Consider the following 127,500-nt stretch of genomic DNA (forward strand, 5'->3'; position numbering starts at 1 on the left):
CCTCATGTTTTCTCTTTGCATGGTGCCGACGTGTGGATAAAAAAGTAAAAAAGTTTTTCACTTGTTGCATGCTGATGGATAGGTGCATAGCTTTGTACATAGCTAGTTGGTGGTGGCTATGAGTTATGGACACCCTCATGAAGGAGTCCACACTGATGATATACTTTCTTGAGATGTAGACACTTCTATTGGGACTCAAGGGAAATGATGAGCCCAAGGTGTAGGTGCATCAGGCACTCCAGAGCATTTGGCGTGGGAGGACATGTCTTTCATTGTTGTCCTGAGCTATGTTTATCTTGCCATGAGTGCCTCTTGATTTGTAAGTCCTATGAGCAATTATATCATGGGTTGTGGGCTTCATGAATGTGTGGTCATATACGGCAATCAAAGCACCCAAGGTTTTGCTTGAAGGTTGTGAACAAGGATGTGCTTAAAGCCTAAGGTTTGGATTAATGGACCTAAGGTTTAAGAAGACCTTTGAGAGCGGCAAAAAAGCATGGAATGACGTGTTTGTAAAAAAAGAAGATAAGCCATGCATGCAAACACGCTACGTGATGATCTAGCTTGAAAACACATACATGGAGAAGGCGGTGGAAGATGATCCTGGAAGCATATCGCGGGCACACAGAAGATAAACACGAAAAAGGAGTAGGCGGGAAATCTCTGGAAGGAAGATGCATTGTCGCCAAGATGGGGGGCTGCTCGAATTCCATGGGAAGGGGATGTGGGCTTGGAGGAGGAGGTAGGAAGTTAATCACGAGGGCTATAGATTTGTAGAAAGGAGCTCGATGAGCAGGAGGACCAGGGGGGAAGAGAGCTCTTGAGAGGAAATGTTTCTACATGGGCTGGAGGTAACTGGGGTGGTGAGCTTCTGAGAGCGGAAGGGCTACGAGACATAGTGAGGCTTGTGTGCAATAAGGAGTAGATGGGGATCGCGACTACAAACTGGGGTGATAGGTTCTAGGAATTTTGGCTGTGGGTTCGTTGTGTGTGATGAAGTGGCACTTACTGGAGTCCTGACTATGGTCGCGCGATGATGCGAGCTCAGAGGAAGCTAGGGGTCATTTGTTTAGGTGCTGGGGGTCGCTAAGAGGGTGCCATTAGAGGAGAAGGAGGGAGTTACATGGCGTAACTGCATGGAGGAAGATGACATGAAGGTAGCGGGTTGGCGGGAGGTCTTTGACGGATGTGGAGGCTCGTAGAAGCAGGAGGACTACGAGAGGAGGAGAACCGTGAAGGCCAAAAGTCTGTGAGTGCTCCATAAGCAAGAGAGAGCTGCAGTGTTGGAAGCTTCCAGGAGGAGGGTAGTGCAATGAATTAGGCTAGAGGACTTTGGTCGATGTGCTATCGCGATCTGCTGAGGGGGTATTTTCATTGTGAATGCACGACAGGTGGTTCTACAAGGAGTTAGTAAGCTTGTGAGTTGTAGCAAGCACTTCATGTCTTGTATATACAATTGTGGTTCTATTGTAGATGACCACAAGAAGAAGAGGAAGGGATACAAAACACGACCAAGGTGGACAAAGAAGAGAGAAGAAGTCCCATGCTCAATTTGCAAGAGTAGATGACCCGTCTCCAGCCCGTATTGTTGCCTTGTGAGAGTTCGTGTGTATGCTTGATGTTGTGGAAAGCCGTTCATGAATCTTGCTATGGTTCAAAGGTAGTTTGACTTTGGGTAATGAGAGTTGATGGCTCACTTCATGCTATTCAGTGCCGGGGGATCGTGTGAGATTTTAGCATAGTTCATGGTGTTCTAGTGTGGGCTTCTCTCACAAGATATCGGTGGTTGGTCGTGCTGAGAAGGCGGATGGTGTCTTGCCTTGACATTGTGTTTATTGTAATTCTCTAAGGCAGTGGGATGTTGATAGAAGGTATCTGAGTCCTTATGGGCAGTGGTGTGTGAGTGGAAAGGAAACTGCAGTTATGAATGATCATGTGAAGGAGATGGGCTGCATCATCTCTAGTGCTTGATTTATAATCTTGGGAAAGATAAAATAAGTTTTTTGACCATGGTCACTTTGTGTGGTTGTCCGGTGAGTTGTGGGATTGGATGTGTTATGAATCTGAATGCTTTGTGAGTTATTGAGGGAAATCCAGTACTGAAGACCACTTGTCTTGAGTTGTGTAGTCTTTGGGTTCTTTCTGAGGTTGTTAGGCTTCTAGAGGAAATGTGGCCAGTGTGTGAATTGAATGTAAGAGACAAAGATGTTGAATAAATGCCTTTTACCTTGTGATTGTGCTATTCAATTGCTTTAGATGTGGATGAGGGTGGCTGTGAAGGTAGACTAGGCTCTACTGCTTTTGTCCATCCAACGTGTTGTTGTAAGCTCTCTCACTCTTCTCTCAATAATGAAAACATAAGCTCTCAATTAGAATTCTCTCAAGAAATGAAGGAGCATATCTCTCTCAGTTAAGGGACGAATACCTCGCAAGTAAAGCACTCTCTTTGTCACAATGGAAATCTCTCAAGAACAATGATGGAAATTTTCTCTCAAATGGATGGAAATTCTCTACGGAAGTGAACTCTCACAAGAACACTCGAGAACTCTCAATCTCACAATCTCTCTTACACTCTCAAGAAGAATGGCGCCTCAGCGGAAGGCAAAACCAAGCTCTGATACCATGACAAAATATGAAGAGGGGAGAGGAGGAGTGGAGATGAGGAGAGAGGGCACAGCTAGATAGCACACCACAAATGACTAACTGTACACTAGATTTAGTTGAAAAAATAGAATATATACAAAGTCTTTTAGGGTTAGGGTTAGGGGATCTAACCCTTTCCTTTATAGCACTCTATAAGGTTAGTGCTATGCACATATGATCACATGATGGTGCTATGCACACATGATCACATGATGTTGAGCGTGAACTCTCAACAAAGATATTACTATTGCATTTTTGTACGTAGATGATCTGATTGTGACAGGAAGCAAGGATAGCTTCATCAGACCCTATTCCCACACCAATTGAGGATATGGGGGAGCTATTCAAGATCCTAAATGCTAGATGGTCATTATAAGACAGCGGGGGGAAAGATGGCATGAGAGATTTGGTAGGCTTTGGATTAAACAGGTTCCTAAGAAAATCTCTTGCCTTGCATGGCTTATAATTCACAAAGCAATTTGAACTAATGCTAGAGGATTCAAAATAGGAAAGGGGGATGGAAAGTGCAGAAGATGCCGAGGGGTGATGAAGGACATGTTTCATTTGTTTTTTGCTTGTCCACATGCCAGGAATGTTTGGAAGTATATTCAGATTGAGTGTGGGGAGCCAATCAATTGGAAGTCCATACTTTTAGGTGTGCTTGGCAAAAATAAATAGGAGCTTAGGTTTCACATAAGGGCACATGCTTTATGGTTTATATGGATCTCTAGGAACAGCTTCCACTTTAATGAAGTTGAAATGTGTATTGATGCCCTTTTTTGAAACAGGAGGAGAAAAGAAGGCTTGATTTCCAAATAAGTGCTTACAATATCGAACATTCTAGGTTGTGTGCTGAGTTGGCTGACCACAAGAGTAGGTTGACATTGATGATGAATAGGTTAAGCTGCCACCCTATCTTCTCAAAAGACCTCCAACTAATGAGACTCAGATTCTCAGACTTTTGTTAGCCCTGCCCATGGAGAGGAAGAGGAGCTAGTGACAAAGGAAGATGGATCTTGGGCATGTACGGGGGTGGTGGCTATCGCCTGGGGGACAGAGGAGGTGGGAGGAACCGATTCTACCCCAAGGTGGAGTCCAATACTAATTGTATCCTCCCATATCAATGGGGACCTGGATTGTCGCCTTAACTTTGGGTTGATGGTTGGAGGCCTCGAGACGTCTCTATCTCTCCAAGAATTCTTGCATTTAGTAGTCTTCATATTGCTCCCTCAGTAGGCTTTTGGGTGGCTTTTGAGCAAGGCGGCTTGATGGGGTTGCACCCATATAAAGCTTGAGCCTTTTGGGGTCGGATGCCACTGTCTTTTCTTCTGTCAAAACTTCTCCTCTTGCTTCTTTATTGGCTAGCCCAAATCCAGCTGGCGACTGTTGTTCCAACATGTGGTAGATGACAAGCATGTAGAGCATTGGGTTGCCCAAGACATCTCCAGGTGCTTTTAGGTCCTCCCTCATCTATATGTAGAAACAATCTACCCAGTTTGTGACTTGTGGCTCTACTAGCCTGGCGAGTATGTTTGGCACTATAGACTGGTGGTGGTCCGTATGTTTAACCTGTGTTAACATTTGGAGCACTCTTGCCACTTTTTTTAGTTCTAGCACTGTGAACTCTGAGAAGTTGATGCAGCCCTTTCTTTTCTTTCTATAGTAGTTGCAGATTTTGCTAAGGGGCTCATCCAGCTTCTTCTTTTGCGTATACTTTTCCAAGACCACTTCTATGCTGAAGGCTGCGCACATTACATCCACATTGAGGTGGTGGAAGTTGGGGGCCCTTGTTGCATCTTGGAGTACACAGGCATGCAAATTTGAATTGTAAGTGCTGATGAATTCCACGAGCAGCTTCATATTAAGGTGGCAAGGAAAGTCCGCTACTAGCTTTAGACCTATCATTACCAACGATGCTTGTACCTCTAGATCCTTTAGCACTTGGTAGGCAGCTACATTGTGGTAATAGAGGGTATAATCATGATCCTCATAAACATATTCGGAGTGGATGGCATAGCCATTGAGTTCTTAGAGCTAGGCTTCACCAAAGCGGAGAGTGTGCGAGTGCCCTGACGCCCTTGTATTCTCCCTGTGTTGGTGCTAGCGTGCACTTCTCGGATGATCGAGAAGGCGGAGTGACAATTGATGCTATTGGATCTTGAGTGGTCTGCTAAGTACTAATCTCTTCTTCGATTTGTTGCAAGTATGTCAGAAGGCATCCTGATTGATACTCAGGGAGTGCTCTGGGATTTGGATGGACCGGTGGGCAATTATGGTCAAGAGGGATAGAAGATGAGACAGTGAAGGAAATGGATTAGTGGAGGCTTGAGTTTGCAGTCCGAGTGCAAGGGAGAAAGAAACGATCGAGAGGGATAGAAGACAAAATAGTAGGGAATGGAATAGCGGAGGCTTAAGTTTGTAGTTCGACTACACTGTCAAGGTGAGAGGCACCATGGTGGTTGGCCCGAATTTTGTTTAATTCAAGAAGGCAGTACTACATTGCATGGTAGTGAGTGATTAGAGGTGGTGGCATATAAGATTCCCAGCCATGTCTGTGGTGGCAGCTAAGATCCACTGGGCTGGCAGTTAATCACCAACCATTGTAGTGGCCTACAATTACTCACCTTCCACTTACCACCATCAGGCTTGCATGCACGATTACTACGAGTGTAGTAAATTACCAGTCTCACTAGGCTTGCATGCTTAGGAGAGTACTAGAGTGCATGGTAATAAGTGATTAGAGGTGATTAGGCTTCATGATTAGGAATTACTTCCCGGTGGTGGTGGCTCTCATCAGCCATGGATTGGTAGGTGATGGATTCTGGGGGTGAACGCCGAGCTCCCTTTCAAATTTGAAGAATTTGTTTTCAGGATCCATTGAGAAAAAGGAGGACAGGCACGTAACGAATGAGTCTGTGGAGGAGGACGAGGCATAGGACATTCAAATGGAGGCTAGTGGGCAGTGTGGAAGGAGGCAGGAAGCTATAGAAAATTTGGTAGAAAACTGACAGAGTCTGGCTATTTTTGCTAAGGAGATGAATCCCGAGGGATAGATAAGGGGTCCTTTATAGTTTTCAGTATCCCAGTGCTTGGGGGGATAGTGTTATGGTGATGACATGACGAGATGAAAGTAAGGTGATGATCTGATGGGATGGGGGTAAGGCAATGAGCCAAGGCAATGAGCCAGCAGGATGGGAGTAAGGTCATGATCCAACTGGCAGCATGGCGACGATTCAATGGGCTGGCAGCATGGTGATGATTCAATGGGCTGGTAGTATGGCGACGATCCAACAGGATGGCAGTATGGCAACGATATGATGGGATGGCAAGCTACGGTGATGGGATATCGGTTAGATTTAAAAATGGGAATTCTGACTATTGTCAGAGTTGTTGAAGATGGGCAGGTTCTTGTGTGGTTGTACCTCAAGCGAGGGTAGGTTCTTGTGGTACTGCAGCCTTTGACTTGACAGGACAAGTAATTTTGGGTGAGACTGCAGTGCTACCCTTGGTGCAGTGACTTTCGATGGTGTTCGCATGGGACTAGAGGTAGGTTCTTGTGTAACTACCCCACTATTAGGAGTTAGTTATTGTGTTGCTCTCTCGGTGCACTTGGAGACTTTCTCCTTGCATTGCACTATACGTGAGATCATGATACACATGGGGCTCTCAAAATGGACTGTCATGTTGGGCTCGAGGGTAGAGTTTTTGTGGGACTGCCTGAGGAGTTGTGCAGGTTCTTGTGTTACTACCTTACGAATTTCAATGGTGTGAGCTTGTGTATTCTATGTTGATGGAAGCTTTGGTACCCAAACATATCGCTCGCCTTAATAGTAGCCTTGGGCTTTCATGAGCTTTGTTGCAACCCAACGCTTGTGAATATTTTGCTCATGGAGTATTGGAATTTGTCCTTGCTAGCAAGGCAATAGATGTTGTCAGACCCTACTTTTTGATGGAACCACCCGTATTGGCACGGGGCAAGGAGGGATCAAAAACCCTTCCATGGCTTCGGGCATCCAAGGTGGTTGTCCTCTTTCATAGGAGCATTGTGCATCAAGGACAGCGCACCCATTGTTTGTAGAATCTCTGGGTCTTACTCATGGCAATGGGAGTGGAAAGTAGAGGGGGGAGAGTAGCTTGTGGCAAAGGTTTGCCTTTATTGTGATTAGGGCTAGGACTTCAAGTGGCATTGGGATGAATCTCCTCCTAGGGATCAGGTAAGGGGATACAGGAGGTCTCTGGAGCTTTGGAATTACCTTTCTTTAAAACTTCCTTGCCTCTTAAAGGTGGTTGCACTGTAGAAATGGTCTTTATAAAGCAGAATTACTGAGATTTTTCCACCATATGCGAGAGTGGTAGTTTGTGATCTCCAATCGATTTGGCAATTTACGGCATAGCACCAGATCCTCCCTAGGATCATCTATTCGTTGGTCATCTCTGTGAGAAGAACATAAAAACGAGTCCCTACCACCTAGCGCACAACGGTTAGTTCTTAGTCCCCATACCCCAATGTACTTAAGATTTGACCGTTAATAACCCAAATTGAAGCAACATTAAGGTTTAGGGGTACCTTTATCTCTTCCCACATTTTGCGGGAGATGAAGTTATGGCTTGCTACTGTTGAAGGGCTTGTAGAGTGAGTGGACCATAATATCTTTTGAATTTGCTACCATTGAGGTAGCCGTCCATCTCGACTCCATCTAGGGTGGCTATTCGACATGCGCCTTGTGGAGTAATCTCCACTACACAGTAGGGATCCATGCTCCTATATTTAAGTTTGCGCTTGGTGTTGTAGACACTATAGAGGAGTGCCATGTCCCCCTCCTCAAGGTCCTTGTCCTTAAGGTTGCAGCCTTACCTTCTCCACTCAAAGGCAATATGATGCAAACAATCTTGTCTCATCTAGCCATTCAAGATGGATTAGGCACTCAGCTAAAGCATTTTTGGTGAGCCTTTCCTTGACTGTGATGCAAAGGTCAGGCACTACTCCATTGGCATAACTACCTCCAACTCGAAGGCTAAGCTGAATGGGGTGCAGTTCATTGCCTAATACTTTGTAAGACGCTGCGATGAGTTTGTGCTCCCAATCGGTACGACTGGCTTCACCTATACAAGTTATAATCATGCAACACATTTAATTTGAGATTTCGGCTAGGTCATTTGTTCTAGGATAATCATGTATAATTATACATAGGAAATCTAGCATAGATTTCCTATGTATAATTATGAATTCGCTTGTCAAGATTGCTATTGTTTCATTGAGGAGATGAGTTCCTCGATTGCTGACTAGTTCTAAGGGACATCCAAACCGCGTGATTACTTATTCATATATATACGTGGCTGTGGACCACGCATCAGCTTTCTTTGTGGCTTAGCCCTCCACCTATTTGATGAAATATTCAATAGTCGAGATGATGTACTTGGCCCCCGTTTCTTTAGCTACTGGGCTTATAGGACCAATAAAATCTATGCCCCATTTCTCAAAAGGTCAATCGGCTAATACTCCCGTTAGGGGCATCATATCTGCTTTATGGAAATTTTTCACTCTTTGGCAGGGATCGCATTGTTTAACAAACTTGGCTGCATCTACAAAGAGGGTTGGCCACCAAAGGCTTGCCTGTAGCACTTTAGATGCTATAATGTCGATGGCGAAGTGACCGCCTACTATTCCCAAATGTGCTTCCTCGAGCACTTCCACATACTCGTGTTCGCACATGCATCTACTCATAATTCCATCTTTTCCCATGTGCTAGAGTTGGCCTATGATTAGTTAGTACGGCGCTGTGTCTTTATTGAGTTTGTGGGCTCTGTCCTTCTTTAGGATTTTATCAACAGGTTTCTCATTTGCCAAGTAGTGGCCTATTTCAACTGCCCATTCTAGAATTATATATCAATAAGAAATAAGGCAGCATCTGGAAGGTCATCCTCGACTCCTATGGGAGATTCTCCGTTGGGAATCCTGAAGAGGTGGTCGGCTAAGACGTGGGTCTTTCCTTTATGCACCACAATTGTGAAGTCGAACTCCAAGAGGATTAACATCCACCTTGTTATGCGTCCTGTCATGCAGGGCTTATTAAACAGATATAGTAGTGCCTGATAATCAACAAAAAAGTAGAATTATATATCAATAAGAAATAAGGCAGCATCTGGAAGGTCATCCTCGACTCCTATGGGAGATTCTCCGTTGGGAATCCTCAAGAGGTGGTCGGCTAAGACGTGGGTCTTTCCTTTATGCACCACAATTGTGAAGTCGAACTCCAAGAGGATTAACATCCACCTTGTTATGCATCCCGTCATGCAGGGCTTATTAAACAGATATAGTAGTGCCTGATAATCAAAAAAAAATAAATTAACTTGTTGGCTAACAAGTAATGCCTAAACGTCTTGACTGCATAAACCATGGATAGACCTTCCCCTAAATTGTAGTGTAATTAACCTCAGCATCGTTTAATTGCCGACTGGCAAAGTACATGGGGTAGTCCAAGTTGTACTCCCCCGGTTGGGCTAACATGCACCCGATGGCAAAGTTTGAGGAATCTACGTGGACGTGGAATAATATATTCTAATCCAGGGCCCACAATACCGGTGTTGTAGCTAGAGCTTGCTTGAGGGCTTTGAAGGATATCTAACACTCCTCGGTCCACTAAAAGACTATCAACAACTTATATAATGGCCGTGCTATGTCCACATAGAACAGGGTGAATCTTTGATAGTAACCCATATGGCTTGTACATCGCTACACTCCCTTATCGTTCGTGGGTGGGGGTAGATCCAAAATGATCTTGATCTTATTGTAATCCATGGAGATCTTGTTCTTGCACACTATGTGACCAAGAATCACTCTACGTTTGACCCAAAATTGACACTTGAGAGGATTTAGGGATATTCGGTACGGTGGTCTACACTTATCAAGGAGGTATTTCATATGATCATCCCATTTCAAATTCACGCATAAGTTGTCCAAAAGGACTTCTACAAAGTCCTTAGGTACTCTTCAAAGGCGGTGACCATTAGCTGCCGCTGCTGAAATGTGGTGGGCGCATTGGTGAGCCCAAATATCATTACCTTGGATGCATACACATGGTGGCATTGACCTTTTTCAAGTCCACACATACTCGAATTTTTCCATTCCTATTTAGGACTATCTCATAGATGAATTCGGCACCTATGAGTTTTTGGAACTCTTCCCTCACTATGAGCACATATTTGGGATTCATAGGATAGGGATGTTGTCGCACTGGCCTGATGTCATCTACCATGGGGATGCACGACTTCAGTGAGCACACCCTTCATGTTTGTATACTTCTAGGCCATGCAGTCCTTGTACTTTCTTAAGGCTTGCTCCTCGTTAGGGGTGAGGTCATTTGCTATGTATACAAGTTATGGCTCTACCTAATCTAGTGCCAGGTTCACTTCCTTAACTTTGGCTGGCCATCCTATCCTTGGAAGCAACTTGCTTTAGAACGAACGGGGTGGAGAATAAGATCTAAGGTGCTTATGGAAGGGGAAGAAGGAAACGTGGCAAGTGCTAAAGCGAGATGGTGAGGAAGGCTGCAGGCATGGGGGAAGGCTCTCATTCTAACTTGTTCGATTTTACTAGTAGTAGTCAGTGCACTATGTGAATTAATTCAAAACATGTGGCTTAAAAAGCACTTTTACTTTTTGCTTCAAGCCAAAAACAACTACTTGACATGGCTCTTATTAACAACTTCATGCGAGCTCACAAAAACAAAACATGACTTTCAAGTTCGAGTGAAGTCGATGAATAAAAATTTAGCCATGAGAAAGAAAATTCCGTCAACTTATCTTGAAATACTACACTTATATAGAGAAAAAAGATTTGTTTTTCTTTGTACGTCACAAATCATATATATGTGTGTACCTCAATGACAAATTGAATAGTAGAGATATTGAAGTGTGGACATGCTGGATTAGGTGTGGAAACAATAGTGTCATTGAAGTTCACACCTGCGAACCAGGAAGGTTTTGATTCTTTTGAGGAGACAAATGACTAAGCTAGCTGCGACAACAAAAATTGGGACCAAACTAGCAAATGTAATAAAAATTGGAAACTTCCCCATGGCTCTACTGGACTCTCATATTCATGACGTTCTCAAACATGATGCCTAGGGAAGGGCCCGCTCCCTCAAATCATAGTATTTTTGGGAAGGAAGTGTGCCGGGTCCTCGCCCACACTATGTGTGCTTATATAATTATATTATGTACTATCATACAAATATATTATCACAATTTGTTTTCTTTCCTTGGCACTTGCCCAAGATATATTTATCACTCAATATAAAGTCGTACAACATTCCTCTCTTTTGATGCATAATCTCGATGCAAGGGAGCATTCGAAGTCAACCGAGATAGCTAAGTTGGATGCAAGATGGAAGGATGACAACACCTTTATTCATATAGTTGTATTCCACATTGTTATATTAGATAGATTGAACAAGGATGAATAATGGGCTCTTTTGATCATAGCCTTATTCATGTATTTGTTGGGCTACAATTCCCATGTCAATAATGAAGCACCAACCTTGACATTTGTAGGAGGATCGGGTCCTAATGGACCTTGTGTCGTGTCTCATGTCCATATTTTACTTATTCTTTTCTTTCCTTTTAAAAATTTGTTCACTTTCAAGTTAGCAGATATGTGCTCCATGATAAAAATAAGACCCACAAGAATAGGCAGCGATGAATGAATGAATGAATGCATGCCAAGGATTGTGAAATATAGGTAGCAATGAATGAATGTGAAGGCCGAACAAGGAAGTGATGATAAGTAGATCCATTCTATGGTATAGACAACACTTGTCTAACAGCTACATAATTTGAGAACTAAGACTTTTGTCTCATGAACACACTCAGTGTTGGCTCGAACGAAGTTCTTAGTTCACACACATTTTGACTATACGTCTACCTTGTGTAGCTGTTGACTTGCGGTTGCTTTACTGTATGTGTTTATCCCCCCGAGGTCGCCAAATCATCTTTATTAAAACTTGGAAGTTGCACCTCACGAAATGGCAATTGTCCAGTCTCGGAAGTTGCACCTGTCAATTGGGGGGTGCATTTTTGGGCACCTAATTCCACTCTTGTCGCGTTTCCTTGTAGGGGCAGATTCTCGCATTTGGTTGAGCACATCGGGCTGAGTGAGTTCCAATGTGAGGTGGATGTCTCGTTCTGCCATTCAAGTGCTTACACTTGTAGAGCACTTGCCTGCGTGGAAACAAGACCCGTGTGGCCCTAAGGGGGGTGCCTCGAGACGTGCGCTCAGAGGAGTCATGTCGGGAAGGTGTGGAATTGGTTGACAATGCTGATGATATCCACATTGTTCCACAGGGCTATACAAAACACAAACGTTATGAGAGGGCTTTTTCTAATGCTCTGGGTGAGCAGACGAGCAGACGTACGTTGAACGTGAGGTTTGGCCAGCTGCTTGCGTGACTGCAAGGCGAGAGCATAAAAAAGTGAAAGCGCTGCTGCTGCTTCATGTGGAGGCGTCCATCGATGCATGCACGGACCCCTGCGCCACCGGCAAAATGCAAGCTTGTTGCAACTGGAGCGACACCACGCCTTACTAAATATTTTCATTAAACGCTCCCTTGAGGGATACACGATTCGGTTCAGGTTGGTTCCAACTGGGACTCAGTCGCGTCTCAGCGGGCTCTTCATTTTTATCGCTCAGCAGTCGTTGCAGCCTTCGAGACATGACAGGGGATGTGATGTTCTAGTGCTATACGGTCTGCACTACGAGAGGCGGGTCGGCAGAAGTCAGGACCTTTACTTTCCCTGTGCCGGGCGGAAATATGGCTAGGAGCGCACCGAATTCAGAAGATACAAGGCTCAAGCTAGCTATAATAAGGCTTACTGCACCCGCGGATGGGATTGCGCCACCAATGGAGGCTGGCTCCAATATCCAAGGCAAGGATAAAGCGCCACTCATGCTAGAACTGGTACGTCCATTTTGGAGGTTGTAGATTTGAACATTGGGGCTCAATTTCGCGTCCAATCAATCCCGGATTGCCACTTGGCTATAAGGATTGTTTTCAATCCTCCTGAGCCTCCGCCCAGCCAATAAAAACGCTGCAGCTCCCTGGAGGTTCGTCACCACTATTGGCTGCAGCTCCCTGGAGCTAGTCAGCATGCATTAAATAATTTCCCTCCTTTGTTCACGCGTAAAAACTCATTGAAACTCCAAAATCTCACCAAATGCGCATTTTTGGCCTCGTGGGCAGAGACTCTAAACAAATCGAGAGCGCAAGAATTTGAAAGAGCAGGAACGGCGTATAACCCGACAAGAAAACAACGCCAGGAGGGTGAGGTCGTCAGTCAATCTGTACGGTCTTTCTATCTCGAGGAAACTTGCACATGAAGGAGTTTGCTCTAGAGTCTAAACGCAAAAGAAAAGGGAAGATTTCGCGCTACAATCAATATCTTTTGAGCGCTAAAGGACATGCTTTGCTGCATAGTGCAAGATTTCCGAGTGTCATGTCGATTGTGTAAAACTTTGAGGTAGATGAAATGAGGGGTTGCTCCACGACGATCATTATGAGATTTACATTACCGAGTTCTTCACCGACGTCTTCAACAGAAACGCTGCAGGCAAATCAAGTGCTAGCAATATGATATAATCTGGTTGTTCAGTCCCGACTCCCGAAACAGAAATGAAGCAAGTCAAGCGGCAATTGCGATTGTGAAGTTAACATTTCCTTCAACCGCAGGATAACAGTCAACACCATCCCGCACTAGGCCTCTATCAGGGCGCTACTTTCCACCCCATACATCCACCAATATTACTGTATTCACCCGTATAGATTATATAAGCAATAGAGATTTCGTATCGTGTGTTTTCTCGTTGGCTGGCGTGCTGCAGTGTGGAAGAATAAGTACTTATGCGCAGCTTTGATCAACCTTTCTGGCGGACGACGATTGTCTGTTCAAGCGACATGTCCCGGACGTTCATTTCCTTTCTCGAGATCATAAACATCGATCGCCTACTGTGGCACCGGCGCGGACGCTGTAAGCCTCGTGAAACTTCCTCTTCCTCGTTACGTCGGGAAAGGCAGGAGGTGGCAGACCTGGCGGCACCGTAGCGCTTGAGGCGTGCGACTGCTTGCTGGCGGCCGATAAAGCAATACTGGAGTTTGTGGTATCAGTGTCGCAACTGAAGCAGCCCGCATCCAAAACCGCCATCGGACTCTGAGGTGCCGAGGAGTTCCGATAGATCATCTTGGTTGAAGTCCAGAAGGGGTCGAGAGATAATTGTTGCATGACTCGAGTGCACTCCAGCGTAATCCCCTGCAAGAGAGTCCGCATGAAACATGTCAACCAAATTTTGAGAGTGTTGGATCGGAAGACTTTGCAAATAACTAATGGCCATCGAACATCTATGATCGGATCGTCAGTGAGAACGTTCGAATTGATTGCTTACTTCTCTAACGGGCCAGGTGGAAAGGAGAACTTTCTTATGGGTCGTGGCTTGCATGGGAAGCAGTTCCTCGCACGCACATATGACAGACGCAACTGCAACCACGGATGGCCGATACACCAAGAATCTCAACACTGCAATCATCGCATGGCAAGCATCTGATTAAGAATCCAAACAGACAACTACGACTCCATTGCTTAACGATCACTAATTGGCTTCTTTGGAAAAAAAAAAACGATCACTACTTGGCGATCACCTTTGCAAGTGCTCAAGATCAGCTCTTGCACGCGCGACACGAGGATAGTCGATGTTCGGCTAGAGAGGCGAATCTTGTGAAGCAGGTAATTTACATATGAGAACGGTGTCACCGAGCTCAACCGCCAATTGAGCGTGCTCAAAATCAACAATTCCATTCTTTGGATTGTGTAAGCTTCAAATACGTGCTGGACTTCCCCAACCTGCTAAACTACATATACAAGGTCATCTTTGCAGCAAGTCAACCTTTTTCCAAGCAAACCATCGATCCAAAGCTGCAAGAATTGCGGGAACAGGATCTGGATGTACCTGCAGGTCAAGAAGGAGCGGCACGTCTGTTTCCTCCATTTTTGCCGCCAATGAAATACAGCCCAAAGCTAAAAGCTGTAGCATCCAAGCTTTTCCTTGCTGCGGTTGAAGATAAGGTGATTCCAAGTGAGGAAGACAGCCATTGGCTACCGACGAGTCGGCTGTACAAAAATTGCTTGGAAACCTTACGAAATATGTGTACGTAAATAGGATTATCAGCTCATTACCGCAATCTGATGGTTGGACAAGAAACGATCGAAGTAGTTTACTGACAAGAAAGCTGTCAGACGTTCGAAATGGTAATACGCTTGCACCTGACAAACTCGCTTTGTTACTAATTAGTTGAAGACGAAGTCCAAAATGAAGCGTAGAGACATAGAATGAATCTGACGACGCAAAATTTGAAGTGGATGGTCGACGATTGTAGAAAGACTTACGTTCAACATCCAGGTTACGGCGTCCTCTCGAGATGCGAGGTCGAGAATGCTGCTTTCAAACCTCTCTACGTAGTCGTTTTGAGGCATAAGACTAACTTCTTTCTGCACGAGAAGGGCTATCATCTCATCGTCTTCGACAGGTAGCTCGGGAATTAGGCACTCGGGCGAAGGGTGGCCGTTCGCAATCTCTTCAGCGTCGTGACTTACAGCCTCATCCTCCAAGTCTCCGCTTGCTACTTCCGTGCACAACAGGCTAATCGTACGATCCAAGCTCGGCGCCATTGCTCAAAATGCGGGTAAAAGCATAATCCACAGATCTTGGTACAATGCAGCTATCATGCAGTTGTGGCAGTGTGGAAAATACTTGCAGGTTGAGGCGAGCTAAGCTGAGCGGGGGCAATGGAGGGGCTGCGAGGCGAGCTCGCGGCGGGAAGGGAGGCTTGGACAACGTGGAGATGTGAGCTTGAAAGTTGGGAAAGAGTTTGAAAGGCAGATTGTGCAGAAGCTACGGGGGAGAAGCACATCGGTTGAAGATGAAAGGGGAGGCGAAGGGGGGGGGGCAAAGAAGCAGAGAAGGGGAGAGGCTATGAAGGAGGTAGCATTGAAAAAGCGAAGAAGGACACAGGGGAGACATGAAGGGAAGAAGGAGCTGCATGGCTGATAAGAAACAGGGGGAGAGGGCTGCAAGGTGAAATAATAAAGTCATTTCCTTCTTCTTCCTTTCATTTCTCCGTACTCCCACACCGCTCCCCGCCAGGTATGTCTTCTTCTTTCTTTCTTTCTTTCTTTCTCTCTTTCGCATCCCATCCCCTCTGCCTGCATTATCCCCCTCCTTGCCTGCGAATTTCCGACATCTCCAGCACATTTTGCTTCATCTTTCCCCGCACCCGTTGCCTTTCCCTCCGCACCTCCCTACCCTCACAGATCATTCCTCGTCCAACTTTCTTATCGATCTAATCTGTCTTTTGATAGATTTTCCATTCCGTTACTTGCTCCACTCCTCTGCCATCACTAATCATCCCTAATCCGACTTTCTTATTGGTCTAATTCGTCTTTCGACGAATCTTTGTCCATTTCATTCGTTGCTGTGCTCAGAAAGCCTCTCACATTTCTTACGCGGACAATGCGCCTCTTTCATGCTTTTGTTCAGGCTCAGCAACCATGCGCTTGCGTTTTATCTCGATTAATTTTTATGACGAGGCCTCAAAGGCAGCCCGGGAAAAGTATCAACAAAACCAGCTTTCAACACCATGTCTAAACGATTGCCTTCTATTGTCAATCTATGACGGAGGCCTCAATGCATCATCGATAGCGCAAAATTGTTTGGACGAACAGTCTGTCTCCGTCGGTGGTCCCAGCGCATTGCAGCAAGTTCACATCGGCAGGGTTCAACAACACCTCATGTCCATCATTTTGCCTCTGCGGGCCGAAAGCCCCCTGAATTTACCATACACCAGAGATGAAAAGAGCTCACTGCCATCGCTCGGCATGCAGACGATTCCCACTAGAAGTACGTTGCATCCAGTTCTCGCATCCACGGGTCAATTTGCGGAGAACGATTGCTCCGATATTCAGCTTGACTGGCTAGAAGGTGCAAGATGGAAGCACTTCCCTCAGCTTGAACGCATGGCTTTGGACCCGCCGAAGCAGGTATCGGGCAATTTTATTCTCAGCTTGCATTCATCGTGTTTCTGTTGCGGATTTTTTTTCCCGTCCACTTTTCTGTCCCGGCCTTTCTGCTGTCTTTGAATAAATTCTGGAAACGCATATAATTCTTTTCTGCTCCCATCAGGAATATTTATAAATTTTGCCTTTGTTTCTTGCAAAACATTACCTCTTACTATTGACACTTGCATCTGCCTCAAATATTGTCGCTTTATGCGGTGACATTTTCTTTTTTAAGATGGCTGCTGCCACTTCTTTTTTGTAAGGGTTCATCAGCCATGCTTGGCTGAGAGCCTGAGGTTAGATGAATCAGGCTGAGCCTCCACCTTACAGACTAATCTACGGGCAAGCCGTAAATGCTATCCCCTGACAGCGGAAAACTACAGTCAAGCCCTTTAGTGGAAAGCGGTTTGAGTGCTCTGAATTTATCCGGTTGGGCAGGTCCAATGTTTGCAGGATCCAGCTTTCCAATGCACCAAATTTTATCATTTTTCCTGATGCTTGGGCACGTGCTGTAATTTGAACAAAAGGCCTCCGTTAGTGCACATTATGTAATTCAAGCATCATAGTATTCATATCCTAGGTGAGGTTTTTCATTTGTAGACTGTTTGACCATGGTTAGGCAGTCACATTCAAAATCTTCTGTTGAAGAGCTTTAATTTCAAACGACACATAAAATAGGTTACATAAAATAGATATCTTGAACTTGTTGCTATTGAGGTGCCTTGGGTTCGACAGGTCCATTTTGTGTAAAGGTTGGTTTAATTGCTCAGCAGTGGCAGTTTGTTTAATGGACAGGAGAGCATAGTCAAGATTGTATTACTGGATTTCGCTGGGATCGACGAGGAAAACAAGGGAGATACTAGGGGGTTGAAGGTAAGATTGGAAAACCTTGAAATCATTTATTTGTCCACTGAATGCCGTTGAATTGACGCAAAACAACTCTGAGAAACCATGCAGACTGATATGAGTGCTGAATATCAAGGAAAATGATAGCTTAATCATTTCATTCCTTGGCACTCAGATACCCCTTTACGTGCAAAAAGTACGCTAGATTGTTCAGGGCTGCCAGAGTTCACGTCCAAGAAATACTCTTTGAGACAAACTTCTGTGCTTGTATTGCCCATGCAAATGTTGTATGTTTGATTTAATCAGGGCTATTATCGGCTGGAGCCAGAGAGACTCTTGAGCTTTGGAAAATTATTCATACAGCCAGAAGAAAACGCAACCACTGTCCGTTCCCTCTTCTCCAACCATGTGGCTAAGAAATTCGAGATTGGGCAACCAGCTTATGCATGCAACCTTGAAATGGCAACACAGTTTCTTGGACCTGTGCACACCAATATCTCATTTCCGAAGTATTTGCATTTAAAGCTGTTTTCTCTAGAAGCTTTTACAATTGGTGAAGCCTTTCAAGATGCCAGGTTGCCATGCGTGCAAAAATTGTTAGAGAACATGACCACTGAATTATTCCTACAGCAGGAGCCTGTGCAGCTAAGTGGTCTGTGTTGCTCTCTACAAACAGAGTTATCAGAGTCAGCTACAAGGATATTCTGTCTCAAGTTTCCTGTCCTTTTACTTAGTCATTCATGCCCTTCTTTAGATTCCCATAAGCGACTTGAGCAAAGGTTCCTTCAGGAAGATTCAGATGTGCATCCTGTCAGTAAGCATGCATTTGCAGTCTTAAAAGGGGACGGAATCAGCCCGCTGCTATTGGAGGTGCCTGCTCCTCTGTGCAAAGTTGAGTGCAGTGCCAGGGATTCTGGATTTCAGTATTTGATCAAAGCAATCGGTGGTCCACCACAGCCTACACCTGCTCCAAATGCAATGACCTCTGGTTATGTGAAACAATTCCAAGAACTTATAGTGATGCCTGAGCTGGTTCTTAGAGACTATGCTTTCAGCTCACTTCCAGTTCCAACTTTCATGGAAAACAAACAAGGATCCATTGCAATGGAGGCTGCAATGGAAGCTCTGCCATTGTGTAAACATTTTTTAGTTCCTGCTCTTAATTTACTTTATTTAGACTGGCACTATTCTCACAAGAAAGATTGTGGGAAACATTCTTGTTTTGTATTGGGGAGCAGGATTTATGAGGTTCAACATATCGTTGAGCATACAGTTCCACCTTTTCAAGACGTCGATATCCAACCCACATTTAAGGGAGTTGACATTCACTGGGAAAACAAATGCTCTCTGGAGAGGGGACCTCCTGTTTTTAGTCCTAAACATAGTTGCAGCTTTGAGTCCACAGAATCTCTCTCTCCTCTTTCTTCAGGCCAGCAAGCAGAAAATCCTAAGCAAGCACATGGAGCAGGGAACAGAATTATGCCAAATGGGTTCGTTAAGCATGTGGAAGGTTTGCCATTGGATGACTCAGTCACAAGGCCAGAATTGAGGGATAATTTTGCATCCAATGACTTGTCATTTTTCGTGCAGGCAAGGCATGGCTCTGTGAATGCAATTGGCACCTTGGGAATTCCAGGCCGACAAGGAAGTCCTGGGGTAAAACACAGTTCTATGGGTGGAAGCGCTGCACAACTTTTTAAACATGACGTTGAGCTTAGTGAGACAATATTGAAGCTAAGGGAATACCTAGAATTAGACTACTCCAGAATTCTAAAGGATGATGGGGACCTACAAATGGAATTACAGGCACATATTGTTCTTAACAAGCTCTCCACCGAAACTGATGCAAAGGTTGTGCTCATAACGGTCATTAAGGATAGGGCCAGGAAGCAGGAAACTCCACAACAGCAACAATTATTGAGAGGACTAATGGCACTATATATACTTCAGCAAACAGTAGATAATCTCTGTATGTATGGGATACAAGTTGGCCACCTTTATATGGAAAGCTGGTACCTAAACTTGAGGTATTTGCGAGATTTGATCTGCTTTTCTTATGTAGAACTTGAGGAGGCTTATAACCAAGTGGAAAAAGGGCTACTTTTGGATCATCCTAAATTGACTATCTTGCAAACCATTTTAGAAGGACATAAATCCAGAGTGTCTGACCCAAAATTCCTAGTGATTGCTGAACGGCGTGCACTTTTCACATTGTATAAGCAAATTGATATATGTAATCTGAAGCCTTATCAATTTGATCGAGAAGAAAATCTCTTGCATGATGATATTCCTTGCGAAAGCCCAAGTATATTCAAGCAAGCAGTTGTAAATGCCTTGTTGAAGTGTGATTGTCTGATGGTTCTTCCAGAGTAAGTACAGTCTCCATGGTGCCACTACATTTGCTAGCTCATTTTCAAGCTATATCATTTATATCTCTGGAAATATTTTTTTCCAAGGCGCTATCAAGTTTGGGAATGCATGAATTCACTCATAACAGCTAGTTGCCAGACATTTTCAAAAATGGAATATTTTGATGATTGTAGCTTGTAACTTCTCATTCAATTAATTGGATGTAACTTTTCATTCCCTCAACAGGCCCCACAATATATGTTTACTAGCCTCTAGTCTACCAGGCTGAAAATGAAATTTCATCAAATTACACAAATCCCTGTTCTTCTCCTCAGTCCTCATAGCCTTTCTTTGCCATGCATTGATACACACGTGACACATATTTAAAATGAGTGTAACCAAACTCTTTTTTTGTGTTTGAACTTAATCAAGCTAAGTATGATTCATCTTCCACATACCTAGCTGATTTATGCAACACATAGAGTGTGTTACTTGAGAATCAGTACTTGTATGTGCATGATGTGCAGAATAACCTATTTTGCTTAGAACGATACTGATTCAAGCTGTGGTACTCTGTACATTGTTGTATCATGAATGAATACCTGTTCCACTTTGCACTCTTGTTTTCTAGAACAATTAGAACGATACCGATTCAAGATGTGGTACTCTGTACATTGTTGTATCATGGATGAATATCTGTTCCACTTTGCACTTTTGTTTTCTAGAACAATGAACCAGTAACACAAGAAGGAAATTCAGAAATGAAAGCATTAATTTCAGATGAAAATAGAACAGAAAACCATGCAAGATACTGAAATTTCGGAATATCTCAAATTCAAGACTACAAGCAAAGATCTCATATTGTTGTGAATTTTAAGAAAGATATAGGATGGAAATAAATTTAATATCCTCTGGAGGGATCTAAGGGATAGGCAACAAAATGGTAGTATGATTATTTACTCATCATGGCATCCCGCTAATGGGAATTGTTTGGGGAAACATAAGAGCTCTAAGGCAACATGAAGGGTGACTGAGGCAGCATCAGGATGGTTGCAAGGAGTTCTAGATGGGGCAGGAGCAGGTTGAGACATAGATACAGATAATCTCCTTCTTTGAGGATCAGGTTCCTTCTATGCTCATCCGTATGCCTTTACTTGCTTGGGCCTCAAGCATGTTCTTTTTAGCAAGGTGTAGGAGAGCTTCCATCCTTTCCCACTTGTGACCCCTTTACCTCCTCATTAGTCCCTAGGGCTATCACTAATGTAGCCCATTTTACCTCCTTCATTACACTCACAGAGAGAGAGAGAGAGAGAGAGAGAGAGAGAGTTGTACTTACGTCTTCGAAAGGCCTCATGGGCCTATGAGACAAAATACACATCCAAAAAAGAGTAGCCATTACATCTCTGAGTGTTAAAGAGAGTCGAGGAGTCCACAAGGCAGCTCCGAGAGAGAGAGAGAGAGAGAGAGAGAGAGAGAGAGAGAGAGAGAGCACTGCATGCACGTACATGTAGAAACCAGTTTTTTTCAAATACAATTATAAAATGTCTGAATGTTGTACTCTTCAATGGTGATTTCTGCAAATATGATCTTTGTCAGGTACTTGACAACATCGTTTCCACTTGAACTGTTTACATGCATTGTGCAATATGGAGATTTTTCTATTGATAAGGGAGGCAATTCAATACTTAACCTAGAAAGATGTGTTTCCGAAGTTCATGCTCTACAAATCACGATGAGACACAATGAATCTACTGTTCAAGGAGGGGATGTACCTGATGATGAAGCAACACCACAGGTACTGTTTATATATATATATATATATATATATAAGGCATTTCGTTGAAAACGTTTCACATTGGAACATTTCTGAAACTTTCAAGCCTTTTCCTTGTGACTATCTCAGACACATGCCCACGTGCAGGCGCGCGCACACACACACATTTGTGTGTGTGCGTGTGTGTGTAGATTTTTACTGTACTAATTGATATTTTCAACGCAGCAGCTTGAGGAGCAGAAGGGGAAGAACAATTTGAATGCGAGTGTAGATCATTCGCCCGTGGAAGCTTGTACACACAATGAGGGGAAGCCTGCAAGAGAGGGACTTCAGTCTCAGAAGCTTAACGAAGTGCATCATCCCCAGAATAGTGCTTCCAATTTGCTGGTTGAGGGACTGGCTGATAACCAGGCTCATGCCTTTAGACAATGCGATATGAATATAGTTGCCAATATCAACCAGTCATACATGCACTTACTAAGTGCTCGAAGAAGTTCATATCAGAAGATCATTGGTTTTGAGAAGGATGGATTGCATGTGGTGGAACGGGAGCTGCTTCTACCAGTTGACCTGATACTAAGTCCTGCAATTTGTCTAATTTGGTATACAAAAGAGAAACTTTTGGACTTTGGATCAACAACAAGTGAGGTCTTCCCCATATCATGCATTGAAGGCATTACGAATGATCTCATGAAAGCACTCAGCTTTGCTTTCAGAAGCTGTATTATGGTAAGGACTTGAAATTTGACTGGCTTGATATGCTATTATTTGCAAAGAGTGAATGTGTGATAAATCTTGTATTTGAAGCGAAAATAAAATTTTTATTGTGAGTTTTTTCCCTGAAAATGAAGTAGCCTATAAGTTGTAAAATCTACCTGTATTGTGTAGACAAGTTTCCCTATTCCGGTTTCATATGATGCAACCTGCTCTTCGGCATGGAAACATTTATTGCATCTGATAGGATGGTGATCTGTATCAGCTATCTTCGGTGATGATGAAGAATGCCACCAAGAACTTAAATGTGCTAGCTAACAATCCTCATCAACAGGAGAAAGACGCATAGTGATGGAAACATCTTCCACCTAGGATAAGTGAGAGGCAGGAAGACTACTAGAGAGAGGATAGTACCATGCTGTCTCATGCCAGTGTGAATCAAATGCCATCTCCAAATGAGCAAGAGTGTCAACACGAATTTAGTAAAGTCTCCACAGTCAGCCAAAGGAGTAGAAGCATGGCTCCGCATGAGCTGAAATAGAGCTGTTGTACTATAAATCCCTACCTGCAAAGGGGAAACCAAAGACGAATAAGAGGCTTCCACTCTAGCGGCAATGTCTATAGACCTAGATAGATGAGAACCGGCCACTCAAGGTCCTCCATTAGGTGGAAGGCCTTGCTGAGCTGATAGAGAAAGAGGCTAATCAAGAATCTTAGACAGTAGTGATGGCCATCATTTGTGTAAGGACGGGGATCCCGGCCAGCAGCCAGCAAGTTGGGACAGCCCAAGTTCCAACATGAGGAGGCTCCTAAATCATGGGGGCAAGAACAAGAAGCCTACCATCTATGGCTATCCTCCATCTCTGACAAGGAGTAAGGGCCCATAGAAGAATCCTCTCACAAGAAAAGGAAAAACATTCCTTCTCTTCTTCTTGAACCTCTTTTTTTTTTTTGCAAAAAGAGACTTCTATTAAGTATTAAAGAAAAACCGTTAGAGCAAGCTCCATACGGGATACATCATGCAATGCACGAAAAGCTCAAGAGACAAAAAGAAAGGATTGAGGCTGATAGTGCCATCTCAATCTGGTAGAAACCTCCGAGAAAAAGGGAGAACCTCTCCAAACTCGAAGAAATATAGTCCTTCTAGAAGAGGCTGCCCGTGAAGGGCCCTACATGCTAGCCCATATGGCTATCAAAGTGTGAACCGTGTCAGACCAAATACCCGTGAAAACCTGTAATGGGTGTATCTGGGTGCCATCCAAGGCCTCAGTACATCTGGCTCTCCAAATATGCCAAGAGGAAATGCTAGCCAAAATCTCCCAAGAGGTGAAGCTCTGAAGGGAGTAAGTGGTACATCCTGTAGAGAGCAGGGCTCTATCACATGCCGGCGGACCGAGAGTGCCCAAGAAGAAGGCTCACCCTCATAAAACACCTGGGGCCCGGTAAGAGATAACCATGCGACCGAGCCCCAAGTCATGAAGAAAGGGGAAGTGTGAAAGATGCTGAGTATCCGAGCAACACCTTTCCAAACAGTCCTCGCCTGACTGCAGTCCCAAAGGCAATGTCGCACTGACTCCTCTGCAGAATGGCATCGAGGACAAGTGGGATCAGCCCCAAATCGTGATCTCCACAGGTTCACTGCAATCCCTCCATGAATAGAAAGCCAAAAGAAAAGAGTGATCTTTCTATTTCTGAGGGATTTCCAGAGCCTCCTCCAGAAATTTCTACGCAAGTCTGCGGTGATGAAGAAGCTTTCCCAATGGGGGGCTCTGGAGGGAATCCAACCCCTACTGTTCAGCTGAAACCTCTTGGCATTACCAACCGTGAAACGAAAGAAGGGAATCCCCCTCTCTCGGTGCCCATGATCTATCCATTCCCACTCTCCTAGGTCCCACTGCAAGCACCTAATAGGTGCACCTCCATATAACCACAACCTCTAGGATCCCAAGGCCAAGAGCAGAGGGTCGGGGTCTAAGTACCACTGCAAGCCCACTCCAAGGTCCACAAAACCAGCAATCCTGACAGGCTGAAAGGCAACCTCAAGAAGAATGCCATCCTTGGATGTAGAAAGTAAACCTCCATCCCCAACATCAAAGACTAGTGCATCTTCCCCGAGACCTCGGAAAGCGATCACCTGTAAAGGAACTGATGTCCTCGAAAAAGCCCCCATCCAAGTGGTGGACGTAATAGGCAGCTCAACTGTCCATTCCACCGGGATGGCTGCATCTATCTGCTGAATCCTGCATGCTACCCCTCTGAGGTGACTCACGGACTGCAGTCTTTGATCCACAGGTAGCCTGATAAAAGATTTCCAAGTGCCTACTGTGTAGGCGGGGCCTCTCTACCATTTAGACTACTGCATGTAATGGGAAGTGCCCAGTGGTCTGGCATGCTCGTCGAGAATACTATCATTCCAAATGATCGGCTGCCTATCAATCTCTTCGATGGTAGAAGGTGGAATCCTTCGAAGAGTGTTCCTGAAGCTCCCCCAAGCTTTCAGGATGGCAGTCATGAGAGGAGAGGCAGGAGATGTGAGAGGGGCTGATGTGAAAATCCATCGAGGGCTGTCCACCCAATCATCTCCCAAGGTTGGTGTGCAAGCCTGAATGCATCCAAAAAAGAAATCCTTCCAAGGTTCCTGCCCAGGCATGAATCCCCTCACCACCACCTTACAAAGCAAAGCCCTACACTGCAAGTCCGGGTCAATGACATTAAGGCCCCCTTCACATGTAGGGAGAATAATAGTCTCCCAGGCCACCCTTGCTGCAACATCTGTTGTGCCATCAAGTCCACTCCATAAAAAATTCCTGATTGGTCTGATGAGCTGAGTGATGCAACCGGCCTGGAGTGTCCTCATCACTGATCCAAAAGCCAAAGGATTTATGCCAGTTAATGTGTGCCCCTGCAGCTGAGCAAAAGATATCCAAGGCTATCCGGAAAGAATCAAGTGATTGCAAGGAGGCCTGAATAAAAATAGCAGTGTCATCAGCCAACTCACAGTCAAAAAGCTCGTGCTCTTGTCTCAAGGCCAGTCTCAGCCCAAAAATCTCAGCATGAGATCTAAGGAAGATACTCATAGCTCTAAGGGCATCCCTGACGAACTGATCTGGAAATCTGAAACCTGTCACCCCTTACCCCTCCAATTAAAACCTGGCTGTGGGCTGATCTGTAAAGGGAGGCCACCCCTCTGATCCAAGCATCTGAAAATCCAAACCGTAGAAGAGTGCCCTCAAGAAAACCCCAATCTACTCTGTCATAGGCTTTCTCGAAGTCCAAGAGTAAAACTGCTAGCCTCTGTCCACTCTGCATAGCCCACTCCGTGGCTTCCCAAAAGGAAAAGATATTATCAAAAATACTCCTGCCATGCACAAAGCCTATCTGAGTATCATGGATGAGATCTGGAAGAAAGGGCTGAAGTCGCGGATGCTGATCGCCTTGGCAAGGATTTTGTAAAGAGTGCCCAAAAGAGTGATGGGTCTCCAATGGGATACAAAATTCCTGTTGCCACCTTTCGGGATAAGGTGAATGAGTCCCTCAGTCAGTGAGTCAGGCATCTCGCCCGAGTCCCAAATGCCCTGCAGGGCTGAAGTAATATGATCACCTATCATATCCCAAAAGGCTATAAAAAAAGAGGGAGTAAGACCATCGGAACCAGGGCACTTGCCCTTATGAAGGGCAGAAAGAGCAGTCTTGAACTCTGTGTTGGTAAAGCGTGCATCAAGTGAGCATAACATCTCTGGGGTGACCAACACAGGTAAACTCTGCCAAACTTCATCTCTAGCCACCTCTCTGGCCTGTGAGTTCGGATCTGCGGAAAGAAGGGAGGTATAAAAATCTGTCGCTAAGTGCATGACTCCGGATGGGACTGCAAAACGCCGTCAGAGTCAATAAGCTGCCTGACACTCTCTCTACTATGTCTGGGGCCAAGTGTAGAGAAAAAGTGTTTATTGGCTCTCCCTCCCATCTGTATCCAAAATGACTCCCATGCATGGAAGGCATACTCTGCTCTCTGATCAAGCAAGGTCTGCAAGTGAGCCCTTGCCGCAGCAAGGCGCTCCTGTATCCAAGCATCTGAAGGTCGTTTCTGCTCTTCCCTCTGAAGGGCTGCCAACTGCCGGCGGATACCGATCTCTTGCCTGAGTACCTCACCACGCCGAGCACTAGCAACTGAGTGATAGAAGTCGCTGATACTGTCAAGTGCTGTGGCCACATGTGAAGGACCGGCCACCCCCCCTACATATGGGAAACCTAGATCTCCAACACTACCTCTGTGAGAGTCTCATCCGTGTATAAGGCATCTGGGATCCTGATACTGTGAGACCGTCCTCTCAGATGAGGCTCTGAAATGGACAAAATTACCGAAAAATGGTCTGAAGTGGAAACACCGGGTGCAATGCAAACTGTCCCCCCTCTATCAAGAGCCCAGTCACCCACATAGAATCTGTCAATCCGAGCATGGATAGGCATCTATACCCTATGGTTCGACCATGAAAACAAAAGTGACTAAGACTGAACAAGAAATGCATCATCTGACCAAACATCTCTGCCACTGAACCTGAACAAGAAGGCATCCCAGGCTGCTCTCTCAAGGGAGTGGATACCACCTTCTCTACCCCCTTTCTTATCCGAAGGTGCCTCAACCATGTTGAAGTCACCTCCAATAATCCATGAATCCGCAATGTCAGCCCACGAGAGCAACTCTTTCCAAAACAAAACACGGTCCCCTCTGTTGTTCGGAGCATAAAGGTTGAGGAAACCAACCTTACGTCCGTCAATCAGAAGTAAAACCCATTGGGCCCTGGAGGGGGTTATGGTACCGTGTCCAATGACCAGAGGGAGAATAGAGTCTGAAACTGAAATGCATGTACCTCCTCTGGTTCCCAAGGCAGGAAGCCAAAAAGTCCGACTTGAGAGCAGCTTACCTAACTTGGAGCAATCTCTGATATCCAGTTTGTGTTCCTAAAGAAAAAGAATGTCTAGGGAACCACCTGAAACACCTGGATGGAGCTGATTCCTTATCAGCTATCTGCGACGGCGATGAGGGATGCCGCCCAATCCCTGTATATTCCAACTGGCTATCCTCATCGGTGGGAGGAAGTGGGTTGGAATACCTTACCCGACCTGGTGGTGGAAACAGAAGCCTCTACCGGAGCAGACCTCCTACCATACACACGAGGTCCGAGGGGAGGAAAGTCCACAGGTGAGAGAGAGAAGGATCTCTCAACCGGGAAGCCAATAACTGGCTCTCCAAAAGTAGAGGGTACAAAGTCATCATCTGGAAGGCTAGAGAGGTCCTCCAAAGCGGAAAAAGAGTTCCGCTGAGCCAGTCCTGGAGAGGGGGTACGAAGGATTCCTACCGAAGCAGGAAGAGAATGTAGAACCCCTTTCCCTCTGTCCAAAGAGGGAGGCACTTGTACTGGATCCTGATCAAAAAGTGGTGTAGATGAGGTGCCAACAACGTGCGCTGCTGAGGAAGGTACAGCCTGATCCAAGGGTGGAGTCGAACAAGGCTCCTGAACAGTAGTCTCCTCCTGAGGCTCCAAGGGGGTAGCCTCCGAAGAGGTGGAGGAGTGAACTAGAGTAGAGGGCATAGCCGCGATCGGAACCCACCGTGGGCCAGAGGTGGCGCGGGGTGCCGAAGGGACTCGAGTAGCCCTAGGAGAGGGGGGAGCTAGTGTCTGAGGCCGTGTCTGTGGAGCGGTATGTCCTGCTCCAGCTCTCTGTCGTAAACTAGTACGAGCTGGTTGCTTTGTGGGCCTCTTTTTCTTCTTTGGGCAATCTCTGGCGAAGTGCCCCGAGGATCTGCAAATCTTGCACTGGTCCTGCCGACCTGCAACCTCAAATCTCTGGCGGAAGAAAGACCCATCAGGTCGCTGTAGCATGATGTGTTCATCTGAAATATTGGGGTCCTAGACAATGACCCTAACCCTGGGAACCCCGTCCATCCTGACTGCCTCAGCAGCTGAAGAGGGCTCGCGAGGGAGAGGGGGGATCTCTGCCACCACACCAAACCTCTCGCCAATATCTGAAAGAAGCCGGTGATAAACTAAGGGAAGACCAGGGAACCTGATGAAAACAGAAACTCCCTACTTGTCCTCTTCAACTGGGTCAAATCCCACTTGGAAAGGAAACAAGAAGATCCTCCTTTAGCCTAGAAGTAGAAACCCGGCCTGTAGCAGGTCTCTTGTGACATCTGGGGAATCTAGGCACACTTGAAAGAAACCCCGTCCCAACAAACGAACATCCTTGAGGTGGGGGGCGAGGTCCTGAGGGAGCGCCGACAGCATCCAATCTCTCGCTTGTAACCTGGAAGGTGTGAGCCATGAATGCGTGCGAAGAGAGTCGTGCAACACTCATGTTCGAAATCCTTTTGCAACTGCTGTAGCTCGTCTTTTGAAAAAGTGACAGTTCTCGCGGCCGGTGTGAGCGGAGACGGATTGACTGAATGGGAACCCATTCGTCAATCGAGGTGTGTTGGTCGATTCAAACACAAAAAATAGAAACTCCGTCCGCTTTCCTGAACCCCAGGAGACCCCTATAGGAGAATAGGGGTAACCCAGAAGAAGGAGAGGGTGATGAAGAAGGGAGGAGGGAAGAGGAGGGGAAGATAGGGGAGAGGAGGAGTGGAGGAGAGGGGGAGAAGAGGAGTAGAGGAGAGGGGAAGGAGAGGGGAGGAGAGGCTGCTGCGGGGTGAAAGCAGCAGCAGGAGCGGGGGGGGGAGCAGCAGGCTGCAGCGGGGGGAGAGCAGCAGCGGGTGCGGGGAGGGAGCAGCAGGCTGCAGCGCAGGCCAGCAGCGGTCTGCAGCGCAGAGCAGCAGTGGGCTGCAGCACAGGGCAGCAGTGGGCGGGGAAGGGGCGGGGCTGCAGCAGGGAAGGGGCAGTGCGGGGGAGAGGGCAGGTAGCGAGGAGGGAAGGGAGGGGGCAAGCAGCAGGGAGCAGGGACAGCAGCGGGCGGGGAAGGGGGGGGAGGAGGCTGCAGCGCAGGGGGGGGAGGCTGCAGCGCCGGGGAAGGGGCAGTGCGGGGGAGAGGGCAGGTAGTGAGGAGGGGAGGGAGGGGGCAAGCAGCAGGGAGCGGGGAAAGAGGCAGCAGGGAGGGGGGTATGGAGCAGCAGCAGGAGGGAAGAAAGGGGGCAGCGAGGGAAGGAGCAGGAGGAGGAGCAGGGAGCGGGGGAGCAGCAGCAGCACGGAGCGGGGAGAGCAGTGAGGAGGGGAGCAGGAGGAGCGGGGAGCAGCAGCAGCCTGACATACATTGGTAAGGCAGTTCCATACTCAACCTCTTTTTTTTCTTTCAAAGAGTCTACAAAAGCAACACTAATCGTGACGATCTACAATCTCAATCCTCTATTGAAAAAGAGAGCCAATTTGGTCCGTGCCTGCTGATTTTTCACAGCGATGTCACCGATTGAAGAAGGCATCCCGACCTTGCATCCGTACATTGCCTCAAACGGGCTCATGCCAATGGAGAGATGCTTGGTACTGTTGTAGCAAAATTCAGCAAGTGACAACCATTTATCCCAAGACTTTTGAGTATCATGACAAAAATGCCTCAAATATTCCTCCACCCATTTGTTCACTCTTTTCGACTGTCCATTAGTCTCAGGATGATAAGCAGTGCTAGGTGTGAGTAAAGTACCCACTGCTGTAAATATCTCCTGCCAAAAGTGACCCATAAACTTTGCATCTTTGTCACTGACAATTTCCTAAGGGAAACTATGATGCTTAAAGACATGTTCAATGAATTGCCAAGCAACCTGTGATGCTGAATACCGGATCTTAGTGGGTATGAAATGGGCCTGTTTTGTCATTCTATCCACCACAACAAAGATGCTGTTCCATCCCCTCTCTGTAGAAGGCAATCCTGTGATGAAATCCATTGCTATGTGCGTCCATTTGCCCTCTGGAATGGGTAATGGCTGCAAGTAATTTGCTGTCCACTTTATTCTGTTGGCAAGGCAAGCATTCAGCCACGCATTTAACCACATTTCTCCACATGCCTTCCCAGGTAAAGCTCTGCTTGATTCTTTCATATGTTTTGTCATTCTATCCACCACAACAAAGATGCTGTTCCATCCCCTCTCTGTAGAAGGCAATCCTGTGATGAAATCCATTGCTATGTGCGTCCATTTGCCCTCTGGAATGGGTAATGGCTGCAAGAGGCCTGCAAGTAATTTGCTGTCCACTTTATTCTGTTGGCAAGGCAAGCATTCAGCCACGCATTTAACCACATTTCTCCACATGCCTTCCCAGGTAAAGCTCTGCTTGATTCTTTCATATGTTTTAGTGATACCCGCATGTCCAGCCATGGGAGAGGAGTGCATTTCTTGCAAAACCAGCAGGTAGTATTTTGAGTCTGGCACTAAATAAATCCTGTCTTGGTACCACAACAGCCCATTATGCAATTTGAAATCCGATTACAACAAATGAAGGGAAAACAAACAACATCAGATGGTGGCTGCAAAGTTATGGATGAGCTCAAAGCAGAAAATGCAGCTCTTAAGAAAGAGATGGAGGCCATGCAGACTACCATGAATGGTAAGCATGCTGAATTTGCACAACAACTCAACAAGGGGAAAGAAGTGATGCTTGAATGGATAGAAGTTGTTAGCAGCTTCCAAAAAAGAACTCATTTCTGAGACACTAGAGGAAGAGAAGGGACGGGCCAGTTTTGGACTGCAATTGATAGGTCCAACCTTATGAACATGCGAGCATCCTTGAAGGGGACCAAGATCTACTTGGATGATGACCTCACCCACGAGGCTCTGGAGGTGTAGCTATCTTTTCAAAACACACTTGAGACCACTCATATCTGTAGTACGAAGAGAGGAACATGCACGTCACATGTGGATACGAGTGCAGCTACTAGATGCCCGACCGATCTTCATTGCAGTATGCTATTTCCCTCCACACACATCATCATATGCCCATGATGTCACTACAGAGGGGCACAGTCCTTATGAGACGATACATGATGATATCATAGAGTTCTCTTGACAGGGAGACACCCTCCTTGTCTCACAGATACATGACCTCACCATACCCCCCCCCCCCCCACCTGGAGCCGACCACTCATATCTGGCCTTCGATGTTCTTGCCACTACACCAAGCATAGGGAGAGTTCCTACTGCCACCCGTACCCAGATCCACTTTGAACGTGCCCTTGATCCAGTGTATGTGTGTCACTTAGCCAGAGAGCTTCCGGCCTTAATGGAGGCTGATTTAGACCTCGCCCATGCCTCAGCCACCCTTGTCACAGTGATGCAGGATGCTGCCACCAGATCCTTTCCTATGACCCGATCTTCACGGGTACGAGATGGGAAGATGCCTCAAAACCCCTGGTTTGATGATGAGTGTAGAGAGATGCGAGCCCACCTCACAAGGGAGCGAGCCTTGGGTCAGTTGACGTCACATGAGGCACACATGATCTTTCAGCGGTTGACACGCCGCACGATGTCACACGTGTGGAATTATTACTGTTGTACGGAATCTGTACAACTGTACGGCCTTGTACGGACGCATTTAAGGCTGGTGCAGATCTGTACAGCTGCATTTACTCCTTCAAAGCTTGCACGTGTGGTCCATACAACAGTGAACTGTTGTACGGAAGCATTTACTGCTGTACGGTGCAGTACAGAACTGCTGACATGAATTAACTGCTGTATGGACTGCGACAACAGCATTTACTGTAGTACGGGCTATGTCAGCAGCATTAACTGCTGTGCGGAGTGCGTCAGAAGCATTTACTCCAGTACGGACTGCTGAATTTCACATTCATTGCTGTACAGGATTTCTGTCAGCTCATTTACTGCAGTACGGATTTGGGACATGTGCATTTAATGCTGTACGGCCCTGTACGAAATCTGCAGCAGGCTTTGAAGACAGTTCAGTCTGCCTCAAACTGCGCGTCAGTTTTTTGAAGCTGTATTGCTGCATTTTTCTTCATTTCGGAGCAGTTTGGTGCTGCCTCGTGAAGTGTGCCAGCTTCTGGAGCAGTTTGGAGCATGCTATAGCATTTGGGGACAACTCTTTTTGCCTACCTTGGTGTTTGGGCTTTGTTTGGGACTGGTTATTGCAATTATGCAGTGAAAGCCTTGAGGCTTGTGCAATCATTAGTCTTTGCAGTTGAGAGTTGAGTCTCTACTTTGCCTTTCTCCGTTGTGGTACTGCTCCCCTATTTGCATAAATTGTGGGGGTAAAGGCACTAATGCCACCCTGGTACAGTTAGTACACTTAAGTACAGTTAGTACATTTGTTTGCTAGGTACACTAAGTACAGTGTACTTAGTGGTTGTAACCTTATCCATTAATATAAAAGGTCTACCGTGTGCTTGGGGAGGTACACACATTACTCATTGCTTATCCCCTAACTTGTGTGTCACTGTGCTCTCCTCCTCTCTCACTCAAACTCTCAACTGGTATCAGAGCGAGGAACACAATCTCTCCCTCTCCGGGTTGCCCATCCCCCTTCTCCCTCCGAGTTCTTCTAGCTCTTCTCTCCGTCTATCTCATTTTTCAGCTCGTCCTTGTTTCTTCGAAGGAGTAGCTCTCCAGGAGCCATCGAGGCGGCTGCATTGCGCACGAGTCTATCTACCTCATTGCGCGTTTTGAAGCTAGGCGTGCAGCTTGCTGTCACATCAGGTCGTGCGAGGGATTGAGCAGGGGTCGGCTGCATAACAGCCGTCTGCTGTGGCAAGGGCAAACAGCAGCCGGCAGCTAAGCTGCGGCTGGACATCTGCAAGAGCAGCCGAAGGCCACTAGTCTTGGCCTAAGGCAAGGTCAGAAGCAGCACGCGGGCGCAAGGACTGCCAGCAGGAGGTGTGGAGGAGCAGATAAGCGCGCAAGCGAAGCGCGCTGTCGCGCGCATCTACTGCAGGCAAGCGCGCAATACAGGCGTGCTGTCGCGCGCATCTCTGTCGGCCAGGAGCAAGGCCGACAGGGCCGACCTCTAACAGGTCGACAGTCGACCTACAGCTGACTGCCGACTGTCGGCTGTGGGCCGACAGCCATCTGCCTCCGACTAGCCTTCCCTCTTCAATCCTCGTCTTGCGCACCTCCTCTGGTATAGAGGCTTTTTCCCTTTCATAGCGCACCTGACGAAGAAAAAGAAAATGAAAATCAGATTCTTTGTCTGAAAAATCAGAAATACAGCAAGGTACATCTTTGTTCTTTGCGGATAAGAATGTGATTTGAGAGAACAAGTGACAGGATAGAAGCAGAAGTTTTTTTTGCATTGGGATGCGTGCAAGCAGGTACAGACAGTAGTACAGTTGTACAGCAGGTACAAAATTGTCCTTGCAGGTGCAGGAACAGCCACAGGGTCCTGTGAGCTCTAACTGAGCATCTTTAGTGTCAGATGCAAATACAGTGAGCTTGTATGCCACTGTGTGAGGAAATCCTCAATTTCCTTTGCAGAGTCAAGGGGGCTTTTGTAGCCAGAGCCTACATTGGGCTTGTGTACGCAGGAATTGCGTCTCTGACTCCACATTGGAGATTGAATTTTGCAGATTTAAATGCATTTGTGACCAATGGTACACAGGAAGTGAATGCAGACTACAGCACGGAATGTGCTAGTCAAACAAGGGGCTTTTGCAAAGGGAATGTTTTTTTTTTGCCAGAGACTTATGCATATGCCTTATAAATGTCAGGAGAGCAGTAATGCAGTGAAATTGTGATTTTTTTTACCTCCAGTCAAGGGGCTTTTGCCCAATTTCTGTCCTAAACTGTTAAATACAGTTTTAGGAGTGTCAAGGAGGTTGAAATTCATGACATTGAACTGTTAAACAGTGAAAATCTGTTGCTGTACTTTCTGGTACAGTCAAGGACAGTTAAAAGTCAACAGGTTTGACTGAATTCAGTCAGCGTACAGCGGTACAAAAAGCTTTTATTATTGCTATTTTTTACTGATTTTACAAGGGCAAATGCTTCTGATTTTTCAGAGATAAGCTGGTTGTACAAAAGTGCATTAAATGATGCAAACAGAGTTGCTGTACTGAAACTGCAGCAAGCAGTAAACAGTGATACATCTCTGTTTAAGTGGGAGATATTGTGTGCATTTCAGTTCCTATTTATTCCGCTGCGGGAATTAAATATTTGAGCACAGTTCAAGTGCAAGTGTGCACTTGGTTTGCAGTGAGTCAGGCACCCAAACTTGGGTTGAATTGTTTATTTGCTGATTATAATGGCTTCATCATCGGAGTCTTCACTTCTTAACATCAAGAAGTTGCAGGGTGCTGCTAACTACCCTATGTGGAAAAAGATGGTCCTGAATGTTCTTATTCTCAGGCAGTTTCATGCTCCAATAGTGCACAAAGGTGTAAAGCCCACGGGCATGACAGATGATGCTTGGGCACTGGCTGATTTGTCAGCAAAATCCATCATTGAATTGTCACTCCATGAGAGTGTTGTTTGGAATGTTGATGGTGAGAATACTGCCTGGGGTGTGTGGAAAAAGTTACAGGACACATATGAGCAGCAAAGTGCAGCAACAAAAATATATTGGTTGAAGAAGTTCTTCAACCTGAAGATGAAGGAAGGCACTTCCATTGATGCACATCTGAATGAGTTCAATTCTATCATAACTCAGCTTGCAAATCAGAAGTATGTGGTGGACGAGGAAACCAAGGGTATGGCACTCTTGATATCCCTTCCTGAGAGTTGGGATACGTTCGTCACGGCTGTTACAAATGCAAATGCTTCTATAAGTTTTGCAGATATTACAGGGCTGATTATGCAGGAAGAGCAAAAGCTGAAAGCTCAGAATGTGTCAAAGCCTAACAATGCCTTGAATGCAAGGGGAAGAAATCAGCAAAGGGGTAAATCCCAGGAAAAGGGAAAGAGTAGGAGCAAGTCCCGCTCCAACAAAGATATTGAGTGCCACTACTGTGGCAAGAAGGGACATACAAAGAAGCAATGCTATAAGCTGAAGAATGATAAGAGAGACAAGGCCAAGGAATCTGATGCAGATGCAAAGGCAATAGTACCAGTAAGCAAGGGCAAGAGTACAGTGAAGATTGAAGAAATTCATTCTACACATGGTGATGACAGTGAGGGAGAGGTTCTCTTTCTCTCTACTTTGGATGCTCATTCTCTTCATGCAGGCAGTCTTGCAGATATGCACTCTTGGATTATTGACTCAGGTGCCTCATTCCATGTTACACCTTACAGAGAGTTGTTTGTCAGGTACACAGGAGGCAGTAATGGAGTCGTGTTTCTGGGAGATAATCATGCATGCAATATTGTTGGCATTGGAAATGTGAGGCTTGTATTTGCCGATGGTACTCAGCTTATGCTACACAATGTCAGGCATGTTCCTGAAGTCAAGAAAAATCTGATTTCTACTGGTATGTTGGATGATGAAGGTTTTGTGACCAGCTTTGGTCATGGTTTATGGAAGGTCACCAAAGGTGCCTTGGTTATTGCCAAAGGTCCCAAGGTTGACACTATGTATTCTCTTCATGCCAATGTATGTAATCATGCTGATATTTATGCAACCGAGCTGCCGAATATTTCTATGTGGCATAGCCGGTTGGGACATATGAGCATAAGTGGAATGGAGCAGTTGGCTCGTCTTGGCTACTTACCGTCTCTCAAATTTTCTGATCTTAAATTTTGTGAGCATTGCATTTATGGCAGACAATTACAGTGCCCTCATAAAAGGAAAATAGGACATAAGGATGCTCAGCTTGAGCTTGTACACACAGATGTGTGTGAGATGCCTAGTCCTTCACTTGGAGGTGCACGGTATTTTGTTTCTTTCATTGATGACTCCACACGGAAGGTGTGGGTGTATCCTCTTCGGCTGAAGAGTGAGGTCTTTACAGTGTTTCAGAAATGGCTTGCCATGGTTGAGAACCAGACAGGCAAAACACTGAAGGTTTTGCGTTCAGACAATGGAGGGGAGTATTTATCTAAAGCATTCAGTGATTTCTGTGATGCTAGAGGTATTCAAAGGGAACTCCCTGTTCCTTACAGTCCACCGCAAAATGGTACAGCAGAGCACATGAATAGAACTATACAGGAAAAGGTCCGCTCTATGATGTCACATGCTGCTTTATCTTATGGATTTTGGGCTGAGGCTGTGAAGACAGCAGTACATCTCATAAATAGGTCGCCTAATAAGAGGCTAGCAGGCGAAGTGCCTGAACAGCTTTGGACAGGGAAATCTCCGTCCTATAAGCACTTAAGGGTCTTTGGTTGCACTGCGTACGTGCACATACGCAGAGAAGAACGCAACAAGCTAGATCCTAAGTCTCTTAAATGCATATTTCTTGGATATGGTGACAAGGGTGAGATGGGGTACCGCCTATGGGATCCAGTCAGTAGAAGAATTGTACGCAGCAATGATGTCTTATTTGATGAATCATGCATGTTTAAAGCTGTAAAACAGCCCTCACATGTGTCAGATATTGACATTGATGATTTGGGACATTCTGTAGAGTTCAGGCAAGCTGTAAATCAGCCACAACAGGCTGCAGCAGGTCCAAATGGACAGCCCGCTATGGCGGAAGACATCTTAAATGATGTACCACATGTGGAAGATGTTCCAGACATTGTTTTGCCACAGAATTTGATGGAACAGCCACCTGTTTTAGGTGAAAACCAGGCTGGACAGCAAGACCAATGGGTCAGAAGGTCCACTCGGAGGACAAGGCAGCCACAAAGGTTTGTTCCAGGGGCAGACTTTATAATGCTTACTGATTGTGGGGAGCCTTCCTGTTACAAGGAAGCTGTGCAAATGCATGATAAAAGGCTATGGGAACTAGCCATGAAGTCCGAGATGGACAGTCTCCATAAAAATGGTACTTGGGAATTGGTGCATCTGCCAAAGGGTATGAAAGTACTACCATGCAAGTGGGTATACAGATTGAAAGTCACACCTGATGCTAAGCCAAGGTATAAAGCCAGGTTGGTAGTCAAAGGATTTAAGCAGGAATATGGTGTAGATTTTGATGAGATCTTCTCTCCAGTGGTCAAGATGACTACACTCAGGACTGTACTTGCTTTGGTTGCATGTGAGGATTTGGAATTATGCCAAATGGATGTGAAGACAGCTTTTCTTCACGGAGATCTTCAAGAGGAGATTTATATGCAGCAACCAGAGGGATTTGCAGTCAAGGACAAGGAGTCACTTGTATGTAAGTTAAAGAAGAGTCTTTATGGGCTCAAACAGGCACCAAGGGAGTGGTATAAAAAGTTTGATACCTTCATGAGGTCCCAAGGTTTCAAGAGAAGTGATATTGATCACTGCCTTTATACTAAAAGGGCTGCAAATGGCAGCTTACTCATCCTTATCTTGTATGTGGATGACATGCTTATTGCAGGTAAAGCTCGTAAAGAGCTTGATGATCTTAAAAGGAGATTGCATGAGGCCTTTGATATGAAGGACCTTGGTGATGCAAATCACATACTGGGCATGCGGATACGGAGAGACAGGAAACAGCGGTTGTTGTACTTGTCTCAGTCAGAATATATTGGCAAGGTTTTGCAAAGGTTTCACATGGAGAAGGGGAAGACTCTTAGTTCTCCATTGCCTCCATATGTGAAACTCAGTGCAATGGACAGCCCACAGTCAGATGTTGACAGGGCTGAGATGGCCAAAATTCCGTATGCTTCAGCTTGTGGCAGTCTCATGTATGCCATGGTTGCTACCAGACCTGATATTGCTTTTGCAGTGGGAATGGTTAGCAGGTATATGGCAAACCCTGGTAAGAAGCATTGGGAGGCAGTGAAAGGTATTATGAGATACCTGAAGGGCACACAAGGGTTGTGCATATGCTTTGGCAAGCAGGATGCAAAGGTGCATGGTTTTGTTGATTCAGATTATGCTGGTCATCCCGATAACCGAAAGTCTACTACCGGTTATGTATATACATTCACAGGAGGTGCAGTGTCGTGGGTATCAAGGATACAGCAGTGCATAGCTTTGTCCACCACTGAAGCTGAATATATTGCAGCTACAGAGGCATGCAAGGAAGCCTTATGGCTATCTCGGCTAGTGGGAGATTTGGGCATTACAGGTGATATTCCATTGTTGCATTGTGACAGCCAGAGTGCTATTCAGTTGGCACATAACCCTGTCTTCCATGCAAAGACAAAGCACATTGATGTGAAGTATCACTTCATCAGAAAGGTGATAGATGATAAGCTGATTCAGCTTGTCAAGGTTCATACGGATGACAATCCAGCAGATCTGTTGACAAAAGGTTTGCCTGCAGAACGGTTAGCACACTGTCGACACTTGATGGGTATAGGATGAGCCCAACTGGGCTATGTACTCCATTGTGTATATGCTGTTTTTTTTATTTACTTAAGGGCACTTTGCCTTTAAGTGGGAGGTTGTGGGGGTAAAGGCACTAATGCCACCCTGGTACAGTTAGTACACTTAAGTACAGTTAGTACATTTGTTTGCTAGGTACACTAAGTACAGTGTACTTAGTGGTTGTAACCTTATCCATTAATATAAAAGGTCTACCGTGTGCTTGGGGAGGTACACACATTACTCATTGCTTATCCCCTAACTTGTGTGTCACTGTGCTCTCCTCCTCTCTCACTCAAACTCTCAGTTAGTACACTTAAGTACAGTTAGTACATTTGTTTGCTAGGTACACTAAGTACAGTGTACTTAGTGGTTGTAACCTTATCCATTAATATAAAAGGTCTACCGTGTGCTTGGGGAGGTACACACATTACTCATTGCTTATCCCCTAACTTGTGTGTCACTGTGCTCTCCTCCTCTCTCACTCAAACTCTCATAAATGGCTAGCCACAAGGATGATCTTTTTGTTTTACTTGGGGCTGATGACAAGCTTGATGGCACCAATTATCCCATGTGGTCATACATGATGGGACATGTTTTGGTTGCCAAGAATCTATGGCATATTGTTTCAGGTTCTGAGGCCAGGCCTACATGCACTGTTACTTCTGGTGCTACACCTGCAGCCTGTGCTTCTTCAGGTGATGGTTCTAATGCTACTGCTAGGACACCTGCACCTCTTGCTCCAGGTGCTTTGCCTTCTTCACAGGAGCAAATTCAGTGGGATGGTCGTGATGCCAAAGCACATGCCTTGATTGCTCTTTCAGTGAAACAGGTTATTATCCCTCATATTCGGTCTTGCAAGAGCTAAGCAAGCATGGGATAAGCTTGCATCTTTGTATTAGGTGCAGAATGAAGCGAGGGTTTCCTGTCTCTGCAAACAGTTGAAAGATTTGAAGCTTGATGAGGGTGGTAACATGGATGCCTATCTCACTAATGTGAAGGATTTGACAGAGCAGTTGGCCAACATTGATGAGATTATGCCTGATTCTCAGCTTGTTTCTAATACCCTTGATGGGTTGCCTGATTCATATCAAGGCTTTGCTACTACATTGAGATTAGTTGAAGGGTGTGATGCCTATCAATTCTCATTTGACCAGCTGGTTGCTCTTCTTCAAGAGGAGCAAAGTCGTGTGAATCGCAATGCTTCTATGGCTAGTGATCAAGCATTTGCTGCCCATCACAAACACAAAGGTAAAGGCAAGGTTTCAGCTGGAAAACCCTCTCATTCACATGGTGCCTCTTCTTCAGGGGATAACAAAAAGAAAAAGAGATGTAATTATTGCAGGAAACCTGGGCATGATATTTCTGAATGCAAGAAGCGCATAGCATCTGAAAAGAAAAAGAAAGAGTCTGGTCCTACAGTATCTGGTTCCCACATGTAGCAATGGCTGAAATAGAAATGAGGTTCTTACGAATGTCTAGAACATAAAGCACATGCTCTAGAGTAACAATACCACCAGAGACAAAAGTAAGAGCAAGTTGCTCAATACGTTTCAAGGTATATGATGCATTATTGGCACATGTGACACTGCCCCCCTGAGATGTAAGCTCCAATGAGCTGAATAACTTCCTACAGGAAGTGATGTGCTTGCTAGCACCACTATCAAAGAACCAGGCATCACGAACATCTGAAACTGCCATACAAGCATCATGAACATCAGGATTATATTGACATGTAACCAAGAAAGCCCAATGCTGGTCTTGTGCAAAATTAGCAGACTCATGTCGATCTTTTGCACTAGATATTTTTGATGGTGTGAGGTGTGCAGTGTATGATGCTACACATGCCTTTACCATGGTTTTGACTGGCACATTGTCTAGAGGTCTTTATAGACTTGATGCTTATGACAGATGTTTGGATGATGATGCTGCACTTGCCGATGCACATGCCTTTGCACTTGATTCTACCATGGCCGATACTCATTTGTGGCATGAGAGGTTTGGACACCTTAATTTTGGAGCCTTGGTAAAGCTATGTAAGGAAGATATGGTTGTGGATCTTCCCAAAATGCATATGCCTACCAAACATGTTTGTGAACCATGCTTGCTTGGTAAGATGCACCGTGTTGCATTTCCCAAGGATGGGAGAGTTGGTGCTTCACGCAAGCTTTATCTGGTTCATAGTGATGTTTGTGGACCCATGAGGGTTGCAGCTCTTGGGGGTTTCTACTATTTTGTCACTTTTATTGATGATTTTACCAGGTACACTTGGATTTTTGCATTGTAATCCAAATCTGAAGTTTCTTCATGCTTCAAGCACTTTATTGCCTTGGCTGAGAATGAGTGTGGGCTGCACATTGCTCACCTTAATACAGACAGGGGGGGTGAATACATGTTGTAGGAGTTTGCTGTTTTTTTGGCTTCCCATGGCATCAATCATCGATGCATGGTGCCTTATACTCCTCAACAGAATCCCATGGCTGAGCAGAAGAATAGATCAGTGATGGAAATGGCCAGATGCATGTTGAAAGGCAAACAGTTGCCTAATAAGTTGTGGTTGGATGCGGTCATGTGTGCAAATTACATCTTGAATAGGTGTCCTACAAAGGCATTGCAGACTATCACACCTTATGAGGCTTGGATGGGTCGTAAGCCTCGCATTTCCCACATGAGGACTTTTGGATGCCGAGCTTATGCTCATGTGCCTTCACAGAAAGGCACTAAGTTGGATGATAAAGCTATTAAGTGCATTTTTCTTGGGTATAGTTCAGAGAGCAAGGGCTATAAGCTATATCAGCCCCGCACGGGCAAGTGTTTTGTAAGTCGGGATGTTGTGTTTGATGAATCTTCCACTATGCTTTTGCTAGACTGACAAAAACAGCCAGTTGTTGATGCCCTCGACATATTTGACAGCTTGATGCCTTTGTTTCCATCCGATGCTCGGGATTATGTTCCATCTGAGGTTGTATCTCCTCCATGTGTTGGTCATTTGTAGCCACATGTGCAGGTAGAAAGTCAGCCTGATATGCATATCATTGATCAGGATCATTTGCACAGGGCTCTTGACCAAGAAAGAGCAGAAATTCAGGAGCCCAAAAAGGTACCCCGTTGGCTCCTTGACACATTAAAAGATAGCAAACAAGATACTCCTCTGCCAGCCCGTACGAGAGCAGTTGTCCGGAAAGAGCATGCTAGTTTTGTTGCTTATGCTTTGCTTGCTACAGCATGCAATGAAGAGCCCTTATGTCATCAAGATGCCTTTCAAGAATGATTGTTGGATGAAGGCCATGCAAGCTGAATTGGATTCTATCCATCAGAATAACACTTGGTAGTTGTGTGATTTGCCTCATGGCAAGAATGCCATTGGAACTAAGTGGGTTCACAAAATTAAATGGAAAGCTGATGGTTCAGTGGACCGTTACAAATCCCGTCTTGTTTCTAAGGGCTATGCTCAGTAGCATGGCATTGACTTTGAGGAGACTTTTTCTCCCACTTCCAGGATCACTACTATTCGCATTGTTATTCCCTTTGCTGCCCACTTTCATTGGCAGATACATCAGCTTGATATTAAGACAACTTTCCTTCATGGACATTTGCAGGAAGAGGTCTATGTTTCCCAACCTCTTGGCTTTGAGGTTGAAGGTTCTAAACGCAAGGTATGCCGCTTGAAAAAGACCCTCTATGGATTGAAGCGGGCACCTCGGGCTTGGTATTCGAGAATTCATACTCATTTGCTCACACTTGGCTTTCATAATAGCCCTACAGAGGCTACCCTTTACATCCGCAAGTGTGGGACAGATTTGCTGATTTTAGTCCTTTATGTGGATGACATGCTTGTGACTGAGACACATGCTCAGCAAATTGTAGATTTTAAAATTGATTTACAGCAACCATTTGCTATGTCTGATCTTGGTCTTCTGTACTACTATCTGGGCATCCAATTTGCTAGCAGTGAGGGGGTTTTGATGTCACAATCCAAGTACATTGGACAGCTTTTGCAGCATTTTCAATTTGAGGATTGCAAGCCAGTATCCACACCATTAGAGACTGGTTCTCACTTCTCTTCTGAGGATGGCAGCGGTACATGTGATGTCACTCTCTATTAACAGGCAGTTAGATGTTTGATTTACCTATGCCATACGAGACCTGATCTTATGCTGTCTCACAGTTGAGCTGATATATGCATTGCCCATCTATGCACCATTGGCATGCCGTGAAGCGTGGTTTCAGATATCTCAAAGGCACTGAGCATTTAGGCCTTCTTTATGGTAATGATACTTCACTTGTCATGCATGGATTCACTGATAGTGATTGGGCTGGTTGTTCTGACACTCCTGTGTCACACATAGTTGGAACTGTACGTGTACGGTCGTCTTTTCCGTACGATTCCGTACACCTTTTTCGTACGCGTACGGAGCGTACAGATTCCGTACGCCTTTTTCGTACGCGTACGGAATACAATTCCATACGCGTTTTTTCTTTTGGGGCCCAAAAAAAAAAAACTTACAGGCCTTTGACGCCGCCCGTACGGCTATTATTCTCCAATTTGCAACAGGCGCAGTTTCCAAGCGTGACCCTTGGCCCTTGAGCCCAGTCGTACCATTTCCGCACAACCTTGGCCCTTGAGCCCATCCGTACAATTTCCGTACAGCCAAGTTGCCAGTCGTACAGCCAGCCATACCAAGATCATGTAGGCTGCCGTACAGCCAGCTCTCCAAGCACCCAGCTATTGAAACATGACGTAGGCTGTAGCCTTCCACTGTCCAGAGTCCAGAGCTCTCGAGTCTCAGCTACCTGGCCTTCAGCAAGAAAGAAAGAAAGTCTATTAATGTCCACGGAAGACCAAGAAGTCTATGGAACAACATGAAAACCAATTAGTACATCAGCTTAGGGAGGGTAGCTCCAAGGAGTGCATAAAGCAGCTCCATTTATTTAGAGTACCTACATTATGACTTGGAAAGAAACATAATTGGCCATACATCAGTTTAAGACTGAGAGTCTTTTGGCTTGGATTTAAACTCTTTAATGAGTGCTACGCCCTCACGGTATACTACCCATTTTCCATCATTCCTTGCAGCCTTGACCTTAGCTAATTCCGCTGCCTTATTTTTCAATTAATCTCGTGTAAGTTCTTTTATCCATATCTTAGTTCCTTTCAACTTGTAGGATTGTCGGAGAAGCTTGACTCGTAGATCCCGTGAGTTAAGCGTAATGATAGCATGACCTTTAGACTGTAAGATACGAGTTGCTCTGGGTTCATCGTTATCATCAAGAGCATCATCCTTATCAATTGTCCAATCAATATTAGGCATGGTTGCTTTGATATGTGCTAAGGTGTCGCTAAAAGAGTCCTCCTCTTTGCACCATCCTTCGGGGAGTCCCCCTATTCTAATCTTCAAAGCATTATCACGCCTAGCTGCATGTTCTTTAATCTCTTCCTGAATGTCAGCCTTGTTAACCTTTGCATCGAACTCCACAATCACTTCCTTCTTTGGGGTTTGTACTTCAGTGTGAACTAGGTCTTTGACTGTGGAGACTAGCTGGGGGGTAGGGAGGGAAGCCTCGTAAGATTTTACAACCTCATCGATGACTGCCTGCTTGCTAGGTCCTTCTAGAACCTAAATTCTAGCTACTGCATCTGCCAATTGCATCTTTAACTCTCTTACCTGCTCTTGTAGATAAAAAATCTGTTCATGGTGCCCAATGATGGGTCGGTCCACACCTCCTCGCAGGTATGTATGTGCATACGGAGAGGGTGTCATAGCTGCAACGGTGGCGTATCAGGACCTGTTGCGTGAAATGATTGGGGTTGAGGGGGGGGACTTTGAGGAGAGGCTCGGCCATTCCTTGCTGGCCATATCTTCTGCTGCCCCCTGGCTGAGCTAACCCCTTAGCTAGGCTGGGGGTTCAGCCCAACTAGGGGTTAACCCTAGGTTGGGTTAACCTCTATCGAGGTTTGGTTAGGTCAGAGTTAACCTCGGTTAGGTTAACTGGTGCGGTGCTGGTGGCGCTGGTGGAGTTGACGATGGACGGTGATGAGCAAAGAGGTTGAGGTAACGGGTGACGAGTGAGGCTAAGGTTGAAGAGAGAGAGAGAGAGAGAGAGAGAGAGAGAGAGAGAGAGGTGGAGAGACTGAGCGGTGAGGAGGGGCTTGAGGCGGAGAGGCTGAGCGACGGAGGTGGAGAGGCTGAGCGACGGGAGAGGGAGGTTGAGCGACGGAGGGAGGGGCTAGCGATGGGGGAGGGAGGCTAGCGACGGAGAGGCTGAGCGGGGAGGCTAGCGACGGAGGTGGAGAGGCTGAGCAACGGGAGAGGGAGGTTGAGCGACGGAGGGAGGGGCTAGTGACGGGAGAGGGAGGGGCTAGACAACAAACAGCAAAGAGGGTAAGGAGAGGGTAAGGCTGAGAGGGAGGGGGAGGGGCTGGTAGAGGAGGGGAGAGGGCAGCTAGAGGGGGAGGAGCACCAGCTCCTGAAACATGCACAACTTAGTAGATTCTCTGAGCTCTTGTGACTCTTAGCCTTCAGGAGGACCGAGGTGACCACTGACTCCCTCTTATCTCTTCCATGTTATCCGTTGAATCTTGGGTCTTGAAGTTTCTTCTCATTCTGAAATTCAGATTCTCATCTCTCTCTCTCTCTCTCTCTCTCTCTCTCTCTCAGATGGGAAGAAAGAAAGGAGAAGAATGGGAATTTGTAGAGACACTGAAGCATTTGGGAAAGGGGCAGTTCACTTGTAAATGCAAGTACTGCCCTCACAAATGGGATGGAGGACCTACCCGCATAAGAGCAAATTTTCTTGGGCTGACAGGCCTTGGGGTTGACCCTTGCTCCTCCCCCCCTGAAAATGTGAAGAACACTTGCAGAAGGTTGCAAGCAAAGGCAGGTAAAAATAAATTGCAGAAGAGCTTGATGTTGATAGGGAAGGGGCTACCATGGGACTTGTATATGAGCTCACTGATCGAATGGTGGAGAAGATACAGACTATAGATGGCATAGACTCCTCCAAGTTGGCTGATGTCAGAGACTTGTGTGTTAATAGGTGGGATATGATGCACTCTCCTTTACATGCAACAGCTTTTGTTCTCCATTCTATTTGGAGAGAGAGAAATCCAGATGGTGATAAGGAGGTGCATGATGGGTGGATGGATGTGATTGAGCGGTACACAAAGTATGATGTTGAGAGGCAGGGTATCTTATTTGATGAGTTTGATGTTTACAAGTCCATGTCAGGCACATTTGCTCGGGCAATTGCAAAGGATGATAAGAGGATGCACCAAGGGGTGAAGTGGTGGGAGACATTTGGGGCTCACACTCCAAATTTGCAGCAGTTGGCTATTCAAGTGCTCTCGTAGGGGACATGTGCTTCTCCTTGTGACGTGCAGAAGCCTGCAAAAGTCAAAAGGTCAAGAGAGAGACGAATGCAATATGCATCGACAGATTCGAATCTTCTTAAAATAATTTGCATTGATTAAGAATTCAAACCTTGTGCATCAGGACCACGCCAGTTGCGTTGATGAGTTGGCACTGCATAGCTCCTTTGGCCATTTGAAACCTAAGTTGCAATAATTCGGGCGCCTTTTTTTAAATTCGAAAAAAATGCTCAAATACGCGTTTTTTACGATTTAAAACGTTTCAAATGTTATTTCCCATTTTATTCGTACGAAAAACTGGCTATTCGTACGAATAACACAGTTTATTCTTATGAATAAAACTAGCATTAAAAAACAACCACTGCCATTTTTGGTATTGGTATGAATACATCCACCTGCCACTGGAGCACATTCTCTCTTATACATACCAAAAGAAGGATTAGGCTTCTTCCAAAGAATATAGAACAATTAGTATACATCCATACTAATTTGTGACTGATCTCTAAAATCAAGGAAAGGAGATTTGAGAAGATAGAAATGACCTTGGAAATGATCAACAAGGAGAAGGATGATGAAAGGTTGCTTGCTTTGCAAGAGACTACAGAGGGAGAAGAGGAGATTCCAGCCGGACCAGCCCCTCTTGTTACAGGAAGGATGAATGTTGCTGTAGCTCCAAGCAGCTCCAATATTTTGGAGTCCCATGGCGAGGCAGATGAGATTGACAGTGATGAGGATGAGGAGGAGGAGGAGGAGGAGGAGGATGGCACTGATGCTGATGATGATGAGGATGAGGCACAGGATGAGGATGCACCTTGAGGCTTGAGCCTCATCAGTTGTAATGCATTTCAGTTTTGTTTCTTGGCTGTAGCTTGTGGCAGCTTGCAGGGCCCAGGCTGGCAGCCTTTTCAGTTTGATATATGATGTTTTCCAGCTTGCCTTTGATGTAGTACCTGCCTACCTACTACCTTTGATTATTGATAATGATGTTTTGGTGTCTATCACTATGTATCATATGACAAAATCCAGTTCCTGGACTCTTCATGACTTTAAAATCAATAAAAGTTTGAAGTTTGAAGTTTGAAGTTGAAAGTTTTGTAGTTCTCTCTCAGGTAAATGTGTACATTCTATATTTTTCTGATTTTTTGGGGTAAAATTAGGGTCACGTATGATTCAGCCCTGGGGGCTGAACCATACTCCAATCATACTTCCGTACCTGTTGTTGCACGGAATCCAGTTTTCCATGCTCGCACAAAGCACATTGAGGTTCACTATCACTATGTCAGAGAGCAATTATCAACAGGTGATATTGAGTTGTCTTATGTTCCCACTGAAGACAACTTGGCATATCTTTTTATGAAGGCTCTACCTCGACCTAAGTTTGAGGCTTTTTGGCAAGCTTTAAACTTAGTACCTTTTGTAACTTGATCTGTTGTACTCTGTACAGTCATAGGTTGCTATATCCCTACGGGACAAACATGCGCAACCATGACACTAGATATTTAGATATCCTGAGCCATGTCTAGGATGCTTCAGCCCATACCATGGAGGGGGGTTTGTAGGCCATCTCATGGGCTATCCATAGAAGCCACTTATACCTTGGTATGTGCCTTGTAGGCCTAGTTATAGTCGGTTAGGACTATTGGTACAATTAGTTTATGTACCATCTAAGTCAGTTAGGACACTTAGTCCAGTTAGGGCAGTTAGCCCTAGGGTTTTGTTATGTTGGCTCTCCCTTCAGCCTCCACACTTCAGTTTTTGCAGCAATCTATTACAGCATCTCGTTTTTCTCCTTCTTGCTTCCATTGCTTCCTAGACGCAACACATCCTCCTCCTCCGACTCCTTCTACCTCTCCATCCTCTTTCACCTTCCCATCCTCCTTCTACCTCTCCATCCTTTCTCACCTCTCCATCCTCCCTCTCACCTCGCCATCCTTCCTCTCAAACTTCGGATTGTGGTAACTTCAAACTTATTAGAAGTTATAAGTTAGAACTTAGTTCATGACACATGTCGATTGTTGAAGCATCATTCATGGATGATACGAGATAGATCAATCCTCAAGGAATTTAGAATCATAGAAGCATGCATGATGCTTCAAGTATAGATAATTGTATTATGTATAATTTGCACTCTATTGATAATTGTATTATGTATAAAATATAAAATTGTATACATTGATTGTACCATATTACCGTTTCTTCCGTTTCCATTTTGGCGGGGGCCGGAAACTCCGTTTTCCTGATTTTTTCGGTTTTCGTTTCTTTCGTTTCCGTTCCGTTTCCGTTTCAGCTGGCAACTATGCTCCTTTGGAAGAGATAGATTGGCAATCTATCATGTTGGAATGATAGCATACTTGATGAGCATGGCATACCTCTTGGTTTTTCTCGTCATATGCAGTGGTCCAGATGGGGGGACGACCATTTTTTGAGCAAAATCTTCTGAGCGTCTGAGCGAAGGAAAAAAAAAGCTTCCAACTATGTAAAAATATGGCAAAAAAGGATCGGAAGTACCTAGTTTCCAGTGATTGTGCTGAGGCGCTTCATGGCAAGAGGGAGCTTCTTCGAGAGTACCTGTGGTGGTCTTCAGCGATGGAGTATCACACGATGGATTCCTCTAGTTGTTCCAGCAGCACACCCTGCTCCCTGGTGTCTATGTTCCATCCAGGTGCTGAGATGGGGGGTTGGAAGTCAACATCTCCTGATGTCACTCTAGAGAGAGAGGGCTAGTGTTGTGGGTGTGCCCGCCGCCCAGTGTGAGGCTAGGGTAGGTTGAGTGAGTGCCCGCCCCTTGTGAGGGTAGAGTAGGGTAGAGAGGTTCCTCCAAGCTCACATGGAGGCGCCTATATGTTGTGCCTATGTGGCCACCTTTGGGGTAGCATATATGCAGTAGTCCAGCATCCCCACAAGCCTATGTGTAGGCAAAGGTGTGCCGACCTGTTGGTCGGCCACCTAGGTGCTGTTGTTGGCTTGATTGGGGCAGGTCACTGTTGGGATATCTCAAGGTGTATGCCTCAGGCACACCTTATGTTTCTATGTGTGAGTGCTAGAGGCACAGTTAGGTGCCCACAAGCACAGTTAGGTGGTGGAGAGCCACATAGGATGATTGAGAGAATCTAGGAGCAGATTGAGGAGATGATTGTGGAGCTCTGAGGTCATCAGTGATGTCAGTGAGCTTGTATGAGGTGCCTACTTAAGGACCTCACTCTTCTTCATTCCATAAGCAAGTATTCTGATTTTGTGTCCACTCTACTCTTTCCTTTCAGTATTCCAACATGGTATCAAAGCCATTTGATCCTCCTTGAGCCCATTTCTGCCACATCATCATCTTCTTCCTCTTCTTCTTCTTCACCATCTCTCCCTCTTCTTCCTAAAATTTGCTTGAGCTTGTTCTCCTCCGGTTCTCACCCATTTCCCACGCCCTTCCAGCTGGAGATCCATCTTGTTGGGGCGAATTTCGGGCTGCAAGGAATTGAAGAATTTCAACCTCTGCTGGTCGCCATTGTACGAATTTCGTCGATTCTTCTTGCTGCGTTTTCTCTACGCCTGCTCCTTCTTTCTCTAATTCCTTTCAGGGCAAGCTTCTCCATACCTAGAGCTACCTTGTGCTGAAATCTGAGCAGCAATGGCTGCATATTGAAGGAGAAAACATAGAAAAACCAGTCGACTTTGTTGAAGAAGGAGAAGGCGACCTGACGCGTCTTTTCGCCTCTTCTTCCCAGAGGTTCTACTGTGGTATACCAGCTTTCTTTTGCCTTAGAAAGCCCCCTTTCTTTTGCTTTGAAGAGTGTGCTATAAGCCCTCCAAGTTCAGCTCTCTAGTTTTGACAGTTTTGACAAGCTTTTGAAAATGATGCTACATAAAATGCTACTCTAGCATTTCTGGTCTTTTGAAGTTTTCAATAACTTCACTACAAGTGTTGCTTCAGTTTTGTTTTGACTTGCTAGACCTAATCTTGATTGGAAAGTGTTTATTTCACCCACTTCTATGAAGCATGTAAGAAGAAGCATCATTGTTTGAAATCTAGTCACTACTCTTTGCTACATCAAGTGCTCATATTTTGGAAGTCTTTCAGTTATTTTTGCCTTGTAAGAGAGATAGACACTGCCCAATATCTGGGTTAGACCCTCTCATGGCTACCATATTTAATCTTGAGAAGTTCAATGGAAAGGGCTTCCATACATGGCAAATGAAGGTGAAATTTGCATTGATGCGGGAGAACTTATGGGGACTTGTCAAACCTACTCCTACCGCTTCTTCTACAGCCTCCAATGCTGGAGAATCCTCAACACCGACACGACCGGCAAGGGATCCAGCAAGAGAAGAAAAGGCATATGGTATCATTGCTCTTGCTTTGGGTGATGATTATATACATCATATTTCTGACTTAGAGTCTCCTTCGGAAGCTTGGCAGAAGCTAGACATGATTTTTGGTGCAAGCTCTCACATCTCTAAACTATCACTTAAAATCTCTTTCTTTGAATTAAAGATGTCAAGTGATACTACTTTAGCAGCTCATGTCAACTATATGCGGAGTCTTATGACTCAATTAGCTTCTATCAACTCTCCTATCACTCCTGATGATGCTATGGCAGTGTTACTTAAGAGTATGCCTAAAGGATTTGATCACATTGTTAGCACTTTGAAGAATCTTCCCAATCCTAACCTTGAAGGCATTATCTCTGCTCTCCAAGAAGAAGAAAGGCATATGGAGCTAAGGAAAGGCAATGACACTGCTTATGCTGTAAAAGTCCAGAAGGGCAAGTATACTCCTTGCAATCACTGTGGAAAGACAAATCACCTTTCAAAGGACTGCTTCAAAGTTAATCCATGCAAGCACTGTGGCAAGAACAACCATAATGAGAAGTTTTGCAGAGCCAAAGCAAAGACAGAAAATGCAAATCTACTTACAGTTAATGAGCCTCCACAAGATGAGGCATCCTTTGAAGATTATGCATTTTAAACACATCTCTATGTATGCTCCAGATCTCTCTTTTTATGTCAAGGTACTCAGCCTGGATAGTCCTCCAAAATGAATGAAAATAAACTATTGTGTTTTGTGTGTTTTGTAAACACCTCTGGTCACCTTATGATGTAGACCATGTGTATGTTTTTGTTCCATGGTACCTCCTGCAGACATTGTGTGCATGTACATACAGGGGTGATAACCATTGGAAAGTCTTTTTGTATCCCTTTTGTTTACCTTACACCCAAGGGAACCCTTGCTAGCATGAGAACCTAGCCATAGATTTATCCTTGACCACCATGAGATGGCATGAGAAACTATGAGACTAGATGTATCCTTGACATAGCCTGAGGCATTCCCTTGAGGGGGGGTTTGTTGGGATATCTCAAGGTGTATGCCTCAGGCACACCTTATGTTTCTATGTGTGAGTGCTAGAGGCACAGTTAGGTGCCCACAAGCACAGTTAGGTGGTGGAGAGCCACATAGGATGATTGAGAGAATCTAGGAGCAGATTGAGGAGATGATTGTGGAGCTCTGAGGTCATCAGTGATGTCAGTGAGCTTGTATGAGGTGCCTACTTAAGGACCTCACTCTTCTTCATTCCATAAGCAAGTATTCTGATTTTGTGTCCATTGTACTCTTTCCTTTCAGTATTCCAACAGTCACCTCCCTTATGGCTATGTAGGCAGCCCTTATAGGGCCTAGTTGCAGTCGGCTTGTAGGGTAGGGGGTCGGCCCCCTAGTCAGCCTGTTTGTGGGCAGTCAGGCAGCCCTATAGAGGCTGCACAGCAGCCCCTCTTATGCAGGGTGTGGGGTCGGCAGGTCGGCCCATCCAGGCTGTGCGTTGAGGGGGGAGAGCCCATTTATAGGACTGTGTGCCCAGCCCCTAGAGGCTGCAATCAGCCCACCTACCAGCAAGGGTCAGCCTGCTAGAACAGCCGACTGGAGGGAGGGTGAGGAGCTATATATAGGCCCCCCCTCACTCCTTGTTGTTCATCTTAGTTGTGGAGCATTTCTCCCTTGTATAGCGGAGGTTTTTCCTAGCAGGCTATGGGGTTTTGGCCTGAGATCACTTGCAGTGTCTCTCATTTTTTTCTATTTTCTTGTTTGGTGTGTGTGAGGTTGGCGCTCTCATCACTCCCGTTCATTTCTGCTACACTTCTCATAGACTCTTGGGTCGCCGTGCCAGTCTCCACCATCCTAATGCCTACTCCTTTTAGTACGAAAGTGCATGCACATGTGCCTTTGTCTCCACGGGAAAGGGGCACCAAGCTCCAAAGGACCTAGCTGGTCTGTTATACCACTGAGCTTATTCTAGGTTTGTTCTCTGTTGAAGCATCAACCCCCCTTGATCCTTGACCTATGGATGCTAGATAAGAGAATGTTGCTTGAACTCCTCGTGGCAGGAAGGGCTGGCTGGAATGAGGCCTCCAGATAAGCGACTCCAAACTCTAAGAAGCTCTACATCAAGGGGGGAACCCTTCCCTATGAGGGGGGGCATTTGAGAAAATCCATCTGTGGGACGACCGCCACTAATCTCCTGTGGGGGGGGCGTTCTTGAGGAGCCCTCGCTGCAGCAAGAACTTCCAATGTGTTCGTCGTTGTTTGATGACCGTGTTGGAATCCAGGCTATGTAACACGTATGGGGTGATGAAGTGGTTGGAGAGAGGTCTAATCTTTAAACTGTGATAGATGAGCCAAATTTGTGAGATGATGGTGCAGGGAACTAATTAGTAGGATCATGGACTCAACCTGACTGTGAGAGATCCTTAGAGATTAGTTAAGCTTGCAAGCTAAGCTAGCAGTTAGTTATGAATTTGTGCAATATGTGTCTGTGCATTACATAATAATGATGATTAAATGAGGGATAGATACTGAGAGAGGTTCGAGAAGTTGATGAAGTTAAGTAAGAGAGATTTTGCAAATCAAGGAGTTGGGGATTGCGAGGAGGCTCACACAGGCTTTCAAACAAAGGTACGTTGTTTGAAAGTGTTATCTTGTGTGCAGTTTTGTCTGGCAACGAATCCTCAAATCCTGCTCTATCTCACAGAAAGTGAGGCAAGAGGCGCAGGGCACTCCGTCTTTACAACTCAGATGGTTTAAACTCTACAGCATGGGCTGGTTTTGGGCATATCACATCCCACACTCTCGTAGGGTAAATCAACAAGTTGGTTAATCCTTCGCCTTGCAGTTTCAATATCTGATCTCATATCTTGCTATGCTCTTTACTTGGTCTGTGTGCCTTAGGCCAATTGTGATGTTTCTGTATCCACTGCAAGTATGACCTCATTTCTTTGTCGATCAGTCTCTATCAACACGCATATACCGATTACGACGTCATTAAGGTCACATTATGGAGCGTCCCCCCCCCCACAAAATGCTAAGGGTGTCCAAGTATTCATGGGCCATGCTGGATACTATAGAAGATTCATACTTAGGCATGCCATGATTGCAAGACCCCTTTATAAGCTACTGGTGATTTTCATCTGGACAGAAGAATATTGAATAATCATTCGAAACTGTCAAGTGGAGATTGATCACAACTCCTATACTAATGGCTCCAAATTGGGACATTGAATTCCATGTGCATACAAATGGTTCCAAACATGTAATAGGGAGTATGCTATGTCAACTTGACAAGTACCACAAAGATTACCCGATCTACTCTATAACAGGTAGTTAAATGATGAAGAGGTTGATTGCACTACCACTAAAAGAGAAGCCCTAGAAATGGTCTACATTGTGAACAAATTATGACATTATTTATTGGCCATTAACTTTGTATTTTACATGGATCATCAAGCCCTGTTGTGTCTTGTGAATCAACCATGTACCAATGGTTGGATCACCAGATGGCTTCTACTACTCCAAGAATTCAACTTCAAGATAGTGGTACGGAAAGGAGATTGGCACTACATTGCAATCGTATGTCATGATTGATGACAAAAGAACAACCGGATGGAATAGAAGATGACCTGCTAGAGATACTGCTTTGTTCCAAAGTGATGGTGTGCCCGAATGGTGTGCAGACATCATTGGGTATTTAATGACAAGAAGACCACCCCCTAAATTGAGACCAATGGAGGCAAGGAAATTAATTCTAAATTTTTGCATGTTACTCTGTAGATATGCATAGGTTGGATGGTTGGACAGCAAATGATGAAAGGACACCTTCAATTTATTCTACTTTTGCACTTGCCTCTCTCTATCCTGATTGGACTGACGGTAATTATCTACATCCAATCTTAGATTTGGGTACTTGATTTAAATAATCGACATGATGGTCTCTATTCTTCTTCATGATAGTTATATAGGCATGCTTCAGTCAATAGAAGTGCCTATGAGGACGTGGCACAATGTCTCAAGAGTCGTCCATCAGAGCGTTTTAAAATATCATTCACCTTGTTTGATTTTCTTCTCTCCTTTGCGGATAAGGTTCACATTTAGTAATACTCGGCATTTTTCGCCAAAAGGTTCATCTTTAAGGTTCAAGACCAGTCAAGCCTTAGCGTTGATTGTGTAATTAGTAGTCAACTCTAGTGTTGGCTTTAATTATCTGCCATTTTTCTCTTGATTTTCCTTGTGAGAGAAGCTAGCTTCTCTAGCTTATCCTTGTAGTGTCCTTTCCATTTCATTGGGTTATACCATGAGAAATTAATTCACAAGCACCTAGAAATATGGGCAATATTTTTTTCTTTTATTTTTTGGGCGGAACTGCTTTTAGAGACATCTCAATTGTAGAACATGTATGGGAATTTTTGGAGAGGTCACTTTTGTAGTGACATAATCTTTTGACTCTATTTTTATGCGTTTATCTTCATGGCATTTTGATGTGACATGCCTATTATTTCTCCACATTTTGTAAAAGGAGTAGACACTATCTTTTGTGTGAGGCAAGCAGTAAGACCCTCCTTTCTTCTTTTCTTCTACACTTATTCAAGATGAGTGCCCTCATTGCCATTTGGAGGAGGCGTTTTTATCCTCTTTGCTTGAATTAAGGTTAGAAGGTAGAGAAAACGCATGCATATTCATGCAAGCTTGTTTATACCCATGTGCAAATCACTTGGCCATTGTGTGAGGAAGACATCAAACACCCTTATAGAGTGATATTCATTAATCAACCACTAATTTGTGCTATGTAGTGAGTTGTGTTAAGCTAACAACATGTCTTAGACTATATCCAAAACCTTGTGATAAGCCTATAATATTTAATAAAGGCTTCTCTCATTTTATGTCACCGGATGATTGTGCAATACTCCACCGGATGATTGGGGGGGGGCCATTGAGATTTTTATTTGTGACTAAAGGGGTTTAAATCTACTTCCATGTGATTGGAGGATATAGATAGTAGATTTGATGTAGACTAGATGATGTGGGCTTTGTTCCTATTGAAAGGGTGGTCACCACCCTTGTATCATTGTGGATCATTCAAGCCTTCCTTTCATGAAGGTGATAGATAATCCTTTTTTATCAGCTCTTATTGGGTAGTATTCCATTTCTCTTTCCTCCCTTGTGAGCTCTGCATTCTTGAGCACTCTCCTTCCTTTTTGTAATAGGCTTTAGCTTCCTCCTTATTTTAATTGGAGGAGCTAGAGCTTGGTGACAGCCCATAGGTAAATTCTAGCTGCCTGATGAGCTTCTCTCCACTTGAGCTTCTTATGTCATGTGGCACAACTCCTCCTTGAGAAATAGAATAGACATATAGTAGATACAAATCTAGATAGATTTATAACTAAACATAGAAGCCTCCATCCAAAGGTATTACCATCGTCATGAAGATGAAGTCAACAATGAAGCAACCTACTGTGCAAAGTCCAAAGATTCGGCTTAAGGAAAAGGTCAAGAAAAGATGGGTTCTTTATTGACCATCACTTAAGACCAAGGTCCCAACCACTCAAAGATATGAAGCATTACTTCCTTACCGTGTTCAATTAGACTGGGGCTTTGTCATTATGAATCCCTGAAATGCATGGACACAACTATTGGGGAGCCACGCATTGCATCTTTTGTAGTTGTCAGAGGCTGTTGGAGTGTGTCAGACTAGCGCTACCATGAAGGGAGTTGGCAGAGGGAGTTGGGGAGAAGCCTGGAGATTCCAAATTCGGGGAGAAGGCTGGAGCAGCTGGATCACACACGCGCATTAACCTTTGTATTTCCTTTGGCTCCAAGCTTCAAAGTTCAAGCTCCCTCTCCCTCTACCCATCTGCACACTCCCTCCCACCAACCTTCCACTCTAGCCTTCCATGTGGCACTATCCAACCCCCTCCACTCCAAGCCTCCTCTCTCCATCCAACACGTGGCATGCCTTCGCTTTTGCCACATGTTTCTTCCTCCATAAGAAATGTAAGAGAAGAGATGACCAAAAAACAAAAATCAAAGAAATGTTTTGCATCCATTGACTTTCTATGCTAAGAAAGTTTTGTTTCACGATTATAAACCAAAAGCTTTAGCTACCATTTGACTTCCAAAACATTCATGCACATTAGAGAGTAGAGAATCGTGTGTTGATTACAATGACAATTACATTTCCGCCATGTCTATACATGTAACTTGGCATTCATAGCCATTTTAGGTGGCCTGGTCTACTACTTGTGATCCGAACTCAACGCCAACATGTAAAGGTGAAGTACCGATGACAATTTTAGGAGCTATTTATATTTTACTTCAAAAAATAAGATTAAAATGGTTTCGATGATTTTGAATAAAGTGTGCACTAAGGCTAACACTTCGTATTTATTGAGTAAAACTTCAAAGAAGCAGGACCAAACATGATGGACTAAGTTTAGGAGAGTGCTATTAATCCACTTTTCTTTAATACACGACTAAAAAGTATTGATAAACCTCAAAACCATAAAGCATACATCCCAAAAACTTTGCTAAGCCATTCCCAAAATGGGCAAAAGCATTTCGGAAAGAACCCTTCAAATATCTCATAGACTGAGCCATTATATTTGCACGTTCCTCTTAACCTTTACAGACAAATGTCAAAATCTGAGTGATATCTTCAAACACACAAAGATGAAGCAGTAAAGTAATTGAGTCTTTGAATATGAGAGCCATCATCGATTTGTCAAGCGCCAATCAGACTCAAGGTCATAAATTACCAGAAACTGAAGTCCAGCTTGCCAAGAAGAGATGCAAAAAGTGCATATCCAGACATAAAACTCACTCAAAAACCTAGGTAAAGGTGCTTTAAATCCATACAATTATAAATATGAGAGAAGGGCTCCTCTCCCTCATAAATAAAGGAAATTCCTCATTAAAAGTTCGTCTCTTCACCTCCCCCTTGCTCCACTTTTTTGATAAACATTCCAATCATAATTTGACATACTGCCCATAATTTGACACAGTGGAAAGTCTGCTCAAAATTCACTCTATTATCTATCGCATCTAAAGTACTCAACCTATTCATTTGATGTCGTGGACTCTAAAAGTATGAAATAGCAAACGTAATGGAATCCATGAGATAATCAACTTAATGCAATCCATGATCACCAAGGCGTCAGTTCATCCTAGTCATATTTGAGTCATCAAGACATACTGCTCAGTTTTGGTTGTGATGTTATCACTGGGTCTTGCTTTCAGAGGTTCTGGATCTTCCTTCCATTCACAAAATCCTAGCAAAAGCCATACTGCACCTTCAGCAATAGGAGACCGTAAGTCTTCTACTTTTATTGATCGCTTTGCCAGAAAATTTTAAAATCTCCTACTTTTATCAATCGCAGTCTAGTTTTGAAACCAAATTTCAAATTTAACGATCGCAGTCCAGGTTTGATTATATACAGAATAGTATACAGACCTGTCTTCCTCCTGTGTTTGGCTGTGCTTCTTGCCCTGACCTATGGCTGTGATAGTTGTATTTCTGGTGCTTTGCCTTGAGCAGTGGTGGTTCAAGATGATGACTGCCAATTATTGTTCGTGCTTGCCAGCAAATGTTAGGATAGAAGCTCTATCCACATAGAAGTGGCAATCATGCCTTCCCAAGGACTAACGCTTCTTCACTCATTTCAGATTGAGTGCAGTTCCGTTCCTCCCATGCTTGAACAAAGCAACACCAAACATGTTGCATGCAAATCAAAGAGAGAGGATGCTAAATCATTGCAGACATAGAGCTACAGCCATACAATACACTAATGATCATTCTATGGCAGTAGCATCCCTTAATATTCTTAAACAGATCCTCCATTGAAGAAGCACAGCTCTTGGGAAGCAGGGAGTGGAAGGGACAATCGTTGAAAGCAGAGGCATTCCATCACAGTCCCTATTAGCCAATGTGCAAGTCGGTCTGGTTGGCTGCCTCTATCTGGCCTATAAGCAAGCCTTCATGGCCTTGCCTGGCCACATGGCTAGCTGCCACTAGCCTAGGCCTACCTTAGCCAGATATGCGTGTATATGAGACCCTTTCATGGTCCAAATCTGGCGTGCCATATCCTGCAACTTGTTTGCCTTCTTCTAGGTCATATTCCATCCAAAATTGATCCATGTTTTGCTCCATAGCCAATCCGCCCCTGTTCTAACTGTTTCCTAGGCCTTTCCAGCATCCAACAGCTCCGTACACCTGGTGTGGATAGCTGTCTTGCCCTCTGTTTGGACTACTCTCAGTCCTGGATCTGGTCCGTTACCTGCTGCAAGTAGACATTTGTACTGCAAACATTTTGCCTCTAATCTGTGATAATCCAGTCCTTCAAAGAGCCTCTGACATATCAAGTATGTCCTTCATTGTGTTGCCCACATGACAGCCTGTCTGCTGCCCATGTGGCAGCCCCCTCTTCATGCTTTTCTTTCTGGGTTTGCCGCGGACATGGCAACCATAGTGTTGCCCATGAGACAACCCTAACCTGAATTCCACCTCCCCATACACTCCTCATATGGGGGCTTACAGATGCGAGGTGACTTCTCCAACACCCCCTCTCACTGACACATCTTGTCCTGATCCCGAACCCTTGACGAAAAGCTGCATTGGCTTCCATCTCGAATCCCTCCAGAACAATCTGGTGTTGATCTTGATTCTTGGCTTTTCATCAAGTGGCTTCCGCTCCACCAGGTCTGGTCCTGTCCAAGCAAACCACCCTCCATCCATGGTAGCACCTGATGGCACCACCACCTTCAGTCACGTACCTACCTTTGAACTCAAGCATTCCAGGTACCAACATCCTCCAACTATCCCCCTCATGATGGGTGACCAGCATGAGATCCTCTAGCATCTGTGTCAACTCGTCCTCCATCTGGCAAGGTCTGCAACCAAATAACAAGTCTCGTATACCTATCTGAACCTGAGGCCGCAAGGTACAATCATCTATATGTCAAAGTAGATTCCCCCGAGCTTTAAATCAAGGTCATCCTTTAGCAAGGTCATTGCATTCAAGCTCACTTCTTTGTGAACTTCCGATCATGTCTTTGATACCATGTTAGAGATGACCCCGACATAGGGTCTCCCGCAGTGGAATATTGATAGTGTGTTCCAGGAATTACACGTTTAAGTACGGAATCCAAAACTTCTTTACTTATGTGTACTTCAAAACCATGTATTTGTGTGTGTGGTGAGAGAGAGAGAGAGAGAGAGTGTGTGTGTGTGTGTGGGTGAGGACGATGGACAGCTCTGGAGCCCCCGTAGCCCTGGTTGACCCTCCGTCCCCCTCTGTTCCCTCCCATTTTGCCCGTACAGCCCCCCTCTTCCACCTTGCAGCCTTCATCGCCATCCGTACAGCTCACATCAGCTGTACGGAATTTCGTACAGTCCGTACAGCCCCCCCGACCCATGCAGTTATCTACACAGCCTTCGGTTCAGCCCTTCGTACAACCCTCCGTCTAGGTAGACGTGGTGTAGACGCTAGTACCTGCTTCATCCGTACTTGCAAAATCCGTACAGATTTCCCCGCCCGTATAGCCCGTACAGGCTCCCAAAACATCTTTTGTTTTTTTTGCTTCCTCTGTTCCTCCTGCTCGAGTCTTCATTTGACAGAAGTGCGGTGCTTTGCCTTCTTCATCCTCTTTCAAATCGGCAAAGCTTGATCTCGCAGATGGCCCTTCTGCTTCCTTGCAGCTGGATCTTCTACGTCAGTTATGCTCAGCCTCTGTCACAAATGTTCCTTCATCAAGTTCCCCGTTTGTTTGCTCTTTGGATTCTGCCCTTCTGGTTTCAGGTCTTCAATAGGCTCAGTAGTTTGGAGTCTGTCTCTGCTTTATGGGCAGGGTTCTTTCTGCCGCTCAACTTCGTCGTTGGGCTGAAGCTGCAATGTGTCCGGATTGTATTTCATCTTTTTTCTTTCTAGGCAAAGGATTTTATTATGCCCACGTTTCTTCGACTGATGTGGTGGAGCGGCTAGTCAGTCGTGCTGGTGTTCCTGGGATTGATTTCTTCGCTTATGTGATGCCCTGGGATCCACTTTTCGATCCTTCTGCTACCCTTTTGACTCACTGTCTGGTTTGGATTACTCTAAAAGCACTGCCTGTGCCTCTTCTTCAACATCTTCCAACTCTTGCAGCTTTTTTGGGAAGGCCTCTTCATGTTTTGAGACAAAAGTTCTTGCAAGCTTCCCGTGATGTTCGCCTTTGCGTTTTCTAGGATATGACGCAACCCGTGCATCTACTCTCGATCTTGATTTGGGATTTGCCCATCCGATGCGCATCAGGCTGCATTTTGCTTCAGGTTGGTCATTTTGCACGTGATTGCCCTTCTACATCCAGGCCCATTCCTCCTGCTCCTTCAGCTGTCAAGGTTACTCTCCCTTCTCCTCCGGTTTCTGCTATGGCTTCTTTGGAGTAGCCTTCTACTGCTCCGAAGCACTATTGGAGGAAGGTAGATAAATCACAGGCAAATCTTCCTCTTGCTGAAGAAGCTCAGGATTGCACCCTTGTTGAGCACCATGAGTCTCCTTCTACTCAGGATATGGATGTACAGGATGATATACATGCTCTCTCTCAAGATGCTGCCCCTGCTCTTACTCAGGTTGATCCTCATAATGAAGCTCAAATGCTAAGTCCTGCTTTATCAGATGCAGCTATTTCGTCGGAAGATACAGATGTTGATTTACCCTCTCTGCCTTTGATGCCTGTGCCAGATTTTTCTTCTGTCCGGGATGCAAAAGTACCTTTTTTACTGGAATCTTTTCATCCCATGTTACAACAGGTTTTTAACCCTGTGATTCAGAAATTTCAGGTACCAGCCTATATCAAGAAGAATCACAAGGGCAAAAAACAGCTTGTTTTTATTGATGGTGTGGTTTCATCACTGTATCAGTTTTTACAGAGCAACAATTTGAAGCTGGAGGATGATGTGTTTGATCCTCCTCCAGCTTGATATGTAACTTTTTACTTGGCTGCCTCATGACTTTTGCTCTGAGGTTTTACTTGTAAATTTTTTCCATGTACTTATTGGTGGGTTTTTACCGCTTTTTTTTTTTTTTTTTCCCCCCATGAAAAAGACTTCTATTAAGTAGGAACAAAAACCCGTGAGAGCAAGCTCAAAGCGGAATACATCATGAAATCATGAGGATAAATAAAAAACCCCTCAGAGTGAGGTGGAAAAAAGCCAAGGCTGAGGCTGAAAGTGCCATCTCAACCCTGTAGTAGTTTCAGAGAAGAAAGGAGAATCCTTCCATTCCCTGAAGAAAGAAGCCCTCCTAGCTGAGGCTGCACGGGAGTCCCCCTGCATACCCGTCCATACGGCCATCAGAGTGTGTACGATGTCTGTCCAGATACTAGCCAATGTGTGCGAGGGATGAACTTGAGTACCCTCCATAGCCTCTGTTTTTACCTCTTTTGAGATTTCCCACACAGAAATATAAGATTTCACTTAAAAAAAAGTGTGTGGTGAGAGAGAGAGGACTTGCAGCCCTTGCTGCAGCCCTCCCATCAGCTCCCTAGCCTCTTCAGACCAGCCCGTCTGCCTCACCTATTTGCTGCACCATATCAGCGTCCAAAAAATGGTGTTTTGGGGCATTAATTACCTGCCGTACAGCCCGACATAGCTCCGTACAGTCCCGTATAGGTGTACGGACCTGTATGGCCTTGTCCGCCTTCTTCAAGCTGCTGCTGTCGGCTCCTTTCTTGCTCCTGGGTCTTTGTCTGTACCGGGTTTACTTACGGGCTGCCTCTAACCGCTGGCTCTGAGGGTTCTCTCTTCCTCCTTTCTCCCCTTTTTGGTTCCTGGGTATTGTGGACTCTTTCTATCGCCAGAACCTCTCTTGTTTCTCTGATTTCTAGTTCATCTTGGATCTTTTTCTGGTTTTTTCTCTTTTCTTTCTCCAAAACTTGTATTCTCTTCTCTCTAAATCCTTAAATATCTGTTTCCTTTTCTTCTCCTTGCAAATACTCTATTTTCTTCTTCTTTGTGGGCTATTTTTTCTCAGTGTCCAATGAGTCAACATAAAATGCCTCTTGCTACTTTGCCTGCTCAGATGCCCAATAAGGATGCTCTTGCCTTGATTGGGAATAAAAATAAAGGTAATAGACACTTTCTTGTGAATCAGGATAAAGGCAAAGCCCCAGTGGTTTCAAATGGGACTGCTTCTTCCCCTTTGCTTCCGAAAAACTCCAATTGATGGATGGCAAAGTCCAAGAAAAGTTATTTCTTGTTCGACGACCTCCACCCCCTCGCACTTGGAATGGTGCATCTTCTAGTGGAAACTCTCCAAAGATCAACTCAGGAATTGGAATCACATGGGCTGCAGTGACAGCTAGTAGAACTCTCTTCCCTGAAGAAGAGGTTGCTGCATTGCTATCCACTCCTCAAGCGGATGTTTCTTCCTAGGAAAGAGGCCGTGACCTTGAGGTAGAAATGTAGGGTTGACATACTGAAGGTTGCTGCTGTACATAACTGTTTCTTTGCTATAAATATCTGTAAATATGCTTGCTCATATCAAATGCCTTACCTTAAATGTTCAGGGGATGTGCGACAGTAGGAAATGGAAATCTGTGGGGCTGTATATCAATCAATTTCAGCCTGATATAGTGGCATTACAAGAACACAATCAACATGTCTATGCAAGAAAGACAGGTCATTACTGCGGCTATGATATCTTTTATGCTGGGAGCACTCTTTCTCAGGCGTAGTCATTATGATTAAGCATGAGCTTCAGCCAGTTATTGCTTTAAATAACAATCAAGGCATATGGATTATTCTTCAATGCATCATTCAAGGCGAGGTGTTTGAATTTGCTTCTGTATATGCACCTCAATCTTCTCGGGATAGAAGTGCAATCTGGGATGCCATGCAACGATATCCTTGGAGATATCATGCCTTTATATGTCGGGATTTCAATAATTCTCCGCAACAGGGTGACAATACATCAGGAAATACCCATATGTTAACCTCTGAAAGGCATGCATGGTCTCAATTACTGATTCATCTTGATTTGGTTGATCTTTGGAAGGAATTACAGCCTTTGTCACCTCGATACACTTTTCAACTATCAAACTCACCTCTTGTCCGTTCCTAAAACCCCAAGTAATCATTCATTCCTTCTTGTTCAGTCACGGGCGATGGCAATTAGATTATCCACCCAGCCAGACTCTCAGATAGGATTCGTCTCATTACGTATTTCTTCTTGATTATTCCTCATCCTTATCCTTGAGACCCCAATCTCCCTAGATAGTTCCTGGCCACATGTCACATTTTAGGCCCTTACTTAGATGCATCCTTTTTCACCCCTCTCTTGGAGTTCCCTTTTAAAACAATTGCCCCTTGGCAATTTACATATTAGATGCACCTAGGCCCTAGCCCTATTAGAACTATCTAGTCAATGCCATTACGCCCTCACCTAGGACCTTGGCAGTTACTTCTCTTGACCATTTAATTACGCACATTAATTATTACAAAAGTTGGTCATCTAAGAGAAAATGCCCACCGATCTATCCGAGGTCATGCTATCTCGGCTAGAGCATAACATTCCTTCCCTCTTCAAGCATCAGCGTCCTCGATGATGAAATCTGGGAATGCTCTCCGCAACTGGTACACGGATTCCCAAGTAGCTTCCGATAGAGGCTGACCATGCCATGCAACCAACACCGTGGGTATCTTTCGATTTCGTATTTGCATCGTTCCTCGATCCAGGATTCTTGTTGGTTTGCGCCTTGCAATATCCTCTATCTCCTGAAACAAAACCACACCTTCGATTAGTGAGTCACCTGTATACAAAAATTTCTTTAAACGTGAAACATGAAAAACCGGGTGCACCTTACACCCCTGTGGCAATTCTAATTTATAGGCTACACTGCCTATTCTTTTCAGAATTAACCACGGCCCACAGTATCGAGGTGATAACTTAGCACACTCTCCTGAAGTCAACGACTTCGAGTGCGAAGGAATTCTGAGAAAAACTTTTTCTCCTTCTTCAAATACTCTTATAGACCGATTTTCATCCGCATACACCTTGGCTCTATCCATAGCCTGACGGATATTAGCTCTCGCAAGTGCTAGCATCTCCCGCATCTGAACTACAAAGTTCGCGGCACTAGGCACTTTCTGAGGTACTCCAACTATAGTCGGATTGGCTGGCCTATAACCATAGTTCAGTTCAAACGGACTGAACCCAGTAGATGAATGTTTTCTATCATTGTAGGCAAACTCCAACAATGGCAACCACTTGTCCCATGTATGTTGCCTCAATGACACATATGCTCTCAGCATATCCTCTAAAATCTGGTTGACTCTCTCCGTCTGACCATCCGTCTCAGGATGATCCCCACTACTCATTCCCAACTTAGTCCTTAGTGTCTCAAATACCGCTGTCCAAAAATGACCGGTAAACCTGACATCTCTGTCTGACACTATGGATCTAGGCAATCCATGCAGACGAAATATATGTCTAATAAATAAATCCGCTACTTGCGGGGCACTAATAGACTCTCTAGTCGGAATGAAGTGAGCCATCTTGGTTAGACGATCAACCACCACAAGGATAGAATTATACCCTCCTTGTGTTGCAGGTAACCCTACAATGAAGTCCATGGAAATGCTCTCCCACTTACTTAGTGGTATTTCCAAGGGCTGTAAAAGTCCGGGTGGCTTCACCCGCTCGGCCTTACTTACCTGACACGAGAAACACCGTGTCACATATTCATGAATATGCTTTTTCATCTTTGGCCAAAAGAAATCTCGCTTCACGAGATCATATGTCTTCTCGACACCTGGATGTCCCGCACACGGGCTATCATGGCATTGTCGAATGACTCTCTGCCTGAGATCATTCTGACCAGGTACTACAACCTTGCCATTTCTAACTAGCATACCATCCCTTATGGTATATCTTGCATAAGTTTGGCCTTTTCTGGATGCCAGGTCATCCTTTTCATTTTCCCCGGGTTTTAACACATGAGCCTTAGGCCATAAGCTCTGGACAAACTCGTCCACCTTTTGAGTTTCTCTGATCTCGGTCATTAGAGCACTCTCTAATACCGTGAAACTCAGGTTGTGCATAATGCGAGACAACGCATCAGCTACCTTATTGTCTTTTCCTCTTCGGTACCGAATCGTTAGATTAAACTCCTGCATGAGCTCTGCCCACCTAGCTTGGCGGCCCCTCAAGTCAGGCTGTTTACAGAAATGTTTCAGAGTATCATGATCCACATCTACATAAAACTCTGAACCATACAGATAATGCCTCCATGTTTTCAAAGCATGGATAACAGCATACAACTCCAATTCATGAGTTGGCCAATTCCTTTGAGAGGGAGAAAGCTTCTTGCTTTCAAAGGCTACTGGCCTTTCCTCTTGAAGGAGGACTGCTCCTACCACAATGCCACTTGCATCGGTTTCTAGGAACAACGGTTTCTGGGGATCAACTATTTTTAACACCGGTCCTGAGACCACAGCTTGTTTTATGGTGTTAAAACTTTCCTGTTGATTCTGTCCCCAAACAAAAGGTACTTTATCTGAGGTCAGATCAGTCAATGGCGATACTATTCCGGAATATCCTTTGATATGCCTTCTATAAAACTGGACAAATCCCAAGAATGATCGCAACGCGGTCAGACTCTGAGGGATTGGCGAAGTTAGTATCGCAGCCACTTTCTTCGGATCCATTTCTACCCCCTGTGGAGTAATTATAAACCCTAAATACTCAAGCCTAACCATACACAGTATAGTTTTCTTTTTATTCACATAAAGACTGGCTTTCCTCAAAGTACTGAACACTATCCTTAAGTGTTCACGATGCTCAGTAATACTTTTACTGAATATCAAGATATCGTCAATAAAATGTACTACGAACTTTCCAATATACGGACGTAGTAAATCGTTCATAAGCATGACGAAGGTCGCTGGAGCATTGGTAAGTCCAAAGGGCATTACCAAAAACTCATAATGACCAAACCTGCTTCTAAAAGCGGTTTTATGCACATCCTCGGCTCTAATCCGGATCTGATGATAGCCGCACTTAAGATCTATCTTGCTGAAAATCACGGCTCCATGTAATGCATCTAGCAAATCATCAATCCGAGCCATCGGATACCTGTGCTTAACAGTGATATTATTCAATGCTCTGTAATCTATACAGAGGCGAAACGTATCATCCTTTTTCCTCTTTAATATCACTGGTGAAGCAAAAGGTGAGAAACTTGGTTGAATCTGCCCCAACTTGAGGTATTCTTCCAGTTGCCTACGCACCTCTGCTTCTTCAGTAAAACTCATTCTATAGGGAGGTCTATTTACAGGCTCTGCCCCCGGGATCAGTTCTATCTTATGCTGAACATTCCGCTCTGGAGGTAACCCATAGGGTAGTTCATCCCTAAAGCATTCAGAGAACTCCTCTGTTATAAGATTAGCCAGCTTGGCCATCTCACCACTTTGCGTAACATCAGTGCTAGCCGAAGACTCATCCACCGGCTCTACCGATGCGGTGCAAAGGTACAAAAACTCTACTTGAGCCTTTCTGATTTCCATCACGGAAACCAACGGTCCCTGAGGTATATCTTTTTCACCTCGCAAGACATAAAGCACATCATTCATCTTGAATTGATATACGTGCTTTTTCCAATCAATGGCTGGATTCTTACTAGAATGCCACGCCATTCCCAGGGCTATATCCGCATGAGCAAGCTTGGTCATTTCAAAATCAAGCTTCTCAGTATAGTCCTGAATCCGAAGCTCCAACTGGGTAACCCTCTGGTCCCATACTTCAGTTGAACTTCCGTCTGCCATCCTGACTGTATACGCATAGTCAGATGGACTTGTCTTTAATTTCAGCCTCTTCACGAGCTTGGAGTTAATCACATTGTGAGTTGACGCTGAGTCAAACAACACAATGACATCATGACCGGCTACTTGCCCTTTCATTTTAATTAACTCCGTATCATTGAAGGCTGTATACCCCGTTGCTGCGGGCTTAGATAGGATGTTATCAGGTGCACTCGTCACTAACTTAGCAACAGATACACATAACAAACAAGGTACTAACCTCTGAGAAGGTCCCGCCAGTTGCATCTGCATATGTTCCGCACTGGGACTCTCCTGCATTTCTACGTCGCATTCAGATATTATCATATTAGCCGTGCGACGATCTTTGTTCAGTGGACAATCCTTCCACTGATGTCGCTGAAGGCAGCCGAAGCACAATCCTTCTTTCCTAGCTTTCTCTTTTTGTTCAGGGGTCAACGAGGACTTTGACCAAGCCCGGGCTGCCATTGGAGTTATTTTCCTTTTCACCCCAACGGTGGTACTTGTTTTTGTTGGTCCCTCAACCGGCTTCACCTGCTTGGTTTGGCCACTTGGCTGCGAGACACTTGTCTTTGAAACCCATTTCCTCTGAAATCCCCCTTTCCTCGGGTGCTCATACTGAGTCCCTGCCTGCACAAATCCACCAGACCTACCTCTGGCATCCTCATAGTTCAGGGCTACTGCTATAGATTCATCTAATGTAGTCACATATTTAGCCCGAACTTCCATTTTTATCTTGTCGTTCAGTCCATAGATATAGTCTTTTAACTGAACCGACATAGGGAGAGGGTCTGTTATTTTCATAACACATTCCCTAAATTTGTCAGTGTACTCTGCCACTGACAAGCTCCTCTGACGAAGATTTCTATAAGCATCCCAAGCTCGGGATTCTTCATCAGGTGGGAGAAAGTGTTTCTTGAATTCAAGTTTGAACCCTTCCCAGGTGGTTGGAGCAACTTGATCCTTCTGTTGCTTTATCCACCATCTATCCGCTGCCTCAATAAACAGGTGTGTGGCCTCGCGGATTTTCTTTAGATCGGATTTAATCTCACAAATGGCGAAGGCTTCTTCCCACTTGTGCAACCAAACCTCGATCACATCAGAGCTGCGCTTGGTCATCCGACCAGCGTACTTCTCCGGTCTATAATTAGCAATATTGGGCACTTTGACCCTAGCGCGCTCTAAGGAATGTACACTGGGCTCTGGCTCTGCTGGAGCTTTGCCCTTGTCAATCCTAGACGGTCTAGCCGACAAGGCTTGCACCATCTCCCTAATCTCATTTTGACCAGCATTCACCTGAAGCTGCTGGTTCATAATCTGCTGTAAAGCATCCTCTAATATTGAAATCCTACCAATCAATGTAGGTGCTGCGTGATGTGACATCTGTTGTGTAGATTGAGCTCTAGACTCACTAGGATTCACCCTTGAACTCTGCCCTTCTGGTTCCATTTTGTTGGAAGGGATTTTTTTAAAAAAAAAAAAAAATAAAAATATAAAGGAAAATATATACTGCCTCCTTTTTCTGGTTTTTTTTTTTTTTTTTTTTTTAAAATTTTCACTCTGCGAAAAACGATAAACTGAAGCGAACGGAAAAATTGCTCCCTGGGCTTTTCGAATCCCACAGCTTGCAGCCCGAGCAATTCGCTCCTGCACACCGTTCACGAGCTGCTGCTGCTCCTTGGAGATATACCAGTCATCACCAATGACGTTGCAGGCCTTCCCGTTCACGAGCCTCTTGCGTACGTCGATCTACCAAAGGAATCGATCCTTATTTCGTATTCCGTCAGGTCAGCCCGTCGGGTGGAGGTCTTGTGCGTCACCCAGCTTACGTACCACGTTAAAACCTGCCGCAATTCTGCTTCCTGCCTATCGACCGTCGTCACGGTTCGTTCACGACCAGTCTACGCTTCATGTTCCATTCAATTTTTTTGCGCTCCTCGTCGAATCACTTGTGTAAGCCCATCCACATGTCAACGCGCTGGACAGCGTGACCAGACGGCCGCCCGTGTTCCCCTGCGCTCCACCAATTGTAGGCCCGTCACGTCGTTGCAGGGACCCAAGTCCTCTCGCAGGCCCCTCACAAACCACGTCGGCAGCGCTGGACCTCCACCGACGCCAATCTTACGTAGAGCGGAGCTGTTGCTTTACGGGACGTCTTCTATCATCGACTCCTGCCGTTCGTCATCACAGCACCCCGGCATCTCGACGATCCTTTTCTTTCTTGCGCTCTCTGATAGCTACGTAAACCAGTGTTCATCCCTTCCCTAATTCCAAGCCTGCGCTCTGATACCAAATATCAAACTCACCTCTTGTCCGTTCCTAAAACCCCAAGTAATCATTCATTCCTTCTTGTTCAGTCACGGGCGATGGCAATTAGATTATCCACCCAGCCAGACTCTCAGATAGGATTCGTCTCATTACGTATTTCTTCTTGATTATTCCTCATCCTTATCCTTGAGACCCCAATCTCCCTAGATAGTTCCTGGCCACATGTCACATTTTAGGCCCTTACTTAGATGCATCCTTTTTCACCCCTCTCTTGGAGTTTTCTTTTAAAACAATTGCCCCTTGGCAATTTACATATTAGATGCACCTAGGCCCTAGCCCTATTAGAACTATCTAGTCAATGCCATTACGCCCTCACCTAGGACCTTGGCAGTTACTTCTCTTGACCATTTAATTACGCACATTAATTATTACAAAAGTTGGTCATCTAAGAGAAAATGCCCACCGATCTATCCGAGGTCATGCTATCTCGGCTAGAGCATAACATCAACATAATACCCTTTCTTCTTATCAGGCTCGTCTGGATCGTTGGTATAGTGTAGCTCCACAACAAAATGATGATTTTACATGCAAAATGTGGGTTGACTATGCCTTTCTGCATTCAGATCATGCACCGTTATGGTTGAGGCTATCTTTTCATGATATGCCAGAAGCGCGGTGCTTTGCCTTCTTCATCCTCTTTCAAATCGGCAAAGCTTGATCTCGCAGATGGCCCTTCTTCTTCCCTGCAGCTGGATCTTCTGCGTCAGTTATGCTCAGCCTCTGTCACAGATGTTCCTTCATCAGGTTCCCCGTTTGTTTGCTCTTTGGATTCTGCCCTTCTGGTTTCAGGTCTTCGACAGGCTCAGCAGTTTGGAGTCTGTCTCTACTTTATGGGTAGGGTTCTTTCTGCCGCTCAACTTCGTCGTCGGGTTGAAGCTGCAATGGGTCCGGATTGTATTTCATCCTTTTTCTTTTTGGGCAATGTATTTTATTTTGCCCACGTTTCTTCAACTGATGTGGTGGAGCGGCTAGTTAGTCGTGCTGGTGTTCCTGGGGCTGGTTTATTCGCTTATGTGATGTGTTCAACAATCATTTCACCTCTGATCCATGCTGATCCAGTCATCCAGAGAGCCTTTGACATGCCAGGTATGTCCTTCATTGTGTTGCCCACTTGGCAGCCTGTTTTCTGCCCATGTGACAGACCCTTCTCTATGGTTTTCTCTGAAATCTTGCTGCCCACATGGCAGCCTAGGTGCTGCCCATGTGACATCTCCCTACTTCTAGGTTTGTTGTCCACATGGCAACCAAAGTGTTTTCTGTGACAACCCTAACCTGAATTCCATGCACACCTCATATGGGGGCTTACAGATGGGGAGGTGACTTATCCAACTATCCCTGAGAGATGAGAGTGGGCAAATTCACTCAGACTCGCTAGAGATTCTTGAGATTACCATAGACCTCTATTAGTGTTTGTTTCAAGCTGAGGAGCAATTCACACAAGTTCTAGGTTCCTACTAACCTAGGACCTGTTGTCTAAAAAATTGTTGGGTAAGCCTATCTTCCTGCTGTACCCATGGTGCCCTGGAAGAATGATACAAAAACTCTATTGTGTGTTCCTCCATGGCCTAGAAGTCGAGCCACACACCTCATAACGGCTTGCAAGACATTGTGACGCTGGGTCTTTCTCCCTAAGTCGCTCTTGGAAGATAAATTGCGCCTCAGTGTCCTCTCTTGGGCCTGCAACGTTTATCACCACTTGAGAGCCTTGGCTTGAAACTCCTCCGCTCTCTAGACGACATCATCATTAGCTGCCTACCCCTCTCTGGAGGCTTGTCTTGTTGCTACCAGATCTTTGCTGCGACGTGTTGCACCTCCTCCTTCTGTGAAAGCGAGTCAAGGATGCGAACACTCTTCTCTAGAAGCCCGTGACATGGCTCTTAAGAATCAGCACTGGTAGTAGTGAGTGGTCGAACATCGTCGTGCCTGCCAGGATGCTAATAGACCCTCTCTATGAATAGCCCAATCTCCCACATAGACCTTGGGAAGGTGCTCTAGCAAACTGTCGTGCCTCCTCTGCCCAAAGAAAAAACGTAAGGTAAGCTCCCGATACCGCCTACAAGTCCCTGCCATTGCTGATGAAGATAAATTGCTCCCACACACGACGCTCTACCGCCAGCATACTAGTAAAAGGAACTTTCCCCTGCTGGTTCTCTTGGAACTCTCGTCCAACAACCAAAGAGTCAACATCTGGGAGGCACTCCGTGAGGTACCAAAAGGTTGGACGTTGCTAGCGACAAATAGGGGCATATATATTCAAGATGCCTATCTTGGAATCCCTATCTGAAGACCCAACCATTCTGCTCTCTCGGTGATGAGCTTGCCTTGGTCATATACCTTCGGGGAAACCACGTGGGAGGCATAGATAGATACCCCACCACTCTGCCAATTGGGGGAGACTATGCCTCAGGGCCTCTCCCTGGGAGAAGGCGGCGGCCACGATTGATATCTGATGCTGAAAACATATGCTCTTGTATCAAGAGGAAGTTCACTGTCCATCCTACCACAGTCCACTACAACTGATGGAGTATCAGCGCCTGCGGCGGCGGCGGCAATCGTGAGACAGAGGGATGGTTGGGGATACAGTGGCTGGCTCTCCTGCATCCTACTGCTGTGCAGAAGCTTGAATATGCTAGGCCACTAGCTCCGGGGGATCTATAGGAAGATCAAGGAAAGTCTCATGCCCCGGGGCCTAGGGTCGGCTTGAGGAGCATCCTCCAACTACTCTCCTTCAAACTTGGAAGTTGACTCTTGCTCTGCTCTTGCTCTCTCTCTAAGTCTAGTGTGCCACCTCCGGTTCTTCGCAGCCTTCTGACTTGGATTCTTCTTCTCTACTCTAGTCCAATTTCCCTCGGAAGGCTCCACCCAAGGGGTCCAGGACTCCTACTATTGCTGCTTGCAAGGACAAAGAGCCCTATTGCTTGAGGCTCCCTCTACTGCCTGTGACGAGCCTGGGCGGGGGAGGGGTCTGTCTCTGTCTTCTAGGGCAAGCACATGCCAGGTGGCCCATCTGTCTACATTGGAGGCAATGTCCTAGTAACCAAGAGACCTTAACCCTCTAGTGGATCTCTCATCCGTCAAGGGTCTCAAGTGTCATGTGCATGGATTGGTATCCGACGTGTATTGGGTACACAAGACTAGCTCAAGTAGCATGGGGAGGCTTAGAGCTAACCAAGCTTGATTCTTGGATTGAGTGGCAAGGGTACAAACCAGTTAGAGGTCTTCGCTATTTTTGGCGCATGGGGCCCAAGTCTATATAAGGGGCCTAGAGGTTCAGTTCTCAGAGAGCCAATGGGAGCAAGTCTCGTTCCCAAGTGCTAGGTCTGATCCTGGATTGAGTCGCAGACGCGTGCCTGCATCATAGCGTAGCTCAAGGCCCAGCAGCAGATCCCAAGCTTCACAGCACCACCTGGTGGTATGGGACACTAGGCTGGTTAGGATCTGGTTGGGAGTTCGTGCAAGTAGCTCAACTTGTGGCTCGGAGGGGACATCTCCTGATTTGGGATCGCATCCCGTAGATGTCATGGTTGGGTGGTGAGTAGCCTGCTCAGTTTCCTCACGTTTGGTGTGTTCTTGTGTTTGCTTGCAGAGATCAGAGGTTTCAGGAGTGTTGGGGTCGTGTCAGTTGGCATCAGAGCCAACTCCTGAGGTAGGAACTTCTGTTGCGAGAAATTTGGATGATTTTTTCTCTAGGTATGCCCTAATTTCGAAATTCATGTTCATTACTCTGCAAGTGCTTGATTGGTTCATCGGTTAAGGGAAGTGGTTTTAGATTAGGGAAAGAAGGTAGAAGAAGGCAGAGAGTGAGTGAATTTGACGTTGAACTGAGGCTCTAGGTGAGAGATAGAGTTAGGAGTAACTTGGAGGGGCAGAAGAGCGATTGCAGGGGAGTGTGATTGCAAGAGAGAAGCGTTGGTAGGAGAGAAGCGATGGGCTGAGGGGGGAGCCTTCGTTGAACCCAGGTACGGCGGGCTGAGCAGTGACCATGAGGGCGTCAAGGGCTAGCGCAGTTTGCATCCAAGGAGGGAGTCCAGGGGTGCGCCATAGGTTGGAGCAGGCCACAGGCAAGGCTGCATGAATTCGGGGGGGCCTAGATGCTTAAAAAAGCACTACCCCTCCAAGTTAGGAGAGGGGAGCTTTCTTAGAGGCTGAGCCCTCTAAAAGCATTGCTCCCCTACTCTAGAGCCTATCGCAGTAGCAGCTCCTCCCCTACGGGCAGATTTGTGCGCAAGCCTCTACCCCTCCACATCCCCTTTTCGATTTCCCCCTCTGGTTCTGCCTGCTGCAGACCTCCATACGGGACAGCAAGGAGCTCTTGACAGCCTCCGCCAGCCCCTTCTCCTTTCATCCAGCCAGCTCTCTTTCTCTCATCCCCTCTATTTCGTCATCTTTTCTCTCTGTTCCAGCCTCCCAGTTTTGAGACCACCTATTTTTTCTCTTCTCTCAGCCTACTTTCTTCATCAGATCCGATTAAGTTATGGCTGATTCTATAGACCCCGAGCTTGCGATGGGAGACCAGGATATGAACTACCATGCGGAGGATGACCAGGGTTTCTACGATGATATGATTACGAAGACAGCCTTCAGTGAATTCACCACTGCTCTTGATGAAAAGTTTGAGCAGGTTAACACTAATCAAACAGGGTTGACATAGCAACTCCAAGGGATTCAGACTACAATAACACTTTTGACTAAAACTGTTTAGGCACTCACACATGTGGATGCCATGGCCTCAGTGTTAGGTCTGAACATCACTCCAGATCCTTTTCCCGAAGATCAGAAGTCTCGTACCAAGGAGGTTGTTGACACTTGGTTGCACAAGTGGCAAGTACACTTCCAGTTTCACCTTTACCCAGATGACAAGAAAATACAGCTTGCAACAAGGTTTATGTCAGGAAAGGCTTTATTGTGGTGGAAGGAACTTTGACTCAAGCTTGCAACATGGATAGAATTCGAAGGGGTCTTCAAGAAAGAGTTTCTGAAGAAGGCGGAAGATTACGATATTGTAGGCAAGCTCAAAGCTCTCGATATATCCAAGCTTTTAAGGTTTATCTTTAGAGGTTTCGGGATTTGCAGACCAGAGCTACAAAGATGGATCCAGTGACCTTGTTAGGTTTCTTTGTGGATGGTTTGCCTGACTCGTACAAGTTACAGATCAAGAATAACAAGTGTACCACTTTGCAAGAGGCCATGAATTACGCGCGCATCTATGATGATACCATGGCCAATGCAAAGGGAACCACAGTTGTTGACATGGGTGGGAAGAACAAGAGGAAGTTCTTCCAGTCTACCACTAGTACCGGGGAGTCGAAGTCTATAGACAACGCCTCCAAGAAACATTCGACTCAGGCGAAGAATGGTTGTGCCCGTTTCCTTCGTACATTGAAGTTAAAGAAAGGACGTTGCTTCATATGCGAGGAGCAGGGCTACCCTAGGAATGATTGTCCTAAGCACAAGAACCAGATGCAAGCACCGAGACCGAAGCGCCATGCGGGTCCAGGTACCAAAGCTAAGGGAGCTAATCAAGTTTCGATGACAGGTAATTCTGTAAATGTCATTACCTGCCCACTTTCTTGTAATTGCACTTTTAATTATTCGTTATTTGGTTCCCATGATCTTTTCTGAGTTTATGGAGAAGTTAGGGACCAAAGAGTTCACATTCTCTTTGACCCAGGCAGCTCTCACAACTTTGTTAATTACAAACTTGTGCAGAACATGGGGCTGTCCCCACGATACCTAGCAATCACACCTACGAGGTGCAGCTTCTAGCTGAGAAGCAGTTTTGGGATCGCAAGATTAAAGCACTTTCTATCCGGATTCAAGACTACACAGCTGCTCTTACGTGCTATTGCATGCACTTGGAACATGTGGACTTGTTAATCAGAATTGAGTGGTTTAAAACCCATGATATTCGGATTGGATGGAAAGAGCATACCCTTTCTTTTTTGGGTAAGGACATCCTATTTTGTATTCAGTGTGATAATATTCCCTCTTCTCAGGGACCTATTGTATCTGCGATGCAGCTTCGGAATATAATAAACACTTCTCATTATGATGTGTATCAGTGTGTTTTGATTCCGCTTTCTTCATTTGTTGTCTCTGTTAATAACAAAAATTATTTAAGCGTGTTTGAACACCGTGAATTGAGAACGTTGTTGGATGATTTTATGGATGTATTCCCTGCTCAACTGCCGGAAGGTTTACCTCCAAAACGGGTAGTAGATCATTGCATAGATTTAGTACCTGAGGCTCAACCTATTAGTGTTCCACCTTATAGGATGAGCCAGCTTGAGGAGGATGAGTTAGCTTCACAACTACAAGATTATCTGAATATGGGCTATATTCGCCCAAGTAAATCACCTTAGGGAGCACCTGTCCTCTTAAGAAAGAAGAAAGATAATTCATGGAGAATGTGTATAGATTATAAACGATTGAATAAAGTGACAATTAAGAATCGATACTCTCTTTCTCGTTCCGATGATTTGATAGACCGTTTGGTCGGAGTGAAGTATTTCACTAAGATTGATTTGCGTACGGGTTATCACTAAATCCGTGTCTATGCTAAACACATAGATAGAACCACATTCCGAACTAGATATGGCCACTACGAGTTTCTCGTATTACCTTTTGGTTTGACCAATGCTCCTGCTACCTTCCAGCAAATGATGAATGATTTGTTCCGAGATTTTCTGGGCAAATTTGTTGTCGTGTTCTTAGATGACATCTTGGTATATAGCCGAACGCTAGAGGATCACATAGGACACCTCCGGATTGTCTTAGTTATTCTAAGACAACATAAGCTCTATGCCAAGATGAGTATATGTGACTTCTTTATGAAGGAGATCATTTACTTAGGACACAAGATTTCTTCTGAAGGTATTAGCATTGATCTGGATCGTTTTGATCTGGATCGTATCTAGAAGTTTTTAGAATGGCCTATCCCTCAGACTCTGAAACAACTTCGTTCTTTCCTAGGATTCACAGTTTTTCTACGGAAGTCTGTACGTGATTATTCACACATCACGGCACCCCTAACAAACATATTGAAAGGTCGTGGACGTAGGTCTACCTAGCCAATCTTTTGGAATGATGCGTTGAACAAGGCTTTTGAAACCTTGAAGATAACTATCAAGGAAGCTCCCGTTCTTGCATTACCCGATCCTACCCGGCCTTATGTTTTAGACGCCGATGCGAGTGATTTTGCGATTGGGGCAGCTTTATTCCAAGAGGGCAGACCTGTAGCTTTTGAGAGTAAGAAGCTAAACGACACCCAATATTGTTGGCCCACACTAGAAAAAGAACTCTATGCGGTTGTGTATGCTCTGAAGGTTTGGCGACACTACTTGTATGGTTCGAAGTTTCTTGTATTGACCGATCACTAGTCAATTAAGTATGTGTGTGATGGGTCCGAATTAAGGGGACGGAAGGCTAGATGGGCAGAGTTAATGCAAGATTTTGATTTTGAAATATGTTATCGAAAGGGTTCGTTGAATAGTGTGGCGGATGCCTTAAGTCAAGTCAAGTTTATAAACGCTATGTCATTTACGAAAATATCCTCAGACCTATTTCAATCCTTGGAGGGTTTTGTGGAACTGATAGTCATTTCAGTTCTTATTGGCAAAAAGTCCAAGATGGAAGCTCCATGGTTGACCAGGACTCAAGGATTGTGCCACCTACGGTACAGGTAGCGGGAGGTCAATGGATGATTAAGAACGGCTTGCTATTCCGGAATGGAAAGATATGTGTGTCAGATGTTTCGGATCTTCAATCCAAGATTCTCTGGGAGTGTCATGATGCTCCTAGTGCTGGACATCTAGGTATACATTGGACTCTATCTCTTGTGAAGCATACCTTTTATTGGCTTAAGATGCGTGCATTTATTGAAAACTATGTAGTAGGTTGCCGGGTTTGTCAGGTTACTAAGGCAGAACGCCTTAGAAGCACGGGTTTATTACAGCCATTGCAAATCCCAGGTAATAAATGGGAAAGTATTTCCATGGATTTTATTACGGGTTTGCCTAGAACACACAAGGGTCATGACTCCATTTGGGTCATAGTGGACCGTCTGACAAAAATAGCTAGATTCTTACCTACTAGAACAACCATCTCAGCTGTTCAATTGGCTCACGAGTTTGTGGACCACTTGTTTAAGTTGTATGGTTTGCCCTTTGACATAGTCAGCGACAGGGACTCAAAGTTTACAAGTAACTTCTGGGCACTTGTTTTTGAGAAGTTGGAAACTACTCTAAATATGAGTTTCTCAGATCATGCACAATCCGATGGCAGTATAGAGAAGGTCAACCAATTGGTTGAAGATATGCTTCGGGCATATGTTTCTAAGAGACAGTCTTCATGGGAAGATTATCTACCTATGATAGAATTTGCTTATAACAGTGCAAAGCATTCGAGTATTGGTTACAGTCCTTTTATGCTTATGTACGGGTTTCAACCTAAGTCACCAGTTATGGTTGGGTTAAAGGGAATCCAAAATAATGCTTCAAAGACATTCTTGCAAGACATGCAAGAAATGCTGCAGTTTGCCAAGGAGTCTATTAAAAGTGCCCAAGATCGGGACAGATTTTATGCTAATAGACATCGTTCACCTAGAGAGTTCTCTGAAGGAACGATGGTATATTTGCGTATTCCGAAGAAATCCAAGAGCCTAAGTACTAGTTTGGTTCCGAAGTTATCCCCCAGATACTATGGTCCGTTCAAGGTTATTAAAAGAATTGGACCAGTTGCATATAGACTAGAATTGCCTCCTGATGTTAAAGTACATCCAATATTTCATGTCAGTAGACTGAAAGAGTTACTGGGTGTGGATGATCAACTTGTTTCTCCTCAAGAAATAATAGAAGTTACAGATTTGACTTTTATTCCACACGAACCTGAGAGTATTATTGAATTTCATGAAAGACAGATTCGTAATAGAACTATCACGGAATACAAGATCAAGTGGAAGGATCGTGTTGAGGAGGGTGCAACATGGGAGACCTTACAGAACCTCCAGAGGACATTCCTGGGTTTTTTAGCGAACTCAGGAGTGAGTTCTTGAAGGAGGGGAAGTATGTCATGTGCACGGATTGGTATCCGACGTGTAGTGGGTACACAAGACTAGCTCGGGTAGCCTGGGGAGGCTTAGAGCTAGGCAAGCTTGATTCTCGGGTTGAGTGGCAAGGGTACGAACCAGTTAGAGGTCTTCGCTATTTTTGGCGCATGGGGCCCAAATCTATATAAGGGGCCCAGAGGTTCAGTTCTCAGAGAGCCGATGGGAGCAAGTCTCGTTCCCAGGTGCTAGGTCTGATCCTGGATTGTTAAGGTTCTTCTTTCTCTAGCAGACAAGCTAAAAGGTAAGATTGCAGTTCAGCCCCTCTAGGACAAAGCAGTAGTGGGCAGAATTGTTGGGCTCATGCCCTCGAGGAGTTAGATACAGGATTGGTTGTAGGCAAGCTTAGCACAAGAGGGGGACAACATCCAAGAGGTCACCATCTACGGGAGAGGATTTTTCTTCTCCAATTGAGCTCTCTTGTATACGCTGTCTTTCTGAACACTGCACACAGTTTAGGGAACATGAAATACTACTACGACACACACTGCTATGCCCGGCCCGCAAAACCATAGTAACATCTAGTCCCGGATGTCTACCTGATATATTATGCTATCTGTGGTGCCAATAGTGTCATCGGCATGGACAGAAGTATTAGATGAACCAACAGTCTCAAGTCTACCAACATATCTGTGTGTATCAAGCTTGTGTATGGTCATTTCATACATGTAGCATCCCATACAAGAAGCCACCACATGATGAGTAAACTTAATAGTAAAGGAAGCAACAAGATCTTGTTAGAAAAACCTCACGAGATTAATAAAGAGATGCAACTGATATGGACATCAAAGCTCCTTCTATTATGGTGACACCTTGTGGAGCAAAGCTCTATTTTCCTTGGGTGTATCTTTTTCCCCAATACCATGGTTTCACTTTTGAGGACATGGACACAACTTATCACATACCATGCTTCCCAGTGACACTTCGCTTCTCTCGGCTCCCAAGGAAGTATAGGGCCATCCTTCCTTCCATTGGACGCGCTTTTGGCACAATGTTGGAATCTCCACTAGAGACAACAGCTTCGATTGTGACAGGTGATCGAGTTCCCCGGCTCAGGTTGGTTGAGAGAGTCTAGAATCCCTTCAAGAGGAGATCTACCTTGATGACACGACCCCAGCACTCCTGAAACCTTTAATCTGCATTCAAACACAAGAACACACCAAACGTGAGGACACTGAGCAGGCTGCTCACCACCCAACCATGACATCTACAGGATGCGATCCCGAATTAGGAGATGTCCCCTCCGAGCCACGAGCTAAGCTACTGGCACAAACTCCCAACCAAATCCTAACCAGCTTGGTGTCCCATACCACCAGGTGGCGTTGTGAAGCCTGGGATCTGCTGTAGGCCTTGGGCTACGCTATGATGCAGGCGCGCGTCCGCGACGGTTGGGGGTGTAGAGGGTGCTGCCATGAGAGCCCTCTTGCCAGATCAAGGGTCAGCCACCAAGGTTCGATCCCCAAAAGAAACAAGCACAAATGCTGCACTGCCAGGAGAGGAAAACAAAGGGGGGTGAAAAGAGGGAAAAAGAGGACCAGAATCCTCACTAAAAGCTGGCTGGAGAAAGCCAGCAAAGTACAAAAGACTCACGACAAAGGTAGGAAGCCTCAGGCCTTCGGAAACCTCTTCCCAAAGCACTAAAGAGAAAGCCCACAGCCAGCCAAAAAAGGAGCACTAGCTATGGGGTTGTTCCTGACGGAAAGAACAGCTCAAGAAAACCGCCAATGGACCCTTGAAACTTCTGAAGTGCCAGAGAAGTAATGCACACAGCTAAGTCTGCAAAAGGCCATCCTGAAGTGACACGCGGAACTGTTGAGTGCTACATAGCAGACCAACAGTGAAGAAATGCACCAACAGGATCTGTAACCAGAAGGAATGCAGGCTCAAAGGAGCACTGAGAAAACTCCCGGCTGCTCGAATAGCAACCAGGTGCTTGCGCGACCTGCAAGCGCCTGTCCACGAGGCACCCGCGAATTGAGGAGCAGCTAGAAGGGCTGCTCCAGAACTCCAGACAGCAGCAGCAACTCAAACAAACTCTCCAACTTGGGGCGGGCCTGCAATGACGCTATGGTGAGGCAAGGAAGAGGGAAAAAAGGCGAATTAAAGAGGGGGGAGGAAAAGGAGAACAAAGGCAAAGATGTGGGGGAGAGGCAGCTGAGGAAGAAGCTAAGGCCAGGGGAAGGAAGGTCAGCGAGAAGCGAGCAGGGAGCAGTTGACCTTGACGGGATTTTTCAGTCAGATCCTGATATTGTCATGCATATTGCCTTAGATTACTATGCTCCCCTCCTCACTGCAGAACCTGACATGACTGATAGAGGCAGTGCTAGATTGAGCGTATTGCAATTAGTCCCCTTGTTGGCAAAACAAGATATGAAGATCTCACTTGCTGCATCTTTCACCAATTGGAAGTCAGGATTGCATTACTTGTCCTATATAAGAGTAAATGCCCAGGTTCAGATGGATTGACCCCTCTTTGTTCATTGCCTTTTGGGAGGAATTGGTAATCATATCACTTCAGCTTCACATAAAAGAGCAACACAGAATCTCTTAATAGTCATTGTCAAGCTTATATTGTTATTATAATGTTGTGAAACAGATGATGGTGATTGCTATTTGAATTTCTTACAAAAGGCATTACACCTGTATGCATCGCACCCAAGAAAGAAGGGGTATGTTAATTATGATTTGATAGCTATCAAATCATCAACTTGGATTTGATGAGATGTGCTCGTACAACTGGACATGGACAATCGAGCACACCCACACAAACATTTCGGTCCCATGACATGCAAATGTGCACTCATGCTTCAATTGCATGCATGTGTACACACATGCACATACTCACACATGAATGCAGAGAGGAATTAAAGGACCAGGGACCTGAAGTTCTAACAAAACCTTTGAAAAGCTCATGAAGCTTGTTATTGTTAAAAATTGCATGTTTCATTGACTTGCGATTAATTTTACGAGAATGTAGAATCGAGTCCCCCTTTGTACAAGCTATGACTGTTAAGAAGTTTTGTCACTATGATGAAGGTTTATGTTCTTTTTTTCCATGATGAAGGTTTTTGAAGGGACACTTGACTTTATAACAGAGGCTCTTCAAACATTTGGCTACCTCCATGCTGCTGCTATTGGGCTCGAAATTCAACTTCAGTGCTTTGTCTCAGATAGTTCCTCAACAACTGATATGATAGTTTGTAAATGCATAGATGAAATAAGAAGGTCAAAGAAAGCAATCTCATTCCCTGCTATGCTAGAGGCCAAAACGTATGCAGAGTCATTTCTCACAGAATTCCCTTCTATCAATCCCCTCACTGCTCATGCAATATTGTCGTGTGGTGTTGGACTTCGTGAGTTCATGTCTTTAAATGTCAGGACACAACTTGGCCTCACTGAATCCTTCAACTTGGAAGAGAGAAGCTTGGTGCTGTTCAAGCAGCAATGCCAAACTGGAAGATTTAGAAGAAGTCATAGAAATGCAGGCATTGCATGCTTAGAACCGCTCCATCAGTCAGATCAGTCCAAGATGAGAAGCTTAGTGCATGAGACTCCCAACAGAACTCAGCATCAGTTTGTCTGCAAAAAGAGAAAGCAAAATGAAAGTAAAGAAGATATGTGGCATCTGCATGATACTTCTTTAGAACCTCATGCTTCAATTGGTCCTCTCTATCCTGAGAATGTTAACAGAGGGGTAGCCCATGAACTATGGTCATTTCAGAATAGCGCTTCCAAAGATGTGGATCCACCTGATTCATCTGTAATAGATGGGTTCTCTTTCAGCTCATGCAGCAATGAAACTAAGTTGAAAAAGACAATGGACTTATTTCTGAATAGGGATGCCCAGTTGGGAAATACGAATGACAGAGAGCATTTCACACATTTCCCTAATCCATGCAAAATATTTCATAGTGCAAAGCCCTTTGAAACCAATCAGAATCCTCGACCCTCTTTGGACGGACACCATGAAAGCAGACCCTGGTATGATCTTCCTTCCTACCTCGAGTTGGATCCAGCAAACAGAACAAACAATGACGTACTACAAGAACAGGGTACTTCCCTGTTAAGGCAACAAGACGATGAAGAGCTTGATGATTCGCACTCAATAGTGGCTAATGAAGATGCAACTCTGTGTCACAATTACTTGAATGCTAAAGGTTTCCAAAACAATGCAATGGATGTCAAAGTGAAAGATTTACTTGACCATCAACTACATAAGGAATGGCCAGTACAGTTTGCTAATGAAACAAGATCACACCTTAAAAGGAAACAGATCTCTGAGCATCCCACTGTAAATCGCTTAAGCAGAATTGACATTGAGGGGCAAAGAAATTCGAAACTTGATTTTTTTGACAGATACCAATTCAAAAGACCTACTGCATGGCCACATGTTGATAGTGCAGGGACCTACTATACCAAACATTCTTGCAATAGCGAGATTTCAGCAAAGAAGATGACTTTATCATCGACTCCAATCGATAAAAGATCTAAGAAGGTTCTGCCCTTTTGATGTTACTTATTTGTGAACTTTTATTGCAGGTGACATGTGCTCCTTAATCTTCAATGTCTGGATTAAAATACAAGCATTTGTTTTTCCAGGTACTGTCCTTTGTAAGGAAAGGTAATGATCGCCAAAGCCGGCTAGTTTGGACAAGTTCAAAACATGCAACCAAGCAGCCGAAGACGTTTTCACCATGCAGCGACCCAGTCTATTGTTAGGTCTCATTCACAATAGAATTTCCTTATTATTTCCGCATCTTTACTCTTTTTACAGAGTGTCTTCGACAATCGATTAAAGGGTAGCCCAGCAGAATGGGAGGGTTTTAGAAGTGTTTCACATCTAGGAATTCCAGAAAGCTGGAGATTCATCCTTTCCTTCATCTATCTTTGACACACAAAATTTGATCGAATTTTCAGTATAGAAAATGCATTTCCTTGTATGTGGCACTTTGTTTCTATGCTGTTACTGGTACATAGAAGCTTCCATTTGATCGAATTTGACATACCTGGCCTTTTTAGTACAACTCCTGTTACAGTCAGCCCTATCTCTCCGTCTATATTTTTGCCAAGTGATTGATTAATGATCCAAATTACAATCTTAGTCTCAAATCCTCCCCTCCTCTCTTCTGCCCAGCCCTGCTCGTCGGGGGTTCTTTGTGAAGCAGCCTTCTCTACTTCGCACCAATCGCCCCCCTGGGCTGCCATTATTGGAGGGCACACTGCCACTGCTGTCAATTCATTGGTTTGGGGTTTGGGAGAGCGCTTCATCTGGGTTCAGTCAGTCTGATTTTGTGAAGCCAGTTGCATTTAGTGGTGGTGCACCGTTTTCTTCCACATCTGGTGCAGTTCATTTTCAGCCTTGTTTTCTCCCTCCAAGTGGTTAGACGGTTCAAGCATCCACAGTTTGCTCCCTCGGGATCACATTTCTGGTGCGCGTACTTCACGCTGGAGGAGAGCTGGAAAAATGGCACGTCACGCTGGAAGGGGATGCACGTCTTTGGGGCTTGGCATCATGCTCCTTATCTATCTTTCAGGTGCAGGCTTTTTTATGGGTTTTTCCGTTGAACTGTACTGAGGATTGGGGATTGACCTTCTCCTCCCACCTCATAAGTGTGGTTTTTTTGGGGAATTTGTGGAGGCTTGGGCTGGAGATCGCTCTCAAACCTCTACTGTAATGATCATACTTCAGGAATGTGTTGAATGTTACTTTATTTTGGTTATATAATAATGATTCATTTTCTTGTTACCTATAGTTTCTCTCTCTCGCATTCTACATGTAATCTCTCTCCTTGCCCTCCTTTCTCCACTCCCCTCTGACCCCCATGGCCCTCCCTCCTTCCCTTCCTTCCTATCTCTACACCCCCCCCCTTCTCTCTCTCCCTCTCTCCCTCTCCCTCCCTCCTCTTTCTCCCCACCCATCTCTCTCCATGCCTCCCCGACTAGCTAGATGAAGTTAGATGAAGTTATACCATTTTACTCCACCTTGATTGCCTGAAGCTATTCCTATGTAAAGTAAATGCATAGAATGTTGGAATTGCTTCACCTTACACTTTTTGAAAACTTTTAACTTGCCATCGGATAAATATTGTGAAATTGAATATTTTTCCTTTTTAAAGCACTCAAATCTGAAGCTCCATCAGAAGTTATAAATTCTATGGCTGTATGGAGCATTAACCGTTTAGACATTCACACTTCTTCCTTGTTCATCCAAATGAATGTTTGAGTTCTCATTTCAGACCTTGAATTGTGTGTCCCTCACCAAAGTAGCTTTGTCTTCTTTGACCTTTGGGCTACTACTCTTTTTTGCTGTAGCCAGAGCTTTGGTCGTGGCTGCCTGAGAGCACCAAGTCTACTGGTTGATGGGTTCTTCAAGGCACTGTTGGAACTCAAACTTTTTCTCAAATTCCTCAATTGAACGACCATCCGTGATGCTCTAATGGCTCTGGACTCTTTGGACGATGATTTCTTTTGGTTGCAGTCCTGCTTTCTTGAATGTTTGGGAATTTAGCATGGCCAATTTTGTAGACGCAGCCGGAGAGCCGTATCCTACAACAGAATGGCAACAAGGTTTCTCTAACCAAGTCTAGCTTGCTCCCACTCTAGACGGATGACAAAGCAACCGATACACTCTCGTCTCGGCTGTCTATAGGCTCAGAGGCTGCGCTCATCCTGGTAGCCGTCCAAAGCCCATAGCTATGACAACAAAGCGTTGAGCTACTGAAGGAGGGTAGATATTGAGTTGCATAGAGTAGAAAATTCCTATTAACTAGTTGTGCGAGAAAGGAAGAGGGGGTGAAAAGAAAGAGGGCAATGCCATCATTAAACTAAAGGATAAAGGGAAGGGGGAGAGAGGAGTTTCAATTTAAAGAAAGGGGGCCGTGACGCTGAAAAATAGGAAATTCCTATAAATTATTTGTGGAGAAAAGAAAGAGGGCAAGGCCACGATTATTAACCTAAGGGATAAAGGGGGGGGGGGGGTGAGAGGAGTTTCAATTTATATTTTTATTTTTATTTTTATTTTTTTTGGGGGGGGGGGGGAGGGAGGACCTCTTATGAAGGGGGTATTAAAGAAGAGGGGACGTGGTAAAGGGAAAGGGACCATTTATAATATTATGGTTAGTAATAGGCAAGCTCTACCACTCCACTAGCTATCTAAAGAGTCTATGTTGACAATGCCATAGGGTTCTCGGCCTGAGTGGTATACCATTAGTAATAGGCATGCCATAGGGTGTGTGCCAGCACAGTCAGAGGAGTTCAACTTGGATTACTCCATATACTTCGCTAGCTAGTAATTGAACGATGCAAGCTACCATGGAGAGGGAGGGCCTTGCCATGGTGTATGCGGTTAAAAAGTTTAGGCACTACTTGTTGGCGAACAAGTTTGTCTTTTTTGTAGACCACTAGGCCTTGCTTTATTTGGTCAATAAGCCATGCATGACTCGGTGCATCACAAGGTGGATGCTAATCCTCCTAAAATTTGACTTTATAGTTGTGGTGCGAAAGGGAGAGACCCACGTCTTAGCAGACCATTTATCCTGGGTTTTGAATGGAGAGCCCTTGATTGGAGTGAAGGATGACCTTCCAGATGTCCCCTTTTTTCTTACAGACATAATTCCAGGATGGGCGGTAGAGATAGGCCACTACTTGGCCAATCAGTTCCCCATCGACCAACCCCTCAAGAAGGACATGGCTCTTAAGCTCATCAAGGATGTAGCACCATATCAATTGATCACAAACTCTACCGCATGGGAAAGGATGGCATTATGCACAGGTCCAATGGAATATGTAGTTCCCAGCTTGCATATGGCGGTTCAAGAAAGACTCATTGAGAATGCCTTAGCTGAACGTTTAATATGGGTTCGACCATAACCTCAATCTAAATGTGGGAGACCTAGCACTCCTATTTAACGTCCAAAACACAAAGTGTGAACTTGAATACAGGGGCGTGGGTTCCTACCATGTAGTGGAAATGACTCCACAACAGGCTTGTTGGTAGGATAGAAACCCTCGATGGGGTTTAGATGGATGGCTACCTTAATGGTAGCAAACTGAAATACTACTATGGCCCCCTCACCTTGCAAACACTTCAGGTCATCCACATGGTAAAGGAGCTTAAGGACGAAGTGGTAAGAATGAAACATGAGGCCATAGAAGAGGCCAGGGTTAAGAATGCAAAATTGAGGCAAAAGGCAATTGTCCATCCACAAGGCCTCCGTGGAATCAATAGATGACTTGGATGATATAACTGTGGGTCCTGCTAGGATGCCCCTAACCTTTTAGGTGGCCGGTAGCCTTTTAGAGGTGGAGAACAGGTTGGTGCAGAATTGCAACACTTTCATCGACCTAGGCGTAAGTCACAATTTCATCTTGCAATAGGAATGTGAGCACCTACCATAGGTACCCCTCATCCCAACCTTGAAAATCTTCCCAAGTAGCATCTTGAATGGGATAAAGATCCCACTTTACCAATACTTCTCAGATCACCTTATTCCTGAGTTATTTCACCTGTACAGGTTGGTGCAGAATTGCAACACTTTCATCGACCTAGGCGTAAGTCACAATTTCATCTTGCAATAGGAATGTGAGCACCTACCATAGGTACCCCTCATCCCAACCTTGAAAATCTTCCCAAGTAGCATCTTGAATGGGATAAAGATCCCACTTTACCAATACTTCTCAGATCACCTTATTCCTAAGTTATTTCACCTATTTATCAAAAATTGCTTATGTAAGTCCTATTAAACATGATCAGGGTTAGCCATATATTTTTTCAACAAGCTAACATGAAATACAGGGTGGACTTTCATTTCTTTGGGAAGTTCTAATTTGTAAGCCAAGTTTCCATATCGTATCAAGATCTTGAAGGGTCCCCCATATCTATGTGATAGTCTTTTATCTTGACCCAACCTCAGATTACTCTTCTTAGGTCGGATTCCTAAAATCTAAGCCCTTGATCTGGCTTCATCTTATGCCCTTGATTTCATTTGATGTAAAAGAAATTTAAGTTCCTTCCATAATAGGTGAAGGAATATAAGAAAAGTCCTTTATATGTCTCCTTTCATAACTGACTAAGCCAAGAAAACTTCGAACCTATTTTACATTCTCCTAGTTATCATGTGCTTCAAAGGTCATGCATAGGGCATGGATCATTTTTTACAAGGATTAGTATACCAATGATTGGCTAGATTGTTTCAATGGACATAGGGCATAGGGCATAGGGCATGTATCACTTCCTAAAAGGTTCAATATACCAATGATTGGGTAGATTGTTTCACTTTGAAGCATTGTAGGCAATAAATTGAAGATTATTGGATCTGGGGGTGGCCTTCTCTTGTTGTGATCGCCAAATAAGGAAAGCTCAGTGCATTCATGCATAGAATTGGGTTTATGCATGCAAACCTTTGCATGAATTGTTAGGTTGAAGCCAGCCATAAAATGTTTTCGATGATTTTCCATGGGAAAAACTTCTAATTTTTTATGCTGAATAAGTGCGGACTACAATTTGTTCAAATATTGTTGGACAACTTCATGTGCGTATTGGCATGCAAAGCATGCCAATCTCCTTTTAACAAATATGGATTAGGTAAAATCTATAAGAGAGACTAGATGGAAGCACTTTCTCCATCTCCTAGCCTTGTGCCATCCTAAACCTTGTTAAACAAAGGAAAGCTCACTTTGGAGATATGGCCATTTAGTCCTCCTTACAAAGGGTCAGGCATATATCATGTGGCATAAAATTCATTCTTTTTTAATGATGTCACTACTAATCTAGAAGCTACCTTCTTGCATATTTCTCTAGGATAAGGTTCAAGGACCTCATAAGGGATTCCCTACACAAAGAGACTAGGGAACTTCTGCAAAAGGACTAATATCTTCACCACACATCAGATACATTGCCAAATAATATCCCTTGTAGGGGTTGCAAGTTCACATACCCCTTGATATATTACATTTGATCATAGGCTTTTGGCTTTACCACGTTAGATATATGATCCTTATGTGGAGAAGTATGAAAAAAACTCTTCAAGTTGCATGTTATCTTTTGAGAAGTCAATATAAAAAACTTCTTTTTCCAAAACAAAAACGTTCCTCTTGACTCTTGTAACAATGAAACACATGATAGGTTTCTATTTGGTTGAACCTTGCTATTTGAAGTAGGAGAAAAAAGATATAGACTCTAAAGAGTAGACTAATATCTACACATTCAAGTGACAAGTAGCGACCAACATAAGAATCAAGATTAGACTAATATCTAAACAATCTAGTGGCAAGTAGTGACAAACATAAGCATACATTCCATCAACCAATGAGATATAAGTGTGTTTCTAAATTGTTCCAACATCTATCTTGCATGCCATCAAATAATCCACAAGCTTATGTCTTATCCCTAAGTTATGATCGGTAATTTATTCATGTGCTCAAAATTTGAGATGACTCCTTCCTTGAGTCTGCTATCAAGATCTCTTCATCGTCAAACCACAAATTAGGAATTGAATCTTATAATGCATATTTTCAAACTCACCACCAACTTTAGAGAAAATAGCTCACTCCAAGCATTAGAGGCCATAGGGGAGACACACGTCCTGACCTTATAGTGAGTAGATTTCATCATCCCATACCATGGACACCCCATGCATAATGAATGCATCGACCTAGTTTGCTAGGTACAATCATACCTCTAGCAAAAAACATCAGCATCCTCAACACTAAGGTCCTTATGCCAATATATAGCCATAGTCCATAACTATAATTAATCTATAAGCTCAATTCCCTCCTAGAATTCCTTCCAGATATAACACTGTAGTTAGGATGACTCATCCTAACTTCTTGGCTCCACTCACACAGGTCTTTGTTGACCCATAGGTGAGTCATTAGCTAACCAAGGTTAGCTAGGGATCTAACATTATTCACCCATTTAGATGTTTATGTCCTCAAAAATAAAGCTAGCAAATATTCTTTCCACTTAATATATCTCTCGGTAATAATCCTATTCTTGAGGTATTTTCATCCTTTGCCTTTTCAAGGTCATGTAGAACATAGGTTGAATCTTCCAACTCTATCAGCAGTTATTTAGGAGATACTATATTCTCTCCATCTTCAAGTTTCTCCTTGAGACTCATGTGAGAAACTAGATGAACCTTGACATTGGAAGGGAGTTCAAGCTTATAGGCTGCATCATTGATTTTTTTAATGATGCAAAAAGGACTACAATACATATGGGAAATATTTGGATGCTTCCTAGTTCTTACGGTCTCAAAATCTTTTGCAATTCTAAGGTACAACCTTCTTTAAGAATCCTACGGGCATGTCTCTGATTCACATAAAACTTGGCCCTATCTTGAGCACATTTTATGGAATTTTTGGCTTGTGCTAACATTTCTTGCATATCTGCCAAGCAATCTTTAGCGATATGTACTTTCATATTTGTAATGCCTAAGAAAATTGGTGATCTAGGATGGTATCCATACATAAGCATAAAAGGGTCAAATCCTATTACTGGATTATTAATAGCTATAGGCAAATTCCATTATTGGAAGCTACCTCTTGGAGACATATGCTCTAAACATATTCTCCATAACCCGATTCATTCTCTTTGTTTTCCCATCAAATTGACGTAATCGTCTGAGCTTAGGCTTAAAGAAGTTTCCAATTTCTTAAAAATTTCTTGCCAATAGTGTCTAATAAACTTTCAGTCTTGGTCATTGTCTACAAAATTTCGTTGAGCATGGCACTCTTGAGTGCTTACATTCTAGTGAGTTGTCATTTTGATGTTAAGATGCTTTGCAAAGATATATTATTTTGAGATAAAAGACATTGGATTGAGTGGGTTACCTATTCATGCTGGCTACCACAACCATCCATTAGGGAGATTGAGAGTAGGAGATAGGTTGCAAATGTAGGGCAGCTACTTCAAGGCAAGGTGGATGAAATGCATGGTGTTGAAGACATGGCTTGTGATAAATCCTCAAGGAATCTACTATCTGTAACAAAATTTGAGAACATCCCCACTACAATGTAGTAGGAAGGCACAAGCATGCACAAATTAAAGGAGGTATTTGGTTGCATTATGCTCTAGTCTTGGCATTATGTTTAACTTTGTTTGCACATACTATAACATTGCACGCACACAAATATTTTCTTTCACATTTAGAAAATGGATATGTAAAAGCACTCAACTCCTCGCATCTGTCATCACAAGAACCACTTGATTCCATCATTTATCAAAGAACATACCTAACACATGGCTTCCTTGATTCCCAGCCATGTCATGAAAATGTATTGGATAAGGATTTATAGGGTAGACATTGTGAATAGCATGCACCATGGTGGTCATGTTAAGACATTTATGGGTTCATTTTAATTATCTTTTTAGAATCTCTCATGTATAACTAAAGGTTTTTAGCTTTTTCCTTTTGTCTATGGAAATGATGCTTTTGGTATACAAGACTATTCCAAACAAACTGGTGGGTTAATTTCATAGCATTAGGGAGCCTCTCACTAAAGCAACGTGCAAATTTAAGAAGAAGGGCCCCAAGTCCTACGCTTTATTTTAAACTATGCTAAATGATGTTTTCTGATTTCATGGCTTTTGAGGCTCAAGTGAATTGGCATGCGATTCATACTATTTACAACTAGAGGACCTGATGAAGCAATGGAAGGAAGAGAGAGAACTTGTACTTTCACTTTGAACAAGCAAAAAGTTACAAACAATTACTTTTTGTTCCATGGGTTTTGTGAGACATATTTTGAATTGTGTTTGGCATAATTGTGTTTGGCATAGAGGGCTGCCAAGACCAAGGAGGCTACCAAAGTGCAAATGAGTTGGTGGAGAAACAACCAATAATGCAACTAATACCTGATTCCTTGACCAATGGATGTCATGTTGGGAGGATAAAATAGGCCATTGGGGTGGCTTCATGATCCACACAAGAAGTGTTGCAATGTGTGTGTGGCTTCTATTTTCTCCTTTGACATGATGGTTGTAAAATTTATATTTGTGGGTCCAACTAATGCAAGTCATCAGAAGGATATGTGCGACCACTATGCATTAGAGACTTACCGAATGCATTCATGTAGATTGCAAGGTGTAAGGAGCATACAAAAGTAGTACAAATAAGGTTTGGCCATCTTTGCAGATGTTGCTTCATCTGATTGGCCAGACAAGCCCAAGGTATGCTCTTTGGTTAACAATGCAAGTATTGGCATTGAGCGTATCCATCTATGAGATGATGTGGACAATTGGTGAGAGCTCAAGAAATTATGCCCAACATTGTGAGTATGTGTATGTGGTGCAACCCAAGAAGAGGTGCAAGAAGGGACTTGAATTCTCATATTTGATCAATGTTGCACAACATCATGATCAAGGTCGTATGTCGTGGCCTAGATTCACTTTCTAGCAAAGAGAAAAGATGTGGGAGGTAATAAAAACCCATGAAAAGATTGCCCATTTCTCAAGGGCAATATCAACCATACCCAAGGTTGAAAGGTTCAATTCTTCTCGTTTTGGTGCCTAGGCATCTAGATTTCTTATTGAAAGATATAATCATTCCAACATTTCTAAGAGTGGTCAAGCATAAGTTGTTGGGGCACTCGTGGGGGAGGGATATCTACTAGATAAACAAGTTCAACTTGTCCAAAAATAATTGATTGGGAGGGATAGGGAGAGGGGGGGGGGAGAGAGAGAGAGAGAGAGAGAGAGAGAGAGAGAGAGAGAGAGAGAGAGAGAGAGAGAGAGAGAGAACAAAGAAAGTTTATTAGAGTCATTCGAAGACCGATGGCTCTATGAGACTATGAAAAGTCTAGTACAAAACAAGCTGTGAGGGCAGAGCCAGTAAATGAGAATCCACACCAATGCAAAATGCAAAATTGCAAAATGATAGTACTAAGTACAACATAGTCATGTCAATTGGTCGACTACCTATCAATCTCATCATCATCATCATCATCATCATCAGGACATCAGGGTGGATGAGGCATTGGAGGCATGAAATCGGCAATAGAGTGTTGTTGGCTGCTCATGGGTGCGGCCCTTTGACATCTCCTAGTTATAGCTCTGCACCTAATAAGGGCCATAGAAACCCCTGCCGACCGGGGCTCTGTTCTTGAACAAAGAGGGGATATCCCCAAGTGTAATCTGTGCATCAACCCTCTGTCTAAGCTGTCGGGTCACTGGATCTAGGTCGCAATCATGTCGAGGGCTCGTCTTGTGGGGGTCCATGTGATTTGGCAAAAAGAACTCCGTGATAGAGCTCTGAGAGGGATCTGCCAAGGAAGAAGTATGCTCCTATCTCCATGATCAAAGTATCCTCTCGCGGTGCCTAACTACCTCAATCCCACCAAACATCTCTAGTTTGGATAGGAGAGGAATCGAGTCAAAATCCCAGAGCTATCTCTGAAGAGGCAGTAGAAACTTCCTCAGGTCTCATAGAGTAAACACGACACTTGAAGATGAAGTGCTCCTCCATCTGAACCTCTAGCATGTCACATAATGTGTATATGCGCCTCTCCCTATGTAGGCCCTCTGCTCTACCGCTCTTGATACAAAGTCTATGTGAAGAGACTCGAAATTGCCCAATAGAGATCCTCGGTGAGTGGGTTATGGTTCTTAAATTTGAGCAAGTATTTAGTATAGACATTTCCTTTTCGGGTCGAGGTCTGTTGATGATCAATAATGCATTCAGGTTCTAGAATTTCTTCTTCATCAACAATCAATGGGGCCTCTTCATAGATAGGATGAATAGGTAAAGGTCCTTTGAAGGGCTTTAAGAGGCTGATATGGAAAGCATTATGTATTTTCCAATTATCAGGTAATTCAAGCCTATAAGCTAGATCATTGATTTTCTGAATCACCTTGAATGGTCCATAAAAACGTGGTGACATCTTGATTACTGGCCATTTCTCAACACTCTTCAATCTTCTTTTCTCAATCCGAAGTACATAATCGCCTTCTTTAAAAAGCATGTGTTTCCATTTCTTATTAGCTTGTTTTGTGTACTTCTCTTGAGCTATTGCAATCGCTTCTCGAACTTCTTTGAGAATATTTTGATAATCATGGGTAAATGCATCTGTTGCCTCCACTCTATGGGTCAATCGTGTGATAGGGATAGGTAAAATCTTCCCATAGATAATCTCAAAGGGTGCTCTTCCAGTTGCAGAATGAGGAGTATTATTATAAGCAAACTGTAAGAGATGAATGTATTTGTCCCAAGTCTTTGGTTGACTTCCTGCATAAGCTCTTATCATATCCAGAATAGTACTATTTGTAACTTCAGTTTGTCCATTCGATTATAGATGAAAAGCTGATGAGAAGTCTAACTTAGTGCCTAGATTATGAAATAATGCAGTCCAGAAATTACTGCAAAACTTTGAATCTCGATCAGACACTATAGTCTTTGGCAAGCCATGATGAACAAAGATATGCTTGATGAATAAATGTGCAGCTTGCTGAGCTATTAAAGCCTTTTTGCATGGGATGAAATAAGCTTGCTTACTAAAGCGATCTATTATCATCCAAATCATATCATTTTGATTCGCTGTAGTGGGAAAACTTGTTATGAAATCCATTGATATTTGTTCCCAGGGTTGCGTAGGAATAGGCAAAGGCATAAGCAATCCGACACGTGGCAAGAACCTTATCCCCGGGTGACCTCACACCCTTGGGCTTGGTCATGAAGATGCCACATCATCATCTTATCTGGTTAAGTTAATTCGGGTACCGTAACCCTGGTTAGAGAGTGGATAAGGTTGGTTAACTTAACCACAGGTCAAGTTTACCATGGGTCAATGAACCATGGTTAAGCTACCTTAACTCAATCCTTATCTGCCACCTCAGTAGTCCAGTCAGCATTGACCCCTGCAAGGCACACACACTGCTCCACAGGCACTTCATGTGACCACTCCTACCACCTCAGCACACAGCTTCACTGGCACACCTCTTGCTAAGCACAGTGCCACATCATCATTGCATGTGACTCACAGTGACACATCATCATTGAGCACCATTTGCACTCCTTTTGCCCCTCCACCTAGATCAAGTCGTATCTCTTGATCCAGGAAGAATTTGAGGGTGCTCCAAAAAGGAAAGTCGCTCGTTTTTTCGTGCTCTACGCGCTCGTCACATCACATGCACATTTCGGTGCAAGTTACACTCACATTTGAGCCTCGCCGACAAAACCACTTCCTTCACGCACATTTGCCTCTACATCGATGCATCTGACCCAGCACTTAAAAAGAACAAAAGAAAAGGAATTATTTGCTGCTCTTTCATCGATCGACGGTTGGTTTAGATCTAGATCAGAGCAGACTAGATCGCCATAGAGGGGACGCTTTGAATTTCCCCAAGTTGCCAATCTAAGCCATGCCCGAAATTCTCGACTAGTATCTACTCGGGGTCAGTCCATATGCTCACATCCGATTTCACATCATTACATTACCTGAAATCTTACGTTCATCAGTTCAGTGAGCAGACTTCAGAGTTCAGAGGCATTGCAGATTGATTCAGTGGCAGATAGCACTTGATTTCACACACACATGCCACCATTGTAAAGCCTATTCGGCTATCTCATGGCATTGTGCACATCATTTCAGCCTTGTAAAGCCTCTTGGCTATTCCCAGCATCATTGCCACAAGCCTTGTAACACAGATCAGATTTTATATACTGCAATTCTATCTTCACCGACGGTATAGAGATTCCACTTGGCATCTTCAGAGTATTTGCAGTTGATTCATACAGACATTTTTGAGTACATTGTTTGCACCATGTCGACTAGCAACCTCAATCTAGAGGCATCTGCTAAGTTAGACAACTCCAATTATGGTACATGGAAATACCGAATGGAGACCATTCTTGTGCTTCAGGACGAATGGGAGTATGTCGATGGATCTATACCTAGACCATTGGCCGATCCAGCCACCAGTAGCTCTACTCCATCTGTTGTCATCGCACCAGCAACGGAATCTACATCAGGATCTACATCAGGATCTACATCTACACAAACAATTTCCGCACCAGTAGCAGATCCTGCCATTGCCCGAGCTCAAGCAGAATGGGATAAGAAAGACAAGTATGCCTATCACCTGATCAAGCAAAATGTGCAAGATGCCATGCTAGGACAGCTCAACATAGTCAAGACATCAAAAGAAGCATGGGATATGTTCGCAGCTCTCTACGAGTCCAAGAACACATCCAGGATTCTCACCCTGAGAAACTAGATCAACCAGAGTTTTCGCAACAGCAGTGAAACCGGCCATGCTTATGTACTCCGCATAAAAGACTACAACAATCAACTTGCAGCAGCAGGAGAGACTATGAATCCCGCAGAAATGGTTCAAGTAATCCTGAATGGACTAGGAGAAGGATATGAGAATCTAGTCCAGAGTATTGCCATCCAACAGCAAATTCCAACACTGGAAGAACTTCAGTCAGTTCTACTTGGTGAAGAACTCAAGACTCAGGCCATTCAAGCACGTAAAGGTCATTCTAATGATCAGGCATTCATAGCTTCAGACAGAAGCAGAGGCAAAGGCAGAAACAGAGGTAGATCATATCAGAAAAGTGGTCATCATCAACAAAATCAAAGTCAAAATCAGCATCAGCATCAGCATCATCCTCAGTAACATCAGAATCAGCAAAGAGGAAATCATTCCAATCGAGGAAGATTTCAAGGACGAGGGAATGCATCCACCAATGTGTCAAACATTCAATGCAACTATTGTCACAAGTTTGGACACTATGAAAGAGATTGCCGCAAGAAGCAGTACGACCAAGGCAGTTAATCCAGCAGTAATCGAGGGAATTCCCGAGGAAGAGAAAATCATCGTGGTGGACATTCTAGTCACAGTCATTTTGCAAATGAACATGGCAATATGTTTCTTGCAAGTGAGGAATTGCATCAAACTGATACAATGCACCTAGACATGCACCTAGACACTGATTTCAATCCCAAAGAGGATTTCAGCTATCAAGTCGACCAAGTGGAACAGGATCCTTGGTACATCGACAGCAGTGCATCATCTCATATGACAAATCATTAGGAATGGTTCACAGAAATGAAGCCATTAGAAGGTCAAAAGAATGTCATCTACACAGTAGACAATACACTGAATCCGGTTCAAGGGATAGGTGTTATTCCTATGAACAATTTCACTGGTACAAAAGGATTAGTCAAAGATGTGCTCTATGTTCCGAAGCTCAGCAAGAACCTTTTGTCAGTAGGTCAAATGACGGAACACAACTACAAAGTCATCTTCGACGGTGATGAATGCACTATCAGAGACAAATCCAAAAGAGGTCAGCTAGTAGCAAAAGGTGTCAAGGAAGGACGCTTATACAGGATGCTAGCTACAGTACTAGATAAGCATGCCATGTCAGCTCAAATGGAATAGATGCCACTATCTGCAAAATGACACAAGAGATATGGTCATGTCAACTTCAAGTACTTGTTAGATCTCAGGAATCAGAATATGGCAATTGGGATTCCGAAGCTACAGTTTCTTGGAAAAGTTTGTGAAGCATGCTGCTTCGGCAAACAAAAGCAAACCAACTTTGTCAGAAGTACCTCTCGTGCATGAGGTATTCTTGATTTGATTCATACAGATGTATGGGGTTATGCCCAGACCCGCAGCATCAATGGTTCACTTTATTACTTGACCTTCATCGACGACTATAGCAGATATTGTTGGGTCTACTTTCTGAAAGAGAAATATGAAGTGTTTTCCAGATTTCAAGAATTCAAAGCCATGGTAGAAAACCAGACAGGCAGAAAGATCAAGGTCATGAGATCAGACAGAGGAGGTGAATACATGTCTTCAGCATTCATGAACTTTTGCAAAAATCACGGCATTCAAAGACAATTCACATGTGCGGATACTCCTCAGCAAAATGCAAGAGCTGAAAGGAAGAATGGGACTTTAGCAGACAGTGCTAGAGCAATGCTTAGTGAAAAGCATCTTCCAAATCAGTATTGGGCAGAAGCAATAGCTACAGCTAACTACTTGCTTAATCGGCTTCCTACTGAACCGATACAAGGTATGACTCCTTATGAAGCATTCACTGGACACAAGCCACGCATTGGGCATCTCTGCATATTTGGTTGCATAGCATATGCCCACATACATGATGATCATCGCAGGAAATTGGATGCGAAGTCACGGAAATGCATCATGGTTGGCTACAGTGAAGAAAGCAAAGCATACAAATTGTATGATCCCATCAACCGCAAAGTCATTATCTCCAGAGATGTAATCTTTGATGAGGAATCAGAATGGAAAAACTCACCTACACAGGAGATAGAAGCATCGACTTCACAGTCATCTACAGAACAGGTTGATGAAGAAGAGCAAGAATTGCTAGCAACACCCCAAGTAGCGCCACAGCAGCTCAGACGGTCTACTAGGGAAAGCAGACCACCAGCCAGATTGACATATGCTCAGAAAGGCAAAGCAATTCAGGTGGAAACCACCAACTATGCTCTTATGACTACCATCATGGCTACAGAAGAGCCAGTGTACTTCGAAGACGTAGTAGACAAGCCAGAATGGCAAACTGCTATGAATGAAGAAATGGATGCTTTGTATAAAAATAACACTTGGGAATTATGTGACCTTCCACTAGGAAAGAAGGCCATAGCCAACAAATGGGTATACAAAGTGAAATACAATCCAGATGGCACTATTCAGAGATACAAAGCCAGATTAGTTGCAAAAGGATTTGCACAACAATATGGTCAAGATTATGATGAGACTTATGCTCCAGTAGCAAAGATGGATTCCATACGGTTCTTGATATCACTAGCGACACTCAGTAAATGGAATGTGTATCAGCTCGATGTCAAGAATGCATTTCTCAATGGTTATCTAGACGAGGAAGTCTACATGCAATAACCAGCAGGTTATGTTGAACTTGGAAAGGAGAAAAAGGTTTGCCATCTCAAGAAAAGTCTCTACGGCTTAAAGCAAGCACCCAGAAGTTGGTACAACAGAATTGACAAGTATTTTGTTGATCTGGGATACATGAAGTCCAATGCAGATCATACTCTCTACTACAAAGTTCAAGGGGAAGATATTACTATTGCACTTTTGTACGTAGATGATCTGATTGTGACAGGAAGTAAGGATAGCTTCATCAGAAAATTAAAACAAGACTTATCTGTAGAGTTCGACATGAAAGATCTTGGACTTATGCATTATTGTCTTGGAATTGAGTTCTGGAGAGATTCAGATAGCACATTCATGAGTCAGCTCAAGTATGTTGACAGTCTCCTGAAGAAGTTTCATATGGCAGATTGCAAGATTGCAGCCACTCCCATGGAACAGAGTTTGAAACTTACTAAAGATTCAAAAAAGCCTACAGTCAATGACAGATACTACAGGCAGCTCATTGGATCTCTTATATATCTGACAATCACACGGCCAGATATTTGTTATGCAGTAAGCTCACTAGCACAGTTTATGGCAAATCCAAAACAGTCTCACTGGAATGCAGCCAAAAGAGTATTGAGATACATCAGAGGTACAAGACAGTTTGGGATAGAATACAGAGGAAGTCATCCACAGTTGCATGGATACTGTGATAGTGACTATGCCAGAGATCATGAGACCAGGAGATCGACATAGGGATATGCATTTTTCCTTGGTCAAGGTGCTATATCATGGTTGTCAAACAAATAGCCAACTGTTTCTTTGTCTTCGACTGAAGCAAAATATAGAGCACTCACTACAGGTGCATGTGAGGCTATATGGCTCAGAAGACTATTGTCAGAAACAGATTACTTTGATGAGTCAAAGCCAACAACAATATACTGTGATAATCAATCGGCTCAAGCATTGGCCAAAAAACTAGTATATCACTCCAGGACAAAGCACATTGATGTCAGAGAGCACTTCATCAGAGAAAGAGTGTTACTTGGTGACATCACACTACAGCATTGTGATAGCAAAGAGAATGTTGCAGACATCTTTACCAAACCACTCGGTAAAGAGCTATTCGAGAAACACTGACTAGCTCTTGGATTGATGCAGAGGAAGGACATTCCCATTAAAGGGGTGTGATGGAATGTAATGCTCAGTCCTTCTTCGATTCCCCAGAATCATCATCTTGAGGGAAGGCCTACTTCATGATGTTGATCTTGAGGGAAGGTGTTGAGAGTTCACGCTCAACATCATGTGATCATGTGTGCATAGCACCATCATGTGATCATATGTGCATAGCACTAACCTTATAGAGTGCTATAAAGGAAAGGGTTAGATCCCCTAAACCTAACCCTAAAAGGGTTTGTATATATTCTATTTTTTCAACTAAATCTAGTGTACAGTTAGTCATTTGTGGTGTGCTCTCTAGCTGTGCCCTCTCTCCTCATCTCCACTCTTCTCCTCTCCCCTCTTCATATTTTGTCATAGGGAAGATATATGAACTACCTATCCAGCTAAACTCTCTGTCAAACATTAACATTGTACCACCCTTCCAACTGACATCTCCTTGCCAAAGCTCCAACCTACTCACAATAAGTGCTTGACTTTGGTTGTTTCAAGAAAAATCCCTCCTAATCTCTTGCCAGGTCTTCCACCTAAACTAATCTTTGCACCATAATTGCCCCCAAGTTGTAGTCTTTTTTTAAATAGAGTGTTGGCTAGTACAAGTTGTTCCTTAGTGAGTTCGAACTTACTATAAATAGAGGACACCCATGGAATCTTTGGCCATAAAGGCACCTTTACCATAAAAAATGTAAGAAGGCCTTGATCTCCTCAAAGGCCTTCTAGATAGATTGCCAGAGGGAACTACCCTTAGTTTTACAAGGCTTAAGATTACAAATAACAAAGGGCAGAGGGTAGTTTTTCCATTTGCAAGCTCTCATTGACTTGAAATGTTTCATATTTCTAGACAAAATTTGGGCCCAATAACTCTTTGGGCTTAGAATAGCCTTAATAACCCAAGTGGTAAAAAGTTTTCTAGTTGCAATAGCTTCCTAGACCTCCTTCTTTCTTAGGCTTGGTGCAATAAGAACATCTAACCTTAGAAATTTTGGAGTGCCCTCCCACAAAAAGGATTTGCATACTCTAATGAATCTGTTCAGGAAAGATTTGGAAGGAGCCCAACAAGACAAATAATAGATGGATATAGGGTAAATGCAATGGTTGAGCACGAACCTTCTCCCTGCCAGGTTTGCTTGTAATCCTCTCTACTTGTCAATCTTTTTTGAAATCTTTCCATAAGCCATTCCCACCTCTGCTTCATGGCTGTTTCAAATCCCATAGGTATGCCCAGTAATCCAAAAATATTACCCTTTTTGAATCTGTGAGATCCAAGCTTCTTTAGTACAAATTGTTCCTTTCCACTAAGGGTGTCATGCACTATTTTTGCATGATTAATCTTTGACCTAGATGCTTGAAAAAAGATATCCAGACAATACATTATGCACCCCACATCATGCTCAGTGTTTCTAGGGGTGAGTGTTGTGTCATCACCAAATTGCTAACACAGCAACTGCTTACCAGACATTAGTTCAATCCCTCTGAGATTTCCTTCTTGGATCTGATTGTTAAGTAGCCAGCCAAGGGAATCAGCAACAATTGCAAAAAGCAGAGGGGCAAGGGGACATCCTTATCTAATTGACTCATGAGAGGAAAAGGATGGCTCATTACTCCATTAACATAAACTTTGGCTAAGACATTTGTAAGCAATATTGAACAAAGGAAAAAAAGAAGGTCCCAGGCCCATATCTTGTAAAGATTGTATAAGGAAGTCCCACTCTAGCCTGTCATAAGCTTTGTCAAATTTTACCTTTAGAAAGCAGATGTCTTGTTTTGTATCTTTGGCATATTCACACACCTCCCAAATGTTTATAATGGTCTCAATGAGATGGCAACCCTTTATGAATCCTTTTTGTCCTAACAAGATCCAATCTATCATCTTCCCATGTATTCTAAGGGTCGGAGCTTTAGCAAAGATTTTGTATCTGCAATTAAGCATTGTGAGGGGTCTCCAATTTTTGAGTTCTTCTTTGGAGCCCTCCTTAGGTATAAGCTTGATAATTCCTCCATTAACATGAGAGGGTAGAGTTCCATTCTGCATGCTTTCTTGTCATGGTAAAAGCAAATAAGGCCCAATAATGTCCCAAAAAGCTCTATAAATTCCAGGGCAGCCCATCCTCTCCTGGTGTTTTTCCATCATCCATTACTATTATAGCCTCCTTCATTTCAGCAAGAGTTAAAAGGCTTCTTAAGATAATCCATATAAAATCTCTCCACAACTCTATTTCTAACCACATGGGGAGAGGATGGGGATACCTTGAGTGGTGGAGATGGTGGGTGATGGAGGTGGTGGAGATGGGGGGTTTGGAGGAGTTTTGATGGAAAAACGTTGTGGTGGAGGGGATGGGTGGAAGGTGGGGGAATGGATGATGGAATGTGATGGTGGAGGGGGGAAGATGGACGGATAAAGTGGTGGTGGAGGGGAGGGAGATGATGGGAGGTGGACATGGAAGTGGTGGAGATGGATGGGGGGTGGGGGTGAATGAGATGGACGTAGAAAGCAGTGGTGGAGGGGGAGTGGAAGTTGGGGGATGAGCGAAAAAAACAGTGGTGGAGGGAGAGTGGAAGGTGGGGGGATGGATGATATAAAGTGATGTTAGAGGAGGGGAGATGGACAGAAAAATTGGTGATAGTGGTGGTGGACAGAAAATATGGAGCCTTGATGGAACTTGGAGATGAAGAAGAAATGGAAGTGGCTTGCAAAAGCGAGGGGAAAAAATGAGGGGGGGAGGGGGGGGGGGGGGTAGTGTTGCTTTTATAGGATGTGGGGGGTTTAAAGGTTGTCAAAGGCCCTTGGATATCTCCCCTTCTAAGGATAAATACTTTAGTTGATTATTTAAAGAAGAATGAAAAGGAGTTCCAGTTCCAAATCAGCTTTGTCCATGTTGATGGATAGTTCAAGCCAACATTTGGGAACTGGTTGGTTGCCTACACATTGCAAGCAAATTTTGAAGATAACACACCACATGACCTTGGCATTGAAAAACACTCTAGTTCAAAAGCTATTGCTTGATTGGCAATGATAGTTGTTGTTGGAACATTGTGGACAATGAGACAAATGATGAATCACAATGAACAAGTCTTTATTCATGAGTGGTTACATATATAGGCAACTGCCTCCATGTTGGTAGATCCCAGATCCACAATCATCTCCATGATTAGCTCAATCAGTTACCTCCTATGATCACTCCAAATCCACATATCACACCAACCTGACATACCTAACTGCCAAGTCACTAGACTTACCTATTGAAGTGCTCACACAACTTCACACACTATCCTACATTCAATAATGTCTAGACCATATGCTAACAACCCCCCACAAATTAGTAGTACATGGGATGCTCCAAGGCTTGCCCACCATCATGTGGCAACACTCATGGCCCCAACCTGTGACTCACTCCTAGGAATCTTGGTTTACAATGGGTGGTGTCTCTAGAACTACCCAATACATGGACATCAAGCACACTCAACTGATTTAAAGGAAAAACATATCATTTTAGGATGGACTATCCATGGCAGAGCACCTTATTGACTCTATCACACACTCCTAATCTAGAAGGCCCACTCATCTTCAAAGAGGTCGGCCTCTTCCTGATGAATGAAAGTCTCTTCAGTTGTTTGGTGGTAGCACATGTTACCGAAAAATCTACTAGTCAGGCAATTCAAAAAATGCTATTTTCAAAACCTATACACCACCCAAAGAATAAAAGCTATTTTGGAAATCTATGCACTACAAGAAAAGCCATTGCTAATCTAATTCAAAAAGCTATTTTTTGGATCTATGTAAAATCGCAAAAGAAGTTATGCGCTATGGAAAGAAAGGCTCCTGATGTAAATGTGATGAAAGAAGCTATTCATAGAACCGGTTTTGAGAAACTACATGATACAAAAGGCACAGTTACTTTGCAAATCTATATATGATGAAATAAACTATTGTTCAACTAATTCAAGAAACAAAATTTTGAAATTTCAATTTTCAAAGCAAAGCTACTTTACAAATATATATGTGATGAAAGAATCTATTCATAGAACCATTTTTGAATAACTATGTGCTGCAAAAAGAAAAGCTACTTTGCAAATCTATATGCAAAAAGAGAAGCTATTGTTCTACTAATCCAAGAAATCATTAATCGCAATTTTTGAAGCAATTTTATGTATTACCTGCATTCAAGTGCTTAGATTATCATTTTTTTGGTGCTAGATTGAATCTCTATGACATGCTGCAAAAACGAGAGAGGGCAAGGGAGGGATAAGAACTGGAGGCTTGAACATGTAATTTTTCTTGCAATGGCTACAAGAAAAACAATTGATGATGTGTTGCAAAAATGGGGGCTATACCATGTAGTTAACTATGAGTATGTAGCAGGTGATTGTTTGTTTGACACGGTAAGATTTTTAATACAAGGAGGTGTGACTTCCAAGGAGCTTCATGTTGCTGCAACACAAAAATTCATAGCATGTTTGCACAATAATAATGAACAAGTGGTATATTGTTTGGAAACATGCTTGTCTGTAGAATTTATATGTGCATTGCATGGGGTTTAGTCTTACAAAGAGTACATCAAACAAAAATGCTATTCCAGCAACACGTGGTGGTCTCTAGGGTGATCAATTTACTTTTTTAAGGATTTCTGAATTTGTTCAAAGGCCCAAATATGTATGGTATTTAGTTGGTAAAACAATTTGCATGCAATGTGGGCAGACTTTTACTTTAAATCCTTTGCAAATTTTGTATGATGATAGAACTGTGAACTATGCTCATTTTTAACCAATGTTGAGATAGTTATAGTGCCTAACCCTGGAACCTTGCGTGCTATGGAGGGTACTGCTATGACTTTGTGAGTTGCAAAGGCTCAAGTTCTATCGTTTGTTGTGCTGGTAAATGTTTTTTGCTTTGCTAATGCCTCGTTTCAAGAAAAGGTGGTTGTCCTTCAAACATCTACAAGAACATCAGTTCAAGGGGACATTGAACAAAGTTATTCAATCGACATTGTCTTATGTAGGCAGCAACTACAACATGAGAAAGATTACAAGTATAGACTAGGGGATTTCTTGTTCGATATAATGCACTATTCGGTAACACAAACTTAACATTGGAAGAAATTTAAGCCACTGCAATTCAAGAATTTGTTTCTTCTTTGCACAGAAAAAATGGGTGAGCGATAGATTGCCTAAAAACATACTTATGCAAAGGTTTTTACATAGCTTGCATGATGTGTGAACCTGTGATGAATACCTAGCACTATGAGCATCTTTGCACTACAAGGTGGTTTATGGGGAGATCACTTTGCTATTCTATGGGCATCAACCTTGTATGGCCATTATTAAACAAGAGAATTTGAGCAAGGTATGGTGACACTTTTTGTTCAAATCCTTTGCAAATTCTATTTGATGATTGTCTTATGTGTGTGGGCCATTTTGAGCCAATTGTTTGGAGTAATATAGCAAGCAAAAAATATATATATATAGATGTAGTTGATTTGTCTAGTGTTTCATCTTTGAGGAGGGTGAAACAAATCGTGAGAGGAAAATTCATGCAAGGAAATTCTTCCCTCGTAGAATAATTCAAGGCAATTGATTCTTTATTGCAATGGGAACACTCGAAACGTGTCAAGAGTTACGGCTACACTCTTGGTGATTGTTTATTTTATGCTTTGAGGTATTTTCTAGGTTCAAAATCATCAACCAAGGACTTATGCATTGCAATGGTAAAAATCAATCTGGAGATGCATTGCCCCAAAATTGTCCATAAGAAGTATTGTAAAAACATTTCTAGCACCAAGGTTGTTACAAACATTGCATGGAATATGAGACTATGAAGAATATTTGCCAAGCATGAGCAACATGGCAGTGGACAATGGTCTCTAGGGCAACCATTTTTCTATTATGTGGGCTTCCTAGTATCTCAAAAGACTAATCTATGTATGATCTCTATCTCCAAAAAAAATAAAATTGCAAATATAATATTAGGTGAAAGCTTCATAGGGTGGCTTAAACTCGGTGATAATAAGGAAATGTTGTCTCTTACACGTGAGGCACCTTTGTTGTCGAGAGTTGAAGTAGCAAAGACTTTCTGGGCATAGTTACTTATACAAGAAAGGATGCTCGCTCAAATGACTGGACATTTTCAGTACCTTGAAAATAAATTGAATCCGCAAGGAAAAAAAACAATACAAGAAGAATGCTTAGAAGAGAAAAATAACAAAGCCATACAAACTTTTTTGTTGATGGTTGCTGACACACCCACATATCCTTGTTATTGTTGTGACATTGTTATTTAAATGCCAATTAAAAACAAAAATAGAATAAATCACACCTTTGGTAAAAACTCTAAGCATTGACCAGGGTCTTATCAAGGCGCGTACGCGGTAATGCTATCTGCTCATATTGTAAATGCCAGCTTAACCAAGGCCATGTCCCTACTCTAGCATCATCGAGGCACATGAAAATGAATGAGCCAATCTAGCGTATACAAGTACTTTCAAAGCTCGAAGAAAGACTAATCGCACCACGTTCCACATTTGCTCAAATACGATAACACTTGTCCCTTGGCCAATATTTGCTAAAAGAAATATTATAAATGTTGCTACTAATCTAGACAATGTCCAAACCATTCTATCGTGTCAATTAGATGACAGCATGACCATTGGAATTGCAATTAAGAGAAAGTTAGAATACCAAACTCCACACACAAGCGACAATGTTCAACCAAATTTGGTGATGAAAGCACTGCATCAACTCATTGAAACACCTTTTATATAAGCAAGAGCATGCCTTAATTTCACGCTTATGGCTTTCACATTTCCAACATCGGACAAAAAATAAAAAACATAAAGAATACATTTCCAAGGATACACAGGCTCAGAGGAGCAACAAGTAAGCAATGACCTATTTACAGACACATTGGTCCATCAATACATCACCCCTCGAACAACACATGGCAGTATTGAAGCCTAACAAGATATTACATATGCTACTAGATGACTAAACTGATATTATGTGTGCTTCAAGTACTGATTGCAACATAGCAAGGCTTGAAGATTAAAATATTGAAAATGGCACACATAGGAAAAGCTACATACAATACCCATGGTACTACCCTCCATTATACGTTGGCCATACCCATAAATTGTAAGAACATGCCTAAATTAACACAGTTGTGATATATTGGACAAGCTCGCAAAACAATACGTAGATGTCCAAACCATTATTTTAGATGAAATTTCACTCATTGGAAAAAGCATATTAAATTTCATTGATAGATGATTGCGTGCTATCAAACACATCCGTGGCATTCCATTTGGAGGATTAGGTGTTAAATAACAAGAGACTTGTATCAATTGCCTCATGTGTGTGACAAGTGGGTTTTCTAGCAGCAAAATCCATTGAAGCAAAGCTTTCAGAAAGATGCTACCAATTCATGAGTGTAATACGATAGGATGATTCGCTATTTGTTGTTATCTTGAACAAATTTAGAGCAAATGCACAAGAACAACAAGACATTGATATGATTAACTCTACCTATTGTTGTAACCCAATGCTAGACTCGACATACCTCAGTTTTTCTGCACAAACAAATTGGTCTATGTGCATAATGGAGCTGTCTTCTAGCAAACAATAGGTGAGACTAACATTTTCCACGTTGTAGACAAAAGACATCACAATTGCCCTATAGCACTAACATTGTTAAATGACACTAGTAAAACTGATGGGCTTGATAAAGAGATAGAATTGAAACGTGGCTTGGTCATTGAGTTATGTGCAGGAAACTACGATACAATGGATTGTTACTTCAAGGGTACAACAAGGTATGAGTCACTCACAATTATGTGGGTGCAATTTTCAAGCCATTGCGCTGGGACCTGCACACTTCGGTGAACAAAGCATCTATATGAGAGTCACATCGAGAAACAGTGGATGGCAATACTTTTGATTACTAACGAAATACTAGTAACAACACTCATGACCCCAACCCGTGACTCACTCTGGTTATGGCTCTTGGTTTACATTTGGAAGATTGGACAATGACTATGTGTGGAAATCCCCACGGGTCCAACAAGGTAAAACCTCAAACAAAGGACTAACAATCATTTAAGGGGGACATCCCACGGCAGAGAACCCTTATTGACTCAAGCATAAAAGGATTTTTGATTCGATGCTGCAGGGCACATTCCCCCCTCGATGGAAATCCTTTTGCGGCATCGCTTCCATGCTACCATGGTGTCGGTTCCATATATGTAAAATGAAATACTTGATGACGTCCATGTGGATGATGATGTCGATCGTGCCCATGTCGATGTAGACTATTTGCCATTATTGTTGTAAAGTCCCTGTTTGGTACCATAGTGCTTCTTTCCACAAAGTATGACCATTTTCAAGAGCGGAGAATCCGTGATTCTAGCCATGTAGAGCTCAAGAAACTGAGCAACTTTTCCTTCTGTACCTTGGTCAAATTCTTAATAGATAAAGAGTTTTGAGGCTTGGAAAGTTTGATGATGTGACAGTTCTGTTTCTATGTAGAACCTGTGCTTAAGAGGCACTCTGTTTAGCAAGAGATATATGTGCTCACATGCAGTAGAATAACTATGCTTGTAGAGACCTGTGTGCCACGTGGCTACTGATGTGACAGTTGTGTTCCTATGCAGAGGAAACTGTGCTTCACTCACAGTAATTGTGTGCCAGTTGTTAGCAATCTGGAGGGTCTGAAAACCTTATGATAAAACAAGGAAAAAAAAACTAATTAAAACCAGACGACGACGATGACAGTGATGACAGAGTGTGCGGTGGCAAGAGAGCAGTGATGACAGAACGTGAAGATCCACAGTGGCGAGACAAATCCCACAAAAGCTATCACAATGGAGTAGCAAGCGTCTTTTACCCTGTCAACTATAGTTGGGTAGTTTCGTTTTGCGACGGTGTAGTGACACAGGAGAGAACAACAAATGAAGGTTGGTTCAGGATTAGCCTTGATGGGAAAAATCAACAAAATGGAGCAAACAACAATGTTTAAAGTTTCTCTTTCAACAACAAATGTAGTCGTAGCTTTCGGTGATGGAAGATGCAGCGGCAACCTTATCAGCATCAAGGTAGTCAGGAAACCGGGGACAGATGGAGTAGTCGAAATAGAATTCCTAGGCAACGTTGGGAGGCACTGCAGATGGAACTGAGGCTTCAAGTAGCTCCAACATAGAGAGGATCGACTTCCAGCAGCAAATAGAGAGGCAACTTCAGCAACACGACCAACGATCCTTCTCTGTAGCCTTCATAAGGAGTGTTTTCAGACCTTCAGTAGTAGCTGTAGAGATGAATAAATAAATACGCAAACACACGACTCTTTCAGAAATGAAGGACATATACTTCAGTGGATGTTAGTGCTGGCTAGAGATTTGCTTCAAAATGGCATTGTAGACTAGTAGATAGTTGTATGACCAAGGCTCTGATACCGCATGAAGGTACCAGGGTGTGAGAGAGAGAGAGTAACAGAGAGTTGAAGGAGGATGGAGGCGGAGATCCATGGTTGAGAGAGAGAGAGAGAGAGAGAGAGAGAGAGAGATTGAGATTTATTCAAAAGAGGAGAGGCCCTTATAAGGGCAACTGATACAATGCATGTGCCCCAAAGGACAGCATCTCCAGATCCACAAATCACTCCACTGATTTCTCAATCAGCCCCATGAATCTCTCAATCACACCTAATAGAACCTTCTACCACCAAACCTGGTCACACTAATGTACACACAACCCTTGTACCCCTTGGTACACCCCATTACATCAATTTGTCCTTCATAATCTGTGTCTATCCTACCATTCTGATGGTAGATAAATCCTTCTTCGTCGTCGTACAGTCAAGAACCAGGGTGGTATAGAGGATACGAGTCATCTTGCACCCAATTACCTACAAAGAGATCACAGCGAGAGCTTGGATGATTACTAGTAGGATGCCGCTCACCTTGCTCTTGCAGAGATGTATTGTCATTGTTGATTCTAGGGGAGATTGATTCGTGCTTGCAAGGTTATTGCATTTGTTGCTCTTGCAGAGATGTATTGCCATTGTTGATTCTAAGGGAGATTGATTCCGAGTGCTTGAAAGGCTGTTGTGTTTGTTGTGGTAGGAAATGAGAAGAAAATCGAAATAGTGCAAGACGAATGAAAGCGAAGCTAACAATGTAGGTTTCAAAAGCTGCTTTTGAGATCAAAAGCGAAATCTTTCTATAAGATCAAGAATTTTCGATCATTCTTTTCAGTGGCGAGGAGTTCATGTGATTGTGGGCTGTGTTGGGCAAAGGCAATTGAGAAGGTGGGGAAGGTATTGAGGTGGCAGCTGATTGTAGAGGTTGTGCAGATTGAAGAGCTCTGAGCACACAAACACAATCATGATCACAAGCTTGGTCACAACTATTAGATGGCTATGGTTAGATGAGGGGCATATCCAATACATTGATAGAAAAGGAGCAGATGTAGGCTGTGGTGTCAAATGGGCGACATAGTGAAGCAAGTTGGCTAGCAAAGATGAAGAGTGAATGGGTAAAGAAGTGAAGCAAGTCGGTTAGCAAGGATGAAGAGTGAATGGATATAGCAAAGGCTGGTAATAAATGGACTTGAACTCTATATTGATAGACTAGAAACTAAGTTGGTTGGTCGAACTAAGGTTGGGCGACAAATTTGCGAGGCAAGATTTTATCGTAGGAACATGCCGACTTGAAAATTTGCAACGTTTACCGACTCAATATTACTCTGGTCATCCGATCGTTCGACCCTCAGTTAACTCGAACGATGTCACAGTCAATTCTGCATGAACGATCGAGGTCAAAGATACCTTTTGAATTCACGTGGTTTAAAGGTTTTATTCGAAGATTTTATTCCAAAGGTCTACTTTCTTTTGATTTTTTTTGCGAGCGAGAAAGAGATTTATTTATATTTACATGCCATTGCAGTTGCTTCGCACTGCTATATAAAGGTCTATTTTCTTTAAAAAGTTTCTTTATGAGCAAATCCAACAAGTCACTTTTAACCATAAACTGTGCAATCATCTCATTATTAATTGTGGATTTGTGGACATTTTTAAAATTTCATTGATGGATTGTTCGGATTGTTTCTGAATTCGCAAGCAGGAGCATGAAATGATAACATCTACTATCATCTAGAGTGTATGCTTCTTGAGTTTGTTGACCTACAACAACGTGGCCTTTTCTCTGCCTCCAAGATCAAAGAAATCACCAAAAGACGACGATAACTTGAATTTCACCTGGCTCGCCGCTCATAGTGATTTTATCAATTAGTTATAAGCTCTTGTAAGCATCTCCCTATTCATGTATTTGTTGGGCTTCAACTTCCAAAATATGGACATCACCAAGTCATTAATAAATGACTACCCTTGACATTTGCAGGGAGGATCGGGTCCTCATGGACCTTGTGTCGTGCGCGTCTCATGTCCATATAAAATTTACTTATAAAAATTTGATAAAATGCTAGGGTTCAAGTTCAATTTCGTTAGGTACTCAATGACGCATCTCATGTCCATATTTTTAACTCATTTATTTTTTTCCTTTAGAAATTTGACGAAATGCTAGATACGTGCTCGATGATAGAAAGGCTGCCTGCCGCAACTCTATTAGATATTGTAAGTTCATCTGCCCGTTCGTGAATTGAAGGGCGGACGCACGAGTGATTTATCTTCAAAAAGCGGCGACCAGCGCTGATTCGCTGTTCAACACGTGGCGCTGCAAAAAACACTTTTTTGAGTGCCATGTACGCTTCGCACCATCTCCCGAAATAGCTATGGTGTTCTTAACTCCTACTCTCACGTTTGCTATCTGCAGACATAGCCATGGTGTTCTCTTCTTCCCTGGCTCGCTTGTTTTGCTCTTCCACGGCCCCTCGCCGATTCTCTGATGCTGTTATCGTGGCAGCTCGCCGTACTCCCATCGGTGCCTTCCAAGGCTCCCTCGCCGCACTCTCCGCCCCTCGCCTCGGTTCAATCGCCCTCCAAGGTTCTTGCCTTTCCTTTGTATCGTTTCAAAGTAATCGAAAACATTGTAATTGAAACGATCAACCCTCTAGCTTGAATCATGGTACTCTCATCATCTGAGAACTCGGTAAGGATCATAAAAAATGAATAAATGACGGGGGAGATCAATTGTTTTTGCATTTTGTTTGCCTGAATTTACCGTTTTTGTGAGCAGCTGCTTTGCAAGATGCCAAGGTAGGGCCTGAGCTGGTACAAGAAGTCTACCTGGGCAACGTGTTGAGTGCAGGGCTTGGACAAGCTCCTGCCCGGCAAGCTGCACTGGTTAGTATGTGCTTGGAAACATTTGATGCAGGATGTTTTATTTAGTTGATATGCCAGGCTCAGTCGTGCAGCTCTTGCACTATTCTTCGACTCGTTTCAAAGTGGAAAGTCTTTGCGTCTGTATTGGTTTAATTCAATCGTGCAGCACTATCAATTTTCTTAAGTAGATAGTCTTTGTGGACTCAAAGATTATGGCTGTAAAGAAAACACGTTTCATGTTAGTGCACCGGCAATTGTTTTCAATTTTGCCAAAAGCCTATATTTTCTGTCTAATGAATTGAAACTGTATGCTTTCACATGGCAGGGGGCAGGATTACCATCTAGCTCCGTCTGCACAATTGTGAATAAAGTGTGTGCCTCTGGGATGAAAGGTATGCGTATCATTGGCAGACATGCGCTTTTTTACAAGCAAGCACGAATGCTTGTGGAATTATGTAAGGAGAAATACAGAAAGATATCAATGTCTGTGGGAGGCCAAAAGGACCTGTAAGACCAAGAACACAATACATCATGAGATCACCACTTACCACAAGGTGTAACAAAGTGGCTGAAGCTTCTCGAGGCGCACAAATTAACCCCCCCCGCCACACTATCAATTCGGCCCCCCCCGCCCCATCCGTGAACTAATTGTTGGGATATCTCAAGGTGTATGCCTCAGGCACACCTTATGTTTCTATGTGTGAGTGCTAGAGGCACAGTTAGGTGCCCACAAGCACAGTTAGGTGGTGGAAAAGCCACATAGGATGATTGAGTGAATCTAGGAGCAGATTGAGGAGATGATTGTGGAGCTTTGAGGTCATCAGTGATGTCAGTGACCTTGTATGAGGTGCCTACTTAAGGACCTCTTTCTTCTTCATTCTATATGCAAGTATTCTGAGTTTGTGTCCACTCTACTCTTTCCTTTCAGTATTCCAACATGGTATCAGAGCCATTTGATTCTCCTTGAGCCCATTTCTGCCACATCATCATCATCTTCTTCTTCTTCTTCTTCACCATCTCTCCCTCTTCTCCAAAAATTTTGCTTGAGCTTGTTCTCCTTCAATCCTCAACCATTTCCCACACCCTTTCTGCTGTAGATCCCTCTTGTTAGGACGAACTTCGGGCTGCAAGCAATTGGAGAACAACCCGCGCTGCTGGTCGCCATTGCAGAAAAGTCGTCGATTTTCTCTTCTGCGTTTTCTCTGCACCTGCTCTGTCTTTTCTTAATTCCTTCCAGGGCAAGCTTCTACATACCTAGAGCTACCTTGTGCTGAAATCTGAGCAGCAATGGCTGCATATTGAAGGAGAAAACAGAGAAAAACCAGTCGACTTTGTTCAAGAAGGTGAAGGCGACCTGACGCGTTTTTTCGCCTCTTCTTCCCAGAGGATCTACTGTGGTATACCAGCTTTCTTTTGCCTCAGAAAGCCCCCTTTCTTTTGCTTTGAAGAGTGTGCTATGAGCCCTCCAAGTTCAGCTCTCTAGTTTTGACAGTTTTTACATGCTTTTGAAAATGATGCTACATAAAATGCTACTCTAGCATTTCTGGTCTTTTGAAGTTTTTAATAACTTCACTACAAGTGTTGCTTCAGTTTTGTTTTGACTTGCTAGACCTGGTTGTGATTGGAAAGTGGTTATTTCATCCACTTCTATGAAGCATAAAAAGAGTAGCATCATTGTTTGAAAACTAGTCACTACTATTTGCTACATCAAGTGGCTATACTTTGGAAGTATTGCAGTTCTTTTTGCCTTATAAGAGAGATAGACACTGCCCAATATCTGGGTTAGACCCTCTCATGGCTACTTTATATAATCTTGAGAAGTTCAATGGAAAGGGGTTCCATACATGGCAAATGAAGGTAAAATTTGCATTAATGCGGGAGAACTTATGGGGACTTGTCAAATCTACTCCTACCGCTTCTTCTACGGCCTCAAATGCTGGGGAATCTTCAGCTCCGACACGACCGGCAAGGGATCCAGCAAGAGAAGAAAAAGCATATGGTATAATTGCTTTAGCTTTGGGTGATGATTACATACATCATATATCTGACTTGGAGTCTCCATCGGAAGCATGGCAGAAGCTAGATTTGATTTTTGGTGCAAGCTCTCATATTTCTAAACTATCACTTAAAATCTCTTTCTTTGAATTAAAGATGGCAAGTGATACTACTTTAGCTGCCCATGTCAACTATATGCGGAGTCTTATGACTCAGTTAGCTTCTATCAACTCTCCTATCACCCCTGATGATGCTATGGCAGTACTACTTAAGAGTATGCCTGAAAGCTTTGATCACATTGTAAGCACTTTGAAGAATCTTCCCAATCCAAACCTTGAAGGCATTATCTCAGCTCTCCAAGAAGAAGAAAGACACATGGAGTTAAGGAAAGGCAATGACACTGCTTATGTTATGAAATTCCAGAAGGGCAAGTACTCTCCTTGCAATCACTGTGGAAAGACAAATCACCTTTCAAAGGACTACTTCAAAGTTAATCCATGTAAGCACTGTGGCAAAAACAACCATAGTGAGAAGTTCTACAGAGACAAAGCAAAGACAGAAAATGCAAATCTACTTACAGTGAATTTGCCTCCACAAGATGAGGCATCCCATGAAGATTATGCATTTTAAATCATCTCTATGTATGCTCCAGATCACTCTTTTTATGTCAAGGTACTCAGCCTGGATAGTCCTCCAAAATGAATGAAAATAAATTATTGTGTGTTGTGTTTTGTGTGTTTTGTAAACACCTCTGGTCACCTTATGATGTAGGCCATGTGTATGTTTGTTCCATGGTACCTCCTACAGACATTGTGTGCATGTACATGTAGGAGAGATAACCATTGGAAGGTCTGTTTGTATCCCTTTCTGTTTACCTTACACCCAAGGAAACCCTTGCTAGCATGAGAACCTAGCCATAGATTTATCCTTGACCACCATGAGATGGCATGAGAAACTATGAGACTAGATGTATCCTTGACATAGCCAGAGGCATTTCCTTGAGGGGGGGTTTGTTGGGATATCTCAAGGTGTATGCCTCAGGCACACCTTATGTTTCTATGTGTGAGTGCTAGAGGCACAGTTAGGTGCCCACAAGCACAGTTAGGTGGTGGAAAAGCCACATAGGATGATTGAGTGAATCTAGGAGCAGATTGAGGAGATGATTGTGGAGCTTTGAGGTCATCAGTGATGTCAGTGACCTTGTATGAGGTGCCTACTTAAGGACCTCTTTCTTCTTCATTCTATATGCAAGTATTCTGAGTTTGTGTCCACTCTACTCTTTCCTTTCAGTATTCCAACACTAATTAATGAATTTTATTTTTGGGACATTATGGGCCCCTATTAAGTCCTTCACCTAGCTCATGATCTCTTCTTGCTGGGCTGTACTAACCGTGTATGGCGGCTTATTTGGTGGGCTGCTGCCTGATATTACATCTATGCCATGATCCTTAGGCCTCTCGGGTGGAAGTTCCCCTGGCAAAGAGTCGGAAAAACAGTCCCCAAACTGATTTAGGAAACCTGTCCGCTCTTTATCCAGCTTAGTTAAAACAATTTGTGGATCGTTAGACTCAATATCCTTTACAAAAACTAAGTACGTAGAAATATGAATTTTCATTACTGAACAAATTGCAGAGGCAGATACAATAGGGACTGACTCTCCCTTGAGTTTGACATCCAATACATGGGTCTTTTCTCTATGCATCAAGGTAGTTTTCCAATTGAAATTGTCCAGCATAGCATGCATCCTATGACACGATGGCCTACCAGCAGAACATCACAGCCCTCTAATGGCATAATATAAAATTCCTCGCTGTCCACAAAGCTCTGTATGTGCAAACGGAGCTTCCCAATGATAGGGGTGACTGGTGCACTGAACCGTCACTCGTAGGCCCCATCTCTTCTGCATGTTTACTTGCCAACTCAGGGGAAATAAAAGTTGCACTTGCCCCTGGATCATCTCTCACTTTGCCCCATGTCCTGCACAACTTTGAGGCATTTCCATTTGGCTGCTCGCCAATTGGGATTAGGCTTCTTGCCTTTTTGCTCATCCCTATCATCAGCCTATCCTTTCAGCTTGCGTTTTGGGCATTCCCGTGCCATGTGCTCCTCTTTCTTGCAGTGAAAGCACTTAGTAGCATCCATTAAGGCTTTTCTCTCCTCACGTGACAGCCAATTAGAGCCTGGACGATCATGCGTTTCCCCCTTATTAAATGGAGCTTTTGAAGCTTTCCTGCTTTCTTGAAGGTGTCAGATTTGCTACTCTTGTAACCACTTGTTTTTTCAAGCAACAACTTATCAACAGTAGTTGCATTTAAGAGCTAACCAGCAAGAAAGCTCCCCAAAATTCTTCTTGTACTCCAAGTTATGGCAGTTGGCTGCATCCAACTTATGCCATGCGGTCACAACATCCACCAATTTGAACCTAGCTGGTCGGTGCTCTATTCTGGAGCAGCAAATTTGTCCACCATTGTAGGGCATTCCCTTTCAGTCTTCAGAAAGGCAGCTGCCTTACGCATCTTGGAAGATTCAGTGGAGTTCCCTCCCCAGTTTTAGTACTAGCAATCCAAATGGGATCACGCAATTCCCTTGCCAACCTCAAATGCCCACTGGATCACTGATGTGCCCAAAGGAATAAATGATAGCATTTAAAACCAGAGCATGAAGCCCGGAGCTGTTACTAGCAATCCAAATGGGATCACTCAATTCCCTCGCGAACCTCAAATGCCCACTGGATCACTGATGTGCCCAAAGGAATAAATGATAGCATTTAAAACCAGCCTGCAACCTTGAGAGCCTGCATCTCTCTCTGATAGCAACAACCGCGCATCTCCCTGCCTGTAGAGCTCGCTCACAGCATGTGTGTGAGGTGTGAACTCTTAACCAGCCTGGAGCATCAAGCGGAGCTCATTCTCGAGCTAATGCATACCAACAGAAGGACATTCTTCTCACGCTACCACCCTGGCATCTGTCCTTGCAACTAAGGTAACCTGCCCATACAAACTCTCACGTGCCCACACACCCATCCTGTAGCTGTCCGTACAAATTATATCCTGGCCGTACAAGAGCAGTCCGTACACGGCCTATGCACCTGTACAGCTCGTAGTACAATAGCCCGTACTACAGCTAATAGCATCCGTACAGAGCCGTACGTACGATGGTCATGCAGTCACCAGCCCACAAGCATGGAATTCCGACCAGCGTCAAACTCGTGTCCAGTCCGGGCTCACATATGTTGATCTCGACCAGCCCCAAGGCCCGTGGGGCCATACTACGGACTTCAGTGCCTGATAGATCTTGCCGTACAGACAGTCTGAAGGTTCCAAAACACTACACGCTGTTCACTCCCGTCTGCCCCCGTGTGATCCTTTTCTAAACCGTATGGAAATCCTCTTCCGTTGGTGCATAGGCTATTCTTCTCCAGGCGCTTCCAACAGCCCGTGAAACCATGCACGTAGCCTTGAAATTTTTAGTAGGTGCCATGTGGCACCTACGTTTCATATGTCTCCCATGCCCCCTCTAGTGGGGCACTTTTAAAACCATTAATTCCTAGGGGCTCCTTGCACACCTACAACCCATGTCCTTGCCCACCTCATTTTCCCAGGATCCTGCCCACCTGCAAGCTACGCCCTAGTGACAGAATTCTATCTGAAATTCTTCTGAAAACTAAGTCCATTTGGAATGTGATAAAGTTGGTCAAATCTCCTGTTACAAGTCTTTGTTAGATTGTGTGTTGTCTTTGGTCCCTAAGCCTTGTTTAGGTCAAACCCTGAAGGTGAATAAAAACTAGCATTGGCCCTGTCTTTTCTTTGTTTGGCAAAGAAAAGGACTCGAATAAGTGACACTCCAACTTACATCACTAGCACCAGGCAGTCTTAGAAGGGGTGAATGATGCTTTCTGGAAACTGTCTGCATTAGGCTATCCTTAACTCTAGTGACTCTTAACTGGTTTGAGGATACATGATTTCTTAGCTGAAAAGTTGATCCTTGTGCTGCCTGAACATGCAGCTCTGAGACTTTTGACTTGGTAGAGCTGTGTGAATTTTCTGCTCGTGCTGTCCTTTCCAAGGATGGCTTGGACAAGTATTTTCCTTGTGATGAAATGCTTAGGAATCGAGTGTACCATCTGTTAGCATTACTTGCTAGAGGGCAGTGCTTAGCAAAGTCTTGGATTTTCCATGTGTTTTCTGAGTTGAAATGATGAGGTAGTGTCCATGAGCATTGATATTCTAATGTTGATTCAAATGTTGAAATGGAGAACCAGATGTGACACATCAATACCAAATGCCAATTGCTTAATTTTATTAGTGGTTTTTACTTAATTGATGGGCCACACCAATGAAGTAACGGAAAGTACATTATCTGATATTCTAAATATGTATTTCCTTAGCGGTAATGCTCGGAGCTCAAAGCATTATGTTGGGCATGCGTGATGTTGTACTTGCTGGAGGCATGGAAAGCATGTCAAATGCGCCTTATCTCCTGCCGAGAGTACATTCTGGAAAGGCATTGGGTGACTACGTCTTGAAGGACAGTTTGATGTTTGATGGTCTTAAAGATTCTACGAAGGATCTGTCTATGGGGATGATTGCAGAGATGTGTGCAGAAGAGATGGGTCTCTCTCGTGAGGAGCAGGTATATATAGTTTTGCTGAAAACCATGTTTGCTCGGCTAATGGAGTATGGGTGCATAGTAATTCCTTCGTGTGACTTCAATGGTAGGATGATCATGCAATTCAAAGCTACCAGAGAGCAACTGCAGCACAGGCAACTGGTATTTTCAAGACTGAAATTGTACCAGTGACTATTCTTGGCAAAAAAGGGAAACAGAATGAACTTGTGGACTTGGACGAGGAGTGCTCAAAGGTCTGTCTTCTTTTTTGGATATATGGTCATGACATTTAGCATGTATTTCTTAGCTTGTTTTGATCATGATTGGATTGTTTTTCAAGACCTAAGAATTTGAGCAGAGCAAAAGTTTCTCTTGACAGGTGAAATATTAGGATACGTTAGACTGAGAGCCTCAGCTTTCGGTTGACAGTTTGATCCAGACAAGCTTGAAAGTCTTCCTACTGCTTTTAAAGCCAATGGCACAATTACTGTTGGGAATTCTTCGACCATCAGTGATGGAGCAGCTGCTCTGTTGTTGACATCCGCCGATTTTGCAGAGAAAATGGGGCTCACAGTTTTAGCTCGCATACTTGGATTTTGTGATGCTGAACAGGTATTATTTTTCATATTGTAATAGTTCAGCTCAGAATGACTGAGTTCTTTTTCAGGCATTGATTTGTTTTTCTTGTTTCTGCGGTAGGCACCTGAGAAATTCCCGACAACCCCAGCACTCGCCATCCCATTGGCATTGCAACAAGCTGGCCTTCAGTTAAAGGATGTTGACTTATTTGAAATTAACGAAGCTTTCTCAGTAAGGACACAAAATTTGATGACCTTTCTGACAGTTTGCTTTCATATCTATCACAAGTTTGGGGAACATTTTTGTTAATTTGGAAATGCAAACAATTTGATTTTCATCATGATTGGTACATTCCAGGTAGTAGATCTTGCTAATCGGAAACTGCTGGGGCTATCCTCTGACCATGTGAATATTCATGGTGGAGCAGTCTCTCTTGGGCATCCCATTGGAGCATCGGGAGCACGCATCATCATCAGCTTGATCACAAGCCTTGCCCTCAAAGGTTCAGATGTTGGTGTTGCTGCAGTCTGTAATGGTGGTGGAGGGGCTTCAGCAATAGTGATTCAGCGAGGGAAGACATACAGATTGCATGAGCATAAGATTGGTAATGCACACAAGAACTCTGCAGATGGAAAACACTAGGGAACAACTTACACAGATGTAAGGTTTTGGCAAACCATCTAGGACATCCCACTTTTTACATACTGGAAGAAAATAGCACACTCATTCAGGCTTGGAAGGAACAGAAAATCCAATCTGTTAAGCAGTGCATTTGATATTTGATGGTATTTAACATTCTGTGTAGAAAGTAAAACGGCTTACATATTACTACTGAGGTGATCTTCTGTACTAGTGGAAAAGACTCCTAGGCAAAGAGGCTCAGAAAATAAATAATCAGGAGATTAGCAGATGTGGTGGGACGTCAATTTCAGAAAAGCTAGCAGAAGAGACTTCAGAGTTACAACAGTTATCTCATAAACAATTGAATGGTGCTGGTTATGAAGATGTTACAAGGAATTGCATCTCACTCCATATGTGGTTGACTGTCATGATGACTTTGTTTTGCTTTGAGAGGAGGTTCAGCATACACACGCACGTACGCAGGCACATGCGCACACCTCTCCTCTCTCTCTCTCTCTCTCTCTCTTTCTCTCTCTCTTATCCGTGTGCGCTCTCCCTCCCTCCCTCCCTCCCTCATATACACGCTTGCACTGTGTGCGCGTGTGCGCATACGTTTGGGTGGTTGCGTGCGTACATGCATGTGTCCAAATTTTTTTGGTCTCTAGCAAGTTGGGTGTAGAGGATGTCATTGGGTGGCATTTATAGCACCATGTAGGTCTGTGTGGATCCTTGTAGGCCTTATGGCTCCATGATGTGTCCCTATAGGCGTTTATGTCTCCAAATAGGACTTTGAAGGGTAGTCGTTTATAGGCCCTTCTTGTAACATGTAGGTCCTTGGATCCTTAGAGGTGAGGTCCTTCTATACCTCCTTATAAGCCCTTTGCCCTTATAGCTATTGTCACTTCTTCTTGCTTGCATCTAAAGAAAAGAGGCTAGTGTTGTGGTAGCTCAAGGTAGTCGATATGTTCGTTAAGTAGCATAGGGCCTCAGGTCTTAGTTTTTTGAGAGAAGGTGTGAAGTGTGAAAGAGGTTCAAACATAACCGTTCCAAAGGGTTCGAACATAACTCGAGGTTATAGGGGATGGCTTAAGGGTTAGGAAAGGTTGGAGTTAAGAAAGGAATGAGCAATAAATCTACATCACAAACTTGAGGGGTTAAGGTCTACAAATGCTAATCTAGGAGTTTTGGTTGAGAAAATGTATCCCTCTATGGGGTAATCTATGAAGTGAGATGTATGTTTCCCATGCCACAAGTTTTCTTGAAGCATGTAGTTTCAAAGAGAAGAGACCATGAATCTCTTTATATTCGTTATTCCCTCTCCTTGTAGCTAGGTTTGTGTGAGGTGGATTTAATTTGCAACTAGAAATGAACGTGATCCAATGCTCCCATGGAAGCTTTCTTGAGGGCCTCACAACATGAACATAACATTGTGCGTCTCTCAACAAATCTCAATTTAGCTCTTAGGACACTTTAATGTCCTGTTAGCAAACTACTTGTTGCAACCCAAAAATAGTCACAAGAAACTCATGGCAAATGAAGCATAGAGCCATTCATTAATGCCCCACTAGAAACAACATTTCTCGATGTCTCAAAATGTCATCTAAAGGCTCTCTTGAGTGTGTGCCACCCAAACAAACGTGTACGCACATAGCATGTTTGAACACTCTTCAAGATCGAAACCAAATATGAAGTATGATTGTAAAGAAGACACGTGTGCATCTATGTTAATTCGACTTTCACCATCATCACCTTCCAAGTTGATTTTTCCCTCATTTCGTGAATGCAACATGTATTTGAAAAGAAATTATTAATTTCTCGTATTATCACTAAAAAAAGATGTCCCACCATTACATATCCTTAATTGATTCAAAAGCAATGGATAATCCAACAATTAAAGAAGGGAACATGCTTCCCCTTGTAGATGTGACACTGTGATTCCAATGGTATGTTTGGCTACCTCTTTGAGACATCTTTCCCATAATGAGTTGCTTGGCCATGTGCTCAAATAAGGTAGCCTTGTTGTCAAGTCTTCATGCTTTCAAAGGACTCTTCCATTTGTTTGAAAAATTTGGAACCTCCATAGTTTGGGTGGCATCAAAATTTTTACATATGCTGTTGAGGAACTCATTTGCAAATTGTAGGAGGTGCTTAAAGTATCACTCATCCAAAAAACATTGCTTAAAGTGGGTCATGAAATGCATATTACTTTACAAAGCCAAGTTTATTCTCTCTGTTGGAAAAATTGATGTAATGTGGTGTACCAAGGGGTACAGGGTTTGTGTGAGTTTGTGTGTCACCACATGGTGGTTAGTGTGACAAGGTTAAGTGGTAGAAGGATTTATTAGGTGTGATTGAGAGATTCATGGGCCTGATTGAGAGATCAGCGGAGTAATTGTGGATCTGGAGGTGCTCTCCCTTGGGCACATGCATTGTATTAGTTGCCCTTATAAGAGCTCTTCACCTCACTCTCAGTGCCATGTCATCATCTTCCCAAATCCTTCATTTCTTCCTTCCCACGTTTTTTCCTTCAGCTTATTCTCTCTCTCTGAAGCATCATTCCACGAGCTCTCTGAGCTGAATACTCCTCTTGGTTGGGCGAATCTCTGGACCAGAGGAATTATGCAGTAATTGCATCTGCTGCCCGTGCTGTCACTTCTTCTACTTATTGAATTTTCACGCAATTCTCCCAGTAGGAGACACCATTCACAAAATGGTTCTAGCTGCTGGTGGATGACCTTATAAGGAGGATTGTGATGAAGAATGAAGACCAATGCTCCAGTATGTGAGGAGAAATGGCAAAAAACTAGTCGAAAATTACACAACTCTCTCTGATGACCTGATGTGGCATTGCACAATTCTTTACTAGGGGGTCCTCTCTGGTAATAGGGCTTCCATTACATTGCAAAATCCCCTTGAATGCTTGATTTTACAGCTCGAATTTTGGCCTCCATATTCAGAAGTTGCGCATTTACTGAGTGTTGGCTGTGATCTAGCCTTGTAATGAGTATAGACACTGCCCTTGGTTGATATATCGAGTGGTAAGACCTACTCACTATTGTTCTTCACAAGGAGAAAGAAATGCCCAAAGCTTCCTATCTGGCATAAATAGTAAGTAACCAGTTTCTCTTGGGTCCTCTGCCCTAACTTCAATGTCTAAAAAGATTGCAAGTGATGATCTTGGATGTGATATGGTCAAGGTGATAAAGCTTGAGCACTCCAAGAAGATTATGAAGGAGGATTTCAAGAACAATAAGGATCTCGACTCCAAGATGAGGAAACCAAGGATGCAAGTAAAACCTTGCACTGGATTACGCTTCTACAACAAGTATTACACCCGCTCTAATGCAGAGAAGCAAGATAGAAAGAGGACAAGAGCCAAAGATGATAGACTTTTTGAGTTCTATGGTGATGATTTGGTGATTTATTCTCTTGCAGAAGATCAAGAAGAACAAGAAGAACAAGAAGAGATTACTACTCTCACTCCTGTAGAAGATCAAGAAGAACAAGAAGAGATTACTACTCTCACTACCCATGTCAACCTTGATGAGATTGATGACACATTTGTCTATTGAGTTGTCTTGTGTGCTGAGTCAATAAGGGTTCTCTTCCCTGGGATGTCCCCCTTAAATGATTGTTAGTCTTATGTTTGAGTTATTACCTTGTTAGAACCATGGGAATTTCCCATGCATAGTCATTCTCCATTCTCCCAGTTGTAAACCAAGAGCCATAACCAGAGTGAGTCACAGGTTGGGGTCATGAGTGTTGTTACTAGGTGTGAACAAGCCATGAAGCTTCCCACGTACTACTGTTGGGGTGAGGTCATCAAATTGTGGGGGGGTGTGTTGGACAAATTGATGTAATGGGGTGTACCAAGAGGTACAAGTTTGTGTGAGTTTGTGTGTCACCACATGGTGGTTAGTGTGACCAGGTTAGGTGGTAGAAGGTTCTATTAGGTGTGATTGTAGGTGTGATTGAGAGATTCATGGGCTCGATTGAGAGATCAGAGGAGTAATTTTTAGATCTGGAGGTGCTCTTCCTTGGGCACATGCAGTGTATCAGTTGCCCTTGTAAGGGCTCTTCTACTGATGAATAAAGTACACTTTTCCTCATTGTCCATTCTTCCATGTTTCGTTTATTGTTCCATCACTCTCCATACTTAATAAATAATGTACATATTGTTGCATTCAATAAAGCTTGCCACCTTATCTTGCTTTGGTAATCTTGCGAAGCCATTGCAATGGACCATGATTTCTCTAGAGTGATAATTGCATCTTTGCCTTTAAATTTCACCTCCCCAGTAGATTTCTTTTCAAGGGAAACCTACCTGTGATCTTTAGCCAATAAACAAAGATCATAGACCCACATTTACGTCAAACAAAACAAAAAAAATACAAGATTGTGATGACTACTTTCCCCATTCTATTTTTGTTTTTAAATGAAAAGACTTCTATTAAGTATGAAAGAAACCCAAAGAATGAAACTCATGGTAGAAATACATCATGCTAGGCATGCGAACACAACACGTTAATTGGGTAAAAAGAGTGCTCATCAAAGAGCTTTGGAAAAGCACCAAAGTTGAAATTGAAAATGCCACCTCAACCTTGTTGTGTACTCCAAGAAGGACGGGGAGCCACTCGTAAGATTTTCCCAAAGTAGGAACCTTAGCATCAAAAGATCTTAGTGCAAACATGGATGGTTGGCTCATAACCACTGCATCTTGCACTTCTTTCCAAATCATTGTGCTTGTAATCATAACTCTTTCTTTCTTTGGCCCTTTGATGAAAGGGACATTTCCCAAGTTAGGTAATCTTATGAGTGAACTATCTCTATGATAGCATCTTAATTCTCTAGGTTGATTTGTCTTTAGTTGTCTTTTGGATATTGTTCTCCCGATTTCCCCTCCTTTATCCTCCTATATTGTAGCCTCTTTTAGTTATATTGCAAGCCCTTTCACTATACCATATGATATCTACTTTATAGAGTCTTAGGCCAACTAGCTTGTGAAGAGCGCAATAAGGGGGCAAAACACAACTCACCAAAACGATAAGTTGATGTAACCTTTTTGGCTACACCAAATCGTCAAAATGCATGGCCAATAAGAAAATAGACAAAAGCATGGAGAGGGGTAAGGAACAAAAGCACAAAAGGGGAAAATACTTATTATAGAAAATTTGGTACAGTAGAGAAAGGGATGTGTATAAATATGAGACAAATGGAAAGAGACCAAAATAGAACTATGTGATATATTCATGATCTACCATAATAGGAGCTCAGATAGCATGAGAGCTGAAAATTTACAAAAAAATGGTGTCCTGATTTACCGTCTTCGACCATACATGTCGCTAAATTGGATTCCCCAATGCCTCTCAAAGAGTCCTAAAATGTCCATTTTCCGTCTTCGGCCATACATGTCCTGATTTGCCATCTTTGACCATACATGTCAATAAATTGGATTTCCCAATTCCCCTTAATCAATTACAAAGAGTCCTAAATGTTGAAAACCAAAAGGAAAAATAGCATGCTAGTCAACTTTGATGCGATTATTTGCCCCTTTGCAAGGAATTGCATGGTAAAGGAAGCTAGCTTGATGTTGTGGATTGAGAATTCAACTACCTTTAACATGCACACATGTATGAATTGAATATCTTCTATTAATATGTTAGGGCAAATTAAGCTATGAATATCATCAAAGATCAATGTTTTAGGACCACCATGCAATGGCTCCATGTGTGTGTGTGTACAATTGCAATGCAGCATGGCATGCCTCCTTAACTATATCAAATGTTGTCCATTGGTGGTCTCCTCTGGTTTATGAGAAGCTTAAGTAGTGCACTTTTCAATGAATACTTGCTTGCATGTATGTGTAAGCTAAAATTTTGACATTTTTCATAAATTTTAATATCCTATAGAGTTTAAGATACATATGATTTGCAATGGTTTGATGATCTCATTCAAGAAAGCAATCATGTAATGTGTTTCTATCATATTCATGTATAGATTAATTTAGAAACCAAGTTTGTCGAATTTCATGAAGCAACACTTAATTATGGATTGGGCAATTTACCCATAGGCAATGTTCTCCCATCACTTTAGCTCGCTCTAGGAATTGCTAATTACGATGCATCAATTGATTGTTTCAACTCCTACCATTAGAGAGAGAGAGTAATTAAAATTTTGATGTTTTTCATAAATTTTAATATCCTATAAAGTTTAAGATACATATGATTTGCAATGGTTTAATGATATCATTCAAAAAAGCAATCATATAATGTGTTTTACCCATAGGCAATGATCTCCCATCACTTTAGGTCATGCTCAAGGTAGCAAGCCAAAGATCTTTGTTATGTAAGCTCATATTATATTTCTAGTGCTAGGAATTGCTGATTAACATGCATCAATTAATCGACCTTTAGCTAAGGTTTGTTTTGTTTTTTGTCCCCTAGTTGAGCAATCTCTCTTGATGCAAGTGTTTTGAAAAAGAAAGTGAGAGTTGTTTTGTTGTGTTGTATTTCCTTGGAGTTGGGATTATATATCCATACACACACACAAACACACATGCATGTGTGTGTGTGTGTGTGTGTGTGTGTGTGTGTATGTACGCACACACACACACACACACACATGCCAGTGTATACATGATTTGGGTTGGAAAGCTTATCTTTGCTAGACCATGATGTTTTCATGATATACATCTGATAGAGAATTGATTCCAAGTCTGTTCCTAGCTAAGCATGGGTATACATCGCCAATAAGTTATATTGGTTAAAACAAAATTTATGGCCCATATTGGACTTGCATTTGCAACTATATAGACTAAAAACAAACCTATGATTGGACCTTGTCAAATATGGTTTTCAAACTATTGGTCACCCATAAGAACTCGTGATAAAGGTCGAACTCGTATAGCATGAAGTCTTTATAATCAACACTAACAGCAACAGATGAAGTCTCATGGTATGGTATTTCTTGAAAATGTAATGGCTATGAGAAGACTCATTGGGATACATAATTTTTATCTAAAAATTTGCATGAGAGTCATAGGATGACTCATGGGGTGTACATGATTCTACGCTAGTACACTCGCATGAATCTATATATGCACTAGAAGATGAACCAACTGGGTAGGTTCAACCATGGAAAAAAAGGCATAAAATTTATAATGTATACTATAATGGACTTTGCATGGTAACACTCACCTAGATGCGTAGCAACATAGGAAGACTAATTGACTAGGTCAGCCTGAGCACTTGAATAACTATTTAAGCCTATCCTATGCACCATGGCAACTCAAACTACAGCTTCCTCTTCCAAGAATAAAGCTCGTAACCACTCTTGGATCTCATCCTTCACTCCTTCCTCATGAAATATTCCACTATTTTTGTCGCCATAGCTGGTGCCATTAGCTTTGCTTCACAAGCTAGTATTGCACATAAGCAAGCCTAAAAAAGGCATGAAAGACTAGGATCAGCTGTTGTTCAACCTCCAAGCTATGATCACCTTGCCAACTACTACTTGCAGAGTTCGTAGACAATTGGGCTTCCGTTGGGATCGCTCGCTACAAGCGGCTCACGTGCCAGTTGGATGTTGTCTAAAGCTATGTATGAAGCAAAAGATCATATGCGGATACCTTTCTCTTGAGTCCTCAATTAACATATCGTATGTGAGATCATTTACTCACTAAAAGACTTAAGGAAAACTACATGCAAGTACAGAGCGACTTATTTTGAAGCTAACTGGTATGGGTAGTTCTATCTTCAATTGATTTCAAGTTTATTTACAACAATGTATCCCAAATATTACGTGAATACA

At 43.6% G+C, this 127,500-nt stretch overlaps 3 protein-coding genes and 1 pseudogene across 5 annotated transcripts; 3 read left to right on the forward strand and 1 right to left on the reverse strand.

The window, feature by feature from the left end:
• Window positions 1–13,142: 13,142 nt before the first annotated feature.
• On the reverse strand, window positions 13,143–15,712 carry LOC147895514 (cyclin-D4-1-like). Its single transcript, XM_087384076.1, has 6 exons — window positions 15,076–15,712; window positions 14,866–14,952; window positions 14,639–14,737; window positions 14,331–14,532; window positions 14,078–14,208; window positions 13,143–13,944 (listed from the first exon to the last, which is right to left on the reverse strand). Exons 1-6 carry the CDS (start codon window positions 15,355–15,357, stop codon window positions 13,624–13,626), a joined length of 1,122 nt encoding a protein of 373 aa, XP_087240202.1. The 5' UTR covers window positions 15,358–15,712; the 3' UTR covers window positions 13,143–13,623.
• Window positions 15,713–15,796: 84 nt separating this feature from the next.
• Window positions 15,797–84,276, forward strand: SHOC1 (shortage in chiasmata 1). 2 transcript variants are annotated; one of them, XM_087383679.1, is made up of 8 exons: window positions 15,797–15,832; window positions 16,226–16,725; window positions 17,539–17,616; window positions 17,896–19,958; window positions 21,535–21,733; window positions 21,938–22,441; window positions 81,657–83,087; window positions 83,192–84,276. In XM_087383679.1, exons 2-8 carry the CDS (start codon window positions 16,237–16,239, stop codon window positions 83,309–83,311), a joined length of 4,884 nt encoding a protein of 1,627 aa, XP_087239805.1. In that variant the 5' UTR covers window positions 15,797–15,832; window positions 16,226–16,236; the 3' UTR covers window positions 83,312–84,276. The 2 variants fall into 2 exon arrangements, with proteins under 2 accessions (XP_087239805.1, XP_087239806.1); XM_087383680.1 differs by having other exon boundaries at window positions 21,941–22,441.
• On the forward strand, window positions 45,818–46,861 carry LOC147895516 (uncharacterized; annotated as a pseudogene).
• A 26,984-nt stretch (window positions 84,277–111,260) lies between the features above and the next one.
• On the forward strand, window positions 111,261–120,081 carry LOC147895517 (acetyl-CoA acetyltransferase 2-like). 2 transcript variants are annotated; one of them, XM_087383580.1, is made up of 8 exons: window positions 111,261–111,610; window positions 111,803–111,909; window positions 112,214–112,280; window positions 118,271–118,515; window positions 118,602–118,745; window positions 118,921–119,103; window positions 119,191–119,301; window positions 119,498–119,699. In XM_087383580.1, the coding sequence occupies exons 1-8, from the start codon at window positions 111,448–111,450 to the stop codon at window positions 119,549–119,551; spliced, it is 1,074 nt and encodes a 357-aa protein (XP_087239706.1). In that variant the 5' UTR covers window positions 111,261–111,447; the 3' UTR covers window positions 119,552–119,699. The 2 variants fall into 2 exon arrangements, with proteins under 2 accessions (XP_087239706.1, XP_087239705.1); XM_087383579.1 differs by having other exon boundaries at window positions 111,264–111,610; window positions 119,428–120,081.
• Window positions 120,082–127,500: the final 7,419 nt, after the last annotated feature.

This window comes from Dipteris shenzhenensis, chromosome 13 (assembly GCF_047967505.1).
Source record: "Dipteris shenzhenensis isolate YYH24624 ecotype China chromosome 13, Dip_SZ_1.0, whole genome shotgun sequence".
In the NCBI taxonomy this organism is placed as follows: Eukaryota; Viridiplantae; Streptophyta; class Polypodiopsida; order Gleicheniales; family Dipteridaceae; genus Dipteris; species Dipteris shenzhenensis.

What these genes read in the sequence shown, in the direction of transcription:
- SHOC1 (XM_087383679.1), top strand. Translation starts at nt 16,237, where the DNA reads ATGCGCTTGCGTTTTATCTCGATTAATTTTTATGACGAGGCCTCAAAG. An exon ending in CTTTCAGAAGCTGTATTATG is followed by an intron (nt 22,442 to 81,656) that starts GTAAGGACTTGA and finishes TCCATGATGAAG; the next exon opens with GTTTTTGAAGGGACACTTGA. An exon ending in TCGATAAAAGATCTAAGAAG is followed by an intron (nt 83,088 to 83,191) that starts GTTCTGCCCTTT and finishes TTGTTTTTCCAG; the next exon opens with GTACTGTCCTTTGTAAGGAA.
- LOC147895514 (XM_087384076.1), bottom strand. Translation starts at nt 15,357, where the DNA reads ATGGCGCCGAGCTTGGATCGTACGATTAGCCTGTTGTGCACGGAAGTA. An exon ending in CGCTCCTTCTTGACCTGCAG is followed by an intron (nt 14,533 to 14,638) that starts GTACATCCAGAT and finishes GTAGTTTAGCAG; the next exon opens with GTTGGGGAAGTCCAGCACGT. An exon ending in GATCTTGAGCACTTGCAAAG is followed by an intron (nt 14,209 to 14,330) that starts GTGATCGCCAAG and finishes CGATGATTGCAG; the next exon opens with TGTTGAGATTCTTGGTGTAT.
- LOC147895517 (XM_087383579.1), top strand. Translation starts at nt 111,448, where the DNA reads ATGGTGTTCTCTTCTTCCCTGGCTCGCTTGTTTTGCTCTTCCACGGCC. An exon ending in GTGTGCCTCTGGGATGAAAG is followed by an intron (nt 112,281 to 118,270) that starts GTATGCGTATCA and finishes GTATTTCCTTAG; the next exon opens with CGGTAATGCTCGGAGCTCAA. An exon ending in GATTTTGTGATGCTGAACAG is followed by an intron (nt 119,104 to 119,190) that starts GTATTATTTTTC and finishes TTTCTGCGGTAG; the next exon opens with GCACCTGAGAAATTCCCGAC.